The sequence below is a fragment of the Hydractinia symbiolongicarpus genome, chromosome 4 (assembly GCF_029227915.1).
Source record: "Hydractinia symbiolongicarpus strain clone_291-10 chromosome 4, HSymV2.1, whole genome shotgun sequence".
In the NCBI taxonomy this organism is placed as follows: Eukaryota; Metazoa; Cnidaria; class Hydrozoa; order Anthoathecata; family Hydractiniidae; genus Hydractinia; species Hydractinia symbiolongicarpus.
Genome location: NC_079878.1, coordinates 14,215,364 through 14,357,814, shown reverse-complemented (window position 1 = coordinate 14,357,814; position 142,451 = coordinate 14,215,364). Strand labels below are relative to the sequence as shown.

Here is a 142,451-nt window from a genome sequence, read left to right as displayed (position 1 = left end):
CTGATATGGCACGAACTTCTTCCCTAGCTTTACCTTTCAATGACAGATGTACAACAGGTCCTTGACGTTTAGGTTCTTCCTTTGTGAAGCATTGCCAAACTTCAACATCATTCTTCCATGATGCACAATCGTCGTCTTCTTCAGGCTCGAAGACCAGAGGTTATTCTATGGCACTCATTGTACACGTTTGAAGCAAAAGAGTCAATATAAATACCTCAGTATTCCAATTACACTTGGGCAGTGGATAACTTAGCCAGCTCTGCTACCATTGTTAAAGAGATATATAGGATATTACCTGTTGGTGTTTATCTCTTTGCTTCCCGTTTTGGTATAGAATACACCTCCCTGATGTTCTATTGTCTAGAGTACTATAAGAACAAAGAGAATCACAATATTAAACATTAACACAGATCACCTTTTATTTTTCTGGGTTTTTTTACTCGGTTTTTAAGAAATGGTATCCAATAATCAAAACCATTATGATTGTTTTAAAACCATATCAAAATTTTTTAAAAATCGGTCACTGATCAAACAAAGGTGAAGCGATTGAAACAAAGGTGAAGTGATTTGAAACAATTTTAAAAGGAAGATTTTTATTCTATTAGCCTAATTACAGCAACAATTCAGTTTTCTACGATCCTGCTGTTACTGCTTTTAGGAATTAGGTCATGTTGTAGCTTTCTATGGTCCCATTGTGCAACTTTAAATCAAATTAAGGTGTCACTTTCGCTTTCTGATCTAAGTCACGTTTTGTTAGCTTTTAAGCAAATTATGGTCACGTTTTAGCTTCCTACAATCACATTTTATGATTTTTAAACAATTTAGGGAGATGTTTTTGCTTTCTATCAGTCTATTTAGACAGTTTTTAAGCAAATTACATCTACATTTTAGCTTTTGATAGTTTTGGGATGAAGAAATATTTACATAATTTGATAATAATATTTTCTTTAGAAATCAGTGTGTGATAAACATGATGTGTTGAACATGTTTTAAAACCATTGGAACTGAAACAAATTTAACAATTTTAAAACAAATTAATACTAATTTTTTGAAATTTTTGTTTTTTTTTTTGAAATTATTAAGAAACAATTTTCATTTCAACAAAATGATTTGAAACTATATGAAAGGAATTAAAATGAATTTGAAATAATTTTTTAAAACAAATATTCATTTCAAATCACTAAAAATAAATATATGCATTAAAATGAATATTTTGAAGTGATTGTGGAGACGATCCATGGAGTGAATCATGAGTGGCGAATTAGCTGTGAAACATCTTTGATATCCACAAAAAACAAAAAGCATGTGACAAACTTCAATGACTTATAGTAAATAAATGTGAATTTTAAAATAAAACAGATATTGTGAGTTATTTCCAGTAATAAGTTTAGTCTGTTGTATGTTGTAAGGAAATGATCTATAACATTTTTTTGGTGTAACAGCTAAAGTGGGTATATTGTATTTTTCTTTTTTCTTGTGTCTTTTAGAGTTCTATTTCTGGTGAAAAAATTGTTGTTCGTTTATTTCCTCCCATTGTTGATCACTATGATTCCAAGGTAAAAAATCTGTTTTACCATTTGTAAAAATGTGGAATGTGAAAAATATAACAATAACAGCTTTTATCAATTTTTCCCCATCCTTTGGTGGGAAATACATTGCAAGTTGACCGCTTAGGCAAAAAAGAAACAAAAAAACAGCATAGGAATTTCTTTTACAATTTTTTTTAGCAATTTAACTGTATTGTGTAGAGCTAACGCTCATCAAAATGTATAGGATCACCTGGTTTTGATTAGCGCTTAAGAAGATTGGAGAGTTTAAAAATTTTGCTGACGTCAACAAAGTCCCATCAATGTACAAAAAAAATTTTGTTATAAATTCTTTTTTCGTTGCTTTTATTGTGTAGAACTTAAAATGCTGATCAAGACAATTGTGAGATGTGTTTTTGACGAATGGTTAAACATATACGGGAATTTAAGGTTTTTTGATGACATCATTAATCCTTCTGTTCCAAAACAGAACTTGACTTGACCCAGCTTTAGGAATTTGGCCCTAATTTAGCCTCATGTGGTCCCTAGTTAGGCATGCAGTTAAAAATAAAAAACATCACCATCCTGTGTCCAAGTTATTTGGCCTTAAAGTTTTAAGTTTGTTGTAATAGCTTTGTTAATTTAAATTAGACTATATTGTTGTTATTGTTATTCACATTGCATATGTTTTGCCATTTCAGCATTATTATGAAATTAGTCAGTTATTTATTGGTGGTACATGTGCATGCTCCTCTGGCTATCCATCACCTTGTGTAACTGCAACAGAAGATAATACCTTTAAAAACGATGGACTAAGAGAAATATTAGTATGTGCATCAGATCGTTGGCATTATGGCTACGGTAGGTTTTTTTCTTTTTCCTGGTACTTGTGCAAACTTGTGTTTCTGTATCTCATTAAGTAAAGTTAATTAAGTTTTCCAACTATTGGGTCCTGTTCCATTTTTGTTTTTGAAAAGTGGACCCAACTCCTATGCATCTGACTAATGCTTACCTTAGAATATTAGTATTCTGATATTAATAACTTTTAAAATTCTTGACCCGACCTTTTGAAGGCACAAATTATTGGTCATTTCTCAAGACTAAAATTACCTTGCAGCTCCCTTGGGAGGTGAATTTTCTATGTAATGTTGCCTTATGTACTTTTAAACATAATTTTTACTACATTGATTTGAACAATTATGTATTTTCCTAAATTTAGGATTTTTCTTTTATGCTAAGAAAAGAAGAAGGAGAGGTAATATTTTTTTTTTTATTTTCATCCTAATTTTAATTTTAATAAGAAAGTGTATTATTTTTTATTAAGCTATTTTGTGTGTGTATATTTAGAAGCAACATGCCCATGCAGCAGAGATGGGACTATGTATGGCTTATGTAAACCATTTATAGGCCTTGGATATCAATGTCCTTGCAAACATAACTTTGCTGGAAGTTTATGTGATAAATGCTCTAAAGGTCATTATGGGTATCCAAAATGCATTGGTTAGTATTCAAAGTACAATCTTTCTGAGCTTAGCTATTTTTTTTGTTCTTAAACCTCTTAATAGAATTTTCTAATGTGTAACTATTGCTGCTTTATGTGTACAGTGCTCCAAAACTAATAGATGACTAATAGATACAGGGATATTTGCACTGCTATGCTCAGTTCGCGAACTAACTTTTTGCGAACTATCATGTCTTATTTTTAATTTGAATCTTGCTGTGCTATATTTTTCAGTATGTGCTTGCGATTACATTGGATCAAAATCTTCTAACTGTAATTCAACAACTGGTCAATGTTCCTGTGAAGACAAATATTCTGGCTTAAAATGTAATCGCTGTGCAACAGGACGATATAACTTTCCGTTTTGTTATCGTAAGTATAAAACAAACTGGTCATAATAAACTTGAATTTTGTTTTACAATTTTTTTGGCAGAACATTTTGTTCTGTTGTTATAAATTTCTTTGAATGCTGTTTAAGCAATGAAATTCACTAAAAGATTAACACTGTGACTTCAATGTGTGGGCAAGTCCAAAACACTTTTTGGTCTGTATACTTTACCTTAAGTGGATAAAATTTTATGTGGATTTAATTCCAAAGACAAGCGAAAAAAAGTAATTATGAAAATATATATATAAGTATAAATTTGGAGTTGCTCCAGTTTATCTTCCCAAAACAACTTATAGTGCTTATTATGTAAACAGAGAAAGAATATCATCAAAAATGATTAAAAATTATCTCTGTTTTACTCTGCCCCTTAAAAAAACTCAAAAGAATAAGTTTCTCAACATTAATTTCATGTGGATTTTTTTTCGCGTTTGGCCAATTTTCAACTCAAGCTACTTTAAAAACTGAACTCGACCACACTGTGACAGTCAGGAAAACAACTTAGAATAGGAATAATAATGATAAATTTAATAAAATACATGTAAAACGTTTTTTTAAAAATCTATTTAGCATGTCCATGCCCAACAGATAGGACAAAAGATTCTGTGTGTGATGCCAACACTGGTAAATGTCATTGCCTTAATCGCTACAATGGAGAAAAATGCACATCATGTAAAAAATGGCTGGAAAATTGGCCAATTTGTCATCGCCCAGGTATACTTTTAAGTTGTATTTTTTTATATTTCCTATAAAAAAATGATTCAAAATCCCCATCTAAAATATTTCTGGTCTGCAAAAATTTGCAAAAGGTTGGTTAAAAAACAGCAAACAAATATTTTTTTAAGGACACCTTATATTTTATCTCATAACTTTCATGAACACAAAGGTAAATGAATGTATAAATATTTAAATTGTTCTAATTATTTAGGTTGTAAGTGTTCTAAAGAGGGTGCTATTGATGGAACATGTACTGATGGAAGACAATGTCATTGCAAGAAGGGTTACACTGGAAAGCGGTGTGATCAATGCATGCCAGGATTTGGAACATTCCCTAACTGTACTGGTGAGTACAATGTAATATATAGAATGTCGGTTTGGAGAATTTTATGTTGCTTTTGCAGCTGATTCCTGTTTAGTAAGGATTGGCGACTAAATAATGTGAAAACCTGTCTGACCATCTTGATGTAAAAACACTAATAATATTAATACTTAAGTAACTTTATTAAACCATAGGTTGCTGTGTAAAAAATGTAACATTTTTAGCATTTCTTGACAATTAGAGGTACTTGATGATCTTTATTGTGTATTAATTTATTGTTTATAATGCACTACTTAATTATTTGCAGATAATGCCATCCTTCAAACAGTAAATTTTTTCCATGCAACACTTGTAATCAAATTCTTGTGGGATTTTTTTACAAGCATAGATAGGCTGATAAATTGATAAATTAAGGGGAATGCAATATGATGCACCAGAACAAAGAAGTAAATAGCCACATTTTGACTGTCTTGGTCTTGAAAGATAAATCTACTATTAGTTCAATGGCGTTGTTTTAGACAATGAATTACTACACCTAAAGAGTCTGGTGCTTGTTAACTCATGAAAATCTGAAAAAAGAAATTAAATCACTGAGAATTATTAGAGAATGGCTTATCTGTGAAAATAAGTCACCGCGAAATGCTGAATTTTAATGGATGAGCTCAAGTAAACACAAAACTTAATCCCACGAGAATTTATCGCAATAAAGTAGTAGCCAGGTTCATCATACTTTGCAACAAAAAAATAGATCAGTAGAAACAGAATATAAAAGCTGTATAGAAACTATATGAAAACCATGTCTTCTGTGAAATGAAACTTAAAAATATATAGATTGAATATTGTGTCAAATGTTCACTTTATCATTCACTGGTTGTTCATGCCATCCTGTTACCAAGGTAATAAGCATCAAAAAGGCTTTACGGTCTAATTTAAATTTGGATGATGTGTTTTGATTTCCCTGACTAACTGACTTTGTGCAGTTATTTTTGCATGACTTTGTTAATTCTATAAAACATTGTAAAATAATAACATAGTTAGAATCTATTATGCGTAATCACTTAAGCAAACAATATGAAACAAAAAAAAAATAGTTGGGAAATCAATTGACAGTATTTTACTTTATAATTATTTTTGTTTGTATGGTATTTGGCCTCCGTGTTAGTTTTTTTAAAAGAAAATAAACTAAAGACTTCCAAATAAAGGTTATATTCTAAAATAAGTTCGTGTTTAGTAACATAGTTTAAATTATGTCATTTTGTTAATGTTCTTATTAAAATTAAAAAGTTGTGACGTTCATTAGCACAGGAAACAAACTTTCTTTGTTTTGCTGTCATCAAAAAAAATAACCAGGATATTGTCTTACTCTCCTCCACATGGTTATCCCAAAATATCTTAATAATGCTACATATGATTAAAATACATACAGTAGATTGTTTATCCACAACACATGGTGAAATAAGAAGTAGGGACAAAAGTTTTGTCAAAGATGTGACGTCATGACAAACTTTTATTGACACTTGTTAATCATTTTCTTTAAATTTATTATCGGAGTGTTTTTTTTTCAAAAGTTTTTGTTTTATGTCAATACAACAAACATTTCTGATTTTTAACAAAAATGTCGAAACATTTTGTTTTTCATTTACCCTGACATGGAGTTACACTGAGAAAATATAAAGAATCCTCACAAATTGGTTTTCTTTGGTGATGAGTTAATAGATAGATTTACTTGGGATTTGAGTGTTATCATTATATATTGTTTTTTGAAAGAAGGAACTTGTGGCAAGATGGTTGTTTTTAATACAATTTGTTTTTGTTATGTCTGATGCATAGTAATAACATAAGAAACTGTTGAAGAGATTTTTATATGAAATCTGTTTGTTTTTATTCATGCTATGATCATTTGTTTGTTATCATTTTTTTTTTCACACAACATTTTTTTTTTATTTTCGCTATGCAGTGTCTAAAGCAACCTTGTGTCTTTATCTAAATAACATTAAATGTTCAATTTATTATTTTTTCCCATGATGATTTACAATTTTTACTGTTATTAACACCTTAAAAAGTACTAATGTTTAATAATTATTATGAAATAGTTTATAGCTAATTATTTTGTGGTTTGAGTAATTAGCTCCAACTGAATCCTTAGCTGACCTTTAGAATTTAAGAGAATAAAAAAGTTTTTGTCGTTGCTGGAGTTATGGATTTTTCTATAAAAGCAATAGTGATTATAGTATCTGCTACACACTTGGTTTTAGCTTGTCATTGCAATGCTATTGGTTCCCATGACAACAATTGCAACCCTAAAACTGGCCAGTGTGCATGCAAACCATATTTTACTGGAAAAACATGTAATCAATGCACAAAACCTGGTTTGAAATATCCACGCTGTTATGGAAATGATAAATGCAAGTGCAGTAAAGCAGGAACAAGATTTGCAAGAAAAACAAATGGTCCGTGTATAAAAAGGGTATGTTTGTGTAACATTAAGTATTAAATGTTACAGTTGAATGCATTGCTCTCTATATATTTAAAAAAACTGTAAGAATAGCTTTTGATTAAGAACATGCCACACACATGGTGTTTTGTACTAACCAAGGCTGAGATTTCTTAATACAGTTTCTTAATTGTATACCAAATGCAGCAAAAAAAAACCCAAAAGAAGTTCTTCTACTCCAAAGTTTATATTAATTTTTATTATAATTCTGTTCTATTGCTACTTTTTCTGTACATTACTTGAATTGTTTGTCTATTTCTTTTATGTATCTATATTTCTGACATATTTATTATATTTCTGTTAGGTATCCTGCATATGTAAAAGGAATGTAAACAGTCCGAATTGTTCAGAGTGTAAAGTGAACCACTATAATTTATCATCAGCACACCCTGAAGGTTGCAAAGCGTGTCAATGTGATTCCTCTGGTTCTTTTGCTAGTTTAGCGTCTTGTGACAAGCATGATGGCCAGTGTGTGTGTAAACCTACTGTAGTTGGTAGAAATTGTAACAGATGCAAGGATGGGTACCATATGATGAATAGGTGGAATTTGTTTGGTTGTACAGGTATATACTACTTTAGTTTTTGTATTCAATATCTCTTGTAGGTATTTTTTTAGAACTATTTACTTTACCAATTTTTCTACCCTATTACCTCGCATATAATTCTACCTTGGGTAAAGTCTTGTGAACTTATACCAGGGCTTTTACCACCAGGCTTTCAGGCAAGAGTCTCTGTTTTGGAAAAGAGATACTATATTGAAATACTGAAAAAGATACTTCATTATACTTCCCAATTTATTAGCAAAACTTTTTTATCATAAAAATTTGCATATAATGTAGGGCATTAGGGTAAAAAAGATATTGAACGGCTATTCCAGATATTTGCATGAAAAAAAAATTAAATTGAATAAGGTGACTGAATGTATGATATTGTAGTTTAAATTTTAGTGTGCTTTTATAATAAAACCTGTTGTTTTGAATAGCATGCAATTGTAATATTGGTGGATCAGTGAATCCCAATTGCGCGAACAATGGAGAGTGTACATGTAAAGGAAATTTTGAAGGAAAAACTTGCAACAGGTAACTGACACTTTAAGTTCTGCGCAATGAAACTAAAAAGTCCAAATCCACACAATGATATGTTAATCCCATAGTTTTATATAAATTGACTCTTTGTGCTGTATGTAGTTTGCTGCATTGCGTATGCTAGTGAAATAGCAGCGTGTAGCCATACATATGTTTACATGCCGTGCAGGAATATAAGCTGAAAACATAGCCACATAAAATTAATTGTATTTTTTACTTTGTTGTATAGATGTGCCATGAAAGATACCTAGATAACCATTATTGTTTTTTAGATTAAAAGATGGACCATTCTATGTACCTGACTTCTATCACAATCTTATCGAAGTAGAGTCAGCTACAAGTAGTGGCAAACCAGTTGTGTATCGATACAACTCTGCTGAGTTTGCTAATTTTACGGGAAGGGGTTATATTGTCTTTGGAGGAGACCAGGTAGCCGTTATTAGATAACTGTACTCTATATTTCATCAATTATCAGAAAATGTAATCTCCAAATAGGATTTGTTAAATATTGATTTTTAATTTTAGACTGATGTCAAATTAGAGATTGAGGTTCCAAAAACAAGAAAATATCTTGTACTTGTCAAACACTACCTGAAAAAGCAAGACAAAACAACCATGGTCATATACTTAACTGCAAAAGGTATACATCCCAATATCACAAGTAGTTCCACGAAACAGTAAGAAATAAATTTGCTTTAATACTTATATTTCCTCAATATCCTGTATTGTCATTTTCAGACAAAGAAAGATCTTATGCTGCAGTCATAGATCTCTATCCAACAGCAGAAAATGTAAAAACAGGTCCATCTTATGCTCTGGTTAAAACAGCTGATGGTGAAAAAGAATTTGTTTTGACTAAAGGATCGTGGGAAATGGATATGTCATCAATATCAGCCGAACTGTTGATAGTAAGCAGCTAGTGGTTATAATAGTTGTTTAAGTACATTAACATTGCGTAATAATAGTAAAGATAGTACTATTAATTCTTTTTTAATGTAATTTAAAGGATTAACTTTGATTGTGTTTTCATGTCCATAAAGGATCATGTTGTGATCATACCTGAAGAATACTACACTGCTAACAAATTACAACCAGACGCTGTCTTGCCTTGTCTAGCTGGTCAAGCGAAGGGTACGATTTGTAAAATGTATAAATACATCAGTATGCAAAAGTTTCAGATGATTCAAGCAGAAAGTGGAACGAATAGTAAAGGCTTTGGATTTGATGTTGTGCGAAAGACAAACTTGTTTAAAGATCCCGATCTGCTTTTGCAACTACCAGTGTTAAATGACATGGCGGAGTTAAGCAGAAAACAGGTAGATTTTTTACCTGTATGAATGTCATGTAAATCAAAGTTTGTGTCTGTTTACGCAGTGTGGACATACACAATTTTGCTTACACACAATAAAAGCTACGTTGAATTTTAACAATTTAACAAATCCTTTTAATAAGCCAATAAGTAAAAATCTGCATAAGATTTGAGCATGTTTTTGCTAGACCTTTTACAGTAGACATGACTTTTGTTATTTCAGCACTTCTTCACAGTTAGTTCAGTATTTCTTGATAATATTATTCTATAGTATTGCTTTGCATCTATGAAATTTTTGTCTTAGATAGCACTGACACTTGAAGTAACTGCTACTACAACCAGCAATTATCATCTTGTTGTGACCTATTTTAATCCACACCTACGCACATACAGACTCCAAATGTATGACGGTAAGTAGATTGTTCTTATATCTGTTTCGAAATATTCAAACAAAGAGGAATCGAGTAATAATTTAATATTTAGTTCCATCTAGGAAAAATTGTAGGTGCTCGTTGAGTGTTAACAGAAATTGAATATAAAATTTAAAGCAAGTGGTATGCAGGGTAAATTTTAGGTGTTTTATGAAAACTATGAGAGATCATGTATCTGGAAGAAAATTGATTGTTTTTAAGCTGATTTTTAACCCTGCAATTTGGATTAATTTTTTAAAAACCTTGAAGATTTCGTAACGTCCAGTTCACTACAACTACTTGTTTTTAGATGAGATTTTTTATAGTCTTTTACGTTAAGATTATTTGACAATTCTGTAAAATCAATTGTAAAAAGTCACAAAAAGTCACAATACTACTCAGTAAATCACCCTGAATTTGATCCAATAAGTTCGCTAAACACCCTGTGAGACACATTATAAAGTTAAAGAAATTTGTTTACAAGGCTAGACACGACTGCTTCAACTTACGTTTCTTTTGTATTCATTATGTAGGTGAAAGTGGAAAGCGGGGTTACATTGAAGCCATCCCTTGCTTGTATCAATTCTTATGTCGAGTTGTTGTTCTACATACCAATGGCTATCCATTGTCGCTTCGATATGAAATCAACCAAACTTCAGAAATTACATTCATCGGAAATATAAGAGATTCACTGGCTATCGTAGGTTACAATATTCCATGGTTTATGAAAAAAATCTTAGTAATGATTAGACCTACAGTTCTCTTATAACTTTAGCCATTGAGGTGTAGGTGCTGGGTGTATGTAATTGCTATCAGGTGACTCGACCTCCTAACAAAGCTTTTGATTAATTGGAAAACCCGTAATTTAATGAAGCATACTCCCCGGAAACCTTCTCCCCGGAAACCTTGCATCATTGAAGATTTTGCCACCACTACTAATATCCTAATATCGTTATCATAAAGCACAGGAAAATTAGAAAATATCCTTCGGTTAGGGAAATTTACTATCTTTGTGACGTAAATTAATATTTAAGTGCTTTGTAGTGCGTTGTTAACCTTTTTTTAGAGCTTGAAAAAAAAACAGTTTTCAGGAAAAAAATAAAAGAGAAAGTCAGTGAATTTTGTTTTCGAAAGCGGACAGACAAATAAGTGGACAAATATGACTCATTAATAAATTCTCAGTTTTCATATTTTTAATTAATTTTATTCTTTTTTTAAGTATTTTTCCCTGTTGTTAGTAAGCGTTATTTATTTCTTAGGATTACATCTCATTGCTGCCCACAGAAGAATGGTCACCAGATTACTTGCTACCTCACAAGCTGTGTTACATGAAAAACAATGTTTGTTTACAAAATGAGAAATTTCAAACTCCTCAAGACTCAGTACCAATAACACCAGCATCTGCTAATCCAGCAAATCCTTTAACAAATTCAGTGTATGCTGTCTCTGAGGTAAGTTGGAAATTTTTTGACTAATCGCCCAATTTATTAGATTGAGAAACTGTAATAAAAGGATTCATTTTTTCTAGAAATCAGTTTTTTTCACAGCTTCACTTTTAAAACAAGCCACTTACTTTCTGGTATACCAGTACTACCAACCCAATCTTCCCAGCTTTCACGTTAAAATCAAAATCATACAAGGCACTGTCAAAGATTATGGCTTGGTAAAAGTACAGCATTGTTCGGCTAATTCAGGATGTCGTGGTGTTTATAAGAATGGGGCGTTACAAGGTGACGTCACAGTGGTGTTTGAGATTCCAACAGGGAAAGAACTATGGATTGTAAGTTAAGCCACATTTTGGATTATAAACCGCATTTCTTCTTTTTAGCAAACGCTCTTATAACCACCAACCACCTAATTTTAAGCATCTCGATTTAATTAGAGCGTGGGGTGGTTCTTACAGGTACGATATTGATTAAATCTAAAAATAAACGCCCGGGCGGTTAATGTAGAAAATACGGTAGTTGTTGTTGTTGCGTTGCGTGTCAAAATAAGAAATATATTATATTCGGAAGGAAGGCTATTATCTATCATATTACACATATTTCAGGACTCTACGTTTTTGGTTCCTGAGGCCACTTTCCTAGAAGATGTTTTGTTACCTAAACGAACTGAATTCCCAACAAAGTTTAAACGTTCATGTTTGGACAAAAATTCACTCCCTTTAATGAAAGCACCCGAGGGATTCTGTATGCAAGCATTGGTCACACTAACATCGGAGTTTACAAACAAGACCTATCGATGCAACTGCAACCAACGAGGTTCATTGACACTAGATTGTGCAAAAATAGGTGGCCAGTGTAGCTGTAGGAAGGGTGTAGTTGGAAAAAATTGCGATAAATGCCAAACGGGATACTACGGTTTCCCTTATTGTAAAGGTATGTTAAAACACTTGTTTTTGTATGTTGTTTTGTTGTTTTTATTTTACTAGTGATTTAAATTAAAATATACTTGCTAGAGTGTCAGACTTACAGTATGACTGCACTTGTGTACTTACTTACCCATCATAAAAATGTTTTCATATATTTCATTCCGGTATACATATTTGCTGAGGTGAAAACCAGACCGAATTTGATGGTACTGCCATAAATGTGCTCTGATATTGACAAATGAAAAAAACAGTGAAATTCTGTTGTTATGTGCTTTTAAATTACAAATACAAAGTGTTTCAATGCGGTTCTTTGAATTTCCTACCTATTATGGACAAAAAAGATTGGACAAAATTAGGGCGGACAAAAGTAACAACATTTTTTGACAAAAAATGTAGACCAACGAAAATTTTGTCGGACAAGGTATATGCAGGCGATACAACACCTGCATATTGTGTAAGCTTATTGACATAAATAAAAAGTTGAGTTGTGTTCTAGCTTGCAGCTGTTTCATTGGAGGATCAATCAGTGCAGAATGTGATCGATATGGTCATTGCAAATGTACCCCGAAATATCACGGTCGTAAATGTAATCGCTGTGTTAAAAATCACTGGGGATTTCCTGATTGTCGAGGTTTGGTGAAGTCTAGTTTGCTTTTTTTTTAAATTTTCGTCAACTTTTGCCAGAACACATCCGTCAGTATTTTCTTCCAATCATTATTCTTTATTTGGTAAATTTCGCAGGGATGACATTTCGCGGTTCAGTTTATCCGCGAAAATTGAACATGTGGCGGGAAATTATTTTGGCAGATGAGCCCTTCTACAATATTTTGCAGGGGCTTAATTTCATTTTCCGACATTTTTGTCTATTTTTAAAACTCGCAAAATTAGCTCTCGGTAATTTTCGTGACAAGCAGCCAAATCTATTGTCGAAAAATTGAATTTACAAAAGTAAACCTATAGATGACTAGAGTTTATTTTAAAAGATAGAATAGATTATATCTCATAATTTTTACTCATTTTTTTTCTTATGGAAAACGGAAAGGTGACAAAGGAATTAAGGAAAAGTACGAACGCTTGTGAAAGTGAAGGTTTTAAACATGGAAAATTTTCGGGAATTTTCTTATATAAATTTCGCAGATCAGAGAATTATTCAATTCGCTGGGAAAAATTTGCGGATGGATACTTTCCTGCTTGTCGCGGGGACTTAAGTTCGCGGATTAGGACAAGATCTGGGAAATCTGCGAAATTTAATCCCTGAGAAAATTTATCCTGATAAAGTAATTAACGTAGCTACAGTTATTATGTTTATATCACGAATTGTGTCATTGCAAGAAGAGCTTTTAAGAGTTAAACATTTGTCTTTCACGTAGGATAAGTTTCGAAAGCCGTCATAATCACCGTCATAATCACCAGTGTTAATACAGACAGAATTTATCACACTTTTATAGTATCTATGAATTTCCAACGGCAGTTAAACTCAAGACTTCTTAAACTGTAAGCTGCCACTGTACCTCAATGTATAACTTGACAAACTTTTATATATTTCTTTTTAATTTAATTTTCCACTACAGAATGTTCTTGTGACTGGCGTGGCTCATTTTCGTCAGCCTGTCGCGGTCACGATGGTCAGTGCTCATGTTCGCGCAACTATGGTGGACAAAAGTGCGACAAATGTCGAGTTGGATTCTTTGATTATCCTTCTTGTCGAAGTTGTAACTGTAATGCAGCCGGTATCATCACGACTGTGGCAACTCCGACCGGTTGCTATAAAAATGATCCGGTAAGTATATTGTAATATTGATCTTTTCCACAGTTTTCCTGCTATCCTGATGTGTTTGCGATTATCCCTTTCCACGTTCAGCAAATCGGTAATTACAAAAATAGCTTGAAAGTTTAAACTTATGTGATTTCGGGTCGTAGCAACACAGAAACATCCTTTTCCGCCCGTTCACTATCCTCTTTGACAAGTATTTCACCATCTTCTGTTCATTAAATATACAATAGGAGTTGATGGAGCATTGGAATCCGCAACACCAATATTACAAGGTGTAAACTTTCAAAATTGCACTTTTAACATCAGCCTAAATCCGTCTGTGCTTTAAGAGAACTGTGCTTTAAGAGAACTGTGCTTTAAGAGAACTGTGCTTTAAGGGTTAGGATATTCTTCATGAGTAGGAGTTAATACATTTTAAATCCATTGTCTTTCGTTAACCTTCTATTATGACTGGTAAATGGAATGTTTCTGTTCTTAACAGGTCGCTATTGACATCTGTCTCGATGTATTTCATTCTGGGTAAACTTGAAATGTTGTAATTTTAGAATAGATGTGATTGTAAAACCAACGTGGAGGGAAGTTATTGCGAAAGATGTAAAGAAAATTTTTATGGACTTGATGTTCGAAATCCTTTTGGCTGTAAAAAGTGTAATTGTTCGTCGTTCGGTACTGTGCGAGGCTCTGGGACATGTCATAAACAAACCGGACAATGTGTATGTCAGACAAATGCCGCTGGTATTAATTGCGACTCCTGCCAAAATGGTTATTATGTTGTAAAAACGGATAAGATATTTAGCTGTCAACGTAAGAAAATAACTGAGTTTGGTTAATTATATATTGTAATTCTCGTTGTCTGTCTATCTGTAAGCCAATTTAAGAACAGGAGGTTTTCTAATCAAAAACGCATTATAATCGCACCTATAATGAAAGTAATAACCTCTGTCCAAGCAAATCTCTTTACTTCATGTAAACAGGTAGCAAATATGGACGACGGACGGAATATTCCTCAGGCTTACGACCAGTAGTATTAATTTATTGTAATCAATTTTTATGATTTTTAATGTTTATTTTTTCTTTAGAATTTTTAATTTGTTTCTTTACCATGCAAATATTATATATCCAACCGCTTGCGTCTTATTTTTAGCATGTCTTTGTAGCGCTGGTGGATCATTGCATAACGTTTGTGATAAAATCACCGGACAATGCAAATGCAAAGCTCGTGTGTCCGGATTAAAATGCGATCGAGTTACACCGGGTGACTATTACTTGCCTTCCATTGGACAGTTTGTCTTCGGATCTAAAGACATCACCCCCAGTGCAACTTTGGAATACCTCGATAGTTTTGATGGTGCAAAAGTAAACGGAAGTTTTGCTTCCATGCGTCAAACACTAGTTATTGAGCCGAGTGGTTACATCAGCGATGTGGATGCTGTTTCAACCGATGGCTTTTATTCAAACGTTAAATTAGTGCACAAAAGATCGTATTATGTGTTGATTCATTACGCGTTGTCAACGAAAGGTTCTAGAATTGATCTGGAGTTCACAAAAGACGGTGAGAGAAATATTTAAACAATGTCATTTTGTTTGTTTTTTATATGTAGCTTAAAGAATGGTTACAAATTAAGAAAAACATTAGAACATTACTAGTTTCAGTGAATAACAAGAAGAAGAAAAGAATGGAATCTTAGTTGGCTGACAATAAATATGTCGGTCTCATAATATCAAAAAGGTTTTACTCAAATGAACTTATTACTTACACACGCGTGTATAGCCAGTATGGAAAATGACCCAGTCTTTGTATATTCAATGGCTGTTGTGAAAGTTAAAAGTTTGTGCTATCTTCTTTACGTCTAAAGTTACATGTTTAGTGATACATGAAGAATTTAGTATTTGCAAACTTTTTTCAGGTGAATATATTCTCGTGACACATTACTTGAAAGCAAAGAAGACATTAAAACCCACTGTCGACATCGTTAAGAAAAATAATGCATACTTTGTCTTACAACTACCCGAGGGAAAGTGGAACTTGCAAGTTGTGTTTTACGAAACCATTTTATTTGTAAGTGTTCACATGCATGAAAATTTGTTTGTATAAAATAACCTTCATACGCTCTTCATTTGACAATACAGTAGAATTTAACAAAAGCGGATATGGTGTATATCTGTCCGAAACGCAAACTTCGAACATTCAGAACGAATTATTTGCTCTTAGTCAATATTTACAGAAAATGTCCATCGTGCGGACATATTTATAAAACAGACATTTTTTGCGCCAATGTTCTCTTCTTTAGACAGTACTGTAATACTATAAGAGCAAAACATTTTAATCTGGTCTGTATTTTACAGAACAACTTTTGATTTATAGAATCAGCTCACGATTGCACCTGTGGAACATTTCAGCAAACATAAAATATCACGATCGATTAATAATCCATGCATTTTACCAGAATCTACGCGGTACTGTGCGTTATACACGTATTTTGATGTAAAGAAGATCGGTGCTGTTATCGTAGAAGTGGAAAGCATGGGAGAAAGCTCTTCCGAATATTTCGATGTAAAGAAATACCCAGCAGCTAGTATTAATGGTGCACTATTGTTGAAAAGCGGCAAGGTATGATTTTCTGTTCGGTAAAATATCCACACGGTATTTTTTTGATAGACCAATGATCTATTTCCTTTTGAAGAGAGATAGTTTAAACAAACAAACTGTCCGCATCAGAGAAACTTAGTTTAAACAAACAAACTGTCCGTATCAGAGAAACTTAACTGTCCTTATCAGGGAAACTTTGTGATTCTACGTTGAAGTTGTTAAATTTCGCGCGTACAAAATTTTGTGTAGTCAGGTACCCTAAGAGTGCGTAATTTCGCGAAACTTAGCAAAAGGTACCCTAAGAGTGCGTAATTTCGCGAAACTTAGCAAAAGGTACCCTAAGAGTGCGTAATTTCGCGAAACTTAGCAAAATAGCTGAGTTAAGTACCTAAGAAGTTTAATATCGCGAAAGTAGACCTTATATTTCGCCAATTACGCTATGACAGCAAGTCATATGCTGGTGAAATGTACAGACATTTAAAAAAAGATATAATAATTTAAATAATTGAGATTGTAATAGCTGAGGTGATTAAAAGAAACAATGTTCTTACATTTGTGCGAGTTTGCTGTGATCTCGATACAAAGCAATTTATGCAGACAGTATCAAATTTTCCCTAATCTAGCAAATTCCTTTTTTTTACGTTTATTTTTTTTTTTTAGTTGGTTCGATAAGTCGCAAAATTCTCCCCTTGAAAATTTGTATGAATTTAGTTTGTTTTTTTTGTTTCGTTTTGCATTTTTTTTTAAATATTATTCTGTATAGTAGCAAGTAAAATAGCAAAATAAAATTCGACTTTTAAAAATATATTCAACTATTTTTTCCTGCTTTTAGAACTTCCGTTTCACTTCATATGTCGACCAAAACGAAGATTTTTATGTCATCATTCAATATTTGAATATGCTGAAATACAGTGTTAAACTAGAAATAGAGATTCAGAATGGCTACCTTGTTGAGACAGGTATACACTTTGTCATGAAATCATTGTTTTGAACGTGTGTACTTCTTAAAGCTGAATTATTAGTTCCGCAATGTCATTATGAATGAACTGTGTCATATTGTCTTTTGGTATATTTTAATCAGCAATTTTATTTATATATTTTTTTATTAAGGTTTTGTAGAGTTGCCTCCATGTTCCTATGCATTTGGTTGCCGTGAAACTGTTGTACTCAGCGACGGACGCAAAGCACCATATAAGGGAGGACGACGAAACAGATATATTTCTTTGAAAATAATCAAAGGAATTGAAATCTTTATCGTAAGTTATTAGCCGAATTTTCAATAGTTAATTTTTTAGTAGCGTAAATTAACATTGAAATGGTGAAATACACGAGCAGATATACCCGTGGAAATTTCGAGATGATGAATTCTCTTTAATATAGTTATGTATTAGCAATTTTCAATTTAAACCAAGCATCTTATCGCTGCTACAGTCAATTTAAACCAAGTATCTTATCGCTGCTACAGTCAATTTAAACATCACTGCTACAGTCAATTTAAACCAAGTATCTTATCACTGCTACAGTCAATTTAAACCAAGCATCTTATCGCTGCTACAGTCAATTTAAACCAAGCATCTTATCGCTGCTACAGTCAATTTAAACCAAGTATCTTATCACTGCTACAGTCAATTTAAACCAAGTGTCTTATCACTGCTACAGTCAATTTAAACCAAGTATCTTATCACTGCTACAGTCAATTTAAACATCACTGCTACAGTCAATTTAAACCAAGTATCTTATCACTGCTACAGTCAATTTAAACCAAGCATCTTATCGCTGCTACAGTCAATTTAAACCAAGTATCTTATCGCTGCTACAGTCAATTTAAACCAAGTATCTTATCACTGCTACAGTCAATTTAAACCAAGTATCTTATCACTGCTACAGTTAATTTAAACCAAGTATCTTATCGCTGCTACAGTCAGCAATAACTAGAAAGACTAGCCTAGAAAGATTCTGTAGACTGACTGTGATTCTTATTTCTTACTAGGATTTTCTGTCATTTGTACCAAGCATACGATGGAGTACAAATCTAGTCACTCCAGCGTTTTATTGTTTACGTCGTGGTTCAAGATGTTTGGACAGTTCGTTCCCCACGACAAACAACATGCTAACCATCGAAGCTGAATCTGCGAAAGGAGTTTCTTCCTTCAACAGCTCTCCCCCAGATGGACAGGCCTCCACAGTAGCTTTTTTAGTTTCTAAACATTCGGTAAGTCATAGTGTTCACGTGGTTTTATTTGTAATGAAAATCGCTTGTAGGTTGAAAATCTTTCAGATACTTTGATAGAAATAAAAAACGATGTATTTGAGATTAGAAGAAGAAATTTTCTATTAATAACATTGCCCAACTCTTCAAAATTAAAACATATTTTTTTGTAGAGACATCTTCGTTGGTTAACACCTCTAAAGATAGGAAAATACTATCTCATAATACATTACTATCAAACCTTGCATGAGGATTTTTTGGCGAAAATCGTATTAAGCACGTATAATAGCGCCGTTGCTGGAAAGGTACTTTATTCCTCCTTGTTGACTACTGTTGGAAGTCAAAAAAATTGTTTTGGTCCAACGTAGGATGTTTTTTTTCAATTTTCGTTTAATTTACAACTTTTGTTTACGAATAAATTTTTACTCTTAGGTAAAATTTGATCATTGTCCAAGTATGTACGGCTGTCGTACCGTCGTGTCCTATTTTTATGACGACGCATTGCAGCTGTTTTTTATCAGTGGTAACATCTTAAAAGCGACGTTTACTATGAAAACAACAAACCAAGTCTGGGTGGTTAGTGAATTTAAATTTATTTTTGTGTTGTGTTTTTGCTGCTTTGCTATTTTAACGAATGGCCGTATTTTGTCTAAAATATGGCTGTCGAAATCTATTTGTGGTGAAAATGCACGAAAAGTACGGCTTTGCTACACGGAATATAAAAGACAGGCGACACCGTAGATTTATCGACGGGCAACGACTAGTTCTCTATAGTAATAACCGCGTTTTGGTCAAGATAAAAATTCACGAAATAGCGATGCACAAACTACGGCGGCCGAATATCTCTAAATTTCCATGAGTTGATAACTATTTTTTGAAACTAAAACGCATGTATCTGTGATTGTGTTACGGAACTATTTTCTACTTTCTGTTTTGTATTTAGGACCGAATCACGTTTGTATCTCCAGTAGAATATAACAACAATCCGAATATACTAAAAGTTAGTCCACTGGATTTATCAAAGCGTTATTTACGTAAATGTGTCGGCCGCAAAGATGTTTACATCGAACAAGCAAACAAAGATTTTTGTCGCTCATCTGCGTTTGAACTAACTCTTGGATTCAATAAAATTCCTCAACCCTGTAGATGTAACCAGCATGGTACATTACCGTCTGCAAAATGTGACGCTTATGATGGTCAGTGCACCTGTAAAGCTGGCTTTTATGGTAGAGATTGTTCGAAATGTGAAGATGGTTATTTCCCATACTGCAAACCGAGAAAAAATCTTTACAGATAATATGACGTGAATAAATAAAAAAGAATCGTTGTTATAAATATGCAGGAAAATAACTGGACCAAGACAATTACACAGTTTTCCTATAAAATAACACGCGTAGAAAGTGGTTGAAGATGACGAGGTCGTATGTCGCCAGCGGTGTGTCAAAATGTTTGCGCACAACATAATTACAGGCTGAAATCTTTGTTTTAAATAAAGTTTTTTTGTCGCACGAAAATGTTGTTGAAATAACACCACGGTCGTATTGCAGGTTGCCCGATCTATGAGCTCTGGGCTTTTTCTTTTTATATATTTATTTTTTAAGAAATATTCTTGTCCAAAAAGTCTGTGTTGCATTGCAAAGAAAAGAAGGCATTACCTTGCGATAAACAATGTGTTGCGTCGTTTTTTTGTGCAAGTTTTGTTTTTTTCTATAATGCAAGCCTGTCTATTTTTCTATGTTTCTTAGTTTTTTTCTGAGCCTCATGTTTCTTATTTACGTGTTTCCAAAAGAGAAAAAGACATGTATCGCACGTTTGCCGCAATACGTTTGTCACATGACGGTAGTCTTTATTAGAAATTAAACTTCCAACATCATCTCTCGTGACAAAGTACAAATAATTTTTAAGAGCAAGAATTTGCGTATTTTTAATTTACAGCAGTTTTTTTATGATTGTATTTACTAGATAGAAATAAAAAACATTTTTATCCGAATATCGTTAAATTTATGTGTACGATCATTTCTGATGTTTTGGGTATCAGCACCTCGATGTTGGTGAAGAGAGTACATCAATGTCGATGCATCTTAATTAATTGAAGTGGTGTATTAGTTGTATATTCATCAATTAAGGTTTAAAGACCTGAAGAAGTTAGGAAAATGGAATAAAAGAACAATTGGTTCAAAGGGGCGGTCATTTTTTAAACACTATATTTACTCATTACAACTTTATTATAACACCACTGTAAAATCTATATAGCTATATATAATGAGAATAATTTTAATATATTACAAATATATTGATAATTTAGTAATTTTTATTATATTGTTTACATGTATTTACAACAGAACTATGATTGTCGCTACGATTGTCGGTGTAATGAAGAGCAAGTAAAAGAGCATGCGGAGAAGAGTGTAATTAATGAACCAATGGAACCAATTTCAAAATCAGTGACCTCTTCACATAAACAGTCATAAGATAAAGATAAAATATAATACTTCCGATGAATTTCCACTTAAAAATAAAGCAGAACGGAACGGGCAATTTGATTTCTAAAACTTGATTGATCGATGAACTTTTCCATCGTTTTAGGACAGGAAAGGAAAAAATATATGTATTAAAACAAAAAAATAATTAGCTGATAGCCAAGCAAATTTAAGTATTTTTTGTTTAATTTTGTTCCGTTTTTAATTGGTTTTTAAGTGAACGATTATCCTTTGACAAATTCTAAATTATATCAGTAAAGTAGTAAAGAGATTTTGGTTTTTTTGCCGTCGTGACTAAATGGGCATATTGTGAGAAAAAATGGGTATGGGTGTGACCAGGAGAAGCCTTATGATAAGATCACTCGCCTATAACCCCACTTATGTGGTTGCCTTCTTGAGTCGAGCGAGTGTGGGTTAGGAACAATGACCAATAAACAAACGAGTTTCATATTATTTACATCTTTTAAGATTTCAGCATGACAAGAAATTCTAAAAGAAAAAAAAGTCTTGTTAGAAAACTTATAAGGTATGGAACTTAATGCATTCTCTATGATAATAACTACTCTTATGTCTTTCTTTTCTTAACACAAGTAGTCTTCGTTTTTACGGCTACCTTCATCACTCTTAAATTTATCTACCTGATCAGCTGCACAAATTTTATTATTGAGAATGACTAAGTGTTTCTGTGAAATAACCATTTCCTTTTGGACAGATTAGTATGCGCCCCTGCTCCCTTCTGAAGCTTAAAATTTTTAATAAGCGCCCTGGGTGCTTGGATTCAATCACGAACTGTCTTGATTGTGAGAAAAGATACAAGATGCCCTGTGGCGAGGTTGCGTACCTTCATAATTTACCATACCATCCTTGTTTGCATCAGCAAGTTCGATCATTTCAGCGATCGCTTTATCTGAGAAAGGTTGACCAGCCTGCTTCATGGCTCGTTTGACCTCTGAATGTGAAAGCACACCATCGCCGTTGCGATCTATTTTCTTAAAGGCGTCCATTAATGCATCTTTACTTGGCGTAGAAAAAGCTTCGATAAACTCATTAAATTCTATCAGCCCACTACCTAGAAAAAAACTTAAGATCAGTTTGATAAATTTCACCCCGCAGAATAGTTATTGTTAACCTCGAAAGAAAAAAAAACTCGGGAATGAGGTTGGTTGAACTAAAGCGAGGGAAAAGCTTACCATCTTTGTCGACTTCACGGAACATCCTTTTCACAGCTAGAGAATCGGCTTCCATATTTAAACATTTTAACACAACATACAACTCTTTCTCGCAAATTGTTCCACTCCCATCTTGGTCAAAAGATAAAAACAGCTCTTTTAATTCTAAAAAGTGTTAAAATTTCACATATTTATTGTATCGTGTAAAATTCAAGAAATCGGGATTTTTACACACGTTGTTGACTTATTTTTAACCGACAAACACTTTTTGGTTAATGCAACATGCAATTTTGAATCCAACTTTTGAACTTATACCGATTTATACCGTTACTTTAATTAAGGACTGGGTGAGAATTTAAAATACCTAAAACCAGTTGGCTGGGCAAAACTATTAACCGAATAGTATGTGGTATATGCAGATGGTTAGATATAGCTACATCTCTTAATTTCCAGACTTACTGAAGGAAGTGTTGGTTATAAATTTTTGTAATTTTGTTTACATCACAAATTAGACAAAAAACAATAAAAGTAAACATACCTTCAAATTCTCTTGTGCTGAGTTTAGTTTTGTGACTCTAAAAAACAAGGTTGGGAAGTGTATGTATCACCTTTTTTGTTGCTAAGCAACAAAAAAATAAAACAAAGAATCAATGGTCTAAAGAAATTCCGTTTAAAATAGCTTTTTAGCACTGAGTACTAGCTGCATCGCATTTTACGCAAGTAAATAAAGAAGTTCTAGCAAATTTGTTTAGACAGGAAAGACTTGTAGCTTTTTTTTACCGATGAGAGCGAGCGGGGATCCAGTTTATCGGTGCTGCATTTATTTGTCAAATGATCTGACTGCCCGTTTAAGCTTACAGTAACAAGCCGTCATTCAGTCGTTATGCCAAAGACGAAAAAAAAATCTCTGACGAGAAATTCAATAATAAACAATAGGAATGCAAATGGTATGCGAAAAATTTTTTGGTAAGCGAATTGTTCTCCTGTAGTATGTCAACAAAAAAGATGTTAGCTACCTTTGATAAAGATGATTACAAAAAATTTTCACAAAAGTAAAGGCGGGACGCTAAATTAAATATTCGCAGATTTCAATAAAGTAATTAGAAAAAATTAGAAGAAATGGCTACCTACCATTTTCAGATTCTATTTCTCTCCAAAGAAATTTATACCATGCAGGAAAACTTTTTAAATGTAAAAAGGCTAATAGCAAACTGACTTTGCTTCTCGCACCAAATATGAAATAACTCTCCGCCATACTGTTCTTTAACACAGATTAAACGTACTTATAGTAAAAAGCCTCTACGACGGCGTTATATTTTCCATCTGCCAAAGATAGATATTCCTTACCGCAGGTGTAAACTTATTCAAAGAAGAAGAAGAACAAGTGAAGCGAGAAAAACAAATCGACACAAAACTTTTATAAATTATTTAGGTCTTACGTGGTATTTTCTTTCGATTAGAAATATATTTTTTCGGCAGGCAGTTGGGTGATATGAATTAATAACAAAAAAATACTGCTTTTTATTTTACTTCTCAATACTCAGTTTTCTTTATATATTTTATTATATTCTTTTCATATATAAACAGTTTTCTCATTTCAAGTTCCCCACTGAATTTATTTTAACCCACTCACAAAAGCATCTTAAGAATTTAAAACCATATTTTTTAAAATCCAAAATTGAATTTAGGTTTTTGTCTAAGAACGATGTTGGTTGTGATATCAAAATTAAGTAGGAAATTTTTACATTCGCATTTTCATACATATTTAAAATGCACACAGGATGAAATAAGTTCATTGGATGTGATTTTTCACTAATAAAAAAGCAATACACGATGTTTGTTTTCAACGTGTGGCTTTGATCCTTCAAAAAACAAAGCCACTGGCACATTAGCCTAACTGAGCAAGTAAAAAGTTTAATTTGATCTTCAAAATAGATAGTGAACAAGCAACAGTTGAGACTGGTAAGATGTAGAAGTTTCAACAACATTATTAGAAAAGTCAAACCTCACTACTTGTGCTACCATTTCCATGTTACAGAAAGAAGGGTATTAGAAAACTACTAGTCGGTCACCGGCGGAGAAAACCACGGGTCGCCCGTCCTTTATCTATCGCATTTCGTGTTTCCGTAACACGTTTTTTTTATGGGCAGACAGACATAACACAAACAGTTATTATAATAAACTAGTCGTTGCCCGTGGAAAAATCCACGGGTTCGCCCGTCCTTTGAATTTACCCGTGGCAACAAAGTGGATAAGAATATATCGCATTTGATATTCGTGTTTCCGTAACATCATTTTCTAACTCAGCGGGGGGTCCGCGCAGAGACAGACAGACGGAATACGGCTATTATTATAGAGATTTAATGAACTCATTTTTTCCATAGTAGTTGATAAGCTCCTTTAACATACAACGAGTTTGGTAGTCTCATATTTTATACAAAATAACTTATATTTGTTGACCGAGTGTGCGAGAACTAAATTAGTTGTGACGTCACGTATTTATGTATACTTTTCACGAAAAAACAACAACAGAATAATGATATAGATTATTCGTTAATAAATATTTTACAATTTTTGAAATCAAGCGGCTGGACCATGGTCAATCATAAAGCTCCATCCGGTCGTATTATTTTCAAAAGTTGGGCACAAAATATCATCCTTTGTTATAACGTCATAAAGGAGCAAAATTCTAAGAATAAAATATATCTTATTAGTATGATAAATTTGTGTCCAGTCTTAAAAAAAAACCTGGAAAGGAGAATCAAATACACGTTTTTTATAAGAAGCTAAGTAATTGGTTTAACCTTGAGTTTTTAAATTTTATTGCGCCTTGGTTTTTACCCTTTTTGTGAGGTTTACTATAATTTTAAAATATATAAATGACATGTGATATGTTTGTTTTCTGCTGTATATTTCAGATTTCTCAGCCAAGTTTCCTAAAATTTAGATTTCCTTAGGCTAAAGTTTCTTACAGACTGGTTTCTTATAAGAAACGTGTAATATGCATTCGGGACAATTATTATTTTTATTACAATTTACCCAGAATAGCCTCCTCAGTTCCTATTGGTACTGCTATCTACGAGGGTCCTGCAAAGGGGCTCCTAGTGCATTTAACGCTCCTATTTGAGCTACGAAAGCCGTGCAAGCACAGCAATCGCTTAACTAGACAACTGCCTATGATATCAATCATATTATTAAGCTGAACGCTAAGCAGAAAGGATAGATTCACACTTTTATAGTCTCTGACATGACTCGGTCAGGGTTTGAACCAAAGACCCCCCGCACTGGAAGCGAACGCTCTACCATAAGGCTACCAGTCGAGAAAATCGCATCGCGCATGAAAAATTATAATTTAATTTGCAACGCCCAGTAATTTGTGCCACACTCTATCTAGTACCGCCTTTTATGAAGCCCCTTCACGTCTAAATTAAAAAAATGATAAAAACTAGGGATGATAACTTGATGAGATACGATTCCTTTACGCCATGCACAAATGTTATTTTAAAGTTTCTATAAGATCAAAACTTCTAACAACATATCAAACTTACCCATGAAATCAACTTTTCCGTCGTGATTTGTATCAGTTAGCTTCATAACTCGTTGTAAACCTTTCTCTGTCAACACATGCCCCAACTGTTTCAACGCCGCATGACATTCTCTTTGGTTGAGATAACCGTCACCATCTCGGTCAGTTCGAATGAACACCTCCTTCACACGTTCGATGGATACTTTATCCTTCTTTACGATAAACGCATTCGCAAACTCGTTAAAACTGATTTTTCCACTTCCTAAACGAGTTTCTCCCGTTACTAACAATTTGTAATACGCAACCAAGCGTCGCAAATGTCACACACGAGGTGGTGTCATTTAAATTTCAGTGTTGTGAACAACAGCGCAAAGTGACTTTTATAATTTGCACGCCGTAAAAAACCTCTTTGGCGTACTCTCACAACAAAACAACACAAACGCAAGTATACGTGTGTTGTGTGGAGAAAGTAAAATAAAAAATTCAAAACCGTGCAATCGATTTTCGTAATAACGTTCTCTATTTTGCAATATAAAGGGGCCTGGGAAGGAATGTGATTTTCAACAGTTGTGTATAGTTCTTTTTTGGGCAGGGGTGGATGAGGGAATGAGCAGGGGTGGATGAGGGAATGAGCAGGGGTGGATGAGGGAATGAGCAGGGGTGGATGAGGGAATGAGCATCCTTTACACTACCTTATTCGCACTAATTTTCGCGCGTTTTAATTTTTGCTCAAGTTTAAATTTTAGCACAAATTAAAGATAAAGAGTTTGAATGCAGTTCTTTTGTGCAAATTGTAAAATAGCGCAAAACATAATGAGCGAAATTTCTGATGCAATCTCATGCCGACATTAAAATAATAATTATTCCTAATTTTATTTTCTGCTGTCAACTCATTCCGGAAGTTATAGACCTTTTTGAATGTTTACATTTTCCGCGGTTAGCCCTTCTGGCTCTAACAACTGCGTGGCAGGCAGAAAGATGCGGAAGCTTGCTGAAGAAAGGTTTTTTTCAGCCCATTTCTTTCTACGGAAACATTTTTAAGGCTTTAAACTATTATTGAGTGTAGATGGATAACTTCTAATTGACATATATTCATCTAAAATCGTAATGATACCTTCGTACGAAGAAACAGACTAAAATAGAATTCACTACATCAAGCGCCGCATCTTTTTGCCTGGCACGCAACTTTTAAAGCCGAAAGGGCTTACCGCGGAAAATGTAAACATTTAAAAAGGTCTATATAAATAGTATCGCGAAAACATTAATAACTTACAAAAAAAAAATTCACAGCTTAGTGTTCGTATGAGAAAAAACGTTTCCCAGGAAAAAAACTAATAGAAAGGTGCATCATTACTTTCACTACAATGTTTAAATAAACGAAGGTACATAACCCATTAAAAAAAAACCTTTTCGCTGTTAAATAATCACAGACTTACTATCTTTGTCAGTTCGAGCAAATAACATTTCTGATTCTTGGTGTGTCAACTCCAGTCCCATTTTTCTCAACATACCGAAAAACTCACTTCTTGATATCATTCCATCTCCATCCTTATCATTCGCCCAAAAATATTTGCGATACTCTGAAACAAAATAATCTCTATCAAAACAAATCAAACGGGCGGAAGCACTGATCAAAAACACAAAATTGCAGACCAGCAAACCTATTTTACTTAAATCAGCAAGGACTCTCAAAACGTGCTAAAATTTTACTACCCACGCACAATATCCACACAATTCAGGTTTCTGTTTCGTTCATAACACTCATGTGTGTTCTGATTGATTACAAATCTCCACTGACGAAGTATTTTTTTTATTTTTTTTTGAGAAGCTTGTATATTTGCAATGTTAACTATAATTTTAATCTTTCAACAAATCTTTCTTCGAGAAAAGTGGATAAAGTACCTAATTAAAGTCACTACTGTTTTAAATAAGAAAATGTTTTATAGAAATATCAGACTGGGATTTCAAGTTAAAAACTATAGAGAAATAAGAATAACGACCACTCTTAGAATTTTGGTAAAAGCGTCTTAGATATTTTATTTACGAGGAGGATGTATGGAGTATTATTGAAACTCTTAGATTAGTTTCTGGTCATTAACAAGCCGCACTCGGGAAAACTGAAAAGTTTGATTATTCTCGCCTGTCACTCTGGTTATCCCAAACCGTACCAAACCAAACCAACCTAAGCCGAGTAAACAAAAGCTTAATTTTATATTCCATGCCGAGCGCAATCCAATACAATGATCAAATATTATTGTCGAGTTCTGTTCGAACCCTTACAGCTTATATAAATAAAACTTTACTAAAATAGCGAAACCGTTTTGGCTTTTTAAGGGCATTCTAAATCAACACCGACCAGGTTGAACTTGGTTGCAGTATAAACGAGGCAAACAAACAAACAAATAAACATAGAACATCTTACTTTCCAACTCTCCCTCGTCCATATCTGAATTCTAAAAGACACAGAAGCAAACATCAATAACAGCCAACAAATATAGCTAAAGCTAGGTTATGGCTAGTAAGTTTATTAACAAAATATTCATCTTACTTGCGCCGCCATATTTTGACAGTCAGTAACCGTACAATATGTTTAAATCATTATTTTTATTCACGTCTAAAACAGATAACCTGGTTTCTATCACATCAAAACAAAAACAACTCAAACACTAAGGAAACGTTCATTTAATCAGAAAGGATAATTTAAAAATAAAATCGGGGAAAATTAATTTAACTTTAAGTTGTCAAATCTTATCACAGCTGGAAGAATGTTCACAGCTTAACCATGAAAGCATGGAAACGTAATTCACGCTTCCCCTTTCACTAAGCCTGTGATTGTTGTTTTAGCTGTGCATTTTTTTTCATGCAATAAACATCATGTAATACCATAAATAAAAAAGAACAACTCATTGTCACTTCAATTAAATTAGTTTTGCTAATTAGCTCTTTTGTTTTGGTTAAACTTGGTTAAACTTTGTTAAAATACATTTCAGAGAGTATTCTATCCACCGTTACCATAGATGTAAGAAAAAACACATCCATTGAATCCTGTATAAAACCTTTTAAATGACAGGTTACAGTGCATTGTGGAAAAAACAAAAATTCGTATCTCATCAATTTATTAACCTTGTGAATGATACAACATCAACTTACAAGACATCAATAGATGTTTCTCTTGAAGTTTCATAACTCATTAGCTACAAGGTGGAAACATGAAAACAATTATAAGATAAAGATAATATAAACTTATATAAACTAACATAAGATAATATAAACTAATATAAACTAACATAATTGACATAGATTAATATAACATATTATAACCTGATGATAATAAAAATACATGAAGGAAATTAATTTTGGAACTACTAATTCTGGCCAGTTTAGTGTTGCGAGTATTATTGTGGCTGGTCAACGCAAATTTGGGCAAGCAATAATTTTCGTAGATGGTTGAATGGATTTCAAAAAGAAGACAAAAAGAAGACAGTTAACCTGGCTTGCGCTTGATTTCTTTGCAAGTGAATCTAAACCGGCAAAGAAGCTTAGAAAACATAATGGCTGTATTATTCACAAAACAAGAATTGAAAAATCAATTTTCCCCAAGCATTCATTTTTTTTAATCAGGTTTTACCAAATGCTATATATTGGCAAGACTTAATGCCTGCGAAAATTAATTCCAAGTATTAATATCAACACTGAATATAAGTTTAATTTTGATGAAAATAAGAAAAAATATTTAACACAAATTCAAGAAACGCAAAATTCCATCAGCGGAAAGCTCAGTCCACATGCGAACACATTATATTTACATCTTATTAGATGCCAATTTGAGATAAAAACACATCCACCTAAATTCTATCTCAAACTTTTAAAGCGAGCAGGCGTTTTCATTACAAGTTTTTGTAGTTGTTTCTTCACTTCCACCAGCCCCATCAACGTCTCCTAAAAAACGGTTTGATTTGCATGCTCATATGACTTCTGAATATTACTCATTTAATTCTGCGATACAAATAGAAAAAGATGGGTTCGGCTAGTGTCAGTGCGGCTATTATTCACACTACTAGTATCAGCGAGACTAGTATCAGCGCGACTAGTAATAGCGCGACTAGTATCAGCGCGGCTAGTATCAGCGAGGCTAGTTGCAGCGAGGCTAGTATCAGCACGGCTAGTATTAGTGCGGCTAGTTTCAGCACGGCTAATATCAGCACTGCTAGTATTAGTTAGGCTTAGCTAGTGTAAAAACCTAAGCCAATTAAATGTTGCTTATAAAAAAGCATGTATATTAAATATGATTTATCACATACCTTTTATTCCAAGTGCATTGAGTATATCTTCCAACTTGGGATGATCACCAAAGCCTTTTTGTTGGTAAGCCAGTAAAATTCTTCCTCCCTTTTCAATAACATTGGTCCCACCTTTTTGCAAACCGTCCCCTTTCATGTTGCCTGTTATTCCTAAGACATTACCCTGAAGAAAAAAAGAGAAAAATATATCGCCTTGCACAAATTTAAGCATTTTACTTTTTTAAGCCCATTTTACTTGGAGAAGAAAAACTTACGTCGTATATTTTTCTACTAGATGGTACCCATAAAAAATTATTCTTATTTTTACAGGTCAATAGTGTTTGAGATTACGGGACGTCTCCAGGATAAAATGGAAAACATGCTGAATTTCCACAAAATTTTAACTTGCTATCGCCTGAAACAACATTGGCAGTAACTAATTATATTGAGTTAAGTTAGAAAAAATTTAACTCAACATGATTAATTTCCAAGGGCAATTACAGGCCATCAATTATGTTATGTTAGACTATTGATGTAAAAAAAATTTTTAAAACTTTTTAAAAACTTTTTTTTAAAAAATACAAACGCTGTATTTTTTAAGACTGTTAAAATACTTTGTTCTTTTTTACACTTAAATCATTGCAAAAAATTTCTAACGCTCGCAAAACCAATTATCATAATAGATAAGATAAAATTACATACACGAGTATTTGCTTGTCGTGTTTCTTTGGCAGCTAACAAGCCAGGTACACTTAACAAAGATGCTCTAGAAAACAAAAATGATAATAAAAAATGATGAATTATGTTCTGACAAAAAAAAGCACAAAACTGTTAAATAGACAAGCATTCTTGTCAAAGAAAAAAAAATTTAAATTACTTAAAAAATCCTGTTGTCTTTATTACACTCATATATTTATACGAAACAAACTAACCTTCCATATCCAAGTGCTTTGTATGTTGCATAATTTTGGTCAATATACAGATCTAAAATGTGATAAGGTTATTCTGAACAATTTGTATCAATAAATTAGTATAAATTGGCAGTAAACAAGGGTTTACGACACAATGTTAGTGTCCCTTCCCTTTCTTCCTGCATCAAGGGATGAGTGTGCTTAAAAATGCCACACTTGAAGAAGATAAAAAATTGTTGCACATGGCGGATCAAGGAGAGGAAGGTTAAACAGATCAGAGAAGACTATTTTACATTGTTTCGCAGATTTTCTCTGTTGCCTTTGGTGACTGCCAATGTTGTTTTAGGCGATAGCAAGTTGAAAATATTTTAGCAGAGAGGAGGGTTTGAGAAGAAGGACATACAAGGGAACTGTCTTTAAATAGATGGGGTGGATGACTACCCTATGCATGCTATTGACATTAACACTATCTGTTCCACATTAATAGAAAACACTTATTATTGCTTGTTCTCAAATTAATTTACCAACCTCCTTTAAAAAATTTTCCTTGAACAAATTCCTCAATACCGAGTTCCTCAAGACCAACAGCAACTAAGCCGACACCATGGGCATCTAACTGAGGTTTTAATGTGCTCAGTTCTGCTGCCCAGGTGCGGCACAACTTTCATCCCCAGCGTCTCAATAGTGCTAGAACTACGCTCTTGTCCGCCCATAATGATCCTAAAGTCACAAGCTGGAAAATAAAAGATGATGTTTTGTTTTAGAAGTATTTGATTAATAATAAGAAAATAAATTCTAAACAACTCTCAAGCTTACCTCTCCTGTTACCACGCTTTTTACTAAGTTATTTGCTGCGGCTTCCATCTTATACTATATTTTTTATCTATAATTAACATAGTTTATAATCACTTGTACAAAGAAAATAATTTCGACAAAGAAGGTCGTAAAACACACTACATTACACTCCACTAAATTCTTAAAAATGACAGCAGTTGAAAGTATATAATTATAATCATAGCTTATATTTCTGTTTGCAGGAGCAAGTGGTGGAAAGTCTAAACATCAAGCAGAAGGATCAATTCACACTTTTATAATATCCGGTATGGCTCAACTAGCCTGTGTAAAAAAAGATTCGATTTAAAGAAGGTCATTAAATCTGTCCAACCATAGCACAAAACAAAAGTATTAAAGGAAATCCTAAGTGATAAATATTGATAATCATATTTTGTAGAGCTTAAAAATTGTTTAACAAGTCTTTTAATATTTTTAAACAACCTCTTTGCGTTCTTAGACATTCACGTTTAAAAGTTTAAACATTATTATAACAACAAAAACATTATTAGTAACATCAACTTTCTCACACCACCACTATATTTATTACCTTTTATATCTCAATGGTCATAATTTGCAGACCATCAGGATATAAGTAGGTTGTAATTCGAGGATTGACAAAGTAGTTCCATGGTTTAAAGTATTAAAAATGTTGATAAAATTGTAAAAATTATACTACAAACTGTGTATACAGTTGCCATATTGCATGCAACAACATAAGCTTGTTACTTAGATAATTCAATGAAATCATTTCTTTCAATCTGATTTCATCTTTTACAGATGGTAGATATTAACATTAATGAAATAAAAGGACAGTTTATTTTGCTCCCAGCAAGGCTTAGAAATACCAATATTCTCTGAAATTTTAGACATTGTTTTTAAGAATTCAACTCAAATATCAAAAAAGCATCTACAATAACATAAAAGCAAATCCACTCAGATGGAGATTATTTAGAAATTAGAAGGTATATTAAAAGAAAAATCTAAATAAGTAAGACTGATATCAATCAAGAATGTGGGCTTTCTACCTCGTTGACAACTGTTAAAGATGAAGTATCTTGTTATCAAGCTTTGCTTTTGTGACTTAAGGTTGTGAGTTAATTTGTGTTGCTGCCGATTGTGAATGTATAAATTTAAAAATTATAATTCCTTGTTGTGTAAAAAAGGGTTCCTTTATTTCTATTAGACACAATCAAATTAAGAACAGCAGCTTTGTTAAATGAAGTATGCCATGACATGCACAGAACCTCTGATCTTTATGGTGAGTGATTTAGGGAACGAAAGGTAAACAGTGAATGTGTGCAGAAGTTTTTTTAGATCTAGGTGTAGTTAACATATGTAAACAAAGACAATAGTTGTTTGTAAGGCATTTGACAGGATATTGCAGGTTGAGTATGGTGCATTCACTGCAGTTGCATGGCAGCTTACGTGAGAGTAGCTGTGAGTGTTGCAATCTTTATTCTCAGGTTTCCAAAACCCCAATTTCTTCTTGGATAAGATGTTGTGTAGCTACAAGACTTGGTTTTTTTCTAATCCATGGTTATAAGTGCAATATAATGGCTTTGTGAATTTAAAGGTTGATGTTAAATGTTTTTGACATTGTAATGTTTAATCTGTGGATTAGCATTTGAGACATGCATTTTTGGTGACTTCAAGGAAAAAATAAACACATGAGTCAGAGACTTGTGTGTTTATTCATTATTATATAAGATATACTGAGTGTGTGTGAAAAGGGGTTACTGCATCCTTTAAAAAAATCCTTGGTTTGTTATTCTTTTGTTTTTTAAACAACTGCAAATAACATTATGATTTTGCTATCCTGAGCATATTGGGTTGGTAGTATTAGGCTGAATATTGATCTTCATCATGTGATATATTCAACAAAATTGTAACAAGAGCAATGCAATAAGTCAAGGTAAAAGCAGGCTTACTCATAAGTACTCTTAAGCCTTTATTTTATGGCCTTTAAGAAAGTTACATTTGCAGCTACAGATAATTTTTTTTTAATTTTAAAAAACGTACTGTGAATAACTAGCTATTAATATTATGTCTGTATTATTGCCAGATTTTTATCCTATGTCAGGTATAACTCTGGGTATTGTCAATTATTTGTAACTGAAAAGCAAAGCTTAAAAAACTTTATGTAAAAATTATTTTTTGCAGGGTGCTCTTGTTAGACAAAACTGATTGGATTATTATAAAAAATATTTGTATTATGCTTGAGTTTTGGAATTTAAACACACATGTTGTTGCAATGCAATAACATATTTTGCCAGTTAAGCTAGGCAGCACTCCCTAACATATGCTTAATAATCAATCGATTTACCACAATAACTTAACCTGACGGTCTAAGAAAGTTAGAAAGTTTTAATTATATATAGATGAATCTAATTTAAATCTGAACAGACTCACCGAAACAATTACCAATTTGTGATTACTGAGTACACTGGGGTTACTCAAAAATATGTTTATTTTTATTGTATACTAAATAGAAAAATAAAAGCATAATGGTGGGGGAGTGTGACAATAATAACGATACATAGCTGGGCAGTACATCATCTGACCTATAACATCTTCCTAGAATAAAAAACTGGGTAATTTTTTTTAAAAAAATAATTATAATCTAAGTTATAATGAAGTTTAAATAAACTAGGTAAACATAGGTAAACATAGGTAGGTTAATTATTCCTTTTTAGGAACATTTTACCTTTCAAACTGCTCTCTCCAATGAACAAGTTTTTATCCTAAAATGTTTCCTAAAAATTGAAAAATTCAGTGTTACAAAACACTCTACTTCGTCTTTTCTCTGGTGATCACATCTTTTCTGCACGAAATGAGTTATGACTCACGTTTACTAAAAAATTCATTTAGAATCCATTTAAAACTATGACAAAAAAAAAAGAAAAATAAACAAGTAAAATTTGAATTGAAACAAAATGTGCTGGATGAAAAAGTATTGGATATTTGGTCTGATCAAAATAATTTATTGCGATAACAAGAGATCTGAGCTAATTCTGAAAAGAAAAAAAATGCTTTTTGGTTTCCCTCACTTTTTTTGCAATGTTTGTATTGCTTTTGACGTTTTTCTCAATTATTACATGTCCTGTTTTTGAACATTTGTATCCAATTTTCCACTTTAACTCCCTGATATAAGTAAAAATATCATATCAAAAAAAGATGCTTTGAGAATTATTTGTTTTACTTTTCATATTTATAAAAATGTGTTAAGAGTTAAATAAAAGTTCTACAAGTTATTTTTTTAATAACTAAATAATCATTAACATTATTTTCTTTTTAATTTCTTCACAGGTCAAAAGAAAAAAACAAAATCTGTGAATATTTTTTTATATAATTGTCGGTTACCTACTCTACTTAAAAGAGATCTGTCTCAAAAATAAATTAGATGACATCATGAAATCTTCGTTTACTGGTTTCACCATTGGTTGATCTCTATGTGTCTTGTTTTAATTTTTGGTCAGAAAATTTTAATGCAAATGTAATTAAAAAAGAAAAAAATGAAATCTACGTCATATTTTTAAAACAATTTAAGTTGAGAAAAAAATGAGACATGATTTAAATTTAGACTATGGTTAACATGTGGACATATTCTTTTTCTGAGAACTTGTATACTTTTGAGACTAAGCCCTTTACAGTTGGCCACACCAACTTTTTAAGAATTTTAACTACATTTATAATATGTTATAACATTTCAATTTTTTTTGTTATAACATATTGTTGAACAAACTTTTGTTAACAAGTACATACTTTCATGTTTTTTTAAAGGAAAGTTGAAAGAAAGTGATTTATACAGAAGAGGTGTAATTTACCATACCGCTACATTAATATCAATAAATATTCATAATTTTTGTCACACTACTACTAATTCTGTCTATATACTTTTATCCTTAATTCTTCCAATATGGCAGTCGAAATTATATTACCAACATTTGTTAAAAACTAAGATCAAAACAGCAAGTAAACAACTTGCCATCCTGAACTATATCCAAAAGTTTTGATTTTTCACCACCACAGCCAATCATGAAAAGGCCTGGTATTAAAAAGAAGGCTTATCAGGAGCTTGGCTTGTGGGTTTCTGTGCTTCTCAATGCCTTTAACAGCCTTTAAAATTAACGTCGGCATTCGGCACTGCTGACATAATTGCCGACGTAAAATACGAAGATACATACCATAGTTGCATCGGCGACGTAATTTTGTTGTGAAATTTTTAAATAACATTTTGGTTTTGTTTGAGCTACTCCTACTTATTGCGACTACAAAATAATTACATTCGATTTTTAGTAAGTTAGGCCATTACAACTAACTAAAATCATTTAGGCTACAGAGATACTGTGGTGTCATTCGATTTGTGATAATAATCGAAAAAATTGTATATCATATTAAAAAGAAGTCCAGAAGTTCTTTCTCCCACATAACATAGCATAAGTCAGCCCTGCTCTCGGTTTTGTAAGGACAGATGTTCTGTGAAGACTCTAACAATTGAGTCTCCTGTACAGTTTTGCTTCATGTTAAACTGTGCCGGTGACAAGCATATTCGAAGCATGTCACAGGCGACTTCTGCGATATACAACATAATAATGCCCTAACCAAATGAGTTCATCTCGAAACATAAAGAGCCAGTTGGCAGTGAACTATTGTATTAAACTGACGAAGTTCACCATCCAGAACTTATGAGGGGTCTAGCCCTAATAAAAGGTGAATAACGAAATTTATTGCCAGCTGAAAAATTTCACTACAAAAAATATTGCTGACGCAATGCCGACGCAAATCAGTTGAAATGTATCTGACGTCGGCAGTTTTATTGCCACTGTAAAAAATCTAATTTTAAGGGCTGCTTTAAAAGCAGCGCTGAAGTGGTTGTAGATGTTTTCAATGATAGCAGATTTAGATTGTGCAGCCTATATACCGTGGCATCCACTGGTTGTGAGTTAGTGGTTAAAACGTCAGGATACAAAACCGAACTGTCGAATTGACCAACAACTAATCGTGCCTTTCATGAGTGGGAAGACACTTCCAAAATTTGAAGATTTTCTGATGTGGTGTGGAGGGTGATCACAAGTTTAATAGCCTCATCAGCATTTGTCTCGTCAAACTCACAGTTGTGGATTTTGTCATCAGTCTTGTTATCCAGTGGTTGCACTTTTTTTTTCGTAAAGTTTTGTGTCAATGTGTGTTTGTGTTGAATGCTCGATTGGTCTGCAGTTGCCAAAGTTGACTTCTCAGATTTTGTCCTCCCATGGTGAGTAGTGCTCCCTTTTTATTGATTGTTCAGTAGTGGGATTCGTGATGCCCTGTCAGACAGCACTTTTGCTTTCCAACCACTGTTTCCATCTTCGCTCAATTCACTGTCGGCTTCCTTGATTTGGAGAGCCTCAAATTTTATATGGACACACAAGCCTTTAAATTTGCTAGCGTGCTCATCATGTTTTTGTAGAAAACATGCAAGATCATTTGTTAGACAATGATGATCTGAATGGCTGGAGTTTAATGTGGATTCTGCAAAGCGTGTGGCTATGTAGATTACATGAAATGGCAAACTAAATGTAAGAGGATGCTGACTCGCCAAAAACGCCTTATATATTTTTCCAAGGTTCTCATCTGTAGCCCCCCGGAAAAGCCTGGGCCTGTCCAAAACCACCCGAAACACAATGCGCACAAGCTCATTGTTCTTATTTAAATTTTGTCGAGAAGAAGGAAAGTGAATTTTATTACAACTGGTAATCAAATAAATGATATAAAAACAGTTCTTTTCTACTATTCAACTTTACAAGAATAAATTATACATGGTATGGTAATTGATTCGGGTTTTACCGGGCAAAATTTTCAGTTTTTTTAAAAAGCTGGTAGTCGTCCAACAACCACCATGGCTTTTGCGACGTTTCCAGGAAGTCGACACCCTCGTATAAATGTGATAATAGTGTGGTGAATGATACATGGAGTTATGGCAATGTATGTTGTGTCTGGTGTGAAAGCAATTAAACCTTAAAATTAAAGCAAAACCTTCTTGTTGTCCGCTGACTCTATGGGCAAGCAGTGTGTGTGCTTCAAACTGTGAAGGATCAAATAAGGCTACCATCAAAAATATGTTATGTTCGCATCCTCCGACCGACTCACTTTTGGTAATAAAAACCCGAGTCAGCAAGTTGAAAAAAAAACAGAAAAATATATACATTTAATACCCTGAGCGTCAGGTGTATGAGAGATGCCCTGAGCATCAGGGGCTTCAACATGCCCTGAACGTCAGGCGCAGTTTCCTATTCACATAATGACTACACTAGAGATGCCCTGAGCGTCAGGTGCATCAACATGTCCTGAGCGTCAGGCACATGCTAATTACTAGTGTTTTTATTCTACAATGTTCCTACAATAACTTGTATCAACACATTACTTGCCTAAAGGGCTGAAGAAGGAGGACCAACACACTTACTAATTAAATTAGAGTCTTACCTACAGACTCGTTGTTTTTACCTCTGGACTAAAACCCAGACATAACATAAGCCAAAAGAAATACCAGGGAAACCTTGAGGCACAAGCAATTTGTCTGGTTGTGTTGCGCTGTGTGCTCCCATAACAGTTGTGATGCAGTTGTCTTTAGTTGCATTGGAGACATCCATGATATTTCCATTTTGATTCGACTCTTTATACGCGTGTTGATTGTTGCTGCCAAAGTAAGAGACACAATTTAACATAACTCGTACTTGTTTTCAACAGCTAAAATAATTATACAATAACTAATATAAAGAAATAATAAGCATAGAAAAACAAACGAAAGCAACAGGGTGGAAACACGCACACAGAGAAAACAAAAAGGGGCTGGTTACACTAACCACAACTAAAATTTGATCAGCCCAAAAAGGGGTGTGGCAAAATGGCTGACCAAAACAAACTATAGTCTAAGTGTGACCAGAAAATGCAACAGGATGGCACTATATAAATTATATAATATCTAATAATAAATATAAACTTACTGGTAAAGTTTATGCCTAACTTATGCAGTGCAGCAACAAGAACAAATGTGTTTGGTAAACACCAAGAATGACAAATACTTGGTCAACACCAAGAATGAACAAATACTTGGTCAACACCAAGAATGAACAAATATGACAGAAACAATTTTTGTCATGTCTTACTAGTATGAAGACTAATTTCCAACTGACTGCAAAAATGCAAAAAACATATATATGTCCCTTGAGACATACTGTAATGTCTGTAAAGAACGTACGGTATTAATCAGTAAACAACACAGTTTTATAATATGGTATCCGCCATATTGAATATTTCCAGCTATAACTCTTAGCCTTACAAAATAGTCAGAGCAGAGTGGATATGGACGGAGATATGATTGCGGAGCGGAACAAACAGACATCACATCTCTCCCCTACCACTAAATAAACTAAGTAAATGAAAGCATATAGGCAAGTTCTAACTTGTTGAACAGAATGTTTTAGATAAATATAGTTTGTAAATGTTTAGTTCATCACATAATCAGTGAGATGTGCAGGAGATTTTCTTATACGTTTGTTCATTGGTTCAGGAATAAATAGATCTTCCTCAGAATCCGATTCTTGGTATGGTATGGTTTGATCATCCGATTCCTTGTTTGTTGTTGTATCAGTGCCTGACTGTTGTTCTCTGTTATGACATATTGCTGCTGGTAAAATAAAGTCATCATCAGTACTGGACTCAGTGCTCATGGTAAACACACCTCTTTCCTTCTGATGAGAGTGAGATCTAATGCGGTAAGGTTTTACATGTGCAGAATTACGAAATATTGTAGGTTTGTTGCCACATTGCAGGAAGACTGCGTTACCTTTGACTGCAGAAACAGAGTGCGGTGTTGATTTCCAATGTGGGGTGAATTTATTGCGATGTTGAGTTTGATCAGCAACAAGTACAGTATTACCATGTTTAAGTTGGTGAGCTTTGGCATGATTTCGTTGATTTTCATATGTTGCAATTTTCTGTTTTCGTTGACGATCTCTAACTTTAACAGAATTCTTTTGAGTCCCATTGTTATAATTGGAAAGTTTATCCTTGATCATGCGTCCAAACATCAATTCAGCAGGTTCGATACCAGTAGTAGCATGCGGTGTTGTTCGATATGCTAACAGAAAATTTTTAAGCACAGTGCGCCAGTTTTTGCCTTCAGCAATGGCAGCTTGAATAGTTTTCTTCATGGTGCGGTTAAACTGTTCAACCTCACCATTTGCTTTGGGACGGTATGGAGTTACTTTGCGGTGCTTAACTCCAAATTCTTTCATAAGAGATTTAAATACTTGTTTTTTTCGAAATTGTGGACCATTATCGGTGATTATGGTTTCAGGAGCACCATAACGACAGAATATTTTACGGAGCTTCTGTGTTTGTTGGTTGCATTAGTTTTGTAAATTATCTCAACTTTGGGATATCTACTGTAGTAGTCAACACATACCAATAAATTCTCACCTGTTGGAAAAGGACCACACAAGTCACATCCAATGAGAAGCCATGCAGCATCGGGAATTTCTGTCAATATGACTGGTGTTTTTCTTCGGGGTCAGCCGTGACTTAACAACCATGGCAGGAGCTGACAAATTCTTCAACAGTTACATTCATACTTGGCCACCAGACTTTACTGCAAAGACGTTGTTTCGTGCGCACTATTCCTTGGTGTCCTTTATGTGCTACTTGTAGAATTTGATGAACTGCTCTGATTTGACTTGCAGTTTAACAGCATGAATTTTGGGGTCTTTGTTTTGTTCAAGAGCAATGCGGTACGGTGTAACTGCAGTAGGAGATTGTGAATTGTGTACATAACCTACATACTCTTCAGCTAGACGATGGCATTTACAGGTGGTGGGTGATGGATTTGAACGTGATAAGAAATCAGGACTATTGTGTTGACCTGGCTGGTATTTTACATTATAATTGTAGGGTATCAATTTCATGACCCAGCATTTAATTTGTGGTGGAAGGTGTTCGTTGATTGAGGAGAACATGGTAACCAATGGCTTATGGTCGATCTTCACTGTGAATTTTACACCATATAAGTACATGCAAAAGCATTCTATGGCAAATAAAATAGCAAGGCTTTGTCGTTCAATTCAGCTGTATCATGTGACAACAGAAGATAATGATCGGCTAGCGTAACTTTGTGGTCTTAGAGTTCCAACAGGTTGACCTTGTGTAATGACAGCTCCAAGACCAACTGGAGAAGCATCAGTAACTACTTCTGTGTATGCATTTGGGTTGAAATATGCCAATGTATCACTGGACAAGAGCAGTGACTTTAAATTGTCAAATGCAGTCTGATGCTCAATGGACCAATTCCATGTGCAATCTTTTCGCAGTAGTTGACGTAATGGATAAGTGACAGTTGCAAAGTTAGGCAGGAATTTTGAACAGTAAGTTACCATGCCTAAGAATGAGCGCATTTCTTTGACATTTGATGGTGGTTTTAAGTCTACTATTGTTTGAATCTTTTTTTTATCAGGTGCAACACCTTCGGCGGACAATTTATGACCCATGTAGATGAGTTCACTTTTTAAAAATTCATTTTCCACGGTTAATTGTAAGGTGTTTCTCACGTAGGCGTTGAAATACTTTATTCATGCGGTCAAGCAGTTCTTCAGTATTGTGTCCTCCAATTATAATATTATCAGATATGTTGCGCACTCCAGGAATTCCAATGAGGGCATGCTCTATTTCTCTTTGATAGAGCTCAGCTGCAGAAGACATACCAAAAATGAGCCTTGTATATCTGAAAATACCACGGTGAGTAGCGAAAGCAGTTAAATCTCGACTTTCTGTATCTAGAGCGATTTGGTGGTAACCTTTGTTGAGATCCAACTTCGTAAACACGGTACAACCATTTAGCTCATGTAGCAACTCCTCCAAAGTAGGTATTTGATATGGTTCTCTAATAATAGCAGCATTTGCAGCACGCATATCAACACACATGCGCATGCTGGTAGATGAGGAATCTTTCTTAGGGACAATGACAAGAGGGTTCACCCATGTCGGTGGTGATTCAACAGGTTCAACCACATGATAATCAAGTAATTTATCAAGCTCATTGTCAACCTGCTTCTGCATCAGTATTGGTAATCGACGGGCTTTTTGAACAAGGGGTGATACAGTAGGATCAGTCTGGATGTGTAGTTCCACATCTTTCAGCTTTCCCAAACCTTCAAAGCGATCAGTGTATTCACTCAGCATTTGATGTAATCTGGGATTGGTTATTTCAATTTGGTTGACCACATAGTATTTGGGCCAACTCGTAGTAGATCCAAAGCACAAGCAGTATCATAACCTAAAATATTGATGTCAGAGCTTGGTACGACAACAAATTTTGCAGAAGTGTTGTGGTTATTGGACTCAACAGTTGCCCACACATAGCCGATAATAGCAATTGGTACCTTAGATTTGTAGGGATAGACGTTTCTGTTGTGAGGCCTCACTTGAAGTGGCTGTTTGGGATTTTTTAAGATATCTGCACTGATCAAATTGATATTGCTGCCACTGTCAATGAGGACATTAATGACATGACCATTGAATTGGATTGGGTATGTATTGTGTAGTATTGGTAAGTGTAAAAACAAAGTCGTCATCAGAAGAAGAGCTGTCAGCGATTACATATCTGACTTTATCTTGTCGCTGGCTCGATTTGCAAACATTATTTTCTATTTTCCTTTTATTACCTCACAAGTATTAGCAAGGTGATGCTTGCTACCACACCTGTAACATGTTTGATTCTTCTCTGTTTGTCTTGAAATAGAACTTTTTGGAAAGCGAATATGATGAGTGCAATTTGAAAATCTGTTGACCCCATTGTTGTCAGATTCATCGTTAACAATAGTGTCAGTAGGTTGTGTGTTTTTATACTGCTCTGCTTGATCTGCAGCTTCAATGATTGCAGCAATTTCACACAACTTCGAAAGTGTAAGGTCGTGTTCTTTCAAGAGTCGTTTTCGTAGTTTACGGGAATTGCATTTTTCAATTTCATCGTCTGTGTCATGAAATTCACACGTTTTTGCAAGGGATCGCAAACGTATAACATATTGCGCAATTGATTCATTTGTGTCTTTTTGGACATATGTACGAAAACATGACGTTCATAACGTTTATTCTTTCGAGGGAGAAAATAAGTGTCCAATTTCGTGCATGCAATTTTGTATACATTTGTTTCCTCAGGTAAGTCTGTTTCAGGAAGGGTGTCAAGGATCTCCCTGAGATCTTCTCCCCCACAGTGAAGAAGTAGTGCCTTCATCTGGTTATTGTCTGTAATGCCAGCAGCTATTATATATGAATCAAAACCTTGTCGCCATTTCTTCCAGCAAGTGCCAAGGCTGGTTGGGTCCCCGTGGGTATCAAAAGTGGACGGACATTTGATATCAACAAATTTCGCCATATCAGTAGAATGAAAGTATAGTTCGTAATAATGAAGCAGTAAATACGGAGTAAAATGTCTGAAGAGTTATTAGAATGTAAAACTCTAAGTTGTTTTTACTCGCAGCGCCAGTGTAATGTCTGTAAAGAACGTACGGACATCACACATACCTAAGGCCATTACCAATATGCCTCAATGCATAACAGTCCCTAAGGAACACAACTAAATAGAATGAATCAAAAACCTTTATACACGAGACTCAGTACACTCATAAACATTAAAACAGACACATGAACTTTACACATAACTTTAGACATAAAAAAAAACCATAAACAAAACAAAGATTGTTTCATTGACATAAGATAAAGAAAAAATAGGTGAAGAAAATCAATATATAAAAAGGCTGGAAGGGTGGGTAACTGTAAGCTATAAAGTACATCTGGAGAACTTGTGCAGTGTGGGGGATGTTAGGTTCTTATCTGCAACCATTAATAATCAAGATAGGTAAGGTAAGGTAAACCGAATGTATATCTAACCACAATGCTAAAGAACTGTACTTCTGCCACCACAATTAACATGAGCAAAACAAAACCATTAAAAAAAAAAGATCCGCAAGAACTAATTTTCGCAAAATTGACAAAAACTCCCATAAAAATTAATTCCTTTAGGGTACTCCTCTGTGGCTACTGAAAGTTTACAGGGCGCCGAAAAGGGTCTTCAAATGATGTTGAATGATGCTATATTGTTTTTTGGCCCTTGGAACGAGTACACTTGCTCCGATCTAAAAATACCCTGAAAAAATACGCGCGACAAACCAACTCATTTTTGCAAGGTCTTCAGGACGCGAACATAACATATTTTTGATGGTGGCCTAAGTGTGATTAGGCAGTGGATATCTTACCTTCTCTATAGTGGTGGACATCGATTCCTGTAACCCGCTGTGTTTCCTGGGTCCTTCTTGTCGCCAGACGAGCTGTCACTATAGAGTCAAAGTAATTTTGGGGTAGTAATAGGATTTTCCGTCCCAAACGAGATGTTAGCACTTTTCCTTTGAGAGACCCTGTGAAGTTAGAACACAGTCTCCAAATTCTCCCTGTCGATTGTCACATATAGTTGAGGGAAAACACAAACTTATTGCAAAGAAATTGAGCTTTGCGAGCGAAGCAAAATTGTGGAGCACGTTTGCCACACGCGAGGTATATCAAGACAATTATCGAGATTCTCAAATTTTTGATAGAAAAAAAAACATATAAAATCAGCGTAAGGAAATATGACTGATATTTTTTCGCAAAAAAGTAGGTTATTTTTTTCTCTACTAGAAAAAATAAGTTTGGACCGAGCAGCTGTAATAAAAGTTAGCTAAAATGCCAATAAATAGGCTTTGTACCCCCCGTCTTTTGGACCCCCGTTATTTCCCGATTTTCCGTTTGCCGGAAGCGAAAGACTGGGAAGTACACCAAGCAATCAGAAAACGGCTATCAGCTAATTTGAATTATCGTGTATTTTACAGACCTAAGACAAATACATAGTTTATACCAAGTCAAGCTGGCCTTGTTCTGCCCAGATTGCGAAAACGGCCTGTTTACAACTTGGGCAGTCGGATTATGTACGCATGGTCCAATTATGTTTTTTGCACTGGTTGTCGTGGTGACATGAACGCTGATATAAATGGCTGGCCGCAGGCTGTAATTGGCATTTTCTTCGAACTTTTGTGAATCTGGATGACAGAACATCCCTAAAAACTAGACATGGCAAAAGAAAAAAGTCTCGACGTAATTCTTATTTTAAACTACTCTTCGTTTCATTTGAGAACAACAGCAACTTTGTCACCAGGGCCATTTGCTTGTCAGAAGTGTTGACAAATGATATAAAAGCGGTCAGCCTGGATTATAATTCTTCTATAAGTCTCAAATATTATTAGACTGTCGTATATAAACTGGCATGTCCTGATTATGTTCCTTTTATAAGTGCCAAATAATATTTCTTTGAGTAATAAGTCCTGATTATGTTGCCCTAATTATGTATTTTCTGCCCTGTTCTTAACCGGGCAGGCTGCCGTACTTAATCAAGGCAGTGTTTATTATCTGGGCAGAACAGCCGGCTTTTTCTCTTAATATTTCGAGTTGGAAAGTTTGTATAATGTTCTGACCCAACTATGGACACCGGCCCAACTTTGGACGCAGAACTGGCCCGTCTTTAGACAGGCCGGCCTGTCAAAAGACGGGTTGGTGCGTTTCCAATTTGTTTCCAATGGGTTTTCTCCCAGGGTTTTCTCTTCTATGATATTCAGTGTTGGTGTATTCCCAGATATCGGCTGCAGTAAGATGTTAGCACTTCGTCGTATTATATCAGAGAGAAACAAAGGGCACTAGGGACAACTATTGGCTAGTTTCAATTTTGCTTGCAACTTGCGTAATGCTTCGCAACCTTTTTTTTAATTTCTAGTTATAGTCTAACCCTCAATACCTAGTAATTGCGAAAGCAGGAAAGAGAGAACGATATTCTTTCTCTGGTCAACTACATTCAAGAGATAACAGTTTTCAAAGAAAATGAAAGTTAATGCTGGAGGCATGACCTTCAAATACAGGAAAACAATATTAATCAATGGCCAGATTAACCCGTCAATGTGTTTAAGGTAAGGAAATGAGATTTTCAGTGGCAGTTAGACCATGCGTAATCATAAGCCATGAAAGTCATTATTTGAAGCCTTTCGAGTTAAAATGACGCGTTAAATAGTGGAGATAAAGAAATTGTGGGTGGGAAAGTTGTTGATAATTTTAACTGTTGGCGTGCCGTTCACTGTCTTATCATATTCTCCACAGGTAAAGACATACGTGCTTCATCTTTATATTAACATATGTGAAAGATTTGTAAACAGATTTACTTGCCTGTTTGGGAACGGAAGATGAAAAAAGATTTGATTTGAATGAATTTTAAAGATTTGACGTTTACGTACTAATCATTGCAAAGTATGTGTATATAGATTATCGAAAGACCGGACGCATACTAGAACCATGGAGATTATTTTTACAAAACTTTTCTTTTTTGTAATTGTTCTGTTGGCAACAGTGGACCTCTCCCATGCTGGACAGAAAACAACTTGTGTTTCCTTGAAACATAGAGGATTACGTTTATGCCAGAATTTGGGGTACAATGCAACCATGTTTCCCAATTCATTAGAACATCGAAATATGGAAGATGCTAGTACCGAATTAGATAATTTTTTGCCCCTGGTAAAAATACAATGTGCGAAAGAAATTGAGTTCTTTCTTTGTAGTGTTTATTTGCCTGTTTGCCTTGAGTCTGGACCTTTGCCACCTTGTAGAGAAGTTTGTGAAAGAGCTCAAAGAGGATGTATTAAACTAATGACACAATATGGGTTTCCTTGGCCAGAATACTTAAGGTGTTCCAGGTTTCCCAAAAAAGTTGAAAATAGACTCTGTGTTGACAAACCGTTTAAAGAGCCAGGCACTAATGGTAATAATGGTATTAATACTGGTGGTATACCAGTAAACCCCTTTCATAATACAACACATGCTTCATATGATGACTATAGATGTCCTGCTAAACAGCAGAAAGAAACGAAACACTATAAATTTATGGGAACAGAGAAATGTGCTTCCCTATGTACACCAATTTACTTTACTCACAAGGAGAAGGATTTTGCACGGAACTGGGTTTTGTTTTGGTCAGTGGTCTGCATGTTATCAACTGCCTTTACGCTATTAACATTTATTGTAGACATGCCAAGATTTCGATATCCAGAAAGACCTATAATTTTTCTTTCTGGCTGTTATTTTATAGTTGCAATTGCATTTATATCAGGACCAGTTTCTGATAATGCAATAGCATGTCATAAAACAGATGATGGTACCCAGTTGTTAAACCAAGGAACTGATAATGCATCTTGCACTATTGTGTTTATGTTGATATATTTCTTCCTAATGTCAGCATCTATATGGTGGGTAATTTTAACACTAACATGGTTTTTGGCTGCCGGACTTAAATGGGGACATGAGGCTATTGAAGGCAGTTCACAATATTTTCATGCTGCGGCTTGGGCCATACCAGCTGCCAAAACTATTGCTGTACTTGCAATGAATCAAATTGATGGTGATATTTTAGCAGGTGTATGTTTTGTTGGTGGCAAAAATGTGAATGCCTTACGGGGCTTTGTACTGGCTCCATTAGTTGTGTACCTTGTTGTTGGATCTTTTTTTTTATTTGCTGGTTTTATTTCACTTATTCAAATCAGAAAAGTTCTAAAGGACGACAGCTCGTTGCGTGCCGAAAAGCTGACAAGATTAATGGTACGAATTGGTATATTTTCCATATTGTATTCGCTACCTGCTATTATTGTTATAGCATGCTTGTTTTATGAGCAGACCTATAGAATTGAATGGGACAGTTCTTGGATAAGTGCTTGGCTTACTATGTTGGGCAAATGTGACGAGAAAGTGTGTTTCGAATTCAGCGGAAAGAGCAGACCAGATTTTGCTGTGTTTATGATTAAATATCTCATGTTACTTATGGTGGGCATAACAAGTGGATTCTGGATTTGGTCTGGCAAGACTATTCAATCTTGGAGGAGGTTTTATTACAATAAGATCTTGCATCAGCGAGTACCAAGACAATACTACGAGTCTAAAGATGGTTCTGTCTTTACCGCGAGAACAAATTTGACGTAAATGTCCTGACCATACCTATGATAATGTGCGATAAGTGTTGTTCGCTAGAAGTAATGTTTACTTAAAGTTTAGGGAAGTTAGGAAAACCAGAAAACATTTCCATATTACATAGTAATGTTATCAAGAACATTTATTGTGACAATAGACAATTTTCCTAATCATTGGTGATACTAAAAAGTTTCTTAAAAAATAAAAAGGATAATTATTTTATGTAAACAGGATTATAAAGTGTTCAAAACTAGTTTGAACCTTTTACATTGTCAAATTAGCATATATGTTTGAAAATATAAGATTTCAGATCATATGTTTTCATAACTTATTTTTTTTTTTTTTAATAGGGGGAGCTTTGTCAACAAATTTGACAACAGGTGTGATGTTAGGTTATATCTCATGCATACTCATGCATATTAGAACTTCAATTGTTTGGCAATTTCATTTTTACTATTTTTTTACTGTGGATACTTGTGTGTTATAACATTTTTGTTGTGAAATAACACTTTTTGTTAAGTTTCTTTTTCTACAAGTCTTCTTCTGTTTTATAAAGGAGTCCCATGTTCTGAATTTTTTTATTCAAATTTACAACAACAAACTGCAATATATATTTAAACTTTCAAATGCCATATGTGTAAACAGCATTTCATGAAATATTTATGTTTATTTTATCCTTTTATCCATGTGTTTTTTTCAACTTGTCTCCATTTTTATGAATTAACTTTTATCGATTTCAAATAGAATTTAAAACGTGTGAGGTGATGTTTTTTCAATTATTTATTTGTTGTTATATCATATTTAAGCGTCGTGCGTTTCATCCTAAGCTATCTTAGTCCTCAACTGTGTTCTGTAGCTAAAATAATAAACTTATATGTTTATGCCTACTGGTTGATATGATATATATTACTCATCACATAAGTGAGAATATCATAACCCTGAGAGGTTAAGCTATTTGACAGCTTTTAAAAGCATGGTCTGATTTTTAGTACTGAATTTTCGCACCAGCATGATTTCCGAAAGTTTGTTTGGAAGCTAATTTATCAAACGAAAAAAATGTGCAACTGAACAAATTATCCGTAGTCTGGAGAAAATTCCGTCACCTCTGTCACTCTGACAGTTTTTGTTACTAACAATTAAAGTTCTTAAGTGAAGTATTCTAATACATCATTCGTCTAACAAATTTTTTATCACCTTTGAAAAATTTCGTAACTTTTTTCCGACATTTTTTGGCTAATAAGGTAGATAACCATTCACTGTTTACATTAACTGATATGTAGTACGCGCTTCCCTGCACGTCGATTTTTTTAAAGTTTGGGTAGCGAAGTTTGGCTTTTGGTATTGTGTAAGCTTTACTTGCCAGCTTGATTATTTTATTAGATGAACAGTTTTTTTATCGAAGAAATGTCGCCACGGAAAGGGAAAGAAGAAACCAAATGTTTCTCTCTCGAAGATAATCTTATTGAGTTTTTTAATTAATGTTTGTATTTTCAACAATTGAAGGAGGTACCATGGTTGAAGGTTGAAACGAAAAAAGATATTAATCACTTTCATATCGAGGACTCGTCATAACTAATTCTCATGAAGGTTTTAATTAGTGAGATTAATTTCAGTAATGCATGTTTCCTACTTTTCAATTAAGAACGCTAATCTTTTGAAGCGTTCGACAATTCGACATTAAAATCTAATTATCATATAGTGATCTCACAAACAAGTTCCATTTCGGCGCCTTTTTAGCATAATTAGTTGTTGAGTGACATAATTTGACGGCTCGTTAGTGTCATGTGCTGTCTTAATTACTCCTGCTTTGTTATTAACTGCTGTAATTGCAATTCCATTCAATTTCACGGAATTAGTTTTCGAAACGAAAGATTAACGGCCACTTTTTTTATCTCGTGAGTATCTGAGAAATTTACGTGAGAAATACTCGGTGTTTTACGTAATTCTTTACTTATCTCTATCTCTTTATTATCTCAGGAAAGTTTTATCTCCATATTCGCAGAAATTTTTTTATCTGGAAAGGAGAACTTATTTCCACGGGATGGACAATCTTATTTTCAAATCTTTAAAAAACTAACGTAGGTTGATTTAGGTGGAGGTAAGTTAAACTTCCCTCTAAAATGTAGCAGGAACCAAATGACTTCGTGCTTGCATTTACTTTAATATTTTCCCGGGGAAATATGCCACTTATGGAGGTGAACAATCCTTTACTTTGTTAAAAGGCTTACAGCCGCGTCTAACTGGACCTCTAAATGTTGTGAAAAAGTCTTAAGGATGACAGCAGGTAGTTTTTCGAATTTTTTTTGCAATTCTGACTAAATATTTTTCCCAACCTCCTTTCTTTTTACCTTTTTTGACAGTGAGGCCGTCTGTAAGCGTTAGCGGCTTAGACACCAAGCAACCTATTTGCGTTTAATTCAGCTAATCCGATTGCAAACAAACTTTTTTAAAGAAGCTTTCACGAGGAATAAAAAATCGAATTTTTGTCTTCTTTGCTTTTGCAAATTGGGTGTGGAAATTTTTTTATGGAATAATTTTTGTAGACAAAGGCTTAATTCAAAAAAGTAGTCTTGTACTAGTTAATTAATCCTTCTATATTTTTTGTTGTTTTGCTTGACTCCGGAAAATCAAAAAAGAATTATAATGGAAGAATTGCGTAAACAGCTGTCTGCATTTAACCTGAAAATTTCCTATTTGTTTGTTTCGAAGAAGGGATGTTAAGCATACAAGTATCAACAGTTCAAAAGTTCATTAAAACTTCATGATCTCTGACGGCGTTCTGTCAACATTCCGGAAGGACAGGCATGTACACTTCCTGCGAGAATTGTAAGTGAAAACAAAGCATATCCTAAATTCTAGAAAATTTACTCCGAAAGTTCGTTTTATAGCCCAGTAACAAACTTGCATTCGTCATCTTATTTATTTATTTATTTTTTGTTGTCTATGCAACCCCGCCCATGAAAAGAGACATCGTCAAAGTCGACTTTAAAACATTCCATTGTATTCCGGAGAGTAATAATTCAAACTAATTTAAGTCGAAGAAACCTCTTAAAACAGACCGGAAAAGCAACTCTACATTAGTACATATTCCACATACACACCTGTTCAACCTCGTCCCCAGGACTTGATAGGCTTTTTTTTTTTTGTTTCTATTAGGCCGTTTAAAGTTGATAGGCTTTTTTTATATTTATATTTGACTGTCCAAATATAAAAGGCCTAACAAGTCCTAGGGACTAGATGACACATGTTTTAATTTTTTTTAAATTCTTTTTTGCCAAGTTGATAAGTTAAAAATATTAATTTCGGTGCCTTGCAGGTTTAATTTTGTACCAAGTTTCTATGCCAAAAAATTGATACAAATTTTGTTAATTCCGTTGACTGGAGGCTACTTTCGTCAGGCGCTGAAAATGCGTAATAGCTGTATATGCAGATCTATCCATCTCGTGCATACAAAAATGGCTGCGAGTTAAGAGAATGTTATAAAAGAAAGCAACATTAATAAGCTGTGAGAAATTCTCCAAATCTTAAGATGTCAGAAAGAAGACACTAGAATTATAAATACGTCGCTTGCGTTACGATGGCATTTTTACTTCTCAATGTCATAATTACGTTCTCACAATATCTTATTTCGGTGAGTTTAATGGTACTAATTTATTTATACTGTTAACATATTCTAAAAGGAACTTCACGTCGTGGTAATTAACTTTCCGACAAATGTTTTTCAATGACACAGTTATGACAACTGTTGATTAAGGACTGTTGTTATAGATTGTTTGTGTTAACAGGAAATCTTATGAACGAGCACTTTGACCGAGTCTAATATGAGTAATAATACGAGTTCTATAAAAGCGTCATCATCTGATACTATAACTATCCAACCTCGTCCTCAGGCCATCTTGTATCTTTTCTGACATCGTCTTGCCGTCCTGGTTATGGAAAAGAGACAACAGACGTTGGGAATGAGGTTGATAACTACCGTCTGACAAGATTTTACTGATTATGTTTAAAATCAGATTTCAATCTCATTTGCAGGGTTCCTTTAGTTTCGTTTTCAATCGTCAATAAAAAGAGACAGAAAGCCCTGTAAATAGTTTGCATCGGCTTTTTAGCTTGGTTCATACCTTAACCCTAAAGGCAAAACAGCCCTCCACCGTAGAGCCGCTATAAACTCGTGAGGACAAAGTTGTCATAAGAAAGTGCGTGTTTTAAAGAAAGTATGAATTGGGCTGTACCTAACGGTATCAAACATTGGCCACCAAGCGCTTCACAAGCTTCGGGAAGCAGATTATTTGTTCATTGAGAAAAGGAGGGTCTTTTCAACACGACGTCAACAACATCAAACATTGTTAATCGATCAAACTAAATCGATTGAGCTTATTCTTAAACCTTGGGGCTATACTAAGGCTGAACTTTCTTATCTATGGTTGTTAAATTATTTTGCTAATTTCTTGTGAGATTTATAACTTTCACGGCGCAGGTAATCATAAAATTATAAAAAAAGGCTATAATATCATGGCATGAGAAATATACTTTAAATATTTTAAAACCTATCGAGCAGAAAATGTACGTAAAAACCGCTAACTAATTAAATAAAGAAAACGTATAATTTTGCAGATTTCTAAAATTCTATTCCTCAGAATTATTAACACAATCCAATCTCCCTTCCAAAGTGTAAATATTTTAAATATTTAAATTCAGAAGCGTGAAATCGGTTAGTTTGCAATATCTTACCCCAAGCGACTGTCTTGCATTTTTTTACATCTTTTTAACTGCAATATACCAACAATATTTTTGTTGGTTAAAGTTACTCGCTTCCACTTCAGCCATGGTCAGACTGACATACGCGAAAAGCACAATGAGGCTTAGAGTTGAGTATTATTACGTTATGTTTATTGTTTATGGAAAAACGAATTTAAAAAACTTAAACTTTGCCTTGCTAAATGGATAGAACGAAATGGTCCTATTTTTAGCTTTATAAAAACCGCCACAAAATTCCATAAACATAAAATTTTGGAAGGTGTAGATTCGAATTTAGGTTTCAAAGCCTCATGATGTCGACCTATATAGGTCAACATTTACGACTTTTACATCTTAGATTGCAGCCTACCCTCATTGCTAACATGTTATAAAATCTGTGACTCGTGCTACAACATGAACTGAACGCTCTTGTGCTTGTTTAACAATACACTCCAGTGCCGTAACCACAATTTTTATATTAGGGGGACTTATATAAAAAAATTTTTTTCAAATTTTATATCTCTAGATTGGCGTAAAATGCCCTTCCAGACTTCAACGATCTCATGGTTTAATGTTAAAAATCACGATGAATATTTCGATATTTTTGCAATCTAGAAAGCTGCATTGTTTAATTGGCATCAAAATTTAGATAAAAATTTCCATGAAAACCAAAAGGTAGAAGAAGTACATATTTATATTACACGACTACAATAATATAAAAAAATGATAAAAACACTAGAAATTTTAAGGGTGCTGGCACTTTTTAGAAAATTTACATCGTATTTGGAATTTTTTAAAATGTGCTGCCAGCCCCCTTAAAAAATTCATGATTTTTTTGTCAATTTTTATAACAATTAGTTGAATGAAACCCGCAAAGCACAAATTTCGCCGATTTCAACTGCTCGGAATACCAATGTCTGCCAGAGAAGTAGTTGTGTTTGTCAGGTAGATGTGAAAAAAGAACGGATTGTATTCTTTATTTTGTCAGCATTTTTGCGAGAAAGTAGACATTAATATTAACAACAATCTATCCATTGTTAATTCATCACTTTTAAATAAACTTTGGCGGGTTTCATGAGCAAAGGAGATAGGCGGTCAAGTAGACGCTAGTTCGCTTGGTTTTGTGTTCGTCAGGTAGATGTGAAAAAAGAACGGATTGTATTCTTTATTTTGTCAGCATTTTTGCGAGAAAGTAGACTAACAACAATCTATCCATTGTTATTTCATCATTATTAAAACAAGGATGTACGTGATCAAAGTGATTCACCCTCGGTGAAAAAAATGTAACAAAATCCTTGTTCAGCGCTTTTTAACGCAGCTCGGAAGATAACAGGAAAGAATTGTTGATTACAACCTCGTCCCCAGGGTTCCTTATTTGAAATTTAAATTTTTCCCCAGCGTAATAATAAAAAAAAAAATTATTATCGACTAGGATATTTTTAATTTTTAAATGAACTTTGGCGGGTTTCATGAGCAGAGGAGATAGGCGGTCAAGTAGACGCTAGCCAAGATACCCACAGCTTAACCTTCACTAAATTAATCAAATTTCGTTTTTTTAAATAAGAAGTGCTAAGCAACCTTGACCCCAGGGCAAATTGCCTCTTTTTTATACCGCTTCCTGATATCTAAAAGAGAAAAAAGTTAGAATGAAACCTTGACACCTTTTTCCGGGGATTTTTTCCATTTTGCGGTAGTGTGTATTTTGCCGTAGAATATCTTAATTTTGAATTTTGCCGTGGCCTTCTTTATTTTGCCTCGTTTTTTTTATATTTTGCTTCGGCACTTGTTACCTCTACAGCAACCTCGTCCCCAGGGCTCTCTCTCTGAACAATCGCCGTGTGTCCGAGATTGTCAGAAAGAAATAAAGAGCCCTGGGGATGAGGTTGACCTTTACCGTAAAAAGGGTGGAGGTAAATGTTAGGTGACGCGGAAATCATAATATCCCATGCTTATGCTATTTGCTCTTCAAAGTAGCGGGAAATAGTCGTGTCATAAACGAAACTGAAATCTGTTGTTGGAAAAAGTTTATCTAGATTTATCTAGATTTCATGCAGCTAACTATAGCTATATAGCTAGCTATATAGTTTTACTTTTTTTGAGATGACTTGCAATAAGCTTTGTTTACATTTTTTTCGACAGGCAAATAACTAATCAGATCTTCTAAAAATAATTATAAGCCAATTTTTATTTTGCCTGCCAAAAAATAAAAACAAAAAAATTATAAGATAGCAAGTCATACGTTCTGACTTTTACAGAAAAAACTTTAGGGGCCACATCCATACTTACATTGTCACGAGAAACATACAATGGACGTTTGTGGGTATATACCTCATACTTCTTGTTTAATTAATAATTAAACAAGAAGTATGCAGACAACTTGCCAATGAATGTTTACAAAAGTTTAAAAGTTTGCGGGTTTTTTGCACATGCGCAAGCATTTCTGTAGGCAGAAATTATAAACAACAGACCACAAAATGATTCATTCATGACCAAAAAAAATTCATCCAAAAAAAAATTATTTGCTCAAAATTTAGTGAAATTTTTTAAGAAGAATTGGAAGAATATGTATAGTTAAAATTTAATTCTAGTTCCTCTTGGATCTTCTGCCATCCAAAAAAAACTTTAATCTGCATTAATAACCGTTTTATCCTTTGTGAGTCCTGCTTTTTTACCTACACAAGTGTGCGTATGCATATTGTTCTAAAAAAAAGCCAAAACAACTATGTCTATGCAGAAAGTGGTCTATATATGGATAGTTAAGTTTGCTTAACTTTTATTAATTGCTAAATGACTGGCGTTAGTGCGGTAGCACATAGCTGTGGTTGCCATTTTAGTTTCACAGGCCTGGGCTCCAATCTTCACTTTGTTCGGCTTTTTTAGTCACGGTCTTGTCCAAGGTTCCTCTTTCGCTTGTGCTAGCCAGCAGTAGTTGTGGTTTTAATGAGTTTATTTAATTTTTTGTTATCTTTTAATTGGTAAACCAAATAATCAATTACATGATGAAAGATGTTGATTGTTAGATTTATGTGCCTTTCGATAACGATAGTTCTTTGCGTCGCTGTTCAACGACGTTCTGGAGTAGCCTTGCCATTGGCAGACACAGACACAAAGAGTCTGACAGAATGGGCAACATTGCAATTGCAAACATTACGGTTAGTGTGTAATGGGCTAAATCTGATCGACTCGGGTACTCACTCGTTGTCTATTTTTATTCTACAATCTGCCAAATTCAGTGGCAGCTACATCAGTGACTACTACATGTATAGCACCAATTCCATCAACCAACATAGCCACAAGGTCGACCACACTCCGCGCACACACAGCAACGGGCGTTGAGTCAAACACCATTGAGTCATCAATTGTCTTCACTGGTCAGGTATCATCCACTTCGACCACCGATGTTGTCAAGTCGGCCATCATCACAGCAGCTGTTGTTACAGAATTGACCAAAGAAGAATTACGAGGAATCTTTGAGGGACACAATGGGGAACGAATTGCGGTAAGAGCTCCTGACATCCTACAAAGTCAGAGAGAGATGTGCATATTTTACATGGCTAGCCTCACAAATATCAAGGGATATATCCTGTCTATTATTTCCAGGAGGGGTCATGGCTTAGATGGAGAGTTCTAGAGTATTTAATGCTCTTTTTGAGCTACGTAGACCCAATTAGGGCCCGTGCTCTACTAGACAACTCCCGGCAACATCCAACGGCCTACACTATGGTAATATTCACTCGCCCATGTTGAATCGCCGTCAAGAGGAATCAAACCCCGGTCTCCCGCACAGAGTACGAGAGCTATAACCACTAATCTACGGCGCCACAAGTCAAGTAAAAGGTTACACTTATAATCCTAATTCTGTTGTTGAGACTCCTTTAGTTGTAAATAATTTTTTATCTGAGCCTTTTTCTGAGGGTGTTGAGTTTCAACAGGGTCTTCCTCGTCCAGCCCAGGTTGGGTTTTCGGTCTCAACCACAGCGCGCCCTGCCCCCTTGCCAGCACTTTCTCAGGGTATTTTGGACAAGGTTAAAAAAGGTGAGTATCTTAATTTTGATAGCTGTGCAAACTGACAATGTCGCTTTGCACACCAATGTAAACATTAACTTGCACGTAATAAACAAAAGATTATTGAAGAAAAAATAGCTTATTATAACTGCACATAACTATTGTTAAATAGTGTTAACATAACTATTCCCAATAGCATAATTGCAAATGTTATCAACTCTATCAATGTGACACGAAGAGCCATTGTTTAATAGTTTTATTAAAAGTTTTGCGTGGAAACTAAATAAACTAGCGAGAAGGCCTTGTTGGTTGCGCAGGTTAAATAAAGCTTTTAAGCGATAGAAATTATTATATTTTAACAAAGATTGAAACTTTAATTTTGATAGAAAAGCTTTTTTAGATCGCATTTTAAAAGTTTAAAAACGAAAAACGGCGATAGAAATGTTTTTTAGATCGCATTTTAAAAGTTTAAAAACGAATAGCAACGATAGAAATGTTTTTTTAAATCGCATTTTAAAAGATTAAAAACAAATAGCAGGGATAGAAATGTTTTTTTAGACCACTTTTTAAAATTTTAGAAACGAAAAATGGCGATAAAAATGTTTTTTTAGATTGCATTTTAAAAGTTTAAAAACGAAAAACGGCGATAAAAAAGCTTTTTTCGATCGTGTTTTAAAAGTTTAAAAACGAAAAACAGCGATAGAAATGTTTTTTTAGATTGTGTTTTAAAAGTTCAAAAACGAATAGATAGAAAGAACCCGTGACCTAAAAGGGACATTCAATTTTTATTTTAAAATGAAAACAAATTTCAGTTTTCTTATCAATTTTTATTTTTTAATTCAATACAAAAATAAAATTTCAACTCAATTTTCGTTTTTCGTTTTCAAATCAAAAAAAAAACAAAAGGAACTTCATATTTCTTCCCACGAACCCAAGGATTACTTTGGGTCATTTGGTGCTAAAAATCCCAAAATGTAATATCAATTTCTAAATTTCTGATTTTTAAGAGAATTTTAAATTTAAAATTAAATCAAATTTCGTTTAAATCAAAAATTGAATTTTAATTTCAATGTTTGATTTTTGATTTGAATCAAAAATTGAAATTCAAGTAGAAAAAACACGTATTTTTAACTTTGTATCTTTTTATTCTTACCGGAACAAAATGTTCCCACAACGAGCGTTTTCGCCTTTTATGCACGTTGAAAGTTATATTTTTAGACTATTTCTTTGGTATTAAAATTTAAAACCAAATGTTCTCACAATGAGTGTTTTGATCTTTCCTGAACGTCAAAAGTTATATTTTTAAATTTTTTTCTTTCTTTGGTATTAAAATTTAATTTGTTTTCGAAAAGTCCCGAAAGTATGGTTTTTCCGTTTGCGTTGCTAAACGTTGCTTTTTATAAAAAAAACTTTTAAAAGTTTCGCATGTTAAAAATATGTTTCAATGATAAAGAAATATTACTAAAAGTTTTAAAAGTAGCATTTTTTTTTTTTAAATATTTAGATCATTGGATTTGTTGTTTTTTAAAAGAGCTTGTGTTTTTTAAATATATCGAGATTAAAATCGCGTTACTATAATTAGTTTCGTTGTTAAAAAAAATAAAAATTTAATGGCCTTCGCGTTTAATTTATTCTCGCGCAGAGTATTGTTTTTAAACAATGTTTATTGCTATGCTTTTGTTTTTAACGCGAAGCAATTATTTTCGCGCAATTTAAAAGGAACTCGCTATCCTATTCTTTTTTTAAATGAAAGCATTTATTTTTGCAAGTTGAGCTTACGCGTACGCTTACATCTGGACTGTACTGTAGGTGCAGTACCAAAAAGGACAGTTCTTACAGGATAATTTTAGACCTCTCGTCACCTAGAGGTAATGCTACTAATGAAGGCATATGCAAAGAAGAGTTTCTGTGAGATATTCCACTTTTGACGATGCCCTAAAACTGGCGTGGGAGTTGCGCCCCACAGCATTCTTAGCCAAACTTGATATCAAGCATGCTTTTCGCCTTTTCCCTGTTAAACCAGCTCAGTGGGGTTTATTAGATTACAGTACCGCGTAAATGTAACTTTACATGTACACAAATGTTAGAATCTCATGTAGCGATCTCATGTCTACATAAAAAACCTTTTATTTACACACAAACTTAATTGCTTTCTATTGTTATCGTTGCGCGTAAGTCATAACAAGAAGATTTAATGAATCCTTTTGTTTTCACATGTAATATGCATGGTATTGTTTAAAGGTGTTAAAGATCGTGATGGCTATTGAAATATATTATTTCACAAAATGAACGAACACGACACATTAAAGTTAAATCATTATATATGTGTATTGATTCGTTCTTATATTTTTAAAATACAATCTAAAAAAGCTTTTTCATTGCTTTTTGTTCTTAAACTTTTAAAATGCGATCTAAAAAGTATTTCTATCGCCGCTTTTCGTTCTTAAACTTTAAAATGGAATCTAAAAAAGCTTTTCTATTGGTGTTCTTCGTTCTTAAATTTTTAAAAAAGCGATCTGAAAAAGCTTTTCTATCGGCACTTTTTGTTTTTAGGTTGAGCATCTGGACATTAAAACAATGCTTTTATTTCGTTTGTTTCTATTTCCTGGAGGCAAATCGTAATTCTTATCTACAGCACATGAAAATTTTCCAGCTGTATGGCGAAAAGAGTTTAAAAAAATGTAACTTATTAATCAAAATTTTATAATCTGGTTCTCCATAACGGATTTGTCTTTTTACTCCACTACAGAGCTGTCTTTGTGAACAATTCAAACAACTTAGAAATTAAATAAAATTATGAGCTCACCATATAAACAGACTTCTTTACCTCTTACAAACCACACAACTGATTATTTTCACCATGCTGCTCAACACGAGGAGAGTAAGTATGCTACAAAGTAGCTAAATTAACCAATTGGAGGAGAGACCCAAAAACCATTTAACCAATTAAATATATTTCGCTACATAAAGTACCCGTCGCTTAAAATCTTTTGCATTTTTTCGCCAAGTCATTGTCTTCTTCACTAATGGTCACATGTTATGTGATAAATATTGAGCAATCGAGACACGAAGCAAAAAGGCAGAAATCGAAAGTTTATACGCCTCGTCTCTCCCATTAGCCCTTCACACGCTCACACGAAGGCCGACAATGCTGCCGCCCTTTTTAGGGCCGGCAATAAAAACTTACTATGATATTTTACTCTTTTGATATATACTTGTCTATTAATTGCTTTGGGTTCCAGAATAATAACACAAATAGATAGAAACAATGTATTTCTGTTGGAATGAGTAGATACAACACATTCAGTATGCGTAGACTATTTATGGAAATTTTTGGGGAATGGGTAGGAATGAAGGTGCCTCCTTCGTGCTCCGTCATATGCGCTTAACCTGAGCGTCAGGTTATGCGTTATAGGCGTTTTCATGCCCTGAGCGTCAGGTGCATCGACATGTCCTGAGCGTCAGGCACATGCTAATTATGGTGTTCTCTTCCATACCCTGAGCGTCAGGTGTATGAGAGATGCCCTGAGCGTCAGGGGCTTCAACATGCCCTGAGCGTAAGGCGCATGTTTCCTATACACATAATGACTACACTAGAGATGCCCTGAGCGTCAGGTGCATCAACATGTCCTGAGCATCAGGCACATGCTAATTACTGGTGTTTTTATTCATACCCTGAGCATCAGGTGTATGAGAGATGCCCTGAGCGTCAGGGGCTTCATCATGCCCTGAGCGTCAGGCGCATGTTTCTTATTCACATGATGACTACACTAGAGATGCCCAGAGCGTCAGGCGCATCGACATGTCCTGAGCGTCAGGCACATGCTAATTACTTGTGTTCTTATTCTACAATGACTTTTATCAACACATTACTTGCCTAAACGGCTGACGAAGGAGGCCCAACACACCCACCAATTAAATTAGAGGCTCCCTACAGACTTGTTGTTTCTACCTCTGGACTAAAACCCTGACATACATGAGCCAAAAGAAATGTCAGGGAAACCTTGAGGCAGAAGCAATTTGTCTGGTTATGTTGTGCTGTGTGCTCACATAACAGTTGTGATGTGGTTGTCTTTAGTTGCATTGGAGACGTTCATGATATTTCCATTTTGACTCGAGTCCATTGCACCACGATGATTGAATTGGTATCTTATCCACCATTAGTAGGCGTGTTGATGACATAAAATAAAAAAGAAATAGGTGAAGAAAATCAATCTATAAAAGGGTGGGAGGGTGGGTAACTGTAAGCTGTAAGGTTCATCTGAAGAACTTGTGCAGTGTGGGATGTTGGGTTCTTATATGCAACCATTAATAATCAAGACCTGGGTAGGGTCCAGTTCCTTTACAGGCAAGTGAGACTAATAACCCTGGCAATCTTTAATATTAGGTCTATATGTAGAAACCACCCCCACTGTGTCAGGCTCTACATGACATGTTCAATGACAAGGTAAACCTAATGTATATTAACCACAATACTAAAGAACTGTAATTCTGTCACCACAATTAACATGAGCAAAACTTGCAGTTTAGCTCCATTTGAAAATTTAAAATTAAAAATAACAAATTTGGTAAAGAATAAAGAAATTCTTTGACAATAACAAATTATTTTGAGTAATAATTTTTTATGATCTATCGGTTGTTAGCGATGTAATGTTAAATATTGTTATTACCAGCTGTTCTATTTTCCATAGTTTAACACCTGTGTAACTAAAAACTTACGGAATAGCGCTGACTGGGAGAATCTGACAAGCAGTTTCTTGTGCAATCATCAACACAAGAGTTTCTCTCAATTTATATATATACATTGGAAAATAATATATTCATAAAGAAACAATTTCTAATTAAGATATAATTTTCGTTTCTGTAACTTAACCTTGACTGTCTCCAGGCAGATCTAGCCTAAGATTGTATCCCAACCTGTCTAAGAGCTACCTTGCATAGCAACATTCCACTTCTCCCTGACAGCATAAATTAGTGCCACAAATTTGTTAAATCAAAAGCGAGCTTGCAGCAAAGAGAAAATAAAAAAATTTGTCCAAAACGATGATGATTGATGCATTTTTTGGGCGTCTGGAAACATAAAATTCAAATTTTTCTTAAAACCTTAACAAAGGTGCAGCCTTTGAGAAATAGAATGTATACTAGTCATTAGCCCAAGAAAAAATCCACAGGTCCCGGCCGTCCTTTTTATACCGCATTACGTGCATCTCACTACTTGCGCAGCTAAGCTACCAGACAGACAGACAGACAGACAGACAGACAGACAGACAGACAGACAGACAGACAGGCGCATAATACGGGTATTATAATATAGATGAGTCTACCTATTTTCACATTTTTACGGCTGCTATCGAACATATGTTATTTCCTCCTTGAGCTGGTAAGTAGGCAAATACCTAGAAAAAATAATTATATTATCCAATCCTCAAGTATATATCATTAAAGCTGTGAACTCTATCTTGGAGCAATTTTTTTCTATTTTTACTTTGATTAAATCGTGATCAAGAATGGTTTCATTTTTTAAATAACATAACTTTATATACCATTAGAATTTAGAATGATTTTAAAATAAAATTTGTTTTAATGAAATCATCTCAACTCGTATGGAAATTGTTTCATTATATATTTTTTGAGATGTTTCAAATTGTTTCATAGCAAACTAAATTTGTGTCAAAATTCTTTCATGGTTGCTTCTATTTTCTTGTAGAATTTATTTTTGTAAATTGTTCAATACAAGATGTTTTGCAAAATAGTTTTCATTGTAAAAAATTCACAAAAAATTACCTCCCACAATAATTAATTTCCCTAATAATTTCCGACATGTATTTTAAAGCTAAAAGAAAAAGTTGTTCAATATCAGGATGCTTACAAGAAAGAAAGCTAATGAGGTACAGATAGTTTATTAAAGTTTTCATTGGCAATTGTGTAGCAAGTACAATTAAGTCTGTATTATTGACCAAGGTGTTGAGGTAGGTTCTAATGTAGCAAAAACTATTGTCCTTGTGGTTTTCATGCTAGCAGGAAATTTTAGGGTCATATTGTTTTTAAATAATAATAAAAAAATTGTTTGTGTATAAATGTTCCTAATATAAATAATATGATTTCTGTGTCAATTTCTGTTGATTTTTATTGTGTTTAAAAGGTTGTTGTGATAAACCATGGAATATTAACCTTTTTCAGTACTGTAGTTATATACTGGTTTTCTAGGACTACCCTGTTGATGAAAAGAAAGGTACCCAAAAGAGGAAAAGAGAGGTACCTAAATAATTTTTTTTAAAATAGACAGGGTTCCCAAATCTTCCTAAAGCTTTTTGATTTTCTTCCCTTTTTTTGGCTTTCTGCCGGTATCAATTTTCATCATCATCATTCATCATTCTCGGCTTAACGTCTGTTTTCCATGCTAGCATGGGTTGGACGGGGCATATTAATGACCCTCTTCCAATCTGATCTAGACTGTGTTAGATCTAAACTCAACTTCCTCTGTATCAAGTCTGTCCTTATAACCTCCTGCCAAGTCTTTCTCGGTCTGCCTCTTGGCTTTGCCCCAGGAACTATCAAGTCTCTACACTTTCTTACCCAATTATCCTCCTCCATTCTTTCCAAGTGCCCCAGCCAATTCAATCTTCTTATCTGGATAACATCTTTAATTCTACGGAGACTTAGCCTGCTTCTTAGCTCATCTGAACTCTTTCTATCTCTCAGACTGGCGTTACACATCCACCTAACCATTCTCATATCATTCCTTTCTAAACGGTCAAAATCTTCCTGCTTCACTGCCCATGTCTCACTACCGTACAACATAACACTTCTTACACAGGCCTCATACAACTTACCTTTTGCCTCAATTGACAGGACTCTGCTAGTCAACAAAGAAAGTAACTCTCTGAACTTTTTCCAAGCAGAACCTATCCTGCAAGTAACACTTCTTCCAACACCCCCTTCACTGCCAAACATATCACCTAAGTAACAGAAGTTCTCAACTATCTCTAACGAGCCACTGTTGTACATCATTAAAGCTGGAAATACTTCATTCTCTATAATCTCACCTTTGCAACGCTTGCATACAAACTGAATGTCAGCTCTTAACCTTCCACTAATACTACTGCACTTCTTATGTACCCAATGCTTGCAAGTCTGACAAAAAATGAGTTACTACCAACCCCTTTCCTGCAAACTCCACAAGGCCACTTTCCAACTACAAGGTCACACTTGGCTGCAATGCTACTAATCATGACTTTAGACTTTGCTGCGTTTACCTTTAGCCCTTTCTCTTCTAGTCCTTTCTTCCACTTCTCAAACTTTTCAACTAATTCTTCCATCGACTCTGCTATGAGAACCAAATCATCTGCATACAATAACTCTCATGGACAAATTTTAAATAATGATATTTCTCCTTGAATCTTCTTGACAATTACGAGCTGATAATGCATCACACATTTAATTTTTTTTTTTATTGTTAAATAAAAAACGAAACATTTGATCAATTCAAAAATTTGCAATGCAATAAAAAAACTTATTTTTAGGGCTCTGACATAGAATATGAGAGCAAGAAAATGGTAAAAAAAGAAGAATTCCCTGTAAAGACTGAAGATTCAGATCATGTTGACAGTGATGAATATTCTGACTTTGAAGAATTTGATTCTTCTCGATATGATATCTCTGAATATGAACTTTTGCGGAAAAAAAACATTGAAAAGAATATGGAGATGTTTGAGGAGTTCAATGTTTCACAGGCAAGAATAATCTTATATTAAGCTGTATTTCTGTTATTAACAGTTTGGGGTGTTCAAAAATCAATTATCTTATGAAAAGGTATTTTTATTTACTTTAAAAAATCAATATTTTACAGTATGAAATATTAAACGTCAAAGGACATAACTCCCTCCCTAATATCTGGTTGACATTTAGCATATATATAACTTTCGAATTTTGAGTCACTTTATGAGGGAGATTTATTTAGAATTAAATCTCAGCATGGTTAACAATAAGATTCTTGGTTATAAAAAGGGGGAGCAAGACTTTCTTCAGAAAATCTATGTTTTTTTAAGAATCAGTTTTCTCCTGTCTGTATTGCTCTCTTTTATTCTCTCCATAAAATTGGTTTAGAGTATTTTTCGCGTTATAACAGCAGCCCTTTTTTCTCAACCTTTTAGGCAAAGCATGAATTTAATATGACTTCAAAGAAGAAGAAGACAGTAAGCGTTGAAGTAGTTGGTTTACAAAGGTGAATAATTTCGTGTGAAAATAAAAATATATTTCACTTATATGTATTAAAAAAAGAATATATCCAATATACCACCCTTTTTGTTAGTGTACATTTCATGTCACACATTAGGTAAAGCTTTTGTGTAATTGATAGAACAGTCTACATATAAAACAAGATCTGAAGCTAGTTGTAGATTAGTTTAATTTATATGTTTAAAAATGTTATGTGTACCATAAAATATTTGTGCTGTTTCTACCGTAAAAAATACATGAAACCGTATTTAGCAAAAAAGAAAAAGTTGTAAGGCCTACCATACCAACAAGGAGGTCACTTCGCATTCAAAAGCTGGAAGCTGATCCAATATCATTTCAACCACATTATGTTTTTGCTGACCCTATCGTTGAACATGTATGATTATATATATTATGTTTTTTCACATTTACTTTTTTGTATGTATCTTCATAGTTAGCAATCCTTGAGTTTGTTAAACTCTATTTTATACTTGCATGCCAATTTTGTTTACCTTTAACACAACAGTGTGAAAAAATTGAATATTGGAAAGACTCATTCAAGTACTCCTTCAATTAAGAAACCCTCCGTCTACAATAATCCTCTCCCCCTAAAATGAGTGCTCCCTATTATGCTTGAAGATTTCTCCCCACGAATATGCTCCACTTTTGAAAGCCAAAGTATCAAATGCCTTTATTGAGTCTTTGCTTTAATTGCTTATGCTTCTTTTTTTATAACTGAAGGAACGTAAGCCTGAAAAAATGTCTATGGAAGTTATCAATGATATAGAAAAATCTGTATGTGACTCTGCAGTCAAGACATGGAGTACAATAAACAAGGTATACACGTTAAACATTAAACAGACATTATAATGTACTTCTCATCTAGCCATACTATTTTAATTTAAAAGGGTTAAAGTTCCCCCTTTTTAATAATTGCTTCTATTAATTTTAAAACCTCAAATTTATCATGAATTTTCTTATAAGTTTATCCCCTGTTTGTCCTTCAATTATTAGTTTCAGGTCCAGCCCAGTTTACTACTGCAAGGAAAGATTAAATTTATTGAATTAACCTATTAAATTTATTAACCCATTTTGATAACATTAACAAGGTTCTATTAGATTATTATCACTTAGAATAGAAAATTAGTGAATATCACAGGATTATAAGAAATCAGAGGGCTTTAAATTTGATCAAGCTCTTGGTGTTTTGTGACAATTCTAAGTAAACAACATTTATGTAACTGTTATAGCTGTTGTATTAAATATTCAACAAAAAAAGGATCAGCTGTAATTATTGTCAATGTATCTACTCCATCAAACTGATTGGTTAAATATAAGCATAAAACACTGATTACAAAAATAAAAGATAAACGACTTGAGTCATCGTAGTCCATTGAGAGTGGAAGGACTAGACCGATCCGCACCGGTCTAGGCTCCTTGAAGCACATGATTTACGTGTAAGGCCCTTATTAGGCTGCAAAAGGCCTTATTATAGCCTTTAGAAGATTGTGCACGTACTTGACGGTATTCTATGGCCATTGCGGAATGGAAAACAACTTGAGGCGTCGTAGTCCATTGAAAATTTTGACATGCCTTTGGTAAATGTTTGCTGTATTTGGGAATTTTTTTTAATAATGATTTTTTTTCAATAATGATTTATCTGAAAGGGCATTAATTCCAGGAAATATGGTAGGTCAACTTATTCCAAAGGATCTTCAACATTCTGTCAGTAATTTTACTTTATAAGCTATTTTACATGTCATGTAAACAATCTTAGGTTAAAACTGACAACAACAACAACATTGGATCTGACTTTAAAAGGTATACATACAACATTTTCACCCATTAAATATCACTATGTGAATTCTGATTTTAAACTGTTTTTATGGATCAAATTTTTAGATATCAAAAAGATGTCAAAGCTCTTGTAGTTCAACATGTTGGCAAAGTGACGAAACATCGGATTTTTTCTCTCGCCATACATCCAATGCAGGAGAAAGTGTTGGCTGTTGCTGGTGACAAGCGGGGTGGAGTTGGCATTTGGGACGTGGTAAGATCTTAATCGCATAGCTTTGTTAAAATTCCTTTCATCACAAGCTGCTACAACTGAAAACAAAGTACAGACAAATAACAATATCTAACATGAACGAATTTAAAAAAACCAATTGAAAAAAAATACTTACTAAACACGTTCAACCTAATTCCAAGAATAATGCAGTAAAAGCTGTCCTTCATGACAAAAATTCATTATTTTTTTGCACTCTTTTTGCCAGCGACATAAGAACAAAAATTCAATGTTTGGTCATGAATGGCGTGCGATTGCATGCACACCTCCGCACACGCCATGTGAAATTCGTGCATGCTCTTTATCACACGCCTTGTTCCACTTCGTACACACGCCAAGCAGAACTGTGATATTTTAGAGTAATCCTTTACCCAAACTTTACCCAATACATAATTGTTCTTCTGTGTTAAAATGTATCTCTAAAATGTATTTCTATTAAATACCCACCTTCATTAAAATTGCTGACGTGAGATACATTTCAAATGTTTTGCGTCGGCTTTGCGTCGACAATATTTTTTTGGTTTTTCGGCTGGCAAAAAATTTCGTCATTAACCTTGTATTGATCTCCTTAAGACGATGACAAATGGAAATGAAATACAAATCCTATTGACCTACCTTCCACATGGTGTACTTCTTAAGTTAATAGTTCTATTCCAACAAGCTCTCTATGTTTTAAGATAAACTGATTAGGAAGTAATTTGTACACGTGCTATTTACGAACTGAAGGTCAGGGCATCATTAAGTTGAATATCGCAGAAGTCGCCGGTGACATGCTTTGAAAATGCTTGTCACAGGCACAGTTTAATGCAAAGCAAAACTGTACAGGAGACTCAATTTTTAGAGTCTCCGCAGAACATCTCTTCTCACAAAACCTCCCATGTTCTTGTTATATTTAACTTGCACGAGTCGCACTCTTCTCGCAGTATTCTCTGTGACGATGAAGGTCGGACTGACTTGTGGCATGGTTCCAAATGGTCTTCCGTCTTTCGTTCGAGTCTCGGTGTAATGCATCAGCCGAGCATAAGAGTGTCAGCATAAAGGAAAGGGGTTGACTTTAATGTTCTCTATACCTTACATTCTTCATAATAACACCATTCATTTAAATTTCACAACAAAATTACATCGGCAATTTTCCAATTTTACGTCAGCAATCTGTCTGCCGCTCTCCTAGGTGTGCGATACTGATCGCACGCCTGTGGTAGCATGTATGCCTGTACGTGCCACCGCACATGGGTGCAAATATTTATGACCAAGAATGTATAAGTACAAACAACAGATAGAATAAAAATATTTAATTGAGCATAACAGAAAAGTATTGCGTGCCACCATTTCAAGCTATTTAGAATATGTTTCAATAGTTAACTGGTTACTGTAAACAAAAACTAAGCTCTTAAAAGTAAACGTGGTACCAATGTTTCCAAATTGTGAACAGGTGTTCATTTTACTTTAGAATCTGTTTACAAGACAGTAGCCAGACTTTTTTCAGCGATGTTATATTTTACTTTTTATGTTACTTAGGATTCTAACAATGGAAAAAATGAAGTCTTTCTGTTCGAACCTCATTCCAGCCCAATAAACTGTTTGAAATTTGCACCGTTCGATTGTAACAAGTTATTTTCATGCAGTTATGACGGTACGATACGTTTTGGAGATTTTCAGCACCAAAGCTTTACACAGGTGATATTTTTTTTTGTTATGTGAAAGAGAAATAAAGATATGATTGCATTTCGTTAGTAGCTTCAGTTCTGACCAAACCCTATTCAAAGATCTATAGTGGACAAGAAATATTTTTGAGAGAAATCAGTATTTAAAGTCTTGCAAATTCTATCATAATATACTTTGGATAAATTATTTGAAGAGTATGTTTAGTTTAAGAAAAAGGAGGATGAAGAGGAGAAAAAAATTCATTTTAGACCAACCACCAACATTTTATCATTAAATTTAAAACAGATGGGAGAAACTCTCTGCCATTAGCTATTCTTATGGGATCCTAGCACTTTTATAATGTGAATGACTGTTATTTTTGGTAGGTTTATGGCTTTGATGAGGACGAAGATAAAAGATTTAATTATTTTGCATGGCCAAGGAATAAACCAGATATGCTACTAGCAGCAGCTAGCACTGGACAACTACTTCAGATCGATACTAAGTCCGGGTAAGTTATTAAATAGCTAAAAGCTGACTAGAATGTGAAAGAGGACAAAAAATCTTACACTAAAATCTAATTTCCATGGACAGACTTGTCAAATAGCTTTTTTACTATGCTTGCCACAATTGAAATTTGTTGTATTGTATTAGGCTGCAAAAAGTTGTCTCATTTAATAAACTTTGTATAGTTATGAAATAATTTAGTAGATAGTAATCCTCTTAATAGAAAAGCTGAGAACACATATAAGCTGCATCAAAAGAGTCTGCGTTGTGTGGACTGTCATCCGCTTAAAGACGAAATATTTGTTGCAGCCTGTTTCGATGGGTAAATATATTTTGACTACATTTGATTAAATTACGAATAATTTCCAGTTTAACATTCAAAAAATCCAATCTCTGTATAACAGGGCGCCCACGCCTTTTTATAACTCCTCAAATTCAAAAGGTCTCCTTAATTCTCCTTAATTTTTTTTAATGTAGGTTTTCTTCTTAAATCTCCTCAAAAATATGTGGTTGCTGTGGCCTGCAAACATTACTTTTTTGTTGTGTTTGCATTTGAAGCAAAATTTCTTAGTTATCTTATCAAGAAAATATTGAGATGCCAGTCTGTGTGTTCCTTCATTTTTACAAGTGCAAGTTTTTCTCCTCAAATCTCCTCAATTCTGTTAACAAAAGCTCCTCAAAAATCACAAAAATCTCCTCAAATGTCCTCAAATCGTCTCAAATTTTGTTTTGAAAAAGAGTGGGAACCCTGTATAGGCAACTTCCTATCCTTTTGTTACATAACAAAAAACGCTCCTGTGTATACATATGACCAAAAATTACTGAGTTTAAAATCTTGATTTGTACTTCACTGCATTTAATTAATGTATAGAACTGTTGCAACATGGGATTTGCGAATGATGTCACACCAAAACAACAATTTCTTATCCTCCTTCTGTGCTGGAAAATCTGTGTCAACTTGTTTTTTATCACCTGAAAGCGGTGATAAATTATTGCTGACCTCACAAGATAACTATTTACGGTAATTTAATGCAATTAGAGATTGATGCTTGTAATTAATCATAGTAATTCAAGTTCTTTAATTCCTGTTTTCAGGGTATTCGATGTCAAAAAAGATGGATGCTTCACTACACCCCCAACGTGGCCAATACGGTAGAAAAAGTCACAATTATATGTCCCTATAATAATACAGAGACTGTGTGTGTCTGTCTGTAACAGGCAAAGTGGATGTGTTTATTTTCCTTTGATGTCGCTGTAAAAATTATGTCTCAAATGTTAAATTTTCTGACGTTATAACATTAAGTAGATTTTTCCACGGGCCATTTTGACTAGTAGGTGTTTCCAAATAATATTATTACATTGTTTATATTTAGCCACAACAACTTTACTGGGCGTTGGTTGACTACATTTCGAGCTTGTTGGGATCCCAAAACAGATAACTGTTTTGTTTGTGGTAGTATGTCACAACCTAGACAGGTTTGGATTTTTGTCATTCTTCACTGCTACCTTGAAATAGGTGTTGAAAATAATCTTTAAAATTAATAATTTCTAAAAAACATTTTATGAGATCAGACACTGGTAAATAAATTTAATTTGGAATACAAACTGAGCAAAATTTGCCACCATTTTTTTTTTGAAGTTGCTTAAAATATTAATACTGAAATTATGATAGTTGACTGAATTAAAATCTTGGGTTAATACAACAAAATGATGTCATTTATATGCTTAGTCAGCAGTAAACAATCTATTCAAATGTTTGGAATGTTGTAATTAGTGTTTTAAAGCATATGTTAAATTCTTTTTCTTTTATCAATTTCTTGTATTAACAGTTATATTTTTTTTTAGATTGATATTTTTGGATGCGGATTGAATGGTCAACTTTTGTCCTTTAATCTTCAACATGAATATCTGACATCAGTTGGATCTGTAAATGTTTTTCATCCAGTTAATAATGTACTTATATCAGGGAATGCTTCAGGAAAAGTATTTATCTGGAAATGAATATTCGTCTAAAATACGTTATATCATTATTTCTTGTCAATAATTTTTTAGTACTTCATACCCCTGAAAGTAACATTTTTTAATGTCATATACACGGCATGATGTGAGATATTCGCTAAAAACGCAACAAGAGTATAATACGTACTTTTTATGCTACAGTATTTATATTTTTATTGTTGTTCTTTTTTACTAAATACTACACAGTGATATTATGTACAAATGGATTTCAAAATTAGATTTAATTTTAACTTCCTTATCTAGTACTTATAGTACTGACAAAAACATTTTATTTGAATACTGACCCTAAACATGCATACATGGAAATAAAAATATTCCTTTATACAAACATAGTCGTCCCTTTTTAAAAAAATAAGTTATTAATTTGCATATTTGTTCCCAATCCCCTGTCCCACCTTACCACAATTGTTTTTAGTTACACCCTTCAAAATTTTATTTGGTCCTGCTTGTAATAAGTATCCAGATAAATATGTGTACATCTTTCTTTTGCTACTAAATTTTAAGGCATTCTAATAGTGACTTTTCGCTACTACAAAAAAGGAACGTAACAAAACCGAAACTGTTTTTGATTGGTGGACAGATTTTTATTTTCTGTGTCAATCTAATTCTGGGGCCTGAGAAAAATAACAGAAACAATCAATTTGTAACATGTCTGCTTTATTTATGTCAAAACAAAAAATCGTTCAGTCAGAGGCCATCCTCATTATTTTCTTATCCTACAAAACATAACACTAGAAAGTATTCATTTATACAGTTATGGTAATGTTTTTTTCTTCTTAATGTTTACCGAAAATGGCTGACCAATTAATAAATGGTTTCACATTATTTTGTAAATTGTTGATTTTATAAACTTGTAGTCATTTTTATTGTAATTTATTTGTTTTATTTGTACTTTGTTTGTATGAAAGATCTTAACTAGATATAATTTTTTTTCATACTTTATATAAAAGGACTCTAGAAATTATTTATAAAAAAACGGAACTGATATTGTTGCTTGTATATTTACAGTAGGTTTTTAAAGATTTCAGGTACATGTTTTAGTAAAAAAAATTTCTGTCAGTCCTTTAAAAAGAAAGGATTTCTCATTTGCTAAAAAAGAGTTAAAATCAGCCAAATAACGTACCATGGGTTTGGATAAGAGTAAAGATAAACAACAATCTAAAATTGTAAAAATCTTCTCAGTAAAAATACCATCTTTAGTGCATATAAATAATGTGTAAGATCGTTTCAAAAATGTTTATTTTATAAGTTCAAATTTAATTAGCTATTAACAATCTGTATGCAAAATATACAGATGTGTTTAAGGCGTAATTTGGTTACCACGAATTTCAATGGACAGTACTGATGCCAGCCACGAAAAATGATTAACTAAGGAAAAATCTAGAGATGTCATGGATTGCATGAAAGAAATCACAACTAAACACTCAGGTGGTATACACCTAATATCTGTTTTGCCCAAAATGTCTGAAATTAGAATTAATTGTAACAACAGCCAATTTGTTTGGTTCTGATGAAAGATTGACAAAATAAAAAGACATGTCAATCATAATAGTGGCACACCCAGTACTATTCTTGACTGTTGCCAAAATTCAAAACTTCGCAACCTGCTTATTTAATTTTTTTTTCACTCTTTTTTTTATCTAAATAGTATCTAAATAATAAAATTTAGTGAAATTAAAGTTGGATGGAATCTACTCGACTCGATACGTTTCAAGATATTACCAACTTTGACAATGGTGAAAGAAAAGTGAAAAAAGTATGTTTAACAACTTCATATTTTACTTGTATACTTATTTGAAATGTTGAACATATTTAATATATATTGATTTATATTCGACAAGCGTGAATGCATATAGGTAACGTGTTTTTTATATAGGAGACAGTTGAAACCGAATCTGGAAAAAGTATAAAAAAACAGGTTAGATTTTTTGCTTATTCGACAGTATTGCGAAATTATGGAACTACCTATAACCACCAAAATTAACTATAATCAGTTATTATTCCATTTACAGTGTCTCATTTTTTTTTTGTTTTACCATAATCAAATTAGCAACAGATAGGTACGCTGTTTGCTTGAGTAAATTGTACAATGTCCAAATTGGTTTGCTAAAAGTTTACCAGAGAGTCAGCGACTTTCTTTTTTAATTGCAGGCGTTCGTAGACAAAGGAAAACTCTTTGACTCATTTCTCAACTAAATCCTCTCCTTTCTTAATCACTTAACCTTCTAAATCATGCAGTGCAAGGATAGATTTTTTTAGCCCCCCCCCCCCCCCCCACCCTGTAGTAGGCTAGTAGCCCCTTTAGTTTTTCTACGTGTATTTGATAGCCACTTTGGGGTTAAAACAAGTCACCTTTATGTGATACCCAGGCGGTCAAGACACGAAGTTGCGTAGTTTATTTAATAGTTGCCCGTATTGCATACATCGATACTGCTTGAATCAATAGTTTAGTATAGGTGTTTTTAGGACCTCTTATAATTTCCAAAATGTGCGTAGTGTAAAATATATTTTCCTCAAAATTCCAATCCACTAACAATTTTATTTTCCTTTTAGAAAGAAAATCAAACAAAGAAAATGTCTGACGAAGAAAATATACATTGTAATAATTTTGAAGTAGAATCAACATATTACAACATTGATAAAGGAGCTAACAGTTTTATTGACAAAACGTCTGTCTTGAAAAATTTAACTAAAAATGGAGATAATGCTTCAGAGAATGACGGAGATAGTAATTCATTTGAGAACGGTGAAGACAAGGAACTATCTGAGAATAATAAAGAAAGTAATTCATTTGAGAATGATGAAGGTAATAAACTGTCTGTGAATGATGAAGATAATGAACTTGCTTCATTAGTCTCGTCTGGTTCAAGTAATGAAAATATGTCACATCACAAACGAAGCTCTCCATCGCAAAGAAATGATAGTAATGATGATGATGTTGATGATGAGTTCGGTATTGCGATGTTCGAATCTAACGAAAAATTACAAAACTCAATGAAAAGTGATCTGAACAATCAAGAAAAGGTTTGTATATTGCTATGTCCGCTTGTTGTTTTAGTGGGTGTTTTTTCAAACGATGGCGTATTTTGTTGACTTGGTGGGAAAACATAATTAAGTTAAAACGTTCGCCTTTTCTTCTTAAAATGGCAGCTAAAATCATCTGGTTTTTATAAATCAACTGAATCAAATAAATCAGTATCAAAATCTTGTAGAAGTTGTCATTATTTTCGTTCTTAGGTTGACTCTCCCATCTCTGAAAAAGCACTAAGAAGGCGAGAGAAACGCAGTTCATGGATACAATGTGATCGTCCTGAATGTCAAAAATGGAGAAGAATTGATTACGTAGATGACTTACGAAATGTATCTGATGGTAAATGGATATGTTGCATGAATGAAGGTATGTAATACAAACCATCTTTCTATAAATTACTAGTCGTTGCCCGTGGAAAAATCCACGGGTTTGCTCGTCCTTTTTATACTTGCGCAGCTAAGCTACCATTTTGCGTGACAGACGGACAGACGTATACGGGTATTATAATATAGACTAGTCGTTAGCCCGTGGAAAAATCCACGCGGTAGCCCGTCCTTTAAATTTACCCGTCGCAACAAAGTGGATAAAATTATATCGCATTTGATATTCGTGTTTCCGCAACATCATTTTCTAACTCAGCGGGGGGTCAGAGCAGAGACAGACAGACGACGGCTATTATTATAGAGATTCATATTCTACTGTCGACGATTAAATCCCACTGCAAGTTAATGTGCCCCTATTTGAAGTAAACACCGCCTTTTGTCTAAGAAGACGCTTATGTAAACAAACAAAAAGACAAAAGAGTGCCTATGGACACATTTAAAGATCAAAGAGATCTATTTTTTTAAGGGAAGGCAAATGGTAAAAAATGACAATGAATAGTGAATACGATAAACCTAAAACAAATAATTGCAGCCATGTCTTTCTGACCGGAAATAATACGCGTCCCTTTCAATTGTGTGTTCTGTACGAATGAATCTCTGCCTTATAATGTTTGTTAGACCCCAATATTATTTATTAATAACTAAAGATCATTATTTTTTACAGATAGCCAACATAACGACTGTGATTTATCACAAGAGTCTTTCCCAGACATTGGAAGTGAAGACGAGTCGATCTACACTACATTTAAACCAGGAACTCTCGTGCTAGGAAAAATGCCTGGCTATCCATGGTATGGAAATTATATTAAGAATTGGATGTTTAATCTTTGTTTTTATGTTCTGCATGATAAAATCTGTAAAAATACAAAGGAAAACTTTCACTTAATGCCATAGCAACCACTATTGCAAAATAGTGATATTGAGTAAAGCATATTTTGCGGTGAATTTCCAAAATGGACTTTTAGACGATTATCTTTGTCTGCCACATCTTAGTTTTTCTTTAGAATTTTATGTTCCAAATATTTGTTGCGTTACTTCCCATACTTATCATACATTTTCTCAATACATAACCTTTTTTTAGGTGGCCTGGTATTATTGAAGATGATCCGGACTTTGACAGTTATTTCTATTTAGAGCATAGGAAAGAAAAGACCGTAGTAAGTAGAGTTAAATAGTGTGTGTATGGTGTGTGCACAAAATTGCAATTTTATGTTTTGTAATTCACCGTATATTTAACGGTATTACAGAAGCCAGTAGATATTGCATATAAAGAATACCTTTCCACTGTATAACACCTCAAGTCTCTCTAACAACGATCCGTCATAAAAAAAATTCAAGGCAGCGCTCTAAGCGCTAAATAAAAAATGACGTGTATAGCCACTTAATATTTCTGAGTAAATGCAGTAGTATCATATCACTACGACAACAGTTCTCACTACAACGGTATACTGTGAAGACGTATTCAGGATTTTTAATGTAAACGAGTAGAGAATTACATAATAATCGCTAAAAAATTATTTTGTTTAGTTCCTATTTTTTGCGGGAATTAATTTTTACGAATTCACCGAGTTTTCATAAATATTTCAAAAATTAGTTCTTGCAAAAAATGATTTCTTTGTAAAATCCGCAAAAATTATTTCTCGCGAAATTTGCATTTTTTCTTTTTAAAAAACGAATTACAATAATTTTTTCTTTTGCTTTATATATGTAATAGGTACATGATTTCAACTTCAGCATTCATTTCTATAAAATAAAAGCCCGTAAAAATGGTATAAAAAGTAAGCATAATTTACTTCTCGCGAAATCTTCTAAATTTTCTTGACACATTTTTACCAGGTTCATTTTCCTGAAAAAAAAAATATAAAATTGTGCTTACAATCTTTTTACACTGTAAAGATTATAAATCACTCTTTAAGTTCAGAGTTAACATATGAACCCTAATGCTCACCAATGTTAACCGAGCATTAGGAAAGATAACAGTACATATATAATTTAGGTCAGCTATCATGTGACGTTTTTTGGCAAAGATGTATCCAGAGCTTGGCTTAATGAAGTTGCAGTTACTAATTTTGATGGTCACGAAACTCTTAAAGATTTAGGAACAGTAAGTTGTATTTCGTGATTAATAATTTTTACCAAGATTTTTTACCCCGCCTTTTTCCGCCGCCAAGATGTTTATGTTATCGAACTTTTGTAATAAATTAATATGATCTTGAATACCGAATTGATAAGGTTTAATATTTACGCGTTACGCGATTACAAAGATGAGATTAGAAAGATAACTACCGATAATAACACGATTACAATACGATATGTTTTTCTTTTAGCTTTGGAAAGTCGTTCTCTCTGGTGCATTTTCTCATGGTTGATTGTGACTGTTGACTTCACATCTTTTGACTTCGTTAGTAATAACCTTTTCTTACGTTGTAGATGTCAAGTGGTGGCAAGCGATATGCTCGACAAGTCACGGCTGCACTTGGCGATGCTAAGAAGGCAATGGAATATTCTTCAGAGGTAGCGGTTGTTGTTTATCTGGCTGTAGTACAATTTTTCCCCTTCATCCAGATTTCAGTTGTCAGAAAGTTTAAGAATTACTTCTACAGTGTTGGAGTTAACTGATTTTAAGTGGTTATATTTGACAGACGGTACCATGTCTAAATCTCTAACAACGTAATTCTTGTCCAAATTTGAGCACCGTATTTAGTGCGCTCTATCGAGCAGGCACGCCCATCTGCGTAAATAAAGTGGCGAGTAAATTTTAATTTCATTTTTTAAAACTGATGATTTGAAAGACAAGTTGAATTCACAAGTTTACTATTATAAAAACTAGAAATCAAAATTTTGTAATTTTTAATTCTTTAAGTTGTTTATATTATAGAAAAGATTAAGAAGATACGGTTTTTTAAAGAGATACAAAGGAAACGATAGACCGAAAGAAAGTGAGTGTATCAGTTTAGATAGAGATGTTAGTATTTGTGTTTCTACCTACGGAAGACGTTCATAATACCAACACCTTTATTAGTTACTCCTTAAACTTTGCTGATTTCACATTATGGAGTTGATTAGGTGCAGCTTAATACATTAGTATAGATAGTTAAAGCTATATAACAGAAAGCTCAAGCCGTTCGCATAGAATACAGTCGAAGTTCTTTGTAACGACTAAAGAATTTTATTTTGATATAATTTTTTTGTAAAAATCGAATAAAAGATTTGGGATTTCGTATTCTGAGTTCATAAGTTTTACTAAAAGTGTTTCGAAAGAAAAATATTGCTTTACAGTTCATCTGTTCTATTTCAGCATGTACTGTTGACAATGAGACGAAAGTGAAGAAAAATCGTTTTAACAACGGAGTAAAAAAAGAAAAGAAACACAAACAGTCTGAAGAAGTTATAAAACAGTCACCCACCACAGTTGTCAAAAGTAATGAAATTTTTGCTTTATTACTCCGAATTTTTCAGCAACCCCTCTACCTCTCTGGTTCGCTTATTAAGAATTAAAAAATGTACTTTTTCGTTGTACACCTCTCTGGTTCGCTTATTAAGAATTAAAAAATGTACTTTTTCGTTGTACTTTGTCATCTGTGGTAACAACTCCAAAATAATATTAATAGTTTATCCTTTTTATAGTTTTAACCCAATAATTCTACAATTTTGTGTGTTAGACGTTGGTGATAAAGCTGGAGGTTCAACTAAAACAAAAGTTTACAACGGAAAACAAACAGCTCGAAAACTTAATAAAACTAAAGTCTCAAAAGACGATTCTTTAAGAGACAAAAAGGAGAAAAAAAGGAAGTCAAAGGATTATGATAGTCGAAATTTGGTCACAAGTGACAAAAACGGTACAAACAGCGAATTTGCACGACCCACTGAGGAGGAAAACAGCGATGCCTTTGACTTTCCTAGTGATGATCCGATTCCAGTTGGTGGATTGATATGTGGTAATGATAATGAAAAACAAGTTAATTCTGTCAAAACTAAACTTGATAAGGAGGTGCCCAGTAATGAACTGACAGACCTTGAAACTCATACGAAGAACATGGTTGAGAAATATATATCTACCGAAGAGCTTGATAGAATTGTTTTGTCGAAAGACGATGTTCAACGTGAAAGGAAAAACAAACTTGAAACTAAAGGATCAAAGAAGGTTGAAAATAAATCTGAACAAAAGACAAAGATGAAACAACCTAGAAAGGATGGTTCTGGTGAGCAAACAAAAAGCGGCAGTGTACCTCATGGTGGTGTTAAGAAGAAGAAAAAGAATGTTGAGCAACCAAAGAAAAGCAAAACTTCTCCAAAATCTTCTACAGTAAAATGTGTGGACACGTGTGCCACTTTTGAGATGGATACACAACAAGATTGTATTGATGACGTAACAAATTCAGAAAAATTAAGTCTTGATCAGTCAGACGATTCTGTCAAAAAAACGTCAGAAGTCCCGAATAAAAATAGTGAAAAAGAAAAATTGAAAGAAAAACCCGTAAAAGAAAAATCGTCAGATAAAAAAATAAAAAAGAAAAAATCATTAGATAATAAAGAACTGAAAGAAAGCTTTATTGATAAAAAGAAATTCACGCCGAAAAAAGAAAGTGAAGTTGACCAAACAGAATTGTCATCCCAGAAGAAGAAAAAGAAAATACCAAAGCTTGTTAAGGCAAAACTTCCTTCTGTACCTGTGGAGGAGATCTTGAAACACGATTCATCTCAAGCCGAAAAACCTCCACCGAAGCTGAAAAAGTCGTCTTTTAAAGCACCGGTGAAATCGGATGCATGTGAAAAAGTTGCTCCTTCTTTTTCAGCACGGAAGAAGAAATCGATCGGTGGAAAACGACCTATCACGAGATCGGAGGATGAGATTGAGATATCAACAGAACCGCCTGTTAAAAAAATGATGACTGAAGGTATGTACGATGTGTGACTAAGGAAGAGATGTGTGAAGGTTGTTTGAAGCTGTGGAGAATGATGTTTTTGAAATGTAATATTTTTTAAAAAGTTAATTTATCGTTTTAGAAGTTTCGTTGACAGACAGTGCCACCGAAGGAGATCTTTTCGCGTTGATGAGTGATGAAGAGAAATGCATTAAAAAAGAAACCATGTTACACGACTCGCCTGAATTTTAAATATTGTCGCTTGTAATATTTCGATGATTAACATTCAACCTTAACTTCGAGTTACTTCTTCACAATCAATCGCCGAGTTACTTGTTCACAATATCACCGTCTGCTCTTGGTTTAGGTTGTTAAGCTGTCGTCGGTGTTTCTATTCCAAAACATTACAGCAAAAAGAATTCTGTTATTTAAAAAAGCAGATCGATTAACAAGTTTTTTTCGTTCATACCCAAAGTAAAGTTTCTTTTGCGGACATGAATGAAAAAGTGCATCGCGTATTTAGGAATGGTGATGGTGAATTTGTAAATAAAAAGTTAAATATGTAAATACGTTCTTCCATATTTTTCAACAATGTTTTTGGATACATGAAGTACCCCAAGTAATGGCCTACAAAATTTTGAAGTGTGGCTTAAATTTCTGTAAAAATACTCAGAATTACTTTTTAACTCGAGTTAAATTTTAAATTTAGTTAAAATTTAGTTAAATTTTAGATCCATGAATGCCTTTCGTTCTTGTGTGGCTTTTATATATTATATGTTTAAAGAAACTTAGTACTTTCTGATTTTCCAGATAATTAGTATAGAAGTTAAGAAATATGTGCCCAAAAAAGCATTTTAAAAAGTGCGCTGTTTTAATTTTTAATAATTTATAAATATAACCTATATCCTATATAGTTCGAATATATAAATTAAGAATAATGTTGAACGTTTATATGTGTGACACTTCTTTCTTTTCCCCACAAGTTGTAACTATAGTCTAACCTGCTTATAGCCAAATCATGATGAAGCTCTTAGTGAACACGTAACCATGACTGACCATAGTGGCCACATTATTTGCTTCCGCAAGTTAAAAAAAGAGAATGTGAAAAATCAGGATTTCTTTTGAAAAAAAAAGCTATCTCTTTAGCTATCTCCTGCGAGAAAATAAGTTAGATCAAAAGAAAGAGCGTGAAAAGTTGTAAAATTATGACTCATGTATGGATTAGATAAGAAACAATAAATGACCATCAAGATAACTGGTTCTAATACTATCATGAAGGAACATACTCGCAGTCAAAAACTCTTATCGAATAATAAAGACATTTGGAGTGGATAAGTCTTGAAATTCAATGAATGGGTATGTAATATTTGCTAAATATTGATAAATTGAAATCTCTCTAATAATAGCCGTCGTCTGTCTGTGTGTCCGCGGAAGTCGCCTCCCGTAACGGAAATACGAAATTTTTAAAATGCGCACCAATACCAAATGCGATATATTTCTGTCCACTTTGTTGCAACGGGTTAATTTAAAAGACGGGCGACCCCGTGGATTTTTCCACAGGCTAACGACTATCTCTTTAATAATAGCCGTATATATCAAATACACGATGTCATGCATAATTAGCGGAACTTCTACACGCTTTTTTATAAGAGAGATTCTAATCGTTCTAATCTCATTATTTCACTATTGTTATAAACAATGACCTACTGTTTTAAGGTCTGATATTCTTGTAAAGCATATTCTTATAAAAAAAGCGTAACATTTCTAGACAACTTTTTAAGCGGTTTCATTATTATTAAAATTAATTACAACATGCAATCACAGCAATCGCTAAACTAGACAACCGCCTAAGATATCAATCCTTTTCTCGTGCTGAACGCTGAGCAGAAAGGATAGATTTACACTTTGTCTCTGGTATGACTCGTCAGGGCTTGAACGGACGCGAACGCTGTACCACCACCAGTCACTAAACAGGATACGAAATCAATTTGTTTTTTGCAAATCCATTTAATTCGTTTCTAAACAAATATTAACGTTTTGTTTAAAAAGTAACAAGAAGCCCTGGGGGCTCTAAGAATTTCCGCTCGCTAGTAAAATATTTGATGACAACCTGCTAATTCGTTGTGTTATCGTGCCAAACATTCGAAGAGGTTTGGTGCATAAAGCTGAAGATAAAGCACACAAGTGACATTATAGCTGACAACAAACGCAAACAAAACGAAACGTGTCATAATAAACTACATTTTAAAAGAAATTGCTAACAAAAATACAGCCTATCATTCATGGTTGAAACGTTTGCGTGATGATGAGGAAAGAAGAAATTCGACGTGTAAGAAATGCATTAATCGCAAATGGATACAGTCATAAAGTCATCACGCAAGTAGAAAATAAAATGAAGCGAAGATGCAACGGAGACAACAATGAAACATCAGAGGAATTTATCGCATCAGCATTCCTACCCTTTGTACCAGGTACTAGCGAGATCCTTCGTCGAGTTTTAAGTCAACACAAGATCAAATGCATTCTTAACTCTAAAGACACCCTAAGAAGCACTTTGTCTAAACCAAAAAAAAAATAAACCTGGAAGAACAATGCAATGTTGTTTACGAAATCCCGTGTAAAGATTGTGATGCAGTGTACATAGGCGAAACAAAAAGAAAGTTTAAGCAACGAGTACAAGAACATATGCGCGCAGTGAGAAACGGAGATGTGAAGAAAAACGAAATTGCGGACCACAGCTGGAGCAGAAGTCATCAATTTAATTGGAATGAGAAGAAAATCATTGACAGAGAATCCAGAACAACGGCCAGGAAGATTAAAGAAACCATCAACAGTGTAGCACGTAACAAACACATAAACAGCATCTCGTATCAACTTCCTGAGATTTGGTTACCAGCCCTACAGAAGAAGTAGATACCTACATCTAGGTCCGAAAATGTTAATTACCGTAATTAACTGTAATTATCAGCTCGTTTCTGATTCGTTAATTTTTATGAATTTCGATCCTCTTGTAATATATTTTACTAGGTATATATCGGATGCCGTGAGTTTCGGCTGGCTCTCTAAACACGATCCAAGATGGCGTCACAGCATCTGATATCAGACTTTATGTTTATATGTGATTAGCTCCTTTTATCAGAAGAATACTTTTTATCTGATGATAGATAAATACTACAAATTGGCGACGAGGATTCCAAGAACTCATGGAGAGGTATATTTCATAATTACAAAGCAATCTCGCGTGAAACAAGACGTGTGAATTTTCGAATCAAAACAACAAATTTTGTTGACTCTTACTGTGCGAAAGGAAACTTTGCTAGGCTGTCCTTTGTAATTTCAAGCGATAGTTATACTTGTGCGCGCGCTCTGAGCATTTCTGTGCAGCTAGCATGTCCGTTTTGCAACTTCCAGCCATACCACCCTTTGACCCAAATGGAGAACCGACTTCAGTTGGTCAACGATGGACGAAATGGCAGACCAGTCTTAAATACTACATACTAGCAAGTGGAGTTAGGGATGATGAAAGAAAGAGGGCAATTTTACTCCACATGATTGGACCTAAATGCCAGGAAATATTTGAAACTTTCTCTGATCCTGGAACAACATTTGAAGAAGCCCTCCATAAATTTGATGAACATTTTTCAGTCAAAAAGAACATACCTTTCGAAAGGCATAAATTTCACCAAGCCTCACAACAAGTAGGGGAAAGTACGGATCAATTCATTACCCGTCTACGACAACTTTCCTTATATTGTGAATATGGATCAGAAACTGACAATGAAATCCGAGACATGGTCATAGCAAAAACATCGAATATTAAATTCCGCAAACGTTTACTTATGGAAACTGATTTGAATCTCCAGAAAACACAGGACCTTGGACGACTTTTTGAATCTGCAGAACACCAAAACAAAGAAATAGCTAATGGTAAACAAACACAACATGACACTGAAGAAGAAAGCTCTGAACAAATCAACAAACTACATGGGCGTAGACCACCTCATCGTAGCCATAGGAAACACAATGCACCACCACATCGGAACAACCCAACCAAATCATTCAACAAACCAGAATGTGGTCGCTGTGGTATGAAGAACCACAAAAGTCATGAATGTCGGAGATCAAGAGATAAAACATGTAACAAATGTGGTATTAAAGGACATTTTGCAAAAATGTGCCGCACCAAAAATAAACAGCAAGTTCATCAAACCAACCATGAAAACTCTGATGACGAAGATGAGGATATCTACCTATACAAGATGAACACTACGAAGTCAAATAACTTCCCCGTTCTAGTAAACAATAGCGAAATGACTGCTATCATTGATTCTGGAAGCACAACAAATATCATCGATTTTCGAACCTATAAACGCTTATTCAGCAACATCCAGCTTCAGAAATCCAATGCCCGAATCTACCCATACAATGCTACTAAGAAGCTCCCAATCACTGGTACCTTCAAAGCTACAGTTGCAGCAAATCACCATAAAATACTAGCAAAATTCTACGTAATACCTGGCCAAGGAGGCAATTTACTTGGTCACAAAACAGCTGAGCAGCTAGATCTATTACGAATTGGACCAGCTACAACACCCATCAACCATAGAACATTCCAGTTAGGTAGCAGAAGTCTGTCAAAAGGCATACCAGTATCAACAGAACAAGTCCTCAACAAAAACAACAAGGTATTCAAAGGAATGGGAAAACTCAACAACTTCAAACAGAAACTCCATATTGATCCAGATGTCACCCCCATCCAGCAACCAACTAGGAGACTGCCGTTTCACACCAGAAAGAAAGTTGAAGCAGAGCTCGATAGACTGCTGAAATTAGATATCATTGAGCCAGTTAATGGACCAACTTCGTGGGTTTCACCAATTGTCGCAGTACCTAAGAAAAATGGCAAAATTAGATTGTGTGTGGACATGCGCAGAGCAAACACTGCCATTATCAGAGAGAAACATCCTATTCCAAAACTGGAAGAAATCCTACCATTATTAAATGGAGCCACTGTCTTCTCAAAAATTGACCTGCGAGAAGGCTACCATCAAATTGAGTTAGCCGAAGAAAGCAGAAACATTACTGCCTTCATTACCCATAAAGGAATTTTCAGATACAAGCGTCTCATATATGGTATTTCAAGTGCCTTTGAACATTTTCAGAAAAATATTGAAATGGTAATTGCTGATTGTGAAGGGGCAAAGAACATCTCTGATGATATTTTTATCTGGGGAAAAACACAAGCTGAGCATGACCGCAATCTCGATAAGGTTCTTCGTAATCTTTCTGAGAATGGCCTGCGTGTCAACCCAGAAAAATGTGAGTTTAGCAAGAATAAAATTTTATTTAGTGGATATACTCTCACAACAGATGGCATATCTCCAGACCCTTCCAAAGTCACTGCAGTCAACAAATTCAAAACACCAACAACATCGACAGAAGTCAGATCCTTTCTTGGTCTAGTAAATTATTGCAGTCAGTTCATCAAAGACTACAGTACATTATCAGCTCCACTGAGGAAACTCACCAAGAAAAATACACCATTCATATGGACAGATCTTGAACAGAAATCATTTGATTTACTCAAAGAAAAACTTTGCACTTCTGAAACTATGGCATTTTACAATCCTGAGGCGGAAACAGACATAATTGTTGATGCAAGTCCGTATGGTCTTGGTGCCATACTTACACAGAAACAGAAAGATGGAAACTTCAAGCCGGTAGCATATGGAAGTAGAGCATTAACACCTGTTGAACAGAGATACTCACAAACAGAACGAGAAGCTCTTGCAGTTGCCTTTGGCTGCACACACTTTCACTTTTTCATATATGACCGTGACTTCGATATCACCACTGATCACAAGAGTCTTTTGCACGTAATGTCACCAACTTCCACATCTCCACCACCGAGGATCCAGAGATGGCTTCTTCGCATACAAGGGTATAACTACAAATTAAAATACATTTCTGGTGCCAAAAATGCTGCTGACATACTATCAAGAGACCCTGTTTGTACAGACAGTGAAGGAGAAACTGACGACTCAATTGAATCCTTTATCAACTTTACAGCAGCAGAAGCAGTACCTAAAAGCTGCAATATCGAAGAGATACAAGATGAAACTGCAAAAGACATCATTCTTCAAAAAGTCACCAAAGCCATTAACTCGAAGGCCTGGCCAAAAGATTCTGCTTTGAATCCATACAGACATGCAAAGCATGAGTTATCCTTTGTGAATAACATTTTACTCAAAGGACAACGAATTGTCATCCCAAGCACTCTACAACAGAAAATGTTGCAGATAGCACATGCTACGCATCAAGGAACAACCAAAACTAAACTACTATTACGTGAAAAAGTTTGGTGGCCGCTGATGAACAAACAAATCGAAGATCTAACACTTACCTGTCATGCCTGCCAAGTAACTGCACCCTCCACCACCAGGCATGAACCGTCACAACCAACAGAAATTCCCAAACAACCTTGGAACACTATTGCAATGGACATTCAAGGCCCTTATCCCTCTGGTGACAACCTGTTAGTTTTGATTGATTACAGATCCAGATACCCAATAGTTTCTTCTATCAAGAACACTGGTGTGCAAAACATAATAAATGTTATGAAGCGAACCTTTAGTATTTTTGGTTATCCAAAAACAATTGTAACTGACAATGGTTCACAATTCACGTCCTTCAAATTCAGCCGATACCTTCAACAACATGGTATAAAACACCGGCGTACAACTCCATACTGGCCACAAGCTAATGGTGAGGTTGAGAGATTTAACCGCACATTGAAGCGACACAATCAAACTGCTGTCATCACTGGAAAGGATTGGCGTAAAACTCTTGACACATTCCTTTTGAGTTACCGAACCACACCTCATACCGTAACTAAAGTTCCACCTGCAACACTGATGTTCGGTAGACCGCTAACGAATGATCTTCCTGACGTTAGTCAACTTGTGAAAAGCAACAGTGAATTGGATATAGAAGTAAACAAGAATGATGAAAAGCACAAACAGAAATCCAAGGAAAACACCGACCAGAACCGCAAGGCAAAAACTGTCACTTTTGAAGTCGGACAAAAGGTATTGTTGAAAAATCTTACCGACAACAAAAACAAACTTTCACCGCCCTGGTTAAAGGAAGTCTTCACCATCATTAAAGTATACAAACGAAGCATCATGGTTCGAAACAAGGAAGGAAAAACGTTTCTACGAGCAAACGGACACGCGAAACTGTATAGATCTGCGAAGGGTAAGCAATCGAGTGTTTCTAACGCGCGAAACAGGGCAGACCCTTGTACCTGCTCAAGCAATGCGAATTTTGATGAGAACCAACAATCTAAACCGAATGATGGCCATAACAAAGAAGAAGATCTATACGAAAAGAAAAACCACAAAAACGGTGCAAAAACCTACCCGAAACGACAAAGAAAAACTACAGAGCGTTACGTCATCATCAATCCGAAGCGCAAGAAGAAGACTTAGAGAAAAAATAAGAACGATAACAAGATAATGATAACAAGAACGATAATGATAAACGGTATATATATATAGCAGACGAACGATACGATGTATATAGTAAAAGACCGATGTGTATAGCTGAAGAACAAAAACGTTTTATGTACGTGCAGAGGAACTGAGTTGAAAAGCAAATATGTGAACATGTTATAAAACAAACAATCAAGAAATCAACAACAATAACTTCGAGAAAAAGAGGGATTGTAATATATTTTACTAGGTATATATCGGATGCCGTGAGTTTCGGCTGGCTCTCTAAACACGATCCAAGATGGCGTCACAGCATCTGATATCAGACTTTATGTTTATATGTGATTAGCTCCTTTTATCAGAAGAATACTTTTTATCTGATGATAGATAAATACTACACCTCTGCAATTATATAAATACATGCTTAACATCATTTTACTCTGCCCGATGATGGGAGAAGGATCTCCCGAAACGTCGCTTACTAAACCATCATGTTCAAGAAATGATAAACTTTCCACAGTAATAGAATTAGAAAATAAAGTAGTTTTAATTTTTGAACCAATTTTGTCCTAAAATAACATTTAGGTAACAAGAAATCAAAATTTTGATGTCACCATCATGTTTAGCATACTTTATTTGACCAATTTTGGCCTAAAATGGCATTTAGGTGACAAAAATCAAAATTTTGATGTCCCCATTATGTTCAGCATACTTTTTTCGTTAATTTTGCCAATTTTTGTTGAAAATAAAGTAGTTTTAAATTTTGGACCAATTTTGGCCTTAAATAACATTTAGGTAACAAGAAATGAAAATTTTGATGTCACCACCATGTTTAGCATACTTTATTTGTTAACTGTGCCAAATTTTGTAGAAAACAAATACCAATTTTGGCCTAAAACGTCATTTAAATGAATTCCCAGTACTCAGAGAGCTTGGGTACGAAGTTTAAATCTGTGACGCTGCAGTTGACCATTTGGGACAAGGTTAGTTAGTTAGTCAGTTATACCAATACTATCCTCCTCTCGAAGGAACGTGAAATCCCAGGGTCGATTTGTTCTCAAAAAATGCTCCGAAAGAAAAAAACGACGGTTTTAAAGAATTTCCTACGCCTTAGGGCGCGGAAATTCAAAAATAGACAGAATTCACTGTCACCTAAATAAAGTTTTAAGAAAAATCCTCGACTAAAATTGATTACAAAGACAAGATTTTCTTTTCTGGGAAACAACAAACATGATGGAATAATACATGCTAAAATTGTCACAGAATCAATCTCAAATATTTGTTATAATGTGTTGTATAAAATAAATACAAAATGCTCAAAGAAATCAGGTTGAAATCAAATTTTCTGATTGTTATACAAACAGTTCTGATAAATGAGTTGCTCCGTTTTTAGTTTTTTCGCAAAATTATTTTTAGAAAAGGTAAGCCACAAAGAAAATAATTTGCATTTTTTTAATTTTTAAGAATTTGGAAGAAATATATGTTGTAAAAGAAAAAAAGTATATACAATTTCAAAAAGAGTAATTCCGGGTAAATATGTTTTAAAATTTTCCCTTAAAGTGCAAGCTCCAGTGGCACAGTCGGTTAGCGCGTCGTACTTATAAGTCAGTATCGACAAAGAAATGCGAAGGTCGGGAGTTCGAGCCTCCCCTGGAGCAAAGTTTTTAGTTCTTTAATTTACCACTATTTTTTATTTTATTTTTCGAAGCTCACTATTTTTTTTATTATTTTCGAGGTTATAAAATAATGCCAATTACCTCTCGGTCAGGACCCTCACACAACCTCAGACGTTTTATCTCGGTCTATTAATATTTTTAATGCTAATGAAACTAATAGTGGAATCTCTATCTCAAACTAAGTCTCGGTCCCTTTGCGGTCCACCAAGGTATTTTAGATTTATAAAAGAAATTTATTAAATTAGATATATTAAAGAAAGAACTTTATCTGGAACAAATTTTTCTTGCGAGTTCAAGAAAGGGGTTGAGTGAAAGAAAAAGAAAGCAGAGAAGAAAGGATAAAAATGGACATAAGTATTTGGCCAGTGTGGGGCTCGAACCCACGACATTCGCGTTATTAGCACGACGCTCTAGCCGACTGAGCTAACCGGCCACATTTAATTGAAGATCTGTTAAGATAATTATACAGTAAGACGTTAATTCTCTATTAGTGGACTCCATTGGTACCTCAGCAGTCTGCTAGAGATTCTGTCCATAACAAAACAGAAATTCGAAGGTGAAAGGAGGGAAAATGTTCGAATGAAAGAGAAATTGAAAATAATCATTAAAATTGTTTTATTGTCCTTTTTATTTTATTGTCCTTTTGTTAAAGTTTTCTTTTAAAAAAAGCTTGAAAATTCAAACTTCTCGTCGTCGGTCGTTTAGTGGGCACAAAACGTCTAAACTCAAAAATCCAGTCAGTAAAAAGTGACTTTCATTATTTTCCAAGAAAGTATAAAAAGCTGTTTATAAATAATACTAAACAAACGAAAATTTATCCTCCCCGGCGGGGAATCGAACCCCGGTCTCCCGCGTGACAGGCGGGGATACTTACCACTATACTACCGAGGATATCAACCACCGTACCGTGTTAGCATATAATTGTATTTCAAGTAAAAAAGTACAACAGCCACAACGAAATGGGTACGAGGTGTGTATTTTTTCTTTTGAATATGGGGTGCTAAAAACGAGCACAAGGGTAGCCACTGATTTATAAAGGTTGTTTTAGAGTATTTTCAGAAACAAACCTAAAACGATAACAAAAAAGAAGATCAAACAAAAACCAAATATTTTCCAGGAGAACAATTCCATTCCCACGAGTTTCCAGTAAAAGGCAACCACCCGACCCACCCAAAATTGTTTTTTAAAGATAGATGGTTTAAATAGAACTTAAGTACGAACTAATTCAAATAAAAACGGCATACGTTGGAAACGTATAGAAGAGTAATCATTTCGATTGTTCTGTTCTTCTCAATGCAATTATAACCAACACATTATTCGTATAATTTTTTACACGGATCATGATTTAATTTGACGAAACTATCTAAAATTAGACTGAAGTGTTATCAGACAACATAGTCATAAGAAGAAGAGATAGTCTGGTTACTGCCGTGTGATTGAGCTCCGCTCCAGTATCTTACTCGCGTTCAGAAATTTCCTAGTGCCCAGTCTACTTTTAAGGGGGACCAAAAAATCAAAAACAGGAAAAAAAAAGGAAAAAGAACTTTATCAAAAGTAAATTTAAACTTTGGAAGAAAAATATATAATAAATCGTGTACTACCATATACTGCGCCAACTTTCCCACATATTCTCCACAAATTTGTACAAATAAGGTATCTAATATTATATATAATAAACTGCGAATAATATATTAATTATATGTATATATTAAAAACTTGGAAACATAACACTTTAATATATACCATCTTGAGTCCGAAAAAAACACCTCCGACAGCAAATGAACCGATAAATTAGTTTGAGCACCAAAATATTCGAGATACGAATAGTCCAGTTAAGATTTAAAAATAAATATATAAATAATAAAATAACTTTTACATAGTTCTTTCCAAGCTTTGATTTGATGCTGACGAACCAGCCTGTTGCGTGTTGGACGGCTGCATCAAAGTAGGTGCTGATGTGTACATGCTGTTCTGAGGGATCTGATTGGCGAATTGATGAGGTGCCCATTTCATCGATTGTCGAAGTTGTTCAACGTTTTCTTCTTCGTCTACTTCCATAAGTTCTTGATACGCGCGCGTGTAAATTTCTAATGCTTTTGCATAAAACAACATTTCGCTTAACATAAATTCTCCAAACACTTTTTTTAAGTCGCGAGTTTTTTGTCGTTCAAAGTCAGAAACTTGGTCGTCCAGTATTTGCGCAGATCTATTGGCTTCTTCAGCCGCTTTTTTGTATTTTGCTTCAGCTTTTGCTAATTGAAATTGTTGTGTTGATTTCGTTTTCACTCTTTCGAAAGATTTGTGTTGGTTTAATTCTTTCGAATGCGCGACGGTGTGCTGCTTCACGTCCAGCTTGGCTTGCTTACACTTCGTTTCGTACACGGAGAACGCCTGAACAACCTTATTCTCGAGGCGGTTTACTAGCACGTTTCTATGATCTTGTACAGAGGCAAAACATTCTGCGAATGCGCTCAAACCCTGTCGTAACACCGGTGTTTCAGATACAGCATAATCCTGCAAAGATTTCGCGAAGTTATCACCCGCATCTCGTAATTTCGCCGAACGCACGGTATACAAATTAATATCTTGGACAATGTGGGGAAAATGGTTTTCGACTTTCTCAATGTTTTCGTTCACTACTTTTGTTTGTTGTTCTCCAGCTCGCATAGACGTTTTCAAGTCCCCTAAAGCAAAAAGAAGGAATTATAGTTCCTTATTCATATATTTTAGTAAAAGACAGCTCGTTATTAGATTTTCTTTATATATAAACGAAAAATGTCTACGCCTTATAATTTTACACAGCGCCGACTCACTTTTCCCTTTTCTACTATTCTCGCTTATATTTTTCTCCAACTTCTCTTTTTTAATATCTTTTATCTCGTCAGTTTCGTCAGTTCGATCAAAAGTGGTGTCGCCATTTTCAGATAAACTACTCTCCTCGTCTCTCACAGACACCCCTTGATCCATTATTTATGTTCGTGTTATAAATTATAATAACAAAAAAACTCTTTTTTCAGTTCTCAAGAACATCCAAACTTTCTTTTTACACAACTAACTGTGCAGTTAAAAAATAACAAACAACAAATTTATGATACGATAACATACGAATTACTTCTATTCCCAGCGCTATTAAAAGCTGAAAGTGAGTTTATCGTGAAAACAAGACGCGCAGTTTTGTTCTCATTATGCACAAAAAGAGAGATCGTTTGAACAGTTTTTTCATAGAATTTAAGGTCGGTTTACACTAATAAGAATTACATATAAATTATGAGATTAATATTGCGAATTTACGCCTGAAAAATCATGGAACGTGTTCGCATCAAAACACCTCAGAACTTTAGAAAAAAAATAAAATGTTACTCGTCTAGATTCATAAAAACTTAGAAAGAAGAAATAGGCACGTTTAGCTACCTTCGTAAAAATATGCCCAGACTAGACTTTTTGTTCTGAAAACCTTTATGAGGCTTTAAATTTGATAAAAGTTCAATTTCTTATTGTGAACTAAAAGTAATGGGTGCGTTATACGTAGCAGATTTGCTATAGCAAAATTAGAACAAGCTTTTTTACACGATAATCTCGAATTTTCTCCATTCTATCATTTTTTCTTTCCATGCTAAGAATATATTAAGAATACACGAGTCTGGTATTTGTCAAAAGGTTAAGAATATTGAGGTTGAAACGAAACACACTATTGTTTTAAAAACAGCGTGCAATATAATTTTGTAATTTTTCGTCTTGATTTCCTTTAAACGATTCTCACAACTTTCAAATTATAAAAAAATAAAAATAACAGCTAATTCATGTTAGAATGATTACAATTCTTTTGCTTAAATTTTTTCATACTATAGGGAATATAGATTTCTCACCAGTGTAAACCAAGCTTAAGATATTTCACTAAACACATACTCAAAATGAGAAAAACGGATCGCTATTTAGTGCTAAGAATCCACGAAAAAACGATTCGGAGTACCGAGTTTACAGGACGGGCGAACACGTGGATTTTCCACAAGTTGAAGAAGTGGCACTACTCCTATCAACGTAAACAAATTATAAAAAAGAGTACGTTCTACGGGCAGCCTTACCTGTTGAATAACTTCGTTGTGGCAAGCCAAACTGTCCCTGTCTTTGCAGATGTGGACTAGGTTGTGGTGGCCGTGCATAACTTCGAGAACTCTGGTGCATAGGTGAACCTCTCATGGAAGAGTACAGAGGTTGCTGGTTGGTTCCATACATAATTTGTATTTACTGCTAAAATGAGAATTAACATCAGATTAGCTAGTATTAACAATGTCAACCAAATGGTAAACATGTGTGCACAATCAGGGAGAACTATAATGGCATATCACAAACAAACAGAATCAACCAAATGCATTCTACATTCTTCAAGGTAAAAGAATTGCATTGTAAACAAATATAAAATCAAAATTGAAAAGTAAAACTTAGTTAAGCAGATTTCATTCGTTTAAGAAACCTCGAAACTTTTCAACTACTCTTTCTGTGAAAACATCGTCAAAAGGTTTATTTTGTAAGTCGAAGAAAGAAATTTCTCCGGTTGTAATCATGTTAAGATATTCTTTTCTTTTCTTATTTAACCTCTTTCCCATCTTCTGCAACTCGTCCTTACTTTCGCATTTCGTTTTACAATCGCTCATGTAGGTTGATAAATATTTTCGAGTAATTTGATCGCACTGATGTAGAAGATTTTCCAAGCATTGTTTCCGGTCAGCTTCCAATATGTCAAGATTTTTCTCAACGATTGGTGAAACAATATTTTCCGAGGACTTGTTTATAAATTTGTATATATCTTTCACAAGTTCGTCGCTGAATGGCGTTCTATTCTCCAAAACAAATGTATTGCTTTCCCAAGTATGTCTGACTACATCGGGTTCCTGCAGCAAAGCTGTCATTTTAATAATGGTATCCTCAGTTACAATACTTCCGATTCTGTTCGAATTTCTGTTGATAGAGTCTTGTATGTTACCTTTTATAAAAATTTGACAATATGAACATTCGAGTAGACGAGCAAGTTGGAAATATTCATACCGCATGCTTCTGTAAAACATATTGTCATCAATAAAAAACACATGCCGTATACTTTTAGCTCTTTTTTGCTTGGACGTAAAACAACAACAAAGGTTATTAACATCTCTCGACAAGGCATTCTCAGGAAAGATATTTCCACCTTGTAACCACTTCACTGTTTCGGAAGTAAATTCATATACCTGGTTTCGATAATATTTCCAAGACTGTTGACTACTTTCATACCGTTCGCTTTTGCTTGGTAATGAATGTTTTATACAACATTCGTTCTTGCTATATAACCCACTTTTGCTTGCATCGACGTTGTTACATGGATTTGCAGTTGCAACTTCATGGAACACAATATGTTTCGGCAGCAACTCATCATAATTGACAACACAAACGTGCAAATTCGTGTCGCTCATGTGTTCTCTTAGTAATTCGACTAAAGTTGTTTTTCCAACAGCTGGCAATCCTACTAAAATACACAGTGTGACAGTCATCTCGTGTATATGAGAAAATCAGGCTTATTTCTCTTCTGAACAAATGAAGCACTGAAACGATAATGACCATGACACCAATTATGTCACAAGCTGCACATCATAGTGTTTTTTTCTTTTTTCTTATATTTATATAAATTTGTATCTAGCCAAACTTGTCTGAAAAAAAATCATTATATGCATATACAATAAAAAAAACATCACTTACATTCAATAGTGTTCATTAACCTATCTCATCAAAAAGTAGTTTCAGTAGTGACTATATAAGTTGAAATAAATACATATTATATTTATAGAAATATCCACGATTTTTACGAGTCGAATTAAAACAATACAAAATATTGATAGGAAAAAGATAATTTAGAAAAAACAGAAGTTACAGGTAGAAGCATCATAATATCTGATGAAACCAGGCTATACGAAGTTCTGTCATGAGTGCCTAGACTGTGTCTTAGGTCAAAATGAAACAACTTGATTAGCAACTCTCAGATCTCATATTCACCACCTGAAAACTTTTTCCTAGCAACCTTAGTTAGTTAAACTGTTAAAAAAGTTTAAACAGCGCTGTAGTGTGCTTCAGAGAATTTTTTGCAGTTGAGTTCACTACTGACGAACACAGGGTTTAGGGTTCGCAATAACAATATTGAGGGTCATAAAAGCCCTCTTCCCTTAGCAAGAAAGGCCTGGTCCTTAAAATGGGTTGCTTATTAAACACACCGAGGAACAGGTGATTTATTAGCACGTAGGTTTTCAGGACTCCTGAAACCGTTTTAAAAGCAAAAGGTCGATAATTATATTTCTATCTGTTCTTTAAAGTTATAAATTCAAATGACATAAAGGGAAACACTTCGAATGCATCCTTTTTCTTTTTACTACATGGTCCTTATAACTTTTACTTGCATGCTTTTGGAAACATTTTAAAGCAACAATGATTTTTGTTTAATTTGTTCAATTTAAATCTTAATATGAAAAATAAGTAACTATATTTATACTCTACTAGTCCGTAATTTCGATTCCACTTCAATTCATATATATGCACAATATAATTCTTGTTTTTCTTGCATTGATATTTTCATTTGAGGAGAATTCACTCCGTTGAGCCGCCAACATGACACGCGTTCTCAAAAACCCTGCGGATTAGCAGCAGTAGTATTTTCGCTGAGAAGAATTGGTTTACATTAATCCAAACATCGACATCATTGAATTTGCATAAGCCATTGGTTTTACAGAGGGGTGTGGCTAAAAACATAAGCAAATTCGATTAAACAGAATCTGAAAAACAAGATTAAGTTTGAAGAAATTTTCGTATGATTTCTTGAAGACGAATTTTTGCGAATGAGTACAAATTTTCGTAAAGATTTATTTTTATAATAAACAATAAGAGAAATGGTTTATTTTAAAAGTTAAGATAAATTCTAAAAAAAGAAAATAGTCTTCTATATTCAAATACGACTTAATAAAAATATAGATGTGGCAACGAAAGTGATTGAGTATGGTACATTATAGTCATTTCCTTAATTTTGCGAATGTAGTAAAACGTTGCGAATATAACTCTATAATTTGTTATAAATAATACGAAAACAAGTTAATAGAAGTTGAAAATACAACAATCGTCCGACATACCACTGCTTCGTATGTTGTGAATTTTGGAACTAAGTTAGATTTCAGAGTAATAAAAGCTCCTTTGTTTCCCATTTGATCACTAAAGACAATAAAAGATGGAGATGAAAAAAATCGAGAAAAATGACACTAATGTTTACATTAACTATAATTAAACAAAAAATATAAATAAAAAAGAGAAAATTAACTACAAAACACCAATAAAATAAGTTACCAATAATTCGGAGCAGAAAAGACAGTGATACATTTCCCATCATGAGCCACTTCGTAGCCTTCTGATTTGACTTCATGACTTCTTATAATATAATCTAAAAAACTTCACTTGTTAAAATCAGGAAGGAAGTATTAAATATTTTTAATGAGTGAAACAAATTAAGGATGTAATTTAACAACTACTTAAAGGGAGGTACTTAAAAATGTATTTTTTCTTCTTCTGAATTATGATTGACAGTTACGATATTACACTTTTTGAAAACAGGTAGAGGACAAAGACAGATAATACATACCTAGATTATTTAGAGTACAGAAAGCCTTAGTGACGTCGGGTCCAAAGGAAACTCCAACACCACGTTTACTGGGAGCCCTTCCAATCTAAAAGCAAATAAAAACCTTGGCGGTATATTAATGGCTTAAGAAATGGTAAAAACTTTTTAAATTTGCAAGTTTTCTTTAAACTTCGTTAAAGAAGAATTATTCTATCAAAACGATATAAAATTTGGTCACTATTTTTTAATGTGAGCAGCTAGTGTAGCAGTATAAAAAAGTATTTAAGTCAAATTACCTTTGTTTTCCTTTTGCTTAAATTCCACATTTTTAAACAAAGATAGATATTCACAAACTTGCTTGCAATTTACTTTAGACACTGGATATAAGCAATAGCTGTTTTAGCTTACTAATTCACAATTTTTATTCCGCAATTTCTATAAACATGTGTTCCTTCGCAATCTATAGTCTGCATTTTCTATAGTCTGTTCACAAAACTTATTCAATATTCTTTTCTCCTTAATTTCTTCCCTATCGTTGGTAAATAAAAATAGAAAATGTCATACAACACCACTTTTTTTGGATTTGAATAACACAACATAGCACTTGGTGAATGTTACAAAATACAGTACTTTCTTGATTTGAAAATAGTGTTGATAACGCACAGTTAATTCAGTTTTAGTTTTAAGGAGTAAAATAACAGTCTAAAAACTTATTTTAAAGGGGTTTGATTGGAAAAGCTAATAAAAACAGAAGGTTGGAGGACTTCCTATGAGAAACACAATTCAAAATCACAAAAGGAGCGTCTGATTGTTTTTCTGCAGTCGCTTCTGACAACACAATGAAAGATATTAAATATGGGGAAATACAGTGTAAAGTTCAGTAAAATATTGTTGTTCACTTATTTAGCGTTGGATTGATATGAAGATGGGTAAGCAAGGTACACATAGTTAAAAAAATTGTTATACAACAAACCTGAGGCTGTGGATCAGACCAAAGTAAATCACACATTATGCCTAAAACCAAACAATTGTTACACCTTGACAAAAATAGATGAGATTTTGCGTTATGTGAATAATTGAAAAAAAATCACAAGCATACCTGAATCAGGAGGTTGTTTATTTCTGTTTGTTTTTTTAATAGCTTCTAACGTCACACCATCTTCACTAAATAACCCACCATGCATCGTCTAGAAAATATTGTATTTTGTTACAACAAAAAAAACCAAATTACCTCCAGAGAAAAATCCATAAAAATCCGGCAAAAAAAAACCAAAAAACACAGCAGTGGTGTATCTTCACACTTTAGGCTTTGAGAAAAATTTATTAGATCATAAAAAAGATCCAGACAAGTAATAAATATTAATCTTACTAAAACTTTTTTATTGATCAAATGAGACAAAGGCAATAAGTTATAAACTTCTGTAAACAAATCTGCCATTTTGGAAGAATATCTACATCAGCTGGTCAAGTTGAAATACCATGAAACAAATGTAAATGCAACAAGGGAGTGTAACAATCCGTTTACTGCAGTTAGTTAAACAGTTTTACAAAAAAGCAACGCATAAACACAAAAACGAAAATCAGTGTCGCCATGCAAAGGATACTTTTCCTTGACTTCTCCTTCAAATCCATACATTTGATTCATAGTTGTGCTTTCATGATTGCCTGTTTAAATAAACCACAGTGAAACATTATTTTTTCTCAAAGGAACAAAGTAAAACATTTATCCTTTTAAAGAATCGCTCATAGCTAAATGATTGTACTATATTGAAAACATGTTCTTTAACATACCTCGTGACATAAAGAAGTGGTTGGGATACAGGAGCTTGAAGCCAAACAAAGACAATATAACTTCCACAGAAAAGGACCCTCGATCAACAAAATCTCCATTAAATAACTTTAGAAGTTAAGTCAACAAAATGAGTGACAGGAAGCAAAATAAAGTTACACAAGAAATACATATTCGTATTTCAGAAAATGTCTGGCGGGCTAATGAAGTTACATATCACATAGTTCAACAACAAATGGCAGAGGTTGAGGAACAGGTTGTTTATGATTTCAAAACAAAGTAGAAAACAGAAAATTCTGAGCGTAATATTGAAATAAGGGTTGTAACAGGAACATTGTTTACGAAAGTTTGAGAAACGATTTAGGCACTCGTGCATTTGGGTTGTGCAATTATAGCATTTAATTTTATCCAGATTCATCATTTTAATCTCATGTGAAGCGAATTTTGACACTAGGCACTTTTCAGATTGTGATACAATAAACACTGCTCAAAACCAACATAAAATCACCATAAGAAAATATTCCCCTATCCAAAGAACGTAGGAGAAAAGATACGTAAGGGTTGCTTTCAGATGGCAGACCATTAATTTCAAAAATGTTAAGTAAATCATAAAATTGTCCATGTATATCACCACACACAGTAAGTTGCTCATTCTAAATTTCAAAACAATATTGGAGAAAAAAATGACAATTAATTTACAAAAAAACGAAAAAAAAAATTAAATAGCTACCTCAGAAAAATTAATTTCAACTAAAGATGGCAAGGTATTGAAAAATTCTTTAACGCTAATTAAAATCTAAAAATTAAATGCACACCTACAAACATATGACAACATTAGTTATTTTACTTGCTCATATTTTTACAGTTCTGAACCTTTATCCAAGTAGTTTCTAGACACGCCAATACTTTTAGTCTGTTATCAAGACTATCAATCTTAGAACAGTTTATTAAAAATTAGTAAGCTTTAGATAAACAAGAGGAAACGTCATTTCTTGAAATCTGTTGAAATAAAACTTGTGAGGAGAAATTATAATAACATAAAAAAATGGGTCTTCAGGGTTTGAGTATTTTTGTGAGAAACAATGGCCTGGTTAAAGGGAACTCGAGGTATAAAATGATGTTGGACTTACATTATAGAGCCTAAAAAGGTAGCTAACAAGTCTTTTTTTAATTTTTTAAAAGCTCTTTTCGTACTCAAGATATGTCGGCTTATAATCAAATTTTGTGAGTAAACATATAGGACCTATACAAGCTTACCCACAAAATTTGATTGGAAACCAAGTTGCAGATCCCGAGTTATTGAGACGACAGCAAAGAAATAAGAGGCCTGGGACAAGCAAGCGAGTGTCATTTTGGCAAAAAATTTATGCTAATCAATTAACCTTTATAATATCTATGCATTGATAAAGTTTGAATGCACACCCCTTAACAGGCCTAAAATTACTGATGAAAGAAAATGATTAAATTTGTTATTACTGAAATATGACATCATAATTCATGCAGCATAATTAAATCTTCTTTAAATGTGAATATCTTGAGAACGAAAGAGCTTTTTAAAAATTTAAAAAGACTTGTTAGCCAACTTTTTAAGCTCTATAATATAAGTCCAACATCATTTTATACCTTGGGTACCCTTTAACTAAAAAAAGATAAAAATAATTTAAACTACGAAAAACTACTTTGAGAAAAAATGTGTTTACCTGGTAAGCATATTTTTTATGAAGCTTTTTCTGCTCTTTTAGATATGGCAATAATTCACTCATAAACTCTTTTGTGACCTTTCCATCAACTAATTTTGGTCCATCATAATCACTTTCAATGGCTGAACAAAGAATAACATGTTGTTAAACTTTTTTTTAAAGATGTGCATTTGAAGAATACAAAATAACACAGCCATTCAACAAATGTATAACTTGGCCACAAACCAGCTCTACATGTTCTATTTGTAAAGCCTTGTAATAAGGGTAATAACAACTTATCATGAACAACTCATCATAAAAATCACATACCCATTGAGTCAATGTCCAAAGTTTCTATTACTGATTTTTTATCATCTACAGCAATAGCTTTTGCAAAGGCTTGTTGATGTACAATTTTTTTGCACTCATTGTATTTCAGTCGTGCATCTTTATCATTTGGACAAGCCTTTGCAACCTGTAAATTCAAAATGGCTTCATTATTGTTCATACATTGCTGTGCAAAAGAATTAAGGGTTAAATGACGTACTGCTTCATAATCGCGAACGCTTAACTTGAATTTCCCAAGTGCCATATTTGCAGAAGCTCGTCTGTAATATCCCTAAAAGCAAACGCATTTATCATATAATACCATAATGTTTATTGTTTATTGCACTACTCATAAACAAATACAAACTTTGTCGTATTTAGGCCACTGAACTTTAATCTTGAACTTAAGGAGCAATGATTTAAAAAATAATAGATGTGCAGAAAGTAACTATAACATATTTAAAAAGATTATAGATTGACATACTATAAAAAACTTTCCACAGCGGCAAACTTGTTATTAATGTTGGTAATTTTTTTTTTGCGATTACATTAATGTTGGTAATTTTTTTTTTGCGATTACATGCTCCCATACATAAACAACTGGAATTAAGAGATAAAGTAAAAGTTCTTTAAGTCCTAAATAATCAAATATAAAGAAAAACAGCATCTGTGAAAAGTTGCTGATATGGAAATTTTGTGAACATGTTTTCGCCTCAGCAATTGCAACTTGTTAACATAAATTAAAAAGGCTACAAATACACAAGACAGATTGTAACAAGATTCCTTGTCACAATAGGGTCCAAATTTTTTTAAAACAAGCAGTTCTTTAAGAATGATTATAAGAATATTGGTTTATTAATAACAAACAAACTCTTCACCTTAACATATTTGCGATCTAACTGTATAGCTTTGTTAGCATCCTGCAATGCAGAACCAAAACATTCAAGTTTTATATGACAAAAGCTTCGGTTTCCATAGTAAGCTGCAACATTTGGATTTGTTTCAATAGCTGTTGTGTACAGCTCAAGTGCCTTGTCAAATTTTCCATCTGAAAATAACAGTAATTTTAATTGTCAACTTTTGCAAAGAAAATCTTGCAAAAAAAAGTCATTTATATGCTAATTACACAGAAACACAATTGCATGGATAAAAAAAGCAACAGATATTTATCAGACAAGGTCATATAACAAGGCTGGCAAAGCAACCCAGTTGCTAGGGGTCACAGCTTCAAATTATCCCTGATTTGAAGATATTCATGGTCTGATAGATACCTTGTTTTAGAGGGTATTCTGATTTATTAATCATGGTACTGTTTCCTCAGAAAATTATTTTTTAAAGCCAGTTGTAATTTGTCGATTTATTTAAGGCAAAGTAATCACAAAAATTTTGGTCCAAATAAGTCATGGCTATATTGTTGCAGTCATACACTTCTTAATTCTTATGTGCTACACACTCAAATATAATAATTAAGTAAACTGTCATAGCAGGTTATTTATTTGCAGCATGATTTTAGAAATTCCACACTTTATTAAACTTGAGCACTATGATATCACAGGTTTATAAATATTTGTAAAAAATAAATTGCTGATTTAAAGAAAGCAAAATATTGTTTTAGGGTTAAATATTATATAAAATAACTCTTTGAGCAAGACAAGACAGTTAAATGGGAATATTGTGATGTGTAAAACAGATTTCCCCTAAAAGCCCAGAATTTTGACATGATAGAAATGAGTTCAATTTCCCAAAACTGGCCAACTCATCTGTTTTGGCACAAATGGGTTGATAATGTCAACACATAATGATATATATTTTCTTCATCCGTGTTTCAAGCTTCACACAATAGAAGCAATGGGTTAACAGAACACTGAAAAGCTTTTTAACGTATCGACAGGCCATTACTGACAAAATTCACATGACAGGTCTTTCTCATAGTTCTTCTGCCTAAGTGTATTTTTCCATAGGCTTATTGACTATAGTTGTATATTAATATAGCTACCTTTAAAGTACTTGTTTGCTTCATTCTTAATATCTTCAGCACGCTTTTTTAATTCCTCAGTCAAGACTAGATTATCCATGTCATTAATAACTGCACCATTCATTTCGTTAGTTGACATATTAGATATCAGTATTTATATAGACTTTATAAAAAAAAGAATATTACAATTCCATAGAACCAGTTTCTTTGTACATAATAATCAATATGGCTTCTTACATATATAAAAAATAGAAAGTTGATTTATACAATATAACTGCCAGACACAACACCTTTACAGCAGAAATTATGTCATTGTTATGTTTAATTGATTTTTAATAGTTTCTCATAATTTTTTTTTATTGCAAAAAAAACAACTTCCACACACAAAGACAATAAAGACACCATGGGTTGCCAAGAATTTCGGTGTCCGGTGTGTTACAAAATATATTCTGCTATGATTTTTATGCTATGTTCATTTACGCTGTAGTTTCATTATATTTAAATATATATAGCACAAAAATTCAGCATATCTTAATCCAAAATAAAAGAATTGTAATAGTTATAACGTGGGAGGGTGTTACAACAAGTTGATTCTGACTTTTTTTTAAAAAAAAAAGTTTTGTGTGCTCACATATGCAACCCTAGGTATAAATTGATGTTGGACTTGTAGAGCTTAAAAAGTTGGTTAACAAGTCTTTTTTTAAATTCTTTGAAAAGCTCTTTTCGTTCTTAAGATTTCACATTTATTGGGACACTGGTTGGGACACTTGCAATGGGGGAGGATAATTTGGTAAGAAAGTGTAGAGAATTTATAGTTCTTGGGGAAAAACCCAGAGGTAGATTGAGAAAGATTGGCAAGACATAATAACAGACTTGATGTAGAGAAATTTAAGTTCATATCTAACACATGTTACATCAGTTTGGAAGGTCATTAAGGATACGGTAACCCCCTGAGACACATACTATATTTAAAATATCTCCTCTGCTCGCTATATTAACCCTAGCAAATATATATATTCTGAAAGCCGGATAAATTATCTTTAGAATGATGATAAAATATTTTCATGAAAAAAATCCAAAAAGTAGGAAAATAATTATATACAAAAATTCACCCTTAAAGTTCATTTTGGTGAACACTCCCCTCAGTAAAATTTTTGTTCGTTGAAAAAAACATCATTCCGAAGCTCTTATTCAGCTCTTAAAAACTTTGAAATCCAGCCACGCGGTTCTTAACTAATGCGGAGGTGAACGCCGACGGAGCACGGATGAAGCAAGTCTGCAAAACTGCACTTACAGGCGGAATAGACATTTTATCATGGATTTAATTGTAGATAATTTCTTCAGGTTCGAATTTAATGGATTTTTTCTTTATGCCTGTAAAAACGAAACCCACGTGCGGTGTAAATTTTTTTGAAGTTTTAAGTTACGTGGATAAAGATTTTTTTTAACTTGAAAACAAAGCATATTTTTGCCGACCTGAAAAGTGAACAATAAATATAAAAATGACAGTATAGTCATGCATACTATTTTGGACATGTAGAAAAGGAGGCTAAGATTGAGAGAGTCGCTATACCAGTAGACGCTCGATCATCGTGTTTGGGGTTCACTATTTAAAACGTCCCCAACTTTTCTACTGCAAAATGAATGCGCAACAAAAAATAACCTTGGCGCCCGTGTCGTATGCGTAACATTTTTTGCATGTGTGCTTAACATTGCACGCGTTACTTGATTTACACGTACGAATCATCGCACACCTACTCAAATATTCCTGAAAAAGACTGTAATGCTAGCATGGAACACAGACATTTATCCGACAATAATGATGATAATGATATTCACGGGTAAGTTAAACTATATCTTGACTGTAAGCGTGCTATTTTATTAAACCATGTGTTAAACAAACATTGTTTTATCGACAAAGCTAAATTTTAAGTTACTTTTTTTTATTAAAATACAAAACCAAATGCAACCACGGAATAAAAGCCATATATATATTAGTATTGAAAATTTAACACAGCATAGTTACGCTGTGTAACAGCACATCTAAATGTTTTTCCTGAATGGTTTATATTTAAGGCACAAGAGTAACTGTATAACTAGCCTCTTTGTGTTTAACTAGATGGATTGATGGATGGATGGATGGATAGATGTGTATATTTTACATGGCTAGCCCAGTAATATCGAAGGATATACCCTGTCTATTATTCCCAGGAGGGGCCATGGGTTAGATGGAGAGTACTAGAGTATTTAATGCTCGTTTTGAGCTATGCATACCCAATTAGGGCCCGCACTCTACTAGATAACTCCCAGCAACATACAACGGCCCATACATGGAGCCATCTCTCCAATTTCCCTCACATGGCTTGGGTTAACCCGAGGCTATGGTAACATTCACCGCCCATGTTGAGTCGCCATCAAGAGGAATTAAACCCCGGTCTTTCGCACAGAGTACGAGAGCTATAACCACTAATCTATTATTATATTAACTGCCGCCAGTGAAACATTTTCACTACAGTTGATATATATGATTTGCATGGCCATTTCTTTACAGAACATTAAACGTTTGGCTACTAATAGAGGCAATTGTACTTAGTGTAGCTATAAACTTTGCATGCTTGTATAAATTTTAATGCGTTATTCAAATATGTTGGTCATTTTTGTTAAAGTTCTGACAACTAGCTACAAGACATTTAATTCTTTTCCTACTAGTATCTCTCAGTTATGTGTGCTGCAACAATCGCGTTTAAAGAAGATACATGTTTATTTAAGTAATAACTCCTATGATAGCTATAGCTAGCTAGCTAAAATTTCAGATGGGGGGGGGGTGTGGATGCGATGTGCTTTTTATCTTACATTACATTATAGCTGTCAGCCTCTTTCAATGAAAACAATAAATAGACACACAACAAATACTTTGCTTTAAAAAGGCTAGAACATTTGCGTTTCTTCCTTGATGTAATTGACATTTAAGGGTACACACACCCCAGAACTGATGAACCTTCACACACGATAAGGTAAATTCACTGTAGCTGACGCGCCATTTTAATGTTATAAATTTGTACAAGCTAAAGTCATTTACATTTTATGTCGTCAAGGTCGGTACTCCATCGTACACGATACTTGACCTTCTGTGATGTAAACAGGTCGTGCCGATGTGAGAATTTTTGCTGAAATCATCAGTTTTAAACAAATTTGTTCTGTTTTCCCCTGTCTTGTCTATGGATAACGATAACCATCATGCAGAAGGAAGTCTAGCTAGCTAGGGAATAGATCTCATTTTTTTAACTTTTTTTTTACTTTTTACATATATTATTTATTTGACACTGACTTTTCGTGACTGTTCTAGCTAGCTAGAGTAACAAGTTTTGAGAAACCCTCAACAATAGCAGCTCTAGCTAGGCTGTTAGAGCTCTTTTGCTAGCTAGCTAGCTAGTGGCTAACCTTGAAGCAGAAATCATGCCCATGCTTCAGGTAGTTTTTACAGAACAGCATAAAATATATATTAAGCACTATTTTTAATCATAACGGTTAGCAAACAATATAAATGGAAAAATATATTGTAAACAAATAAAATATTTAGAGAAGTGTTTTCAAAACTGTTGTTTCTGTCAACTGTTGCTATAAAAGCAAAAAGAAGTGGAAAAAAATCATTGTAAATATTCTTAAGATATTTTTCTTTTTGGCATAGATTTGAAATGGAAAAAATAATAAAACCTGAAAGTGCAAACTAAAAGAGAAATGGCAAAGGTATGAAAACTTTGTTAACTACTGTGCATTAAAGTTTGTTAGGATTATATATTCCATACACAGTGAATATGCAAATGTTACTAATTATTACTTCTTTGCTAAAGAAAGCATGAATAGATTAACCACTGAGTCGTTTGCTATTCTAACAGTCATTTGTCATCATCATCATCATTTTCGGCTTAACGTCCGTTTTCCATGCTAGCATGGGTTGGACGGGGTATATTAATGACCCTCTTCCATTCTGATCTAGACTGTGTTAGATCTAAACTCAACTTCCTCTCTATCAAGTCTGTCCTTATAACCTCCTGCCAAGTCTTTCTTGGTCTGCCTCTGGGCTTTACCCCAGGAACTATCAAGTCTCTACACTTTCTTACCCAATTATCCTCCTCCATTCTTTCCAAGTGCCCCAGCCAATTCAATCTTCTTATCTGGATAACATCTTTAATTCTACGGAGACTTAGCCTGCTTCTTAGCTCATCTGAACTCTTTCTGTCTCTCAGACTGGCATTACACATCCACCTAACCATTCTCATATTATTCCTTTCTAAACGGTCAAGATCTTCCTGCTTCACTGCCCATGTCTCACTACCGTACAACATAACACTTCTTACACAGGCCTCATACAACCTACCTTTTACCTCAATTGACAGGACTCTGCTAGTCAATAAAGGAAGTAACTCTCTAAACTTTTTCCAAGCAGAACCTATCCTGCAAGTAACACTTCTTCCAACACCCCCTTCACTGCCCAACATATCACCAAAGTAACAGAAGTTCTTAACTATCTCTAATGAGCCACTGTTGTACATCATTAAAGCTGGAAATACTTCATTCTCTATAATCTCACCTTTGCAACGCTTGCATACAAACTGTATGCCAGCTCTTAACCACTAATACTACTGCACTTCTTATGTACCCAATGCTTGCAAGTCTAACAAAAAATTGAGTTACTACCAACCCCTGCAAACTCCACAAGGCCACTTTCCAACTACAAGGTCACACTTGGCTGCAATGCTACTTATCATGACTTTAGACTTTGCTGTGTTTACCTTCAGCCCTTTCTCTTCTAGTCCTTTCTTCCACTTCTCAAACTTTTCAACTAATTCTTCCATCGACTCTGCTATGAGAACCAAATCATCTGCATACAATAACTCCCATGGACAACCTGTTCTGAACTCCATCGACAGCGCTTCTAAGACTAGAATAAACAACAAAGGACTAAGTACAGAACCCTGATGTACACCAACATTTACACTAAATTCATCACTAAGTGAATCGTTAATCCTGACACGACTTCTAGCATTGCTGTACATAGACTGAAACATCGTAACTAGCCACTCATCCACACCTAATTTTCTCATAGCCCACCAAATAACTTTACGTGGCACTCTATCAAAAGCTTTCTCTAAATCTACAAAGGCAAAATAGAGATTCTTTCTCTTTCCTAAATACTTTTCCTGAAGCTGTCTGAGTAAAAATATTGCATCTGTAGTGCCACGCCCTGGAATAAAACCAAATTGCATCTTATCTATATCAATTCTTTCTCTAAGTAACTTATCAATCACTCTTTCAATAACTTTCATTACTTGATCAACCAACTTCAAACCTCTATAGTTACCCCTTTCTAATGCATCACCCTTGCCCTTGAAACAATTCACTATTACACTCGACCGCCACTCACTCGGAATAGCACCATCCTTTATAATCTGGTTAGCAAGACTTGTAATAAGCTCAACTCCAATATATCCAGATGCTTTTACCATCTCTGCAACAATACCTGATACTCCTGCAGCCTTGCCAATCTTCATTTTCCTAATAGCCTCCACTACCCATTCTGTCTTGATCTGCATAGCTGGCCCTTCTACGACATCATCATCAGACAAATTATCCTCGTCCCAATCAAACTCAGTGTTACCTTCCAAGCTACCCTTTTCTCCTCCTCTGTGCTAGCCAAAACACCTTCATCATTACGTATACACTTCTCACCTACAATATCTTGATTAGTCTTCTTCATTTGCTTTGCTATCTTGAATACCTCATTGCGCTGGTCTTCCCTTCTTAACACATCTGCAAATCTGTTTCTCTCTGCTTCTGATTTTGCCTTATACACTGCTGTACGAGCCCGACGCTTAGCTTCTAAGTAAATATTTTTACTACCACCTGACTTCCACTCTTTCCAAAGTTTCCTCTTTTCCTTTATACACTGATCAACCTCATTATTCCACCACCAGGTCTGTCTATGTCTAGCTGGTCCTTTCGTCCACCCACAGGTATCATCAGAAGCTTCTAGAAGACAATTCTTCAAAGTAGTCCAAGTACTTTCAACATTGTCACTATTACATTGACTATTGTAGGCTAACTGCTGAACTTTTGCACTAAATTGTCTTGCTACAATCTCTTCCTTCAGCTTCCAGACTTTTCGACGGGGCCTGTACTTTCCCTTGGCTTCTTTGACACTCTTCAAGATAATATCACAAACCAGCAACCTATGCTGGGAAACACACTCTTCCCCCGATATAACTTTCACGTCCTTCACCACTTTCTTGTCTGACTTTCTAACCAAAAAGTAATCTATCTGTGTCTTACAACCACCTGACTCATATGTTATCAGCCTACTCTGTCTCTTACTGAATGATGTGTTGCAAACCACCATGTCCGTTGCCATTCCAAACTCAAGCAATCTCTCCCCTTCCTTATTTCTGCTCCCAAATTCATAGCCTCCATGCACACCTCTATAACCTTCAGATGACTTCCCAACATGACCATTAAAGTCACCGCCCACCATGACAAGTTCAGTGTCTCCAAACTTTGATGTGACTGCTATTAACTCATCATAAAACTTATCTTTATCTTCCTCACTGAGTCCACACTGTGGAGCATAAACTGACAGAAAAGTGACAATCCTAATACCTATCAAAAACTTTATCACTATAATACGACTATTAACACGCATAACATCTATTACTTTTTCTACCCACTTCTCTGCATCGAATATGCCAACTCCTCCATATCCATCACTATTACCAATCCAAAAAAGCTTATACCTTGCCCTCCTACCTTCCACAAATCTCACTGAAGCTCCTCTCCACCTAACTTCCTGAACACAACACATATCAACAGATCTACGTTCTAACATTTCAACTACTTCACCTGCTCTACCTCTCAGAGTACCAACATTTACACTAGCCATCCTCAACCTAGTGTTATCTAATAAATTAAGTAAAAGTTAGTCATTTGTAATAAAGACAATTCAATGAGTTGCCAGAACTTAAATTGTGTCACTTTTTTGTTCTTGATTGTGAAAGGTTGAAATTGGTAAATTATTATGAAAGTTTTGAGCTATCTGAATTCAAGCTGCTTTTTCTCATAATGCTTCACAACAAATAAAATAAGTCTCTATATTAAGCACCACTGTTTGCATCTGCCATTTACCCTGCCTCTGATCTACAGGCCACTTAGACTTGCTTTGCATGTGATTAAAATACCCTACAAAAAAGTGTTTCTTTTTTAGTATTGATATAAAGTAGAAAAATGTTACAATTTTTATTTGTAATATTGCAGTAAAAATGCTTTTTTCATTGTTATAAAAGGTTTATTTTCATTCCATCATTCCATTCTGTTTCTTTACAGGAATTTCTTTTAATTACTTTTGCAGTACCAATATTTTACAGGCAAGCAGGAAGGACTTATAAGTTGTTGATAAAACACAAATCATTACAAAGTTGCATAAAAAAATCCATTAAAAAGCAAATGTAAACATGCCCTTTTTCCATTCCTATGTTTTCGTATCACAATTCTTTATGTTGCATAATTGAGTCTTGACATTTTTGTTTTTGAAGGAGTTTTGAAATTCTGTATAACTAGGATGATGTCACTGCTGTTGTTGGGGAAACATTGGCAGTTTTATCAAAGATTGTAAACAAATTTGATGATGGTGGCCTCAGTGAAGAAGATCAAGATGTTGCATTAGAATGCTTTGTAAAATTGTTTGCAAAAGTGGTAAGTAAATAAGTTTTCTATAGTTCAGTTGCTTTTTATGACAACCAAATATTATTCTCTTTTTTAAAAAATCTTGCCATTTACATTTCAATATGAAATAAAAAAAATTGTATTTGTGTCCATTTTTGGGGATAACATTTTTAAAAAAAATTTATAGCCTAAATGCTGCACCATCACTAACTTTTATAGTCTGTAACTCAGTGTGTGTGGTTTGTGTCAAAATAAAAGCAGGAAATAAAGATTATAAACCTCTTTTTCACTAGTACAATATTGATTTTTTTTTTATCTTTAATTAAAGATTACAAAATTTCTACAATATTTACAAACAGAATAATTCCTAGACATTTATATGTAGACACTGAATTAGTATGTTGCTTTACAAAAGGATTTTACCTGAAATAATCCGTAAATCTTGATTATAAACTTTTTATGGCCATAGGTAAAAAATAAGTAGATAAGTAACTGATAATCTTACATTCAACTTGATAAAGGCTGCTAATACGTCATACCATATACTCCCATTAAGTGGGCCTGCCAAGGGCGCAAGTAAATCTGTCCTACTTTTAAATGTGAATGTTCTGCTTAAGTGAATTTTTATGCTTATAGGGAATTGCACTAAACTTAGCAAATGGTCTCAACTTATCGAGTCCTAGTTAAACAAATCTTTTTTCACCTGCAAAGGTGTACTAACTTCAGGAGACTAACCCGTCCCATACTTGCTCATAAACAGTTACAACAGTCAGAGCGTAACCTATCTATTAACTGTTGAAATTTTATGTAATACTGAATCTAATTACTTTAATGTTTATAGGAACTGAGTGACCACATGGGTATTCTGTCCTTTGCAGTTGGACTGTTAGTAATTCGGTAACACTTCTTTTGTTGATATTTTGTTCTTATATATATATATATATACTAGTCGATAAGGAGAAATCCACTTAGGCAGAAGGACAATGAAAAATTACAGTACTGTGAAAAGGTTTGTTAACATCGTGATTTGTGTTTATTTCATGTTACGCACGAACCACGATAGCCCACAATGCATATTTTTTTAACAATCGTGGTCCTCACGATCATGTTTCGTGGACTACACGAAAAAAATTAAACATTACATCCTGGTGTCCACGATAGATAACTTCTATTGTAAAACAACAAAGACTGTATTGGTTTATCAATTAAATCAAAAACCGACTGCAAAAAAATAAATTAACACTTGTTGTTTTAATTCGTTGTCTTAAAGCTAGCTACATAATAGATTTTAATCGTTCGTAAATCAAAATGCAATGTAAAAAAACATTTCTATTGCCACTTTTTGTCTTTAAAATTTTTAAAATACGATCTTAAAAGACATTTCTATCGCCGCTTTTCGTTTATAAACTTTTAAAATGCGATCTTAAAAAACATTTCTATCGCCGCTATTCGTTTTTAAACTTTAAAATGCAATCTTAAAAAACATTTCTATCGCCGCTATTCGTTTTTAAACTTTAAAATGCAATCTTAAAAAACATTTCTATTGCCGCTATTCGTTTTTAAACTTTTAAAATGCAATCTAAAAAAACATTTCTATCGCTGCTTTTCGTTTTTAAACTTTTAAAATGCAATCTAAAAAAACATTTCTATTGGCCCAGACAATTTTAACTTTTCTAGACAAATGGCATTTCGTAAAAATACGATCGTGTGCATGACGAAAAAGTATATACCAAGCAAAAACTTCGAATATGCTTTTTTAACTTGATAACACCTGAAACAAACGAAGTAACTTTAATGAAAGACTTTTTTGAAAAGAAAAAAAATTAAATTATACTGGCTATAAAAGCTCCCGAAAATAATCGTGGGACACACGATCTTTCGTGGAGATAATAATATTAGCGTGGTGGCCGCGGTAGAATGTTTGACTGTTTGTTATACATAAAGACCACGATTTTATCGTGGTTCGTGTGCACCACGCTCGTTACACAAACACGATGTTAACAAACCTTTTCACAGTACTGTAGGTTGCTTTAGATTTTTTGGTAACGTCAGCAGTGAAATTACAAACAATTTTGGCGAAATTTAGTTTATTGTTGCCTGTACTGTGTGCAGAGGTTAAAACGCTGATCTAGAAAATGTGATCATGTGCTTTTGATGAGTGGTTAATGAGATATAAGGGTTTAATTTTTGCTGACGTCAGCAATGGCCTGTCAAAACCTAAAAATTCATTTTTAGAAATTTTACCTGTTGCCTTCAACATAGATCTTAAAACACTGATCAAGAAAATGTATAGGATCATGTACTTTTGACAAACGGTTGCAGAGATATCAGGGTTTGAAGGTTTTTCGATGACATCATTAACCTGTCCATTCCAATATTACCCAAATTAGTCCTAGGTGGTCCCTAGTTACCCACGCGGTGAAAAATCATTGACGTCACCACCTCGTTTCCAAGTCATTTGGCCTCAAAGTTTTAGGTGCACTGTAATGGCTTCATTAATTTAATGTACATTCCGTTATTATTTTAACGTTGAAGTTTCGTAAATTAAAGAACAATTTTTGGGCTATGTTTTAAAGATTTTCTCAAAGAAAATAGTGAAGAATATAATCCACTCTGCAAAAGTCACAGACAGACAGACGGAGCTGGCGTATTATTATAGAGATATATAAAAAACATTTTTAATAATTTAAATTCTTTTTAGTCCAACTGGAGAATCCCTACCTATTCAGTGTAAAATATGTTGTAAGTCATGTATATACAATCTTTTTTAACTAAACCCTGAACCAACATTAGGAAAACCTTTTAATAAAAATTCTAAAACAAAAAGAATACCTTAAATTTAATAAATTGATATCAATATTAAGAGCATATAGGATGTTGATCAAAGTTCTTGCTGCATCTACATATAAAGTTCTAGTTCTACCCTGATTTTCTAAACACCGATTTTTAAACTACTTTTGTTTTCCCTTGAATTTAACTTAGGAACTCTTTTTTTTTACCCTAGATTTTTTGAACTTCTGTTTTTTGATTCTCTGTTTTAAGAGCCTGTTAATAGAATAGCTTCAATTTTCCAAACTTTTATAAAAAAAAAAACTTAACAAGTTTTTTCGTTTATAAAAACGTTACTTTGCTTGTAGAAGAAGCAAATTTTTTTGTCGGTCGTTGACTGTTTAAATAATTTGGGTTGAACAGCAAATGGTTCATGCAAATGCTATTTCTTCCTAGTCGTGTAAATGATTTTCCTGTTTCTAGTGGCACTTTGCAAGTTGATAAAAGGTAATGAGCCCAGTGTAAAAGTAAAATATGGGAAGTGGAAAGAAATTATTACAGTAAGTAATATATCATGAAACATTATGCATTTATAATAATTCGACATAAGTTAATACAATAACTAATACAGTAATAACCAATTATCCCAGCCTGAAAGAAACTGTACAATTTTGTATTTGTTAATTTAACATATCTTTTATGTAATAGATTGACAAATACAAATTTTTATTTGCAAATTGCAAACTGCTTATATTAACCTTACTTTTCTTTGACAATAAAATACAAATATATAATAGTTTATTTAGGAAAACTCAAAAGGAAATAAGAGAGGAATAATCACATTTTATGCTCATAATTCCTTGAACGGAACAAGAATAGAGGATTTTTTTTGATGTGATTGAAACAGTGCTACTTTGAGCATTGTAATTAATCCTTGAATAAGTTAAAAATCATGTTTTGATATCATTAGATAATGTGGTTTACGAACGTTTTAATTTAGAACGAATTGGTTAGTGAAACTATAAACATCTTCAAAACAGTTGAATCAATGTTGAAGATACAGGTATTTATTTATAAACAACACCAGAGTAATATAATATACAGCATTACATATGATGTCAATTTATCCTAAATTATGTTTTTGTGTAGACACCAAACATCTCCATCAGCAACAAGAAGGTATCATCCTGTGTGACACTTCTAGCAACAATACTAGACAGCAATGCATATGTGAAGGTATGTTGAAATTTTGCAAAATGAACAGTAATTCAGATGTAACCCAGAAGATGTAAATGTTGTTGCTTTTTCTTTTTTTCAGAAAGCGTTTAATGAAAATTTAGGTGTTGCAAGACTAAGAACATGTCTATCGTTGCACCAAAATATGAATGAAGAAGTTGCTAACTCACTACTGGAACTGGTTTGTCATTCTAATTTATTTTTTTAATATATAATACAGGTTTGTTGTATTTATTCGTGTTATTAAAATTGTAAGGTTCCTCTAAAAACATAAGTCAGTGAAATGAAAGTTGTTTATTGTCAGGAGTTAAAAATATCTCTGCATGTATGCATGTACATCCAAAAATTGTTTTTATGTATATAACCTACTTATATAAAGTTAGAGTACAGCAACATATATTGTTAATTTCTTGAAATGTATGTTATGGTTTAATATGCACATCATAATTGCTGATTTAATGTACAATGTAACCATAAATTTTTTCGTTTTTTGTTTGTCTTAATTTAGCTTTTTTGTTTAAAGATATAGAAATTTTTTTTTCTGTCTGATTAAAAAACAACAACAAATGTCTCAACTGAACTAAAAAAAACTTTCTATCTATAAATAGTTTTGATTGATTGAATGAAAGTGTGTATGGATACATTTATGGTAGGGGGAGGGAATTGCCAACCTCCGATTTGAAGAAGGTTTCATGTTCTGCGACAGTGATTATAAAATAACTCCGTACAATTTTTGGTTCTACGGTTGATTTATACAAGCACAATTTAAATATTATTTTTTAGCTCACAGTATCTAATAACAAGGACACAGAAATTAGTCAGAGAGTTATAACACTTCATGAACTGGTTGTTGTTATTATAATGTTGATTCCTCATTTTGATGATATTGGCCAGAGGTATAAGCATTTTATTCTCTGCCTTTTTTAGTGACAATTTATAATATTGTTGATATAAATGTTGTATTTTTACTTTAGAAAAATTTGTGAAACCATCCGAGTGATGTGTGCTACAAACTTACAGAATCGTCTGATCTGCTGCAGCTTAAAACTTATATCAACTCTTCTTGAACTTCTTGAACATAAGGGTGAAATTATACCAAGTAGTAATAAAGGTACTTTTTTTACAATTTAATGCTATTATTACCTCATTGGTCATAAAAAAGGAGAACCTTGCTATTTATTGTGTATATACATATAGTATTCATGTCTCAGTAGCTTCACTTCAGGAATTAATTAAAGGCCTGGTGGACTAATTTTTAAAGTGAAAAGGCTTAACAAAAAAGTTTGTGCTTTGTAATTAAAAGATGTGTAATGTCTGTTAATAAGTTCAAAAAACGATGATGGTACAAAAACTATACTGTAATTAAATTATAGATGAATTCAATCAATACAAGCTATAATAGTGCAAAAAACCTTTTCCTTTTCGTAAAAATCAAATCAATTAATAAAGACCACTAAGAAAAAAATGGTGGGCTAAAGCACTCCTGGCTAGGCCTGAATTAGTTGCAACAAAGTGAAAGCCATCTTGGCTTTATCTTACAAATTATCCATGTTAAAAAAATTAAATGGCTCTCCAATTAAATTAAAGTAAAATTTTTGAAAAGTGGACTTTTAATTTTTACTTATATATAGTCATGTATGTTTAGCTGCTTTGTGTATATGCAAAATTAAAAATTGCACAAAATTTCCTAAATTATGCATTTGGCAATTAAATTTCTGTAATTTATACACATTTTTCCAACTGCGAAATTGAATTAATGCAAAACCAGTTTCCTGGATTATTTTCCATCAAATATAGTCATCCTTCTCTTGCTTCATGTCATCTGACAGTCTAACTATTATTAATTTTAAGATTGTTTAATCAGCACAATGGAGATACTTGGTTGTTTATCTATTTCTTCTGAGGAGTTGAAACTTCTGATCAGTTTGTTTCAGAAGGAAAGTGATGACAAGAAAAAGGTAGAATTCAATTTACATTATTGACTTAGCCACATTGTTCTTAAGTTTATGATGTTATATAATTTTTGCGTGTGTATTATTACAGTTTAGCCATGGCAATCGATTGGTTCAATCCCTCGAAAGGATGGCGTCACAGAATGCACAGCATCATAGTCAATATCAGCCGCAATACTTTATTGACTTCTACAATATATATCGAGCTTCTGTAAGTAGATCAATTGCTAAATTTTGTACAAAAAGATTGTTTAACAATATATGATATTGCGGGCGTTCAACACACTATATTTTGTATTTGATATCAAGTATTTGATTTACACACAACTATTTTTGTTTACACAGATATAAAACTTCATTATTAATTTCAACTGTTATTAACCGTACAAACTTGATGTGAAAGTCTGTCATCTTGTCATCACATGAGGAACTTGTTAGCGCAACAATTCTGACATCTGTTTATATTTTGGTTTCTTAGCGCATGTTGATTACACTTTGACAAGAATATTTAATTTTTATTAGTAACAACAAAATAAAACTCAGTGTAACTGTTTTCTTGTTGCAAATGTAAGTAAACATTTTGTGTGAACCAAAAGTTTTTATATATATATATTCTGGCATTTACAGACATTATCAGCATTTGTACCAGAAGTTCTTATACTTTCACTTTTCATTTTTAATTAACATAATTGTAATCTCATAATTTTACTCTTTCAGTATATTAAGTCCCCTACGATTGAACGATGGAATGGTAAAGGTATAACAGTACACACATGGATTTGTCTGGATTTTACGCTACCAAATGCAGTTGATGTTAGACAATGTAAAGTGAGGCATATGTTATTTTGGTAAGAAATTTTATTTGAGGTTAAAGACATAAAGGATGTTTTTGTGAATCGAGACTTCGTCTTCTTATTCTGTTGATTTAGCTTTCTGAATGCACGTGGTGAAGGCTTTGAGGCATTTTTTACTGAAGATGGCTTTCTTGTACTGGCTTCACATACTAAAAAAGAATATTTGACAACAACTGTGACATCGTCTCCATTTAATGATCAGGAATGGGCAAGTTATTTTTAAATTTTTGGTTTTCAAGGTTTTTAAAATATCTACTTTCTTTTGTATGGTGTTTTTGTTACTTTTACCTTCGAAAGATTAACCTGAATTTGTAACATTTCTTGGTACATTTGGCTTACTTTCTGTCTGTTGAGAGATTATTTAATTTGCTTAAAAAATCTAACTGAAGATTTCTTTTATGGTTATTACCTGATCAGTTTCATCAAAGTCATGTTCGAGTTGTTGTTTTTGTTTTTAGCATGGTTTGTCAATTGTTTACACAAAGAAACTCTTAGGCAAGGCAACAGTAGCTGTATATGTTGATGGGCAGGAAATACATTTTGCTCCATTACAATTTCCTACATTGAATAAGGTATCATTTGATTTTAAAGTTAGCTTTATATTTTAATTATGGTTTTCTTTCTGTTATCCATTCATTCTTTCCTGTGTCCTGCACTATGGATTCTGCGTTTCCAATGTATACATCAATATTACCCATAGTTTACCCATTTCTATAGGTAATAATGGTAATTACTAAACTTGATAATGTGTTGGCCAAAACACATGTCTAGAAGTCATATTTTAATATGTTTAAAGGAATGTTTGATTCAGTTTGGAAAAAATTTGCTCCTACTTAAAGTTGATTTTCCCAATTGGAGATTAAAAAGGCCTGATTAGTAATACTGATGGATTTTAAAAATGCCTATTAAGGAATTCAAACAAATAAAGATGTTTCACTTAGTAACAAACAAGATAAAAAGAAAAAAAGACTTTTCCCTTGTTTAGGAAATCACTCATTCTTACATTGGTTATGGTGTCAAGTCAGACTCCAGGTTTAATTCAGAAATACATCCACCTTCTAGTCCAACAAGAGTTATGAAAGATATTGTTTTCCCAGACTGCATTGTTACTGGTCAGCAGAATCAAACATGGGGAATACCTTCAAGCTTAAAGGGACAGTTGTCCTCATTTATCTTATTTAACGAGTCATTGTCAACAGATAAAGTCAGGGAAATAGCATTATCTGGTAATACAAATTACATTGAATCTTCTTTTTTTAATACGTATAGCTCTAAAAAATGTCTTTATATGCTTTGAAATGTTTAAGTTGCATAAGATTTTAAAGTTATTTAAAGTCAGTACCATTGAATAATTACTGGAACTACTTCTTTTAGTAAGTATTTGTGTTTGTGCACTCTAGTAGTATGTTCTTTTATTTTATTAGGACCCAATAATTCACATTTATTTACTTCCAAAGATGTTCTGGTGGAATCACCAGTTACTGATACAGCTGGTCTGTTATCAAGTGTTGTATTTTACTTTAATGCCAAGGTAATATTTGCTGCTGGTCTGGTCTGGTGATACATCAATTTATAACTGTAAATGTGTGTAAATTTTAAAAAATGCAACTTTATTTTTCAGGCATCTGTGGAGGATGAAATTATGGATTTGAGTACAGCTCACAAAGATAAGATTGTAACCCCAAAAAAGTGAGTGAGTCAAATAATATGTGAGAAATCTTTGTCTTTTTAAGTAGGTTTTTTTAAAGTAACATGGAATAGGTTGATTATAAAGTACTTCCAACCATTTCAATGTGGCATAGATTTGTGTATGATGTAATATTGTAATTTATGCCTACTCTTTAAAGGGGTAAAATTTGAATCGAAATGCCAATTTTGCGAATCACTTTGCGAAGAAAATGAAAAAATTGCGAGCTGGATATTTTTAACCGGCGATAGAAATGATTTTTTAGATCACATTTTTCGTGTGATTTGAAAGGAACTTGCTATCTTATTGTGTTTTTGAATGAAAGCAATTATTTTTGCAAGTTGAACGTACGCGCACGCTTACATCTGGACAGTACTGTAAACAGTATTTTACTAAAAGACTCATGTTTAAAACAAACATATTTTTTGTGAAAACAACTTTAATCAGTATACTGTATTTAACTTGCGTTGTAATGTTTACAAAAACTGGTTAAAAACCTCTGAAACAATGATTACATTTTGAATATTTTCTTACAGCAGGTCACAAAAAATACAAATTCTCGTCGAAAAACAAGTAGGTACTAATGAACAAGCCAATGGCAATTGATCTACGGTGTTCCCAGGCCACATCTAGATAGTGGTTTACTTCATTACAGAGTGCCAAAATTTTTGCGAACTGACTTTACTTTTCTAATTCGAACCCTGTTTATTTAGCTTTTTTGCACTTATCCATTTTGCAATGTAAAATTCCATAAGTTTATTGACAGAAGACCTTGGAGAAATGATTTTTCAAAATTGTGCAAGTGGAGGGAGAATATATGTTGCAAAATTGGCGTCATTGATCTTTGTGTATAATTCAAAATACTTTTCTTATGAAAAAAGCCTGTAACAATTCATTTTTTTACAAAATCTTTTTACAAAAAGATGAAGCTTTTGATTTTACTTGTGTGTTTTAAGAAATTCATATTTTTTTTTTCAGTTTAAGAGGTACCATATATCACGTATGGAGTATCCAGGTATGTTGTTACTGTTTGTAACATTTTCCTAATATAAAAAACTTCATTGTCATATCTCGTGTAAATATACTGTGAATTATCTATCAATATCAAATTCATCGTAAATGGCCCAATTATGCACTTTCTGTAAATAAAGTTAAAAGACAAGTACAAACTTCTAATGCAAATATAGTGAGGAAATTAATGGATCATAAGGTTAAATTATTGATCGCATTTAAAACTTTTTTTTTATTGCATATCTTCATCTACAAAAATTATGTTTTCTTGATTCACTCATTTAAAAGAAGCACTCCACCCAATAATTAAAGTTTCTGATAAGCGACCAAGGTGCAGTAATTTATGTATTGATATCTAATGCAATAAAAGATGCAAAGGATGTGAAATATAAAAATAGCATTCGGGTGTCATGTTTGCATTTGAACTAATGAAATATTCTCTTTAGGAATCCATTCAATCACTTGGTGGTTTATCAGTGTTGTTTCCATTACTTGAACAAACATGTTTTAAGTCAGTTAAAAAGTCAAAAACAGACTATAGTATTCTTGACCTAGCTGATGAAGCTGTCGCACCTGATGCTGTGTCAAACAATAGAGATCATCTAGGAAGTTTATCGGAATCAGTAGAGACTAATGAACCTCTGGAACCAATTGCAAATGTGCCGTGCAATAAAGCCAATACCAGTAAAAATCCTCAAACATCTGTAGACTTTCAAATGGGTTTAAATGACACATATGATCAGGAGCTAATAAATGGTAAAAACATTGAGAAAGAACTGGATGAAATAGATGGTAAAAAAGTGCCTGTATTATCCGATCTCCCTGTATTGTATTCACCAAGACATGATATCAACTTGCATGTGGATCCAATGAATTGGACATCCGAACTTGATCATGAACTTGGTGCTGTTGCAGTCACTAGTGAAAACGATGTGAACGATGCTGGCTCGAAAAATACTTTTCAAAGATCTTATAGCAATTCATCCCAGAATATTAGGAAAAAGGCTGGAAGCTTTGTTCTGCTTGGTTCGCCGCCACCAAGGTGTGTCTAACGTTACTTTGAATTTTTAAATGCTTTTATAAATGCCCATGAGATGAAAAGGAGATGACATATAGATATTAAATAAAAAGATTATTATATAACTCTCCTTTCTTTATCTTCTTCATAGTTCTGTTTCTGCATAAATATATATTTATTGTGTGATGAGATGAGAATGAAAAAAATACGATTTAAACCTTTTTTTTCATTTCTGGTCTTCAGAATTTAAGAACCCAAAAAAAAGTAATACATAATTTTTCATTGAGGTGAGATAATGAAGTTTAATAAGTTAGAACTTATCTGACATTTAGTTCATGAATAACAAATGCATAACTAGAGCTGCTTGTTGTTACAAAAAAGTGCATCAGCGGGATATTAGCTCATTGGAATTCTACAATCCTTCTAGTTGAAATATATTTTCTCCACCCTTAATTTATCTCAGGTATTAATCCCCATCCATGTCTGCATAATAATAACAAATTTACGAGCAAATACACCACTACTAAAAGATTTTTTTTGCTCAAAAATTTAACTTCGCAAGTTTTTTTGTTTTTTCAATTTTCAGCAGTCACTACAGTGCACATTTTATAATAATCACTTTTAAACTTTTATTTTTTAGCTCGAAAAGCTCAATATCATTGGAATGGACATTACTTGATCCAAAAGTACCACGTACTCGTTCTGAAACGTTTAAGTGTTGGGCTAAACAAGACAATCACGATTTGAATGGTGTTGCACACTTCATCTCACTCATTCGATACATGATAGGAAGTCGTAAACAAATTCAGGACATGACACTAGATCTACAAGGCATAAAAGTAATAGGTCTGTTATTGCAGGAATGTGATCCAGGGTTGATGAACATTGGATTTCTTGACTCTGTAGCACAACTGGTTGAAAGTTTACTTGGTGTTAAAGATGAATTGTTAGAAGCAGTTTATAAATTTATCTTATTTGATTTTAAAATTTGGTGTGATGCAGACATATCCGTACAAATTGCACATACACAATTATTGCATACGTATATTAAGAATGAACCATTGTATTTCAGTTCTCTGTTTGGGATTGATTATTTTATTCGTGTTATTGAAGAATGTTATTGTGATAAAGAACTACAGACAAAGAAGAAGGTACAATTGACAGAATCTGAAGAGAGAGATTTACGCAATGCCTTGTTAGGTATTAATTTAATGGAATATATTTTCATAAGAATTAATTTTTACAAGAACGTAATGTCGACCTTTCGTGATTTGAAATTTTAACTTTTTTAGCTTTCGCGAGAATTTGATTTCGCGAATGAATAGGTTCAATAAATTTCACATTATGAAAATTTATTTTCACAAAAAGCAATCTCTATTTCATAATTTTCACGTTAATGTTTATATCCTACACATTTTTTAAGGATACCAAACTTCTGACCAGTGTGGTCATTTTTTTTGTTTTTCTTGACACTAGGCCTATTGCTTTTAACCTGAAATTATAGGTTGATATTTTTATAAAGAATATTGTTATAAAAGAAAAAGCACATAGCACAAATTTATGGCCATTCATTAAATAGTTAATTTGCTAAAAACATGATTTTGAACAATGAATTTTACGAATGGCGAAATTGTCAAGAATATGTGCATATTTTCATAAATGTTGGAAGTGTCATTTAAAGCATTTTGAAAAAAAGCACAAAAATATGAGACAAAAGCGAAATTTAATTCTCGCGAAAATTTATTCCATTATGGTAAATTTGAATTAACCAGTAGACTTGATATTTCAGCATAACAAAATCTGCTATAGTCAGTTTTAAACAAATTATTTTTCTGTTCAAAATATTTTTATGATTGGCGTTGATTTTGATATAGCCCTTGATACGATCTAAATACATTCTTTATTTTTTTTTAGTTACTTTTTTCAGTAAAATATTATATATTACTCTTATTTCCGTGAGCTAAAAAGTAGTAGCGTGAGTAGTAGTAGTTATAAATGGGTTTCTTTGAATTCTGTTTTAATTATATGTTATTTGCAATGGGAATGCTGGTATAGCCAAGCGAATGTATTGAAACACCAATTTACCAATCACAGTCTCTACTATACACCAAACTGGATCTTTTAACTAGTATTTTTAGTTCTTTTATTGTCTTATTATTTTTCATCATTGTTTTTAGGACTTATTTTTTATCTACTTAAATTGACGCCAACAAAGAACAACATGGACTTTATCATCAGTTACATGGCCAGTGTTTCCAAACATGAGCATTTGGATGAAATCTTAGATTTTATGGAAAGTATATTAAAGACTGGTGCTAATTCTGCTTTAGAAACTCAGCTTGCTGGTAAGGTTTTTGGCAGGGAATGGTAATTTAAAAATAAATTCTTGGTTTTTATATTGCAATGTGAGATACAAAGTAATTGGTCAAGGAGCACACATCTTGCTTTGTCCTCACCTGCACTATAGGCTCATTTATTAGCACCTGCACGATGTCAAACTTTGTAAGAAATTGACTAATGTAGGACATCTAAAACAATCCTAAAACACATGATGTGTGCTTTTAGTTGTATACAAACCCAAATCTTTCTGAACAAGCCTGAAACTTGAGCATTGTTTTTCACTCTAAAAAGTCAAGCATCGAAACTAAATAATGCCTGTTATTTATATACTATTCATAAACTATCGTCTTGAATATTATTTGTAGCATAACCATACTGTGATCTTAAGCTTATGAAATGCATTTTTTAGATTCTTGTTCATACATTTTGTATCGATGGCTTGTATATGACATACCGAATAAAACACGCATTAAAATCTTGGTAATAATACAACACATGTTACAGCATGGTAACATTACAGATGCGCTGCATAAGAAGTTAATGCTCAAACCAGATCTATTTCCATCTGTTGGCGAGCTTTTGTGCAAACAAGACATATCACGAGATGTTGTTGTCCACCTGATGAAACTTGCTATTTCTGTTGAACGGAGTGCTGAAGCAAGAACGGATATTTATAAAGACTTCTCCATTGTCTTATCTGTTGTGAGGGTTTCACATGTTTTGCCGAGACCAGTCAAGTTAGAAATTGCTATTAAGGTGCCAGCTTTGTATAGTGTGTATTTAACTTCGGCTGCCTAAAGAGTATTTTAGATTTATGAAATTTTCAAATCCTTCAGAGGAATTTTCAGTTCTGAAAAACTGAAAACAACGATGTATTTGACATGTATTTGTTGCGACTATGAAACTTAAAAACGGTTGTTATTTACAAAGATTATATTCACCAGCTATTTTATCTTGATTATGTTATAGATTCGCCATTCTTTAAAGCTATCCAGTCAAAGTGCACACCACTGTGCAGACGAGTTGGGATGGTACGAACCCATTTGGAAACTTATTTTGAAAGAAAACAACTCACCGACTGATATGGATGTTATGGAAGCTGAACTTGTTCAAGTTGTAATCGAAATAATTCATATAGTTATGTGGCGTGGTATAGACGGGTCAGACACTACGACCTGGAGGGTAGGCTTCTACCTAGCTACCTTTTATTTATGAAAAAATCATACTTTACTTTTTATGTGCCAGATATTTCTTCATGTTTTATTACACCACAGAAGAAATGTTTTTCAGAACCTGTTATACATCCCTAATCAATTTTTTATTTTGTAGAAACGATCAGAGCCCTTGTGTTCTCTTCATTTTATGTCCTCAAGAAATACATTTCTTTTACCTGTTTTGGTAATTGAACGCCAGTTATATGAAATGTGTTTGGAAGCATCAGCGCAGGCATTGACAGAGTCAATGCAACCGTATGCAGTTGATTCTCAAAACGCTGTACAAATTTTAAAGCTTATTGAGGTGTTCTTGGGCAGCACAGGTTAGAAATAGATAGATTTTTCAAGTTTTAAGAGTTTTATGGACACAAAGAATTATGCTTTTTTATTATACGTGTACTGTTTAGAAATTTCTGCAGTAGAATCACAAAAATGGAGCACAAAGGTAAGACTTTTGTTTTACTTAGAGTTACCTAATTTACTGTTTGTTATTGAAATTACGTGTTTTATTACATACTATTTGAAGATACTTTTCAATGAATTGTTTTGTTATCTAGTTGCTAAACAACATTTTCACACTACTGGATGCGATGAATGCATGGGATGATAGCACTGAGGGAGGTTGTGAATGGGTGGAAGTGTTACAAATTGTGGAACGGATCTTGTATCAATGCTGCATGCAAACTAATAAAGATCTTGTCGAAACTGCAAACTACAAATTAGTGCAACTTCTGCACAAACGAGTCGTCGTTCAAAAAGAAGAAGCCAGCTATCAAATATATCACATAAATACTGTTATAACATGGTTCAACAAGCTAGGTATGCATAGACCTACTTAATTTTTTTATGTTACCATTTTTAGTGTTATACTACTGGCAAGAACAGCGTTTCCTCTTTCTTCTATTCACATCAAGATCTTGTTTTTAAAAATTACAACGTGCTACCTCTCATTTTATCTTCAGCTCCTTTAAGATTTTATTTACCTTGCACCATAGCATTGTAATGCAATCTTTTAGTAAAATTACTCCCTCCTTCCTCCTTGTTTTTATTGAAACCGCAATGAAGGTTACATGTTGTATGAACTTTTTATTTTAGTATACACAACTCCAGATTAACATTTAGAAATTTTATTGTAGGTATCAGTTATGAAAATCTTCTACTAGTTTTGTTACAACGGTTTGAAAAATTCGGTGCGTTCTTCTTTGAAGAAGGTTATTTGCAGAATCTCCCACCAATGAAGCCGAGCGTGTTTAAGAAAGATTTTGTAGACTACATGAAAGATGATGAATTTCAAAATTTTCTTGAAGCTCTCAAATTAATTGCAATGAAGTTTGAATATGATAACTTGTATGTGGTTTATTTTTTTTAATTTCTTTGGTAATATTTTATTTTTTCTAGTCTTTTATTTAATGGTTAAAATGTTTTTTGCAGTTCAGATTCTCCATTGTCTGTTGACAGACTATGGATGGATTCCCTGAGTGCAATGACGTCAGCAACACAAAACAGACAAATGCTACTTGAGGAATCTCTTCATAATTTCAGTCGAACAATATACTATGATTTCGATGAGAAACGTAACGAAGAGTTGAAACAGCTTGATGACTATAAGCGAACTTGTCGACAGAGAAATGGCCTCACTAAAAAATCATGGACCTACCAAAAACGATTCTTGAAAAGCGAAAGGGGTGCGTGGGGTTGCAGGTAAGGTTAGCTATGGTAGTATTTAGACAGGCAGGCAAAACATTTGTGAAAAAAAAAGTGAAAAAAATTTATTTAAAACAAGTTATTCATTGTGTGTGATGATTTAGGAAACATCCAGATGTCCACTGGAGACTATCGAATACTGAAAATCGTTACCGCATGAGATTAAAACTTACCGAAAATTTAAAATACAATTCTCACGTTGATGCAGCTCGAAATCGTGACGTAACAAACGCCCCTGACGTCCTGAGAAATGAAGAGAATCTTGTCAGTCTCCCGCTCTCGATAGATTCTGAAGAAAACGTTGTTAGTGATGATGAAGAGAAGTTAGTTTCTCCGAACAACGAAGAAGATGAAGAAGAAACTGAACAAGCGAGGTGAGTAGTGAAGTAGTAAAACAAAAGAGGTATTGGATTCTTTTAAAACTGATTTAATAGGAACCTGCTACTAGTTTCTTCAAATCAAATTGATTTGATTAGAAAACACATTTGAGGTTTGAAGTACAATGTATGTTGAGCTTGTGATCTTCGGTATCATTTCTAAAAACGTTGACTAATATTCTCGATTACCAAATTCAGTTGGTGCATGGTGTATTCAAGCAAGATTTTCTTACTTTTTCAGTCATCTATACGACTTTGACGGCGTATTTGACGGCACGACTGGTTCATGTATCCATTTTTCGCAATGTCGTCTGGTCACTTTAATGGATGTTGTGTATGGTCGCATCGAATTGACAGCCTCGCATGTTTGTTTCTATGATGAAGATGAAGCGACAACAGATGCACCATTCGATTTTCGTTTCTCTCTCGAAGAACTTCGCGAAATATACAGTCGAAGGTACAACTTACGAAAGACTGCAGTGGAGTTCTTTCTTTTGGACCGTTCAAGTTATTTTATCAACTTTTTGACTGAAAAGGTTAGGTTTTTTTCTGTGTTTTTTTTTTTATTTTATTTTTATTTATTTTTTTTGTAATTTTTCGTTTATTTATTGTTCATTGTTCCAACTTTTTTTCTGTGTTTTTTTTTTCGGGTATTGCGTTGTTCAAACATTTTATAGTAACAACAATTCGCTTTTCAGTAAATATTTTGACTGATTCCTTCTTCAGGATAAAGAAGTATTTTACCGAAAATTGACAGCGCGAAAACCTAAGAACCTTTACTACAGCGGTATTCAAAATCCTGCCAAACTACTTCGAGTTTCAAAGTTGACGAACAAGTGGGTAGATCGAGAAATTTCTAATTTTGAATATTTAATGCAACTTAATACAATATCCGGACGAACATACAATGACTTGGCACAGTATCCGGTCTTTCCATGGATATTAATTGACTATACTTCAGACAGCATTGATTTAAGTGATGAATCCATCTACCGTGATTTGTCAAAACCAGTTGGTGCGCTCAATGAACAAAAAGCGAAAGAAATAAAAAACAGGTAATAAAATAAGTTCGTTAGTTTTTGTTAGACCTGTGTGGTTAAGAAAGTCACAACTCATTACTACTCGCATCACATGTTACCTTCTCTCCTTACTAAACAGTAACTGACGGTTTTTGTGACGTCGCAGATTCTGATATTCAATAGCTAGTTGAAAAGAAGTAAAATTTTATGAAGCTAAACTTACGACGTTTTAATAAAAAAAAACTCGCCATAAGCATATGTAAAGCAACTCATGAACACCACGCTAAAACGTGGTAAACACACTCTCTTTTGTTTGCCTGCTCAAACTGAAACATTGTTTTACCTTAATCAAAATTATTCGAGGATGAAGTTTATACAAAATTGCAAAATTTTAAATCTTGTTCGGAAAGAATTTTCTTAGCTGTAACTTTCATTTTCTACCACTTTTACATATTGTTTCTCATTATATTTTTTAAAGTACTATATATTTGCAGGGTTGAGACACATGTATGTTAAAAAATCAGTTAGTCTTCATGATTTTGTATTTTATCACCAAGCATCGAATTTTAAAATCACATTATGATCCTTTACCTGAAGCCAGTCAGTACCTGTTGTAGTTTTTGACATGTTTTACTACTAAACACAGAGTCAAGGCCAAAAAAATTCGATACACTGGTTCCTGCTTCTTTGTCACCACTTAAGTGCTTTTCAATAATTTTTGAAGAGAAAAATTATTCTCTTGTTGCTTTTTACTAGCAAGATAACTTTGTTTACAATGTTTAGATACGACACATTTGTTGATGTGAGCGGTTTGACGCAGAAATCGCACTATTTCACTCATTACTCCAATCCAGGTGGTGTGTTACATTACATGGTGCGGGTGGAACCTTTCACCAGCTTACACGTACGCTTACAAGGCGGAAAATTCGATTGTGCTGATCGCCAATTTTACTCGATTGCAAAAGCATGGCGGACTATTGAAAGTGGAAGTGACGTAAAGGAGTTGATACCCGAGTTCTTCTTCTTCCCTGAATGTTTTACTAACATGAATGCTTTCAATTTCGGTTGTTTACAGGTATTTCACTCACTTCATTAAGGTCCACTATTTTTTGTAAACATGATATTTTTTAGCCTCAAAATATGCGTACAGTATGTTTAATAATGTTACCAACATTATGTTTCTACCCTTTGCGCGGGATAGCGTCATATTTTGGCAGCATTCAACCACTTGAAAATATTTTCGAACATTTGATTGCGTTTCAGTTCAAATCGTGTGTATCGATTAATTTATTTGCTTCCATGATATCTAACCTTCTTTTGTTTTTTATATTCTACGTAACGAACCCAAATATGTCTACAAGTGGGTTCCTTGTATTGATTTTGTTATTTATCTTTATATTTTGTCCAGCGAAATGGTGAACGCGTAGATGATGTGGTGTTACCGCCGTGGGCAAAAGATCCGTACGATTTCATCAACATTCATCGTCAGGCTTTAGAATCTGAATATGTGTCTGCAAATTTACATCATTGGATAGATTTGATTTTTGGTTACAAACAGCGTGGAAAGGAGGCTGAGAAGGCGTTAAATGTGTTCAGTCATTACACATACGAAGGTTAGATGACGTTTTTTGTTTTGCTTTAAAATAATTTTATTCAAAAGTGACGGCTGAATTTGATTCTTTGTCGAAGATCAATTTATATTGTTTTGCCGCGGTTGACTGTGTTTTATCCGTGGATTATGGTTTTTTATATTTATTGTTGTTCCGGACGATTTATAAATGCCTTGTTTGCCTAATTACTCTGCCCTATTTCACGCCGGCATTTAGCGAAATATACACTTAACTCTCTTATTAAGCCACAGCATTCCGATAAACTATAAAATGTCGGAAAGTTCACAGAGAATGTTTATTTTTATTAACAGAACTTGTCTGTTTTCCTCAGGTGCAGTTGACCTAGACAAAATCGAAGATCCTGTTTTAAGGGAGGCTACCGAAGGAATGATCAATAATTTCGGACAAACTCCAACACAACTGTTGAAGAAAGCTCATCCTAGAAGAAAGACGCTCCAAGAACTTGATTCATTGAAACCAAAAGTTTTTAATAATATTGAATCCTCAACATTTTCCCTGATAGAAGTTAGTAAGATAGCTAGTTTATTTTTCCAGCCCGTGCGAAGGGTTTTACAGATATGTAAAACGAAGTAAAACACATATTTTTCTACCGCGTTAAAAAAAACCAACGGATTTATGAACTTTTTATCAACTGTTACATATATACAGTAGACTCTCACTAATTCGAACATATGTTATTTCGAACAAATTTATTGGTTCAAACATCCAACATATTTTTCGATCTATTCCTTGATTGAATTAGGTAATATGTGCTCTAGAATGTCAGGCACTGTACTGTACGGGTTTGTGATGTCGTTACCTTATTTTTAGATTAATAACGCCTACATGAGTACGCCCACTATATTTATCGCTGCATGTAAACCCCGTCCGAAGTCAATACTCTATCAAGCTGTTCCAGATTCTCTGGTGACGGTACATTTGAATGGTTTAGTTGGTATACACGCATGGTTGCCCTTTGCTGACACCAAAACCAATTCGTTCTCATTTACCATGGATGTATTGCTTGCTTCTCCTTCAAGGTAGGTACTGTTTACGTGAACGTCATTAAACTTGCCGGGTTAAATGGATGATTTTAAAAAGCATTCCATCACAAAATAACGCATCTTTTTTTCTGTAAGAGATAGCAAAACAAATGAGACTTTTTAAATGTTAACTTATCACGTTTCAAAAATCATATATCGTTTTAAAAATCATATATCGTTTTAAAATCATATATCGTTTTAAAATCATATATCGTTTTAAAAATCATATATCGTTTTAAAATCATATATCGTTTTAAAATCATATATCGTTTTAAAATCATATATCGTTTTAAAATCATATATCGTTTTAAAAATCATATATCGTTTTAAAAATCATATATCGTTTTAAAAATCATATATCGTTTTAAAAATCATATATCGTTTTAAAATCATATATCGTTTTAAAATCATATATCGTTTTAAAATCATATATCGTTTTAAAAATCATATATCGTTTTAAAATCATATATCGTTTTAAAATCATATATCGTTTTAAAATCATATATCGTTTTAAAATCATATATCGTTTTAAAAATCATATATCGTTTTAAAAATCATATATCTTTTTAAAAATCATATATCGTTTTAAAAATCATATATCGTTTTAAAATCATATATCGTTTCAAAATCATATATCGTTTCAAAATCATATATCGTTTTAAAAATCATATATCGTTTTAAAATCATATATCGTTTTAAAATCATATATCGTTTAATTTTAGTTAAGTCACTTTCTTACCTTTTTACCACCCCCACCTCCTCCGCCTCCTTCCTCACCTTCCTGCTCCTCCTCATCTCTAAAAAATCATTCTACATGTTGGTTTACGCTTACAAGATGGTAGAAAGGTAATTCAACTGCAGCTTAGAGAAGTTTATATGTTGCATATGGTCTTATTTATATTTGTAAATCTTGAAGACAAATATGTTTTCTTTGTATTACATGTCTGTACATGGAAGAATATTTAGCTGTGATAATGATGTTTTGTAACTTTCAGCCAATACCGCAACGTCATTTGATTGGTTCAGTTCTTATGTGTAACTTTTCTTTAGAATAATAATTTTACGTTAGAAAAGGTTTTTTTTCGTACGTACTTTTACCATACGAAATCAAATAGACAAAAAAAGCTTACCCCTCTCCAAAATCAACAAAATCGTCATCTGATCCAGCAGCGTCATCTGCCAGCGTGTCAAAATTCTCTAAAGAATGACGTATACTGTGCAACTGCTGAAGAAAAGAAGTTTTGAGAGATATTTAGCATACAACTTACTCAGTTTTTTTCGTAACACATCTTGAACTTTTTGGTAGTACTCGATACTCTTCTCAACATCATCCGACACATGATACATAGCTGCTAAACTTGAAGAGGCTTTTGTAATGCCATCTAAATCGTTTAACTCCTCTGCCACTTCTAATCGTAGTAATTGATATTCCATAGCTTTTTCAAGATCATTCAACATTTCATAGATGTTAGCGATGTTATTGTACAACCTAGCTATGCACCATCTTTCGTTTCTTTTTTTAACCATATCTAAGGCTAGATTATAATATTCCAAGGCTTTCCCAAATTTCCCATTCATTTTGCATAATACACCGAGATTGCAGTATGCTTGACGAATTCTCATATCGTCTTTTAGTTCAACAGCCATCTCTAGCATAGTGTTACTGAGTTCTTCAAACTTCACCATGTCGTTCAATTTGTATGCAGCTAACGCTTGGTGGTTTATACAGTCTGAAGAAAAAAATTGAGCAATAGTTAAGTGCGAAATATGTTAAAGGAACGTCTCGCAAATCGTAAGGTGCACGGCACGTATGGGGGGGGGGGGAATTTAAATTTCTTAGCGTTTAAAAATGCCAATAATACTGTAAGACATAAATTTTCTAGAGAAAAGCAAGTATTTTCAACTGATTTGTGGTCTGCACGCTTCACAGGAGCTATGTCGGTTTGTTTGATTTTGGGGATTGGCGTCGGATTGACGTTCAAAGTACATTTTTTTGTGAGTCACCCCTCACTTTTGTATTTCATAATCAGCGAGTTAGTTGACGTTACTTCAAACAATACCTAGTACTTCTTTCTGTAAATTAAACTCCAAAGCCTTCTTCATGTGCATATCCACGTACTTCAACTTGCGTTTAATTTCATCTGGTTCTTCTTTTGTAAACCGGTAATCATCTGGATTGTTATCGACCTTCTCATACAACATCATGGTCACCTCGTCTAATACTTTCTTGAATACTCCGGGCATCTTCGCAACCTTAATTCCAACAATGTTAATATGAGGAATTCTTTAAACCAAAAACTTTCCAACGCACTTCGTATAATTTATTCTTGATTAAAGAATGGACCTGTTATACTTGATCCAATTATTAAGTCAACTAAAGTAATATTTTTAAAATTTCTAATATACTTCATGAAATTATCATTTAAATTTCTTGTTGCTATTGCTTTTTTTCTTCTACAACTTTCTTTGTATTCATGCTAACATATTCACGAATATATTTCATTCACACTTCTCTGCATGAACTGTGCTGATGTATTAAAATAATATATACATGAGAAAGTGAACAAGCTTGAATATACTTCAGTGTTCTTTGATAATATTCTTTGAAATATGCTGTTATTTTATTATTTATGAAATTTCTGAATTTGATTAATACTAGCCTGTGCATTTTTTGAATAACCTGGTACACAGACTAGTTGGAGATGCATGGCAAATATGTGCTGAATTTTTCTTTTGCTTTTTTAACTAAAAAATAACGACTTTAAAAAAATGTTTTATATAAATGCAAGTTCTTTTAACAAAGTCATAAAAATAGGTTTCAAAAATCTAATCCAAAGTTGACATTGGATATCATTCACTATGTAGCACAAGCTGCATCTATAAATTTATCTTTTGCTGTTAAATCACGCTGAAGAGACATAAAGTCTCAAAATTTCTTTTAAAATAAGAGCAAGAGCCTGCTTTCTCACTGAAAAAAGTTCACTCATTTTTTCTTGATTTTTTTAGTCATGCGCAAAGAGCGTTACCGGGTGCGATCTCACAATCGGTGGAGTTGTCGTCCAAACTGTTCGCGTTTACATCTGATGGTCATCTTATGTTATCATGTGGCTATTGGGACAACAGTATTCGGCTGGTGAACACTGACCGTGGAAGGGATAAGCTGAAAGCTTGCGTGTGCCACCATAACGGTATGTTTTGTTTTATCACACTTAAAATGTATAGCGCAGTTAAAAAGTTGTATGAGTGCGGTTTTACCGGCAACAAGCTTTTTTTTTCCTCAAATATACTATATTTCTAAACAACAGCAAAAAAATACAGTGACTTTGTAAAAGAGGTCTTTGAGAAAGCATCTTTTTGACATGTTTCCGATATGTTTCTAACATTAATTTTTATGCAAGCCTTTCATCTTCCCCATCCCCATATTTTAGATGTCGTCACTTGTATTTGTCTCGACGTCGATGGTTCCCATCTCATATCCGGTTCTGCCGACCTGACCTGTGCTGTTTGGAAGATCGAGCAAAACAATGGATTTTCTGCTTCCCTATCTAAAAAACCAGTCCAAACGTTATACGGCCATGATTCGTGTATTACTGCTGTTGCAATGTATGGAGATCTGGATCTAGCGGTCAGCGGAGACATGGTAAGAGGTGCACTTGTGATAAAATATTCTGCGCCAGTTTTTGCACAAGTATTTTTGGTTTAATAGTACATTATTAACATTCCTCACAATACTTCAGATTTGATCGATATTTTAATAAATTACTTGCAGGATGGGACATGTTTGGTGCACACCATACGTCGTGGTATTTTCACATTTGCATTAAATCCAACACATCCAAAATTAGATGGCATGGGTTGTTGTGTGATTCAGGTTAAATTATCTGAACAAGGAAGAATTGTAGTACTTTCCAATGTTAAACATGTAGATACGGTTAGTTAGTTTTAAATTGAATAAATGCGTTAAATATCTAGTATACCACAACTTAACGCCCTCTTTTGGGCGTTAATTTGACAGGTCCAGCATTAGGTGCATGGCCTTAGTAATTTGAATGTGAAATTTGAAAATTACCGCCAATTAGAGCGTAAAAACATGGGAGTGCATGATATCCGATGTCCATTACTCTGATATCTGACTAATGTCTCTTTTTGTTTTAGCCGCATCATTTCTTCTCAGTGTACAGTGTAAATGGAGCTTTACTCGCCAACGTAAATTTAGGACAAGTTGTTCTTGATATGTGTATCGTGAAAGATTATTTGATCACTGGAAGCATGAGTGGTATATTGCAAATTAGACATGTGAATGAGTAAGTAGAAACCACCCCCATTGCCTTACTTGCGCCTAAATGGTTTCCCTGGCTTTGCATATTTTTTTGATTATCGTATGTTGTTTGTATTTTTCTGTAGCCTCAGCACCACAGTTTTGTCGAAGAACGTGAGATCCCCAATTTTTACGGTAGCCGGTACTCATAATGGCAGTCATATTTTTATTGGTCGAGGTGATGGAAACATTTTGGTTATGTGCCCTTCCAAGATATAGTTATAAGAAAAATCGCTGGAACGATTTAAACAAAATACGAAAATTTTCAGCCGCAACAAAAATACATAAAATAACATTTAAGTAGACTGTAAAATTTTATCCTACATGTACATTTATTGGTTTGGTGGTAGAAAACTAATTTTAATTTAAACTTAAAATATTTTTAAGCAACAATGGAAATAATACATGCTATCCTTACTACCGTAATACACCAACTGCGCCTTAAATGCGTCCCTTGAGTGCGCGCTTATATTACAAAAAACCCTGCAAATTAGCAATACAAGCGCTAAATCAAAAATATTTTTCCACTGAGGTAAAATATAACGGTCGTTCCTGTGAACAGGCTCTCCTTGGAATATGTTCCCGCCCTAATATTTATAATGTCTCTGCGCGCTGCACTAACGGTGCATTACGGTAATGCAAGTCAACAGACTATGCTTTTTTTATTTACTGCTCTATGATTTCTTTAAAACATTTATATATTTTGATACTTTTTCATTAAATATTAATTTAAAATTTTTGAGAATTCTTTTAGACAGTGACTGTGTACATATCCATACTGTCGTTTTTGAACGTACCTTATTTGTACTATCGCGGAAAAAAACACTTAGTTCTGTTTCTTGAAAAAGTGCATCCTTCCGCTTATTAAATATATCGCCTTTTACGCGTAATTTCTGTAGTAACGAACTTTTTGGGCGAACGCGCGAAAATTAATACGCGCGATAGTTAGTACGAATAAGGTATAAACATACTATTGCGTACTTTCAAAATGAATGTCTAACTTGATTTGATTCTGTAGAGTTCTATTCAAGTTTGCGAAATGTATTTAAAATAAAACGAGACTTCTGTGGTGTAAAAACACTTGTAAGTAAATCTAATTTTATAAGAAATTTAAATAGAGAAATATTTTCATGTTTCTATTCCGTTTGCGTTATTAGTTTTGTTATTTATCCAGGATAGCCTTTCAGTTTCTTTTAGGACTGTTATCAGTCCTACGAAGGAGGGTGTCACCGCACTTGAGTTATGAAAGCTATTAATCTCCGTTTTGTAACAAGAAAGATTTTTCAAAATTTTTCTACTACATTACTGCCATCATTTCACTATTTTGAGTTTAACTTTGTTGCTATATACTCGACCACACCTGCTTTCTTTTGCTTATAAGAAGACATTGGCACAAAATTCTTCTGAAAATCAAATAACCGGGCGATTAATGGAGTCTAAGAATAACGATGTATATTTTCTGGGCACACTCCCTCATTTTTTTTTTTTGATATGAATACCCTAATTTAGTACTTTCAAATCACTAAAAGCAAATTTGATGTATGTTTTTTTTTAAATCAGACTTGAGGCTGGCTGTTCTATTTTTTATTTTTTTACCTTTTTCAGTAAATACTATGGAAATAACTTTACTACTGTCTAAAATAATACACGTAAAATTATTACGCGCAATTTAAAATGCTCAAATATCTTATTGACGTACTAAGAATGCGGAGTCCTAAAGACAATTACTTAACCCAGGAACAAGGTTTCGATATCACAACGGAAAAATTTCAAGATGCACTTGCGCTGAGATACAATCATTTAGTGAATAATATATTTATCTTATTACTTAACCCAGTGTGTTCTAAATCAAAAAAAATAATTCATAATTTTAGTGACATTTACTTTTTCGCAGTGAGTTTAATCGAGACAACACTTCTTCGAAGTTAAATAGTTTTCAAATAATAATATTAGATATATACAAAAAGTTTTTCGACAAAACTCTGCACGTGTAGTGTGTGATTCCAACAATGCGTGCCAATCTTCACAATCGGGATGTTTTGAAAATTTTCTTCCAGCCAACAGTTCGATTAACTAGCAGACGACGTTATAGAATTTGCAGTAGCATTATTGACCAATGGTGGAGGACCCTGAGATGGTGGAGTATCGTTCACAGGAATGTTGTCAGCTTGTCGACGCAACGGAGGAGGCTGATTAGACGAAGCTAAATTAAAATTAGTTGTTACATCGACACTTTTTTTTAGTAAGATCATTTGCAGTCGAAATTTCACTTCAAAACCTACACAGAAGGGAAACTGTACCGTCCTAAACTGTAGACAATAGCAGATAACCTTATATAGCCAGTCAAACTGTAGCGATATTGTATATCTGATGTGTACACCAAGTTTTAATTAGCTCATCGCCGTGATCTCTTATAAACCAAAAATACCGGAAGAGCATGCGAAGGTATTGAACATGAGATATTAAAAAAAATACCTTGCAAAGTTGAAGTTAAATCGATAGAAGATGGTGGATAAATATTATTGTCAGGTTCTCCATCCGCAACTTCGTCCCATGCGTCATTGACGCAACTTTCACTTCGTGGTATGTTGTTTTCTTTTTCATATTCGGACAGGACGTCCAACAAATTAAAGCGACGGCGATAATTTAGAAAAAAGTTCCGACATTGACCACTATTTTTATTGCCAAGTACTTCTGACATAGCCTGAAAATCTTTTCCATATTTGCGCACGCCTAAAAAGAAATAGCACAGGAATACAGGCTAATGATTCGTCAAAAATCGGAAGTGTTTTGTTTTGTTTCCGCATCTTTCTAGAAGAAGTAGGTACTCACACTGGACAGCGATAAGTAACTCTTCATTCGTCCATCTTTGATTCAAATTTTGCCTTAACTGAAAGAACAATTGATATTGCACTGAAGATTAAACAATAACAACGAAAGTCTGATGACGAATAACAAAAATCGTCAACCCAAATTTTTAGTGAATTCTCACGTATTTTGTAAAGAATTGTTTTAAATATAATTTTCTTTTTAACGAATTGATGTCAAATTATTTTTTTCTGAAAGTTTAGAGAGTTCATGGTTATTATTGTAATATTCTAATGTTATCGCCTGATTTACAAAGACAGAAACAGGCTTGTATGTTGTTTTAAATTAAACTTTCTTCCCTCCAAAATTAGCTATTCTAAGTTACACCGACTGCCTGCATCAATATTAAATGAATTTGCCTGCTTGGTACAAAAATATATTTGTGAGATACTTGTTAAAAATAGTACAAGAAAAACAAAATTGAGAAATTTTGTTTTTTAACAGATAAAAGGTTACTTTTAAAAAGTTTACAATTCAATATTTTGCAACGAATAGGTTTACTAACAATTTAAGATACGATTGTGAAAATATGAATACAAAGCGCACTTACCTCAGGAGGTCGGTATCTCTCTTCTTTTCCATCCAATCCTATCCTTTGCTCCTGCACAACCAGCTTGTCTGTTATCACTCGACGTTTCAGATTAATCAGCTCAATTTCTAGTGGCCGAATATGAGAATCGCCATGGGCTTGCGCGATTTCAATCAAGGTTGTTTCATTTAATTGCATGCCCTGGAGAAATAGGAAATAATAAGAATATAAACACTTACAGTATAAAACAGGATTAGCTCATACTTGATGCACTTATTTCAACAAACTGTCTTTTAAAACAATTCAAATTGCGATAGTATTCCTTAATACATTGTATCAAATCTTAAAATGCTTTTCTTTACTTTTAACATTTCAAATTTAGGACAGATTTAATAAAACACATTTGCGAAAGACGCAAATATCTTTCGGCTTGTCAATTTGCGACGTTTATCTTGAAAGTTTCTCCGTACGCTGATTTTGGAATAAAAAAAATTCAAGAACTTGAACGTAAGATAAAGGTTTTTCACCTTTGGTGGTTTCCTCTTCAATTTGTGTTGTGGTCCATGATACAACGATAGAGATTCTTTATCTTTTGGCCTCATATCACCTGTTCGTCTGCAAGAAAAGAAAGAAGTTAATAGTTGAAAATTGGAATGAAGATGACTTTTGACAACTCTATACAAACATTTATACCAAAAAGTTAGAATATTTTTTTTTACCTCCAGTAGTCATAACAAGAGACACACATCTTTCCTCTGGGAGTGGAATTCATTTGTGACGTTACACCTGCACAGTTAACACAATTTGTTGACAACATCGGGCTTGGCTTATTTTCAGTTGCGTTCTAAAACAACGCGACAGACCATCACTTTCAAATCATATTTCGATTACGACTATTTTGTAGCAAAAATCTCCTGTTGTTAAGCCTTACTAAAAAAAATCTTTTCTTGAGCAAAAAAGGCTTATTTGATGCTTATATAACTTTAACATACAAAATTCTGATTTGTGGTCGAATTTTGTAGGGAATATTAACAACAAAAGGAGCGAAAAAAAAGGATTATAATGACACTTTTGTTTTAATTGAGGGATTTTGAATAGGAGTGCATTCAGTATAGTAGGATTTTCCCAATCTAAAAACAGCCTTGGTTGGGCAATAAAACAATTACCTTTTCATCATTTTTTGATGTTTTCATTTTCTAAAAAAAGAAGCATTTCTTTACAACAAGAAACCCCACAAGTGAAGTGCATAAGAAGAAACAAAAAAAATTGACCTACCTTTTCATTAGGTTCATAATCACTATCACTAGAATCGTTGTCAGCACTGTCATCAGCAAAGATTCCATTTAAGATGCCTTGATCTCTTCGCTCGCCTTTGTCCATTAAGCTTTTCTTATTGCGGTTCTTTTTCCATGCATAGTAATATTTTACTAATGTTCCAATACTTTTATCAGGAAGCTGTTAAAAGTAAAATAAAAGCTACAAAAATGTGACAAGGAAAAAAACTGCCCTAAAAACATGGCGTGTTATTATATTAGACTAATTTTATTTAAGCCAAAATACAGTAAAAACATTGCTTTGGTCACTGATTTTTTGGATATCTTTTTCTAAGGTTTATTGAATATTTTTCTTTAAGGTTACAGATTCTGTGTAAAAAAATGTTTTTTGTATACATTGGATTTGATGGTAACTATATCCCACCTGTTGTTTTATTCGTGGAAATGACTTTCCATAGGATCCAAATGATTGTTCAAATATCACTTTATCTTCCATACTCCACTCGTCTAAAACAATGTTGTTGTTAAAACAAATTTAAGTATCATTCACAAAAGCAGAATAAACTTATCACATTAAGGAAAAAATATTTCTGTAGTTATAAAATATCTTTTATGACAATTAAACATTCAATTTGCTATGGAAAAATACTTCTTAAAATGTGTTTTTTTTTTTGAAAAATCTACAATCTAAGTTCCTTTAAAGTATCTGGCGACATTCAGCCATCTTCAGTCTTATTTAGGATCATAATATTTATAAAACTTTATATACCTGGTAACGGGGTGAAGTTCTTTAAATCTTCCATTGCTTTGTCAATTTCATACTTATGCCAATATAACATACCTAACGCCTGGAGAACCAACAAAAAGAAAAATTAATTCTTGTGTAAAATTATTGATGTCTTCTTTGCTCATTAACTTTACACACCTGTTCCATATTATAGCCAAATTTTTCTTTGGCAATCTTCAGAAAGTCTTCCACTAAAGTAAGAAAAAACCAAGCAACTCATACTCCAATTGCAATGATCAGTTGCAATAAAAACGTTTGAAATGAATAACATGGCAGGAAGATTTTTGTCAATAAAATTTTTCACAAGCTGCATTTGAACAAAAAAAATGTCATACCTTTTGTATCAGGTATTTTGTCACATGGTGCCCATACCAATAGTGGTTCTGGTCGTGCATCTTTTACAAACATGTCTAGAATTGATTAAACAAATAAAATAATTTTTCTTCTAGACTGCAAAGATGGTGTTTTGTACTCCTTTCTACCACTTTTCCGCACAGCCCATGCTAGTATGACAAACAAACATTAAGCTCAGAATGATGATGATTGCAACTTGATTTTTTTATAGGCAAATATAACTCATGATTTTATATTTTCTTGTTTGCTCTGTTTTTTTATCTGTTATACTAGTCAACAAGGCCCATGAAGAAATCTACTTAGGCAGAAGGAAAATGAAAAAATAGGTTGTTTTAGATGTTTTGCTGATGCCAGCAGTGCAGTGCAGATAAAAAAATAGGGAAATTTGTTTATTTTATAAATTATGTTAAAATAAAAATAACCCCTTTGCCTGTTACAGACACACAGACACACTCTTTGTATTAATATAAGAGATTAACAGGCTAAGTTTGTCTGTGAATAAATAAAAAATTCAGCTTTCTAAAGGATATGTTTCTTTCATCCTAGAGAAGGTGCATTCGAAAAAATAAGTCTTCTTTGTTTACCACCTATTAAAACATTACATCATTACCACAATAGACATCAAGCAGTTCACTTATAACCTTTGTGACAAAATAACTTGGAAACAAATGGAAATAACTTAAATCACTTTCTTCGTAGGTAACTAGGGACAACCTGGGACAAAAATGGGATTAACGTTCATAGCTGGGTCAACCCACTGGTTGATGTCATCGTAAAATTAAATATCTATTTTTAGCATTTAACTTGAACTTTCCATTTCTTTAGCAAAAAATTCACAGAGCAAAATTTGCAAGATAATAATATTTTACCAACAATAAATAAACCTGGGTTGTTTCCTAATAAAAAAACGTGTATATCCAAAAAATAGTAAAAATTCAAGTAAATATGATTTCCATCATCAAAATATGGAAAACACAAAATTCAAAGTTAATTTTCTTGTTTTATGAATACTTAACTTTTAAAATGTTTTTGTTCAATCCTAAGCTACATTCACATACATCCATTTTGTCTGCGTAACAACTTACATAAAATTTTACCGTATTTTAATATTAAAATTTAATATTAAAATTTTGCTTTATGTGCAGTCTCGTTCGCATCCCCATATGTTTTTGTTTACACGTGTTATGTAACTAGGGTATATTAAGTAGTTAAAATCACTTTCCAATATGGTGGCATTTTTAAATAACCTTTTGGCTGCGCTATTAGTTATGCTAAAAAGACTTTTTTGTACAAGCATCTTCTTTGTACATATTATTCTCTCTTACGTACAAAAACGTTTGCTTGTAAGAAAACCTATGTTAAGAGCTTATATTGCATGGTGTCCCTTGCTCTGTTTAATTTTTATGTAACGTAAGAGAAGGAATAAATATTCTCTCTTACATACAAAAAATATATGCATGTGAATGTAGCTTAAAAGGGCATTTGGATTTTTTAAATAAAACGTAGACTTTAAGTATATAAAAATTTTCCTCTTCTCTATTTTTAATGCTACATGATATATACCTGGGTTTTTTAAATGAGTTCTAAAAGAATTAAAATTAAAGACATTTTTAAATATAAATGTATCTATTGTATAATTTCATAAAATTATACATAGCTAGCAAGAAAGACTTTAAAAAGACTTTTAACATTTTATTTTCAGATTTTTTTTCATTGAGAATTTCTTTTTTGTTAAGTTTGAATGAAGCTAGCTATAGCTAGTTTATCTAGTCCATTGGTACTTTTTCCTCAATTTTTTTAACAAAAAAAGTTTTACAACCCCCTGTTTCATTGAAAATAAAATAGAGATCATTTAAAAACAATAAAAATGAACTAAGCAAAGTTAGGATTTGATAACCTCTCAATATTTTCAGGGGGTATTACAACTGTCAATATAAAATACAAAATACAAAAAACCTGTTAACATTTCTGGAACCTCTGCCTGAAAATCATCTCCAACTCTCATTCCTGGTTCTAAACAAAGCCCAAAATATGTGAAGTGATCCGAGCTAGGTGTTAAGACAGTTAAGTCACAAAAGTTTAATGTTATTCGTTGTTAATCAGGTTGGCTATCTATAAAGTACCCACCGTTAGCAGGATCGCCTGATTTAGCTGATTTCTCGCTGGTCTTTTTCTCCTCATTTAAATCTGTTGATTTTACCATTTTTGTCTAATAAATGTGGTTGGAAAATTCTTTTGTGATTTTGGTTACGTCTCAAACGAATAAAATGGCGAGCGACAATGTTTTGACGAAAAGTGCCTATGGCGAGTTAATTCCTGATCACAACAGAAAAACACTCGCGTTTTTAGCCACCACACAAAAAACGAGAAAAGAGCCGTCGACGCGGTAGCGCTTTGTTTCATTTTTTTTTATATGCAAACATTAAGAAATCTTGAACCTGAAAATAGCGAAGTTATTTGCTCTGAACTAACAATCAGAAATGGGCTAATTTTAGTGTATACAGACCACCTGATCCTTCAAATATAGGTCGTTTTTTCGCTGAACTTGAATGCTCTCTTGGACTTAGCTTTTAGATCTTATGATAACAATGTAGTTGTTATGGGTGACTTGAATATTGATTGTGACAATAAAAGTGCAACAGGCTTTGATGATTTAACTACTTTTTGCGATACATATAACCTGAAAAATCTAATTAAAGGAAAAACGTGCTTTACAAGTACGAGCTCCTCATTGTTAGATATATTTTTCACAAATAGGCCCGCTAGTTTTCAAAACTTTTTGTCTC

At 33.5% G+C, this 142,451-nt stretch overlaps 13 protein-coding genes and 2 non-coding genes across 16 annotated transcripts in view; 6 read left to right on the top strand and 9 right to left on the bottom strand.

Moving 5' to 3' along the window:
• Positions 1 to 21,055, top strand: part of LOC130641487 (laminin-like protein epi-1) — a 26,988-nt gene extending 5,933 nt beyond the window's left edge. The window contains exons 2-19 of the mRNA XM_057448300.1: positions 9,246 to 9,346; positions 9,644 to 9,749; positions 10,283 to 10,449; positions 11,009 to 11,200; positions 11,278 to 11,529; positions 11,800 to 12,127; positions 12,617 to 12,751; positions 13,692 to 13,900; positions 14,440 to 14,698; positions 15,039 to 15,446; positions 15,802 to 15,953; positions 16,260 to 16,505; positions 17,317 to 17,443; positions 17,595 to 17,740; positions 18,475 to 18,696; positions 18,867 to 18,998; positions 19,126 to 19,269; positions 19,637 to 21,055. Coding sequence (XP_057304283.1) covers positions 9,246 to 9,346; positions 9,644 to 9,749; positions 10,283 to 10,449; positions 11,009 to 11,200; positions 11,278 to 11,529; positions 11,800 to 12,127; positions 12,617 to 12,751; positions 13,692 to 13,900; positions 14,440 to 14,698; positions 15,039 to 15,446; positions 15,802 to 15,953; positions 16,260 to 16,505; positions 17,317 to 17,443; positions 17,595 to 17,740; positions 18,475 to 18,696; positions 18,867 to 18,998; positions 19,126 to 19,269; positions 19,637 to 19,990 — 3,680 coding nt within the window. The 3' untranslated portion in view covers positions 19,991 to 21,055. The remainder of the gene's footprint in view (positions 1 to 9,245; positions 9,347 to 9,643; positions 9,750 to 10,282; positions 10,450 to 11,008; positions 11,201 to 11,277; positions 11,530 to 11,799; positions 12,128 to 12,616; positions 12,752 to 13,691; positions 13,901 to 14,439; positions 14,699 to 15,038; positions 15,447 to 15,801; positions 15,954 to 16,259; positions 16,506 to 17,316; positions 17,444 to 17,594; positions 17,741 to 18,474; positions 18,697 to 18,866; positions 18,999 to 19,125; positions 19,270 to 19,636) is intronic.
• Positions 21,056 to 21,444: 389 nt separating this feature from the next.
• LOC130641492 (uncharacterized) lies at positions 21,445 to 24,526 on the bottom strand. Its single transcript, XM_057448304.1, has 5 exons — positions 23,474 to 24,526; positions 22,881 to 22,917; positions 22,364 to 22,507; positions 22,015 to 22,242; positions 21,445 to 21,662 (listed from the first exon to the last, which is right to left on the bottom strand). Exons 1-5 carry the CDS (start codon positions 23,474 to 23,476, stop codon positions 21,637 to 21,639), a joined length of 438 nt encoding a protein of 145 aa, XP_057304287.1. The 5' UTR covers positions 23,477 to 24,526; the 3' UTR covers positions 21,445 to 21,636.
• Positions 24,527 to 24,876: 350 nt separating this feature from the next.
• Positions 24,877 to 28,570, bottom strand: LOC130641491 (calmodulin, striated muscle-like). The gene is made up of 5 exons (XM_057448303.1): positions 28,417 to 28,570; positions 28,291 to 28,321; positions 27,305 to 27,448; positions 25,891 to 26,130; positions 24,877 to 25,031 (listed from the first exon to the last, which is right to left on the bottom strand). Exons 1-5 carry the CDS (start codon positions 28,426 to 28,428, stop codon positions 25,006 to 25,008), a joined length of 453 nt encoding a protein of 150 aa, XP_057304286.1. The 5' UTR covers positions 28,429 to 28,570; the 3' UTR covers positions 24,877 to 25,005.
• Positions 28,571 to 28,967: 397 nt separating this feature from the next.
• LOC130641489 (prostamide/prostaglandin F synthase-like) lies at positions 28,968 to 32,016 on the bottom strand. Its single transcript, XM_057448302.1, has 6 exons — positions 31,876 to 32,016; positions 31,588 to 31,792; positions 31,081 to 31,132; positions 30,851 to 30,914; positions 30,170 to 30,332; positions 28,968 to 29,807 (listed from the first exon to the last, which is right to left on the bottom strand). The coding sequence occupies exons 1-6, from the start codon at positions 31,921 to 31,923 to the stop codon at positions 29,734 to 29,736; spliced, it is 606 nt and encodes a 201-aa protein (XP_057304285.1). The 5' UTR covers positions 31,924 to 32,016; the 3' UTR covers positions 28,968 to 29,733.
• Positions 32,017 to 46,152: 14,136 nt separating this feature from the next.
• Positions 46,153 to 48,712, top strand: LOC130641488 (frizzled-2-like). Its single transcript, XM_057448301.1, has one exon. The coding sequence runs from the start codon at positions 46,291 to 46,293 to the stop codon at positions 47,962 to 47,964; it is 1,674 nt and encodes a 557-aa protein (XP_057304284.1). The 5' UTR covers positions 46,153 to 46,290; the 3' UTR covers positions 47,965 to 48,712.
• Positions 48,713 to 62,487: 13,775 nt separating this feature from the next.
• Positions 62,488 to 72,065, top strand: LOC130641486 (WD repeat-containing protein 76-like). Its single transcript, XM_057448299.1, has 15 exons — positions 62,488 to 62,582; positions 62,902 to 62,949; positions 64,218 to 64,427; positions 64,848 to 64,918; positions 65,185 to 65,308; positions 65,653 to 65,748; positions 66,689 to 66,732; positions 66,814 to 66,961; positions 68,495 to 68,653; positions 69,007 to 69,131; positions 69,351 to 69,449; positions 69,999 to 70,148; positions 70,223 to 70,279; positions 70,501 to 70,603; positions 70,973 to 72,065. Exons 1-15 carry the CDS (start codon positions 62,556 to 62,558, stop codon positions 71,126 to 71,128), a joined length of 1,617 nt encoding a protein of 538 aa, XP_057304282.1. The 5' UTR covers positions 62,488 to 62,555; the 3' UTR covers positions 71,129 to 72,065.
• A 300-nt stretch (positions 72,066 to 72,365) lies between these two features.
• Positions 72,366 to 80,344, top strand: LOC130641485 (PC4 and SFRS1-interacting protein-like). Its single transcript, XM_057448298.1, has 12 exons — positions 72,366 to 72,902; positions 73,023 to 73,064; positions 73,700 to 74,170; positions 74,384 to 74,543; positions 75,225 to 75,351; positions 75,642 to 75,717; positions 76,557 to 76,664; positions 76,991 to 77,074; positions 77,439 to 77,499; positions 77,859 to 77,981; positions 78,223 to 79,458; positions 79,568 to 80,344. The coding sequence occupies exons 1-12, from the start codon at positions 72,831 to 72,833 to the stop codon at positions 79,675 to 79,677; spliced, it is 2,670 nt and encodes an 889-aa protein (XP_057304281.1). The 5' UTR covers positions 72,366 to 72,830; the 3' UTR covers positions 79,678 to 80,344.
• Positions 80,345 to 88,483: 8,139 nt separating this feature from the next.
• On the top strand, positions 88,484 to 88,576 carry Trnai-uau (transfer RNA isoleucine (anticodon UAU)). Its single transcript is given in 2 exon segments — positions 88,484 to 88,521; positions 88,541 to 88,576. It is a non-coding gene; the product is annotated as a tRNA-Ile (tRNA).
• Positions 88,577 to 89,413: 837 nt separating this feature from the next.
• Positions 89,414 to 89,485, bottom strand: Trnad-guc (transfer RNA aspartic acid (anticodon GUC)). The gene has a single exon. It is a non-coding gene; the product is annotated as a tRNA-Asp (tRNA).
• A 315-nt stretch (positions 89,486 to 89,800) lies between these two features.
• LOC130641483 (CBY1-interacting BAR domain-containing protein 1-like) lies at positions 89,801 to 92,885 on the bottom strand. Of its 2 annotated transcripts, none has more exons than XM_057448296.1 (2): positions 92,677 to 92,885; positions 89,801 to 91,278 (listed from the first exon to the last, which is right to left on the bottom strand). In XM_057448296.1, the coding sequence occupies exons 1-2, from the start codon at positions 92,825 to 92,827 to the stop codon at positions 90,467 to 90,469; spliced, it is 963 nt and encodes a 320-aa protein (XP_057304279.1). In that variant the 5' UTR covers positions 92,828 to 92,885; the 3' UTR covers positions 89,801 to 90,466. The 2 variants fall into 2 exon arrangements, with proteins under 2 accessions (XP_057304279.1, XP_057304277.1); XM_057448294.1 differs by lacking the exon at positions 92,677 to 92,885 and adding an exon at positions 91,408 to 91,627.
• A 67-nt stretch (positions 92,886 to 92,952) lies between these two features.
• LOC130641482 (L-seryl-tRNA(Sec) kinase-like) lies at positions 92,953 to 94,298 on the bottom strand. Its single transcript, XM_057448293.1, has one exon. The coding sequence runs from the start codon at positions 94,114 to 94,116 to the stop codon at positions 93,049 to 93,051; it is 1,068 nt and encodes a 355-aa protein (XP_057304276.1). The 5' UTR covers positions 94,117 to 94,298; the 3' UTR covers positions 92,953 to 93,048.
• A 742-nt stretch (positions 94,299 to 95,040) lies between these two features.
• On the bottom strand, positions 95,041 to 102,325 carry LOC130641479 (serine/threonine-protein phosphatase 5-like). The gene is made up of 16 exons (XM_057448291.1): positions 102,010 to 102,325; positions 100,892 to 101,061; positions 100,234 to 100,305; positions 100,017 to 100,161; positions 99,708 to 99,829; positions 98,738 to 98,803; positions 98,562 to 98,660; positions 98,010 to 98,115; positions 97,823 to 97,883; positions 97,588 to 97,669; positions 97,318 to 97,405; positions 97,192 to 97,232; positions 96,240 to 96,324; positions 95,948 to 96,041; positions 95,737 to 95,815; positions 95,041 to 95,352 (listed from the first exon to the last, which is right to left on the bottom strand). The coding sequence occupies exons 1-16, from the start codon at positions 102,125 to 102,127 to the stop codon at positions 95,287 to 95,289; spliced, it is 1,494 nt and encodes a 497-aa protein (XP_057304274.1). The 5' UTR covers positions 102,128 to 102,325; the 3' UTR covers positions 95,041 to 95,286.
• A 2,615-nt stretch (positions 102,326 to 104,940) lies between these two features.
• On the top strand, positions 104,941 to 134,992 carry LOC130641478 (neurobeachin-like protein 2). Its single transcript, XM_057448290.1, has 41 exons — positions 104,941 to 105,735; positions 109,597 to 109,731; positions 110,543 to 110,598; positions 112,403 to 112,443; positions 112,954 to 113,030; positions 113,471 to 113,533; positions 113,620 to 113,706; positions 113,789 to 113,887; positions 114,490 to 114,602; positions 114,681 to 114,817; positions 115,558 to 115,664; positions 115,750 to 115,869; positions 116,376 to 116,506; positions 116,588 to 116,720; positions 116,971 to 117,084; positions 117,498 to 117,738; positions 117,937 to 118,043; positions 118,134 to 118,201; positions 119,178 to 119,214; positions 119,657 to 120,252; positions 120,869 to 121,428; positions 122,406 to 122,573; positions 122,978 to 123,324; positions 123,538 to 123,750; positions 123,898 to 124,105; positions 124,190 to 124,227; positions 124,340 to 124,601; positions 124,919 to 125,129; positions 125,214 to 125,483; positions 125,591 to 125,860; positions 126,105 to 126,399; positions 126,590 to 126,918; positions 127,666 to 127,957; positions 128,291 to 128,495; positions 128,824 to 129,017; positions 129,324 to 129,532; positions 132,542 to 132,723; positions 132,964 to 133,175; positions 133,305 to 133,466; positions 133,691 to 133,839; positions 133,940 to 134,992. The coding sequence occupies exons 1-41, from the start codon at positions 105,727 to 105,729 to the stop codon at positions 134,070 to 134,072; spliced, it is 7,380 nt and encodes a 2,459-aa protein (XP_057304273.1). The 5' UTR covers positions 104,941 to 105,726; the 3' UTR covers positions 134,073 to 134,992.
• Positions 129,126 to 131,986, bottom strand: LOC130641484 (tetratricopeptide repeat protein 28-like). Its single transcript, XM_057448297.1, has 5 exons — positions 131,596 to 131,986; positions 130,804 to 131,265; positions 130,666 to 130,732; positions 130,275 to 130,332; positions 129,126 to 129,624 (listed from the first exon to the last, which is right to left on the bottom strand). The coding sequence occupies exons 1-5, from the start codon at positions 131,777 to 131,779 to the stop codon at positions 129,601 to 129,603; spliced, it is 795 nt and encodes a 264-aa protein (XP_057304280.1). The 5' UTR covers positions 131,780 to 131,986; the 3' UTR covers positions 129,126 to 129,600.
• Positions 134,993 to 135,768: 776 nt separating the features above from the next.
• On the bottom strand, positions 135,769 to 142,003 carry LOC130641481 (REST corepressor 1-like). The gene is made up of 14 exons (XM_057448292.1): positions 141,793 to 142,003; positions 141,622 to 141,678; positions 139,647 to 139,721; positions 139,450 to 139,502; positions 139,294 to 139,372; positions 138,949 to 139,031; positions 138,526 to 138,705; positions 138,417 to 138,446; positions 137,970 to 138,094; positions 137,778 to 137,865; positions 137,272 to 137,451; positions 136,686 to 136,743; positions 136,329 to 136,586; positions 135,769 to 136,056 (listed from the first exon to the last, which is right to left on the bottom strand). The coding sequence occupies exons 1-14, from the start codon at positions 141,866 to 141,868 to the stop codon at positions 135,923 to 135,925; spliced, it is 1,476 nt and encodes a 491-aa protein (XP_057304275.1). The 5' UTR covers positions 141,869 to 142,003; the 3' UTR covers positions 135,769 to 135,922.
• Between the last annotated feature and the right edge of the window lie 448 nt (positions 142,004 to 142,451).

Coding starts and splice junctions, on each gene's coding strand:
- LOC130641488 (XM_057448301.1), top strand. CDS start 46,291: ATGGAGATTATTTTTACAAAACTTTTCTTTTTTGTAATTGTTCTGTTG.
- LOC130641481 (XM_057448292.1), bottom strand. CDS start 141,868: ATGGTAAAATCAACAGATTTAAATGAGGAGAAAAAGACCAGCGAGAAA. Junction 139,722..141,621: donor GGTTCCAGAAATGTTAACAG/GTTTTTTGTATT, acceptor AATCAATTCTAG/ACATGTTTGTAAAAGATGCA. Junction 139,373..139,449: donor TTGGCTATAATATGGAACAG/GTGTGTAAAGTT, acceptor TTGGTTCTCCAG/GCGTTAGGTATGTTATATTG.
- LOC130641478 (XM_057448290.1), top strand. Junction 110,599..112,402: donor GTTGGACTGTTAGTAATTCG/GTAACACTTCTT, acceptor AATTCTTTTTAG/TCCAACTGGAGAATCCCTAC. Junction 118,044..118,133: donor TATTTTACTTTAATGCCAAG/GTAATATTTGCT, acceptor TTTATTTTTCAG/GCATCTGTGGAGGATGAAAT.
- LOC130641492 (XM_057448304.1), bottom strand. Junction 22,243..22,363: donor CCGTGAAGTCGACAAAGATG/GTAAGCTTTTCC, acceptor GTTTTTTTCTAG/GTAGTGGGCTGATAGAATTT. Junction 21,663..22,014: donor TGGTATGGTAAATTATGAAG/GTACGCAACCTC, acceptor TTTTTCTTTTAG/AATTTCTTGTCATGCTGAAA.
- LOC130641483 (XM_057448294.1), bottom strand. CDS start 91,561: ATGGATCAAGGGGTGTCTGTGAGAGACGAGGAGAGTAGTTTATCTGAA. Junction 91,279..91,407: donor GAATAGTAGAAAAGGGAAAA/GTGAGTCGGCGC, acceptor TTTTTGCTTTAG/GGGACTTGAAAACGTCTATG.
- LOC130641479 (XM_057448291.1), bottom strand. CDS start 102,127: ATGTCAACTAACGAAATGAATGGTGCAGTTATTAATGACATGGATAAT. Junction 100,306..100,891: donor TAGATCGCAAATATGTTAAG/GTGAAGAGTTTG, acceptor GTTTGCTTTTAG/GGATATTACAGACGAGCTTC. Junction 97,406..97,587: donor TGATCAATAAAAAAGTTTTA/GTAAGATTAATA, acceptor AATATTTTCTAG/ACGATGCATGGTGGGTTATT.
- LOC130641486 (XM_057448299.1), top strand. CDS start 62,556: ATGCTTACAAGAAAGAAAGCTAATGAG. Junction 62,950..64,217: donor CCCAAAAGAGGAAAAGAGAG/GTACCTAAATAA, acceptor ACTTATTTTTAG/GGCTCTGACATAGAATATGA. Junction 70,604..70,972: donor GTATGTCACAACCTAGACAG/GTTTGGATTTTT, acceptor ATTTTTTTTTAG/ATTGATATTTTTGGATGCGG.
- LOC130641485 (XM_057448298.1), top strand. CDS start 72,831: ATGGAATCTACTCGACTCGATACGTTTCAAGATATTACCAACTTTGAC. Junction 72,903..73,022: donor GTGAAAGAAAAGTGAAAAAA/GTATGTTTAACA, acceptor TTTTTTATATAG/GAGACAGTTGAAACCGAATC. Junction 79,459..79,567: donor TAAAAAAATGATGACTGAAG/GTATGTACGATG, acceptor TTATCGTTTTAG/AAGTTTCGTTGACAGACAGT.
- LOC130641484 (XM_057448297.1), bottom strand. CDS start 131,779: ATGCCCGGAGTATTCAAGAAAGTATTAGACGAGGTGACCATGATGTTG. Junction 130,333..130,665: donor TTTGTTGATTTTGGAGAGGG/GTAAGCTTTTTT, acceptor ATGATTTTTTAG/AGATGAGGAGGAGCAGGAAG. Junction 129,625..130,274: donor GAGGTGGGGGTGGTAAAAAG/GTAAGAAAGTGA, acceptor TATCTCTTACAG/AAAAAAAGATGCGTTATTTT.
- LOC130641482 (XM_057448293.1), bottom strand. CDS start 94,116: ATGACTGTCACACTGTGTATTTTAGTAGGATTGCCAGCTGTTGGAAAA.
- LOC130641491 (XM_057448303.1), bottom strand. Junction 27,449..28,290: donor GGACGAGGGAGAGTTGGAAA/GTAAGATGTTCT, acceptor ATTTTGTTTCAG/AGTATCGCAAATATTTTTGG. Junction 26,131..27,304: donor TGCTCGAACTGACAAAGATA/GTAAGTCTGTGA, acceptor AAACTCGTTTAG/GAAGTGGAAAAATCAGTTTT.